We start from the raw sequence: 136,415 nt of genomic DNA on the forward strand, positions 1-136,415 counted from the left end.
GGTCTCTTTTATCAATAGACTGAGACTGTAACACACAACTTGGAGTTCTTCTGCTCAGATTCAATCATACAACACAATTTGATCTGGTCTGCTATTAAGAGACACATTTTCTTTATCCATTCTTAGCTTTTGGAGCTAATGTCCTAGCTTTCTTAGCCTTCTTGAAACCAAAAAAAAAAAATAGCTCCATGTTCTTAGAAGTCACAGAATGGCAGTCACAAAGGCTGCTTTAAACAACACTATTTTGATTCTTCCTTCTGCTTCTCTCCTCCATAAGTCATATTGTAGCCACACATGATTGTTGAATTCTGAAAATTCTGTAGAAGCCAAACCTCCAGAGGTAGCTTTGGAAGTCTTCATAGTCACTGAAAAGTTGACAGGAGAGGCAAGTATATAAGTTAAGGAGTGTGAGATCATAAAAGATTTCATCTTTGCTTCTTGTGACGAGAGAGATGCTTGGAATAGAAAGGACAGAAGGGGAGCAGAGGCAATGAGGAAAGCAGTACTAAAGTAAGAAAACAAGGATGTAACTGTTACCTTTGTACATGAAATTCAGTATGAAACTATTTCATTATTTGCCCTGGAAGATGAAAAAGCTGGTGGAAGAGGGAACAGGCTGTACAGAAATATTGAATGTCCTTCAAAAATGCTTTGTAGCAAAAGAACAAGGACTGACTCAAAGCTCTGGGTTAGTGGGATAGTATCTTACAGTGAGGAAGGCATGGAAATGAGAGAAAGGGGAAAGGAAAAGTGAAGGTAATGAACATTTCTTCTACCAAAAGGATGTAAGTTATGATCTGTGTCATGAGTCCATACTAAGAGAACTGCAGAAATAACAGTTGAAGGGGAAGCTTTTTCCTTTTGTCATGTGTGACAGCAGAGAGATGCATGCCACAGAAGTGTTGTCATTCAAGGGAGGGAAAAAAGTTACGGACAGAAGCAAAGCAATTATTTTTTTAAAAAACGGTCTGAGGAGTAGGCAGCACCTGCATAACTGAATCAACAGCTAGAAAAATGAATGGTGATGGCAGAGATAACAAAAAGGAAGCATGAGCTGAGAGATTACAATCCAATCCATGAGGTAGAAGTAAAAGTGAGAGTGAACATGATATGATAGAAAAGTAAGGCAGGCAAGGAATCCCGGAAGAATTAAAAGTATGTTATGAGAAGAGTTGGCCCAGAAATCAGCACAGGTTACTGCAATGAGAAGGAAAATGAGAGGGCATTGCTTCTGGTCTTCAGTCTTTGCTTCTCTGCTGCCCTGCTATGAAGACATCACTCCCACACATTACACAGTGCAGAACACCCACATATTTGAGCAGGGGGGAACGTGAATAAGGAGCAGAATGAACACATCAGCAGATGTACTATTGGGATTATAAAGTTCTGATGATCAAAAATGGGCTGAAAGCAGAAATACACTGAGGTGCAGAAATTCACTTACAAGCAGTTTTAGAATTACCCTTGTTCAGTGGGAATCCCCATTCAATGTACAAAATCAACCGAGAATTACCAAGATGAATCACAGTAGTTTTCCAGCCTGCCCTAGACAATACCAGACATATTAAGTTCCAGACATCTTGGGTGCAAGATCACTAAAAAATATGTTGCTCTTTAAGTCACAGACCTCAGTGTTGCAGTTATTTCTACATGTATTTAAATTAAAAGTCCCCTTTGTGTAAGCCATGTTTCTTCATCATAACTCTAGGATTGCAGTACAAGCAAAAGGTTACATTCATTTTTAAATACATAAGAAATTAATAATTCTTCTTAAATTACTGCCTATATTATGGTGGAAAACTTGATTTTCTTTCTCTTTGTGGGAAAGTGGAACACAGAAGTTCACAAAAACTAAGGTAAGTAAACATAAAAAGATGCAAGAGAAAAAAAGTACAGTGATTCAGTATGACCACTGAACTGCACTTGCATCAAACAGTAAAACATCTCCGCTCTGGGACACAAGAAGCAGCTGGAATTACAAGGAAAATTAATGGCATACAAATAGTCAGAGAAAACAATGATTCTCCTATGGCTCCCACCTCTCTTTGTCTGTATTCTTGTGACCTTAAAATGGCAAAAAATGAGTCACTGCAAGTGTAGGACCCATGAAGAAAACAGATTAGCAAACCAAAAATTAAATGCAAATGTCCTTTAAATAATGAGATTTCTCAAATATGTGTTACAAGAGATATGGAAAAAAAACCCTAAAATTCTGTCTTCTGTGTACCACAGTCATCTTCATGAATCCTGTAGAAGTTCAGACTCTGATCCTGCAAATAGATACCCTCCACTTTAATCTTTTGGGTAGTCCTTTTAGCTTTGCTAGAATTACTCTTTCACATGAAGCCAAGCACTGTTACCAGCATTTCTGTGATCAGAGAAAACAGCTTGCAAAGCTCATTAAGGTATTTGTTGAAGAAGCAGGTCACTGAATATTAAGAATGTAATTGAGATGTAGTCCTCAAACAACTTGGAATTAAACAATTTTAGGTGTACTTGAGGAATTAAAAATTATCTAATAATAAGAAAAAAAAAGTCATGAGAATGAAGACAAGCAGGTATCATTACTTTCACTTCACTTTCACTCAGTGTTGCACAAAAAGAGAATAGATTCACTTTCCGCTGGCATTTTAAGCAGATTGCTTTCCCCTTTTATGTGACAATCATTCATACTTCTGTTCTGCCAAGAAATATGAAGTTTTGGGTCTCTGGTCATGCCTTACAAGTTACCTTGATACAAAACTGCCCCTTGGGTAATAAAAAGTATGCTTTAAATATTGGTTTGTTTAAGCCACCGTGAACTCTCCTGGGAACCCCACAGGGCCAGACAGGTTGTAGAGCTAGGGATATAAATTCTGCTTTAAGTAAATTGTAAGTACAACCATTACATTACCAAATCACAATTTCTTAAATTACACAGTACTCATCCCCCAGCACCACAGTGTGTACTCCAATCCGTATTGGTTTGAAGGCCCTAAGTCAACACACTAAGTCTCAACAGAAATGAAGGGAAAGCATCACTTTGTCCTGTGTGAGAGCAGAAGAGAAGTTTGGGAGGGCATTATCTCCCTTGAGGTTGGTAAGAAGGCTGAGCAATTTCATACTCATAAAGTTTCAAGATGGAAGGTGTACAAGTGAGAGAATATTTTGTAATGTTCTCAAGAGTTATATCAAACAAACCCCAAACCAATTTTTTAAACGAGATTTTCAGTTTAAAATGACTGCAGGCCACTGCAAAACTCAAATTAATTTCTTGAGCAGAGACTTGGAGAAGAGACTTTTGTGTAAGATTCCATAAATTTGCAATTGGAAGTATTGTGTCATTCTGGGACCAAATTTTCAACTTGGAATAAAATATACTACCCGAGTGTCAAGTTTAATAAAAAATTTAAAATAAAATTATATATGTAAAAAAAAAACCAAAACTCAGAGAGAGATTTTACAATTCAGCAAAATCTGTTTCCAAGTCACTTTCTAGCTGTTGAGTCACTGGCTGATGGAAATTAACAATAGTTGTGTGCAAGAAAAAATGAGTTTATACACGACTTTCTACTGAACAATACTTTTTCAAAATGTTTCTGTGTAAGTGCATGCTTCTTGCAAATGCATGTACATGATATATATTTCTATATTCTTATGAATAAGTCAGATTTTCTGTCTTCATAAATTGGATCCAGCTTTCAATGTAGCAAATTCACATTGAAGCAAGTGGGTTTCTTACACAGATAGAAAATTAGCATAAATATGTTGGACCAGCATGTATAAATTCACTCATTCTCTCCAGTGAATCTTTATTAATTTTACATAATAGTGAAATAAAATAAATTCTTCCTATTTTTACAGTACGTGGGCTATGGGCTTCAGTATTAACAGCACAAGATTCTAGTTAGTATGTCTTTCAATATCCAACTACATTTAAGAATTAATTCAATGAGGTAATAACTTTGTTGTTAATACTACAGTATATTCTGCAAGGAAATTGGCTTACTACTCCATCAATGCTCCATCTAATTACATATTCCAGACAATATTAATATAATTTGCTTCTATTTAGCTTTATATTTATGTGTGTGTGTGTGTGTGTGTGTGTGTATATCTTTATATATTTTCTAAGGAAATCTGCTGCAACTGAAAATTCTGGAACACTTGTACTGCCTTTAAAAAATCAGAGGAAGCATGTTCACCGTCCAGAAATTTTTGTGGTGGTGGTAGTTTTAAATTAATATTACACCTGTGTTTGGTATTTAATTGACAAATTAACTTTCCTGGTATCCTACCCCTTAGGAGGAACTGAGTATCCCAAATTTCCAGTAAAGCTGTGATATAATTGACTGGAATGAAGCACATTTCATTTTCACTGGGCTCAAATGCAAAATCCTCTGACTGCAACATGCCCTTGCAGATCACCTGGCTCCCCAAGTTTTACTGAAATGCAAGTTAAGACCTTTTTAAAAAAAAAAAATGTGCATGCTTCAGAACTCAGCCAGAATATAGTAATCTTGTTCCATATTGCAAATGTTGTGGTTAAAACGCAATCCTGCTTTGAAAAACCTGACAAATGAAGTGAAATTTCCTGTCTGAAAGAGTGAAGCAAGAGAATTTTTCCAGGAGCCGGCAGTGTTGGTGACATTCAAGGGAGGGAACTGTCCTCATGACACAGTGCTCTGTACACAGCTTATGGGGCAACTCTAGTCTGCAGTTCAGAATGTAATAAAAAGTATTCCCTGCACTCAAAACAAAACAAATGTGTTCATGCAAACTTTGAAATCAAATATCACAAGGCTCACGAATTATTTGAGTTCTCTCACAAGAACCTCAATTGCTGCTGTGTCAGAAAGATCCTGGCAGCCAAAATCCTGTGTGATAAAGCAACTTGTAGTGTTGCTGAACCTGATGTCTATGGAGCACTGTTAAGGTGAGACTCTCCTTAGGTGGACTTGAAAACTTTTGCCTTACCTGTTTTACCAGGAGCAGGTAATGCAGCATCAGAGTAGGGCCTTAGATGCACTTCTGCAAATCTATAGCAAGATACCTTCCACATCAGCTCTTTTTACTCTGTGACTTCGCAAGGTCAGGGAAGCAGACAAGTAGGCATTAAATCCAGTCTTAATAACCTGAAACAAAATTGATCATCTGAATCTGACAAGCTTTGAAGAGCTCAGAAATAGTTCTCAAAAATTAGACTTCTGCATAGAAATATCCACAGCAAGCTTTGATTGTTAGATCAATATAAATTTTATCATGTTGCACTCCATAAATAAGAAACTTGTCAGCAGTAAATACTTCCTGCTGAGTATGTCCTCAGAGTGCCAGAAGATGTCCAGCCTTACCCCTATTTACAGTCTTTGGCAAATAGAGATCATTACAGGTGCATTTACTCAGATGATGCATTTGAACCAGTTATAAACAAAACTTCAAATTAATATGTCCTATTTAATAGTTTTGATGAATGGATTTCAGATATTTTCTCCTGAGATTTTTATTTTTTAATCTTGGATGTTATAGCTGTATTTGTACCATGTCACAGTAAATTTTGGAACACCATATGTTAAAAATAAAGCCAAGTAAAAATTGAAACAGCAATTCTGTAAAGTAAATACATGCTCTAAATCTTGTAAAGTAGCTCTGCAAAAACTTTCCAGTTGTATTTGTATTTCTAATGTTAGTAATCAGTACTGGATCTCAATCCCCATAGCTATTTAACCCTCTGCATGGGGAGGATGCTGAGCTTAGTGATTTTCTGATGAACCTTTGTCTTGGCCTGGGCTCTATGAAGAGGAGTCATCTGAAAAAAATGTGGTGTCTAGCATGAGGAGACCTCAGCATCTGAGGTGAAATTATTGATTTTCTATATAGTCATGGAGATAAATGGGTCTACTAGGGTACAAATCATCTCCATCTAAAGTAGAAATCGAAAACAGGCCAGATGAAAAGTGTGCAAAAAGCTCTGTTTCTTCCCACTTACAGCCCTTACAGAGAATCCAGGGTAACTAACACAGAAACAGATGTCAATACCATGAAAGTCCATCTCACGTGAGATGAATTCCCTTTCAAATATCTAAACCTGCTTGCATTCAAGCCCAAAGGGACTTGAAGAATTGTCCTTCTCCTGTAGAAAGACCCAAGTTCATTACAATGATTGTAATTCCAGGACCGATTCAACAAAGGATTCCAGTAACAGAGTTGTTCATCTGCACATGCAGCAAGTCTCAAAAAAGGGCTGACCTTTCCCATGCATCAAAGCCTCCTCAGTTCTCGTTTTCATATAGTTATATCCTACCTATCCCTGTGGCATCCCTTATCAGGATTTTCAAATATCCCATAGCCTGTGCTGGCAAAGATTTGGAAATATAGTAGATAGTCACCTGCAGCAGCAGGTCAAGTAAATTGCTATCAATCACCTAAGCCAGCAAAATTAGGTCAGATCTAAACATAAGGCAAAGCCATCTACCTGTAGTATGATATGCAGGAGATAAAAATATAGACCTTGACAAGCCAGTGTTTTCAGCTCTTTTTTGAATGTCTGGGTTTTTTTCTAAGGTAAAGCATCAAAGTGCCCAGAAAACAAATGTTACATACAAAACTCAGTGCAATATGGCAAATGGTGTTTCTGCAAGTAAATGAACACGTATTCCTATACAGGAATTATATAAAATCTAAAACAAGAATGAGTGTGTAAGTTTATGAATAAGTGAAAGCACACCAAGTAAGTCATATGTAAACTTATCTTGTGTTGCATGAATCATTCTTGACATAGGACTATAACGGCAGCCTTCATTAGAAAGGGGAACAGCATAAACTTCTAAGAAATGAAGTAGGAATGCTTCCTAACGCTCAGTGGCTTGGCATTTTTTGTTAAGAAGGTGAAGAAAGCATAAACACGGCCTGCATGCATTTCATGAGTCACTTGAGATATTGAAAGTTTTCTGTATGAAACTATATCACTTGGAAAAGAGGATGTATGTGGTGGGTAGGAAAATACTAGATACATTTTTTGTTGTTAATTGTTGTCTCTGCTTTATAAATGCACATCTTTCAAAAGATGACATTTCAGAGAAAGAGGTAATATAAGATACCTGAAAGTTTTCTTGTCCTAGGGAATAGATGCATACTATAAAAAGGAACTTATTGGAGTTTTAGGGAGACAGGAAGAAGAATGTGTGTGTGTTGTGTAACCATGTATGTCTTCTAGAACTGGAAATACATTTACAAATCTACTGATCCTCCAGCTGATATTGTTTGATTTTTCCTGAAAATCAGTGATAGATATGTTCAGTATTCTGAGACGTGCTCATATTGCACACAGTCATCTGGTGGCTTACTGCAAACACTGCCATGGGCTGGGACAGAAAGAGAGGGTACACATCCATATGCATGTTCACACTTAAAATGATCTCACTGAAACCCCCAAAAGCAAGCTGGGCTGTATCTTTATTGTGAAAGTCCTAGAAGAAATGGACTTTTGTTTGCAACCAACTTCCTTATCCCTAGCTGTCTTCCCTTGGACTGAGGGTTTTTATAGGTACTTGTTTGTCTCATCTCCTCCAGCTAGATCTTCCCTCTTAATCTCACCAGTATGGCGTTGACTGCAAACTTCCTAGCCAGATGGGTGCTTCTGAGCATTCTGGAAAGAACTGGAAAAATGCAAACTGGTCTTTCAACCTCTCAGATAAAATTGCTACCTTGAGATCCCTTCAGACATGAATCATCATGCCAGATCAGTTTCTTTCACTGAGAAATATTTTTGAACTTTTTTTTTTCAATTCTGAAACATTGACTGATTATTCATATTACTTTATCTCTTTGTGAGCATCAAGTAAACAGGAACATAGCTGTTTGATATTTTAAATAATTAGAAGGTTTCCCTTCTAAGTTTCACTTTGTGCTCAGTTGTCAAATATCAAACTACTTGATTCATTAAACTAAAATCACAGAATTAATTGTTTTGGCTGATACTAAATCTTCCTTGCTCTACTCTGCCACCTCTTCTTCCTGCAGGATAGTAAAACGCAGGGAAAGGGAGGATGAGTTGAAAGAACAAAGTTGTGGAGTGACTACATTTTCCTGGGCAGAGTGCAACCCTGAAGCATTGGGATGTTGACTGTTTTCCTTAGCAATCTCAGACTCAGGAATTCTGCAGGAACACACTATTTTCAGTTTTCACTCAGGAAAGCTTGCAAGCCTTCACAGTTGCACACAAATATTGAAAACATGATCCTAAAATGCAGAACATGAAGGAACAGGAAAACCTATTCAACCACTTCTAAAACAATGTGGTGGCATTTTGCTTCTGACTTCAGGTGTTCTTGCTTGGAGATATCACATATTATTGGTAAAGAATCCAGCAACATAGTGCAATTTTTTATGACCATCAGCCTTGTGGAAACTTTTCTGTTTCAAAAGATTTTCAATAAATATTGAGCAGCATTTCCCCTCTCCACTGTGGGCTCAATTTACTGAGGCTTGTGACCCCAGAGTACCACTTGCCCCCTCCTTTGGACTGCCCCAAACTGCCCCAAATTAAAGTAGGATTTTTAGGATGCCTTAGGAAAAATTCCAGTATCTCTGGAGGGAAAGAAAGCCTTAGTCACAGAGGGTTTTCATATCCTCCCACCCTGCTATGCAGAGAAGCATGGAGTTTTTGTTTGAAGTCAGACTTTCTCTGGGTACTGGGCTTTCCACTTTGCATCAGGGATGTGCCAGCCTGCCCTGAGGGGTTTTCCTACCACATCTGTGTGCCAGGGACTCCCTGGGAGTACAAACCCCTCCCTGCAGTCTGCCAGATGCTGTGAGCAGTCACCAGTTGCCCAGATCTCCAACCACATGGCACTTGCCAAATCTCACATACAATTTCCGTGTACAGATGGACAGTAGTGTGTGCCCATCTTAGCAGCCCACAGGCTGATGAGTTAGCTTTAAAGTATAATGGATCATTCACAGAACCAAGCCTATATGGATGATATGGATAAATATACTCTGCTGCACTGTCACACTGTTAGTCAGTTTATTATTTGTAATGGTACTTCCCTCTTTGTGTGTTTGCCCTTGAGTCAGGCTCCGATTTGGGATATTTCCGGAAATGTAAGAGAAGGAGATGGTCCAGATCCTACAGTTAACAGGCACAAGTGTAATTTTATTTGACCAAACAACAGGACTGGCCTACTCACCCAAGTAAAACCACAGGGTATCCAGCCCTTAGTTGTTCTTTAAAATTTGAGCCTGCTGTTACAAATGCAACTGTAACTTGCTCATTCCAACAAGACAGATCAATTCCTTATTCCTCCCTCTCACAGACAAGAAACCTGTTGAGGCTGTGACTCAAAGCAAAAGTGTTGGCCCCACTGAAGACCACAGCCTCTGCTTTGAAGGCTGTGTGACTTAAGAATATGTTTTTTAGGTACATTATGACTATTTGGTTTCTCAGGCAACCTGATGCTGGTAACACATTCTGTCAGATCCTCAAGGGTTTATTATTCTGATTCAGCCATTGCCACTTAGAGAAAGTTGTGAGTAGGAGCCCTGGCACTCCTGGCACTGAAATACCCTCATATAAATCCTGCCCTGCATCCACCTGCTTTTGGTGTGTAACCTGAAAAACAGTAGACTCCACTTTTTTCTGAAAAGCTAAATAGAAGTATACTTATACTGGTATTGGTTATAGTGACATCTTCCCTACCCAATATATTTCTGCTCCCAGCTACAACTTATTTGTGTAACGTTATCCTGCCTAAAGTCCTTTCTCAAAGGTGTACAACCTCTCTAAAATCAGCCCCCTCCGCTTGTTTTATTTATATGTTGCTTCTGTTTTACTTAACTATTCATGCATTTATTGAATGAAACGTGTTTATAGTTAGTGAGAATTTTTTATTAGTTATTCAGTAGTTATGTATTAAATTATTAGTTGCTGTTAACTATTGCTACTGCTGCTGCCATTATTAGTAGACTTGAGTGATATTTATTTATAAACCGTACAGATATTTAAAGGGAAACATGTAACCATGCTTAGAACATTTAGTGATCCATCTTATGATGTTATTCAGATCTCCTAGAAACATACAAGAGCACAGGAGACATCCATTCAGTTTTTCATTCGACATCTCTCTCTGTGTGACATAAGGATACTTATTACTATTTTATGGGGCAAACTTTTTTCTTTTTTTAATCCTGTGTCTCTGTAGTGATAACCAATGTCATCATTAAGTGGTTTCTGGGAAGAAAATATTCATCACCAAAAAAAAAGCACAAAATCCCATGTACTTTACAGAAAGAAAGATCACTGATTGAAGACTGACTTCTTCAGAAATTTCTGAACTTGTGCGTAGCTTGCTAAAATCCCCCACCCACATTATTCTCTTTGAAGCACATTCTCACAGAGCTGCTTCTTCCATTTCTTGCCATAAAACTGTCAGCTGAGTGTTTCGTGTTGTGATACAGCTCTCTATGTTACAGGAAATCGACCTAAGTAGTTTTCCTGTGAGTATAAAAGAAGCAGAGAAAAAAAAAATTAACCCTTTCAATGCATGATGTATTATACTTCTTACCTTGTAGGTCTTAGAACATAGAAAAACAGTCTCGTTGGGAAACAGCAATGGTTGCAGTGAGGTTTCTTTTTTTAAGGACTTTTTTCTGTTCATTAGGTACGGGGGTTTTTTTATTTATCCACAAAAAATACTTGTGAGTATTTTCATCAGTGGTTCTTCTTTACAGAATTGACATTTCTAGAAGCCACAAAATATTTTTTTCATACTAAATATTAGCATATTTTATCAACCTAGCAAATAAACAGCTGTTTTTCTTCTTGATTTGACAGCCCAATGTGTTGCTGAAACAGAACTATGCCCATGAGTTTAGATATGAGCTACATTTTCAGTGGGAGGTAGGTATTTCTGATTTAGTTCTAGTTGAAACTTCTTGCTGGAATGTTAGAGATGTGCAGACTGCAAGAGATTAAGGGATTTGAGTAAGGGTATACAAATTCATAATCCCTGTCTGGATTATGTCTGGAACAAAGTCTGGAACTCTAATATTAAAGGACATCTTGCACTGTGGAATTCTTAATAAAACTTAATATCCTGCACATAATGGTTTATCAACATATCACTCACTTAAATTCTCAAAATATTTTAAATTAATAAAATTTACTTTGTAATCCCAGTTGGAGAAGACAGCACATAGGTGCTCAATTTAAACATAATAAAACATGAGAAAGGATCTTAAACTCAAGATCCAAAATCCAAAATGTATACGATTAGCTCCTTCTATCAGAATTTCTTTTCTACTACCTGTGAATTTCCCATTCTTCTTCAAAAACCCTTTATCTGTGCTATATTCTACAGTGAGCTAAACTCTGTTGTCTCAGAAGTACTGAATTACATCACACTGCATGGAAGGAACTGCATGCTACAAGACCACTTTATCTCACTGCATCTAATGGTATTGCAAAGCAACTAAAAACATCATTGAATGGGTACACATGCACCCATAAAGAAACAGTATAAGAACCATCTTCAAAAACAAAACAGGTCATATTTCAGGGAAAGGATTTTTGACCTTCAAGTGTCACTCTCAAATAGCTGCAGATAGCTACTAATTCAGGTAAAAAATTACCAACTCATCTATTTTGAGGAAACGTTAAGGTTCCCTTCTCTTGGTACTAAGTCTTATATTCTCATAAATTCTGAACTCCAGCTCCTCACTCTTCTACTTCCCACTATCTTCCTTGAAGATATGAATCTTTGCTACACCACTGTAGTTTTTCAGTAAGGTCTAATATTCAATGGTTATTGTTGTAGTCAAATATCCCTTAATCCAACTGAACATCTAAAACTATTTATCATGGGAAAGGCGGGAATAAGACAACACAAAATGTCTTGCACAGCACCAGCCTGGGTTATGAAAAAAAAAATAAATACTCATCACCCTCAAAAATACAATAAAACTTTTAAATTAAGAATTCCACAGAGGGACTGCTTTAGTCAGCCTATAGAACAGTAGTCCAAACAAATGTTTTTCTGATTTCCAAAAACACAATTCTACTTTTTCAGGAGAAAATAAGAGCAAAAGGAGTTGATATTTGGTTTGTTCTTGGGGGTGCTTACATGTGAATGATCTACACCTTTTCCTGTGTAGCTTATCTAAAAATCATACAAGTTCTGTCCTGAATGTTCAGGGTATTTTTCATAGGGAATAAAGTAGTTCTCAAATGCCGTGAAAATAATGCTTGGCTTGCTGCATCTACCAAACATATAGCATACACCTGCAGGCAGAAGGAGATTGCACAGCACTCAAGGCAGTCAGCTTACTGTACAGCTCTGATTTCTTTTCCCCTCCTCTGTGAAAGTGCAAGTACTGAAGTTGGGTTAGGATAGGAAAAAAAAATCTATTTTAGTTTTAGGTGTAAGCTCATCTCTGGCTCTCTACTAAGACACCTGCAGGATTTTATATCTTGGTGAGAAACCTAAGCTATTTGTGAAGACCATTTCTCTAAGCAGGAGTCATGTTAGTCTCTTCAGTCTGTGCCAACCAGTCCTGAGGGGGAAAAAAAGCAGAAACATGAAACCTACCTTCAAAAGGTTACATATGTCTTTCTGTAGCCTCAGCTTAAATTTAAACTAAGTGCACTTCCGTGGTGATTACCTTCCTCAGTTACTTTCTGTGGCTACCATTCGAAAATATAATTGTGGACTATATTGCATAGCTGAAGAGGAAAGCTCCAGCAAGTTCTTCAGAAGCCATAAGGAAATACATCCAGATTCAATTTTTCTGAGCTCTGCTACAAAATATCTTCTTTATTTTACTCTTTAGTGAATGCTTCCATGCCCCCACTCCACTTTCCTCCTGCCAAACCCAGTAGGGATTTCTCTTCCATCCATCCAGTATTGTCTGTGAACTGGTACCACCTGAGAAAGAGAAGCTAGAGATTTGTGGGTGCCTTGCTGGAAGGGAGCATTACCAGCAGCTAGCTGGCCATGCCCCTGCATTCCTTGACAACTCTTCCCCAGGACAGAGACCCAAGGGGTTGCCCCTGGACCCTGTTCCTGAGGATGGGGCACAGAGGATGCAGTATAAAGCACCTTGTGTATATCCAGGGCTGGCCTCCATCAAACAGCGGCTCTGAGTACCAAGAATGTTGCCTGGCACCACTTGTGGTGTGGGGAAATAGGCTGCCTAAAGAAAAAGAAGATTCCTATAGGAGATTTCTGCAAACCAGATCCAGGGACAGAACTCATCCGAGCAAAAATGTAGCAGAAATATGTCCAGCTGCTGTTCATACACAGAAATCACATATACGTGTAATTGCATTCCCCCTTATGTAAGTGAGATTGGAGAACTACAGAAGTTCATTGGATAGAAGAGTTTGGGCATCAGGATACCTTGTCCACTGGCCCTATGGTTTTCATATTCCCTCTGATTTGCCATATTTTAAAGGCTATTTTTACCACTGACAAAATACCAGAAAGGGACTTCCAACATGTCAAAAATATTTTCCAATTCATGTTTTATTGAATGCCTTCCTACAGTCAAAGTGGACAAAGAATGGATTATGAGTAATAAAATATAAAGAACTATCTCAAAGAGTGTTAGCAAATAAAATTACTGAAAGCCTGGAAACAAAGAGTATCAGTTTCTCCCAAAGAATAAACAGCTAAAATAAATATAAAGAAACTGAGAGCTGCAGCTCTCTGAACACTGTCAGCAAAAATGCCATTAGGATACAAATCCAAACACTATTCTTTCATGTCTGTATACAACACAAAGCACTTAGAAATTATACAGAGTCATTTGGCATTACCGAGCACATTTTTAATCATACCTGAGTTCTATTCAGTCACACAGACTTATCCAGGGTGCGTTACAGCAGGTATTTTATAAAGATAGCCCAATTTGCCAGCTAAAGATAACCTCAAGTGCAGTTCAAAATAATATCCATTCCCTTTCTATGCCACAGTCCTCATTTCTAGTTTCAGCTTTCATTACTCTCCAGGACCAAGTCTTTTCCTTTTCTTAAAGAAGTAGAAGGAACCTATTTTCCCCAGGGCATTGAGGATGAGGTCTCTAGAGTTCATGTTTAAAGGCTGATCTCCAGCTTTCTCACTGGTATGGCCTCCAAGCTACACTCAGACATCTGTGCTGCTTATTTCTGTGGCATGTCCTCCTGGATTTCTTGCTCTTAGTTTTGACATGAGGCTACAAGCAGTTCATCTGCTGTTCTGGGGCCCCTCTGCCTCCTGGGCTCTGACACAGGTTCCTCAGATAAGGCCAGGAGTTCCCCTGGAAGGCAGGTCCCTTAGAGCATCTTACTTGTGTGGCAGCTTCAGAAAGCAGCATCTCCGCTGCACAGACAAGAGAGAGTGTGAAGAAAGACAAGGTGCTGTTCATCAGAGTTTAAAGCTGCATCTAGAATTTATGCATTGGAACCAGAAAGGAAAATAGATCTGAGCAGCTGTGTTCTGGCTCCTCTGTGGTTCACCAGTAGGATTTCAGTATCACAGAAGAAGTGTTAAACACTTAAAGAGTAGCTTGGGCAGAATTTTTGTGCCCAGAAAAAATAAAAAAACAAACTGTTTTCCTGTAAAAGCAACTCAGTTGTCATCAGGAGCCAGAACTGCACATGTTGCAGTGCCAGAGGCTGTTGCAAAGGAATACAGGAGAACAGAGACAGGTTGAAGAAGATTCAGACATCCATCTCAAATTATATTTTGGATATTTCACTAGGTAGTGTGACAAGGAGTGATAAACCATATAAAATAATTTTTTCCTAATGGAAATGTTGCCTTTTAAAGAACTTTAGTTCAAAAATATCTTGCCTAATCAATGTCACAATTTCCATAAAAGTATTTAAAGTGCATTAAAAATAAAAACTTCAAGTCAGCTTTTACTGCAAAGCCTAATTTTAGCAAAATCTGAATTTTCAGCTTAAAAAACTCATTAGGAGAATAAACCAATGTATTTCAAAAAGGAGAAGAATGTGATTTTGGAAAGTCTAAAGAAAACTGCAGTTAACTGTGTAAGAATTTTTCTGCCTCTAGATTGTTATTAGTTTTTCCATTGACCCATCTTTTAAACCCTCACAGCTACTCCTGAACAAGCTCAAGGGGGTAAATCTGTCATTAAACAGCTTATATTAAATCTGGTGTTTCCACTTTTCCATTGTTTAGTTTATAATAGAGCTCCAATTGTGTTCTGCTTCTATCTCTAATAGAAGGCATTAGCAGTAGTAGCCACTATGAAAGTTATATTTGAGTATTAAAGGCCTGACCAGTGCCATAATAAGCTTGGACTCTCCTTGAGTTCCACAAGTTTTGGACCAGAGTCTACAGCTTGTATGAATGTATTCCCCCTGCCCCATAGGTCAGGTTTATCCCACAGCTCATCACAGAAGACTGGAAGCCTAACCAACTTTATCTTGTTTGTTAGGAAATTTGTATTTCTGTGTCTGCTGGACAACTAGAAATACCCCAGAAATCTAAAAAACTGATATACTTTCAGAGACTGATTTTTACTGGTTGCTTTGCATCTCTCAGTATAGCCACCGTAAACACATTCACATACTTCAAAATACAAAGGATGTGTGTGTTTGTCTCAGGAAATTATACTGCAGTTCTTTGCTGTAAGATACATAAATGAGTTTAGGGAGTAAAACTCAAAGGAGAGCATGTGGAAGCCTCAGCAGTGCCCTGGACCACAGCAATGTCACCAGACCACATCATGCCACTCATCAGTTTTGGCATTTGAATCTGACCACCCAATATGCCTTCAAACACAACTGCACACACATAACCTAAATCAGACTACTCCTAATTAGGCATCAATGTCTAATTGATAGCTTTGCCACTAAATTACCCATGTGTATTGTTCTTAGAAATGGTAGGATTTTTGCTCATTAACCCAAAATCATCAGTTGATTGATGTATTAATTGGTGTTTTCATGCATTTAAGGTAATCCCTTGCAAACCATTTTGTGAGTGGCAAAATGAACAAACTCAGGTTCATAAGGATTTGTAATTGAGCTCCCATGTGGACTCTGTAATATTTAATAAAGGGTGAGCTTCAACAGCCTTTTCAAAACTAGGAATTTTAATAAGTTCTTTCCTAATCTGCTCATTTGTATTCACAAGAATTGTAGGAGCATCATAACCTCAGGATACCCCTCCACCATTCTGGGTTCAAATTAACCCAAGTCACTAGAGAGGAGACTGAAACATATGCATACAGACATATACATGCCAATATGATTCCATTTATCCATCTCCTTAGGAATATAGGTTTCCAGTTTATATTGAAATCAAGTAAAAATGCAAATTTAAAAAAAGGATTTGAGGTAAAAATTAAGATTTTTGTGTCATAGTATAATCAGACTGGAGACAATCCCAGGGTCTAACCTCATTGAAATGGAGCTTCCCTCTTCTTCCACTTAAAAGCTGGCCCCAGATTTTGGCCATACATCAAGTATCAAGTAAGAAAAGCCATTTGGGGGAGAGGACCAAGTATTTCAGTATTTCTTTCTTTTTCTTGAGTAAGGGCTTATGAGAAATCTAGTCTCCTGACCCATGTGTAGAGAAGAAAACAGAGAAGTGACTGCCATAACCACCCCACTCATTCAGGAGCACCAGAATAGGAGCACAGCATTCAGTCTTGCTGCCTTCTTCACCTTCAGCAGCTTGGTTAGTAGCAATGTCCCTGTGCAGGAGACATTAGAGATAAAAATAATTGCTTGCATTTCTCCGAGCTGCTTTGCCTGGGCTATGTCAGAGAAACAGTACTGCTCCAGCCACAGCTTCAGGACTTTTCTTTATAAACACAGGAGTCAAAATCCATCATATTGTTAACGAGGTGTGAGGGTCTGATGTCAGTGCAGATCTGTGGAAAAGCACACAAAACTTACATGGGCTCAACAGAGAAAAAGAAGATATTTCTAGTTACATGCCTAGAACAAAGAGAAGAATAGACGTTTAAATGTCATTAAAATTCCAAAACATGTGACAAAAGAAATTCTGTTATCCAAAGTGAAAATGTTGTCTTTTGAGAGCATACAACCTTCCGTGTCTGATGGAAATAAGGAGGTAGCAGCCACACCTTTTCCTCGGTGGAAAGTCACAGAAACTGGATTTTTCTGGGAACATATTCAAAACCTAAAACTGTATAAATTTATATCTCCTGTAGATTTAAAATGACCTGGCTCTCCAGCCATCTGCAGTGGTCTTTCAAGAATGTTAAAAATGCCATATAATTTTAATAATAGGCTTCAACAATCCACTGTTTTACAGCCCTCCATGTATGTCCTAATTTGGCTCCAACTTGTCCCTGATTTTAGAAGTTTGCAACCATTCCAGTTACAGCTTTCTGGTGTCTCTGCACATTCCTTGAGGGGAGGGAGAATTTTATCCATCTCTGATTATTTGGGTTTTTTCTAGCTGGATATGCCAGAGTTACTCGTAATACAAAAACTGACTGCACGATAGTTCTGGATGAAAAAGTAATATAGAGAAAGTAAGAAACAGCTCACCACAGGGAACTCCCTCTCCACTCAGATCTCTGAAGGTACTGGTATGAACTCTCTCTCACTCACACTACATTCCCCTGACTTGTTTAATTGTATCGTCCCTACTAAGCAATTGTTTGCATTTATTATTACTCACTTCAAAGGCTGGTGACAATCTGTCTGATGGAAGGAAAGTACATGGTGTATTTTTTTAAAAAATTCTTCAGTTTCTTTGGAGTTTTCTGTTTTCTTGGCTTTTTTCTTTTATTTTTCTATTTTATTTTGGGGAGAGAGGGGAGATGGTTTTGGTTTTCTGGTTGATTTTTTTTTTGAAGCTCTGTTCTAAGAAAAGGAAATCAGGGGATTTACTAAAGGCAAGGCAAGTTGGTTTGTTATGAGTCACCTTCATGACTTATAAAGGGTCTCAAGTTGTTTAGAGCAGGCTTTCTTCACCTAACTCATGCTGCAGGGATATCAGGCAACCAGCCAGACCAGCAGACCTCTATGGCAACTGTTCCTTCCTCAGTTCCTTTTTTAAATTTTTTTTTTTTTTTTGCCTTAGTCCTCTCTCTCACTGTCTCTCTCTCCAGAAGAAAAACAAAACAAAACAAAACAAAACAAAACAAAACCACTACTCAGGCTCAGTGATCATGGTTAACCTGTGAGATGGAACAAAGGAAGTCTGTGGCCTTCTTTCTGCACTGGTTTTGCTTGCATCTCTGTGTAAAGAAACTGCCTCAGACCAGGTAGGTTTTTCAGTTTGGTTCTTCAGCTTTTTTGTTGATTTTGTGCTTGTTTTTTGTTTTTTTTTTTTAACGAGAAGCTCATATGTTACAGGAGATGGGAGCTTGGGGCCAAGGGAAGGGGCCCTAGAGCAGGGTTTAGAAGCCTCAAGAGTCAGAGAAGATAAACATTAAACATCTGCACTCAGGCAGGCATCCTTACAGATAGATGCCTTCAGCCATCCAGATTTACACAGGGACAACCAGTATCAAGTGAATACAAACCCAGTCCCCTTGCTGTCTTTGAATTCACTTCTGCAAGTGGCTACACCTCATGTAACTGGTGGGACAGCACACACCAGAATGGTGTCTGCAGACAAACAAGGGGACATGGGAGATGCATGCTGCTGTTTAGCTCCTGCACCTCTGCTTTTTTTGTTGTGAGATGAATTTTCTAGAAGAGCATGCAATCTGGAATACAACTTGTACAGTGTTTCGGTTATCTATTTGGAAGAGGTTTATGACTAATCTGCAGTTGCTCTCTCTACAGCTTTCCAGAGGTATTTTGAGGTGGGCAAAAGTAACTGCACAGAATTGTTTGACTTATTTAATTTTGGCCATAAAAGTAACTTTGGACAGGGAACAAGATCTGGTCCTCATTTCATAAATAAGCAACAGAGAAAAGCCTTCTTTAAGATATACCCATCAGACTTGCATCAGTTAGCTGTGGCTTTGTTTATTCTTTTTTTCAATGAAAACGTTTAAAATGCCCTTATAAAAACTTTATATAACTCTCTTCAGATATATATCCATGCTGACAAAGCAGAATCTCCATGATCAGCATTAATACCTGTCTGGTAAAAATTCTAAGGTTTAACTTGGTCATAAAAACTTGTTCCAGACTTAAATTTAGCAGTTCCTTTACCAAAGGAACAAACAAAATATCTGAAATATCATATAAATAAATAACTAAATAAATCCAGCTGCTTGATCTACAAGGTGAAATAGAGATATGCTTTATTTTAGAGTTTCTAGCAAAGAAAAACCTCTTTTAGCCATATAAACATCTTTGGAGTTCTTCCAGTATCTTAAGCAAGAGTCTTAAATTCAATTTTTTTCTAAACATTTTTTGAAGAATGGCTCTATTTTCTGATGAAATTAGAGGATAACAGAGTACCTAAAGTCCCCCTGAAAATGTAAATAGTGTATTTGGAAATGAATGTCTGCTGTACTCTTTAAGTAAACAAAAGAGTTCTAGAATGTAGTAAACATATCTGCCCTAATTATTTTCAGCCAAAATTAGATTTCTGCTAAAGGGTAAAAACATCTTTGAAAATGGAAAATTTTATTTGGGTCTTTTCGTTACAAAAACAGATTTTTTTCATGAGTACAGAAGAAGACAAATTCAAAAGCCACTCATATAATATACCAAATTTTAGTTTTGTCAAATAAAAGGAAACAGGCATATTCAGAGGGCAATTTTCAACATTCTAAGGAAGGTAAAAAATAGGTGAAGCATGTTACCCTTCTGTCAGTGCTCACACCTCTCTATGATGAATGTTACACAGATGGACAGCAGGCTGAAGACCTCATTAGCTCCAGCTGGGTAATGGGAACCCCATTTCATGCCCCCTACAAAGCTATTTACATGATCTGCTTGCTGGCACATCTCTTTCCACACCCCAAAACTCCTCCAAGTTTTTCTCCCAGAATCAGGACTTTAGTTTCTTTCTAACAGGTAATCTGACTTTGTGCTGGTGAGCTGTGTCTCTTTTATATGCAGGTAAATGGAGATAAAAGGCTGGGGCTCTCTAAGTCTGTTTCAAAGCCTATTGCAGTCAGCTTGAATCACTATTCTTTAACTTCAAAGCATCAGGCTTGGGGGGCTGTCATAGTCTGAATCTGACAACATGATTGTGGGTGTACATAATCCTGTGCAGAGGCACTGCAGAATTCTAGCCTCGGTATATTGCCTTTTCTCCCTTGCACTCTCACACTGAAAAGGGGTCACAAAGGCGATTGCACAATGCTAAGCCCTTTCATATGAGGCACTCCAAAAGAGCAAGATCTAATTTTTTTTTTTTTTTTTCTCTTCTGAGAATGCTTTTTTATCTTTTCAAAATTGGCTGCCAGAATTTGCAGAGTTAGAGTTATTTTCATAACCTGCATTAGGGTTTCATTAAAAATTTATATTGGTAAGCACTATCACATCTGAGATGTCCTCTTGTTACCTAATCAAAGACAAAAGGTGCAGTTTTATCACAGATTCGTGACAAAGCATCCCCTCTACTTGTCTAATAGGCAAGTAAGAATTTGGTCATTTGGACTGGAGGGGCAAATCTGGCTGATAATCACAAAACTGGACTAACAAGATGGAACAGTGGACCAGTGTCTGCAGGTCCACTCAGACCCCTGAGGTACTGCCCAGTGATGTATAAATTTACAGGTAGGAAAATTAGCACTTGTTGCATTTAAAGTAAGTAGTTTGAATTGTATTTGCAGTACCCCTTCTGAAGGGAATCTGAATATGGGCTATAATATGGGTGAACTGATTAACCATTGATATCTCATTGATCAAAGAAAATCCTAGGTTAAAAAATAATGGACTACGTGCACCTGAGCAGACTTTTTAAGCACCCAAAAAAAATTTTTTAAAAATTTTAAAATACATTCATTACAAAAATAGCTGATTATGTCAATTCTCATATATTTTGGAAGAGAGGTGACAAAGTAAAATTACTGTAAGCTGCAAAATTACCAGTCAATGTTTATTTTTCAGAAATGCCACAGGTCTCAGTAAGGTCTCCATTGGTCACATTAATATTGCAAAAGAAATTAAGATAAACATTTTCTCATACTGAAGAAATTACAACGAGAGGAAACCAAATATATGTGCCTATGTGTATACAAGAATAGAGAAAATCTTGTTGATGTTTACTGGTTTTACTTTTGTTTTCATTATGTATAGTTCAAACTAAGTCATCCAGCCACTCAGTTTGTCCCAGCTGTCTCAAAGACTCTTCAGAAGGCACCAGCAGATTTCTTGAAGCTGTCATAGCAGAAGTTGAGGTTTAGGATGTATTTAAAATAGGTGAAAGGATCTATGGATGAAAATGTTTGCCAGAAGGAGGGTGGTTTTTAAAATAGTGCGAGTGAAAGTAGACTAGAAGAGAATATTTCAGTGTGAAGGGACCTACAAGAATCACCCAGTCCAACTGCCTGACCCCTTCAGGGCTGACCAGAAGTTAAAGCACGTTGTTAAATGCCTCTTAAACACCACCAGATTGGGGCATTGACCAGACCACCCTTCTAGGAAGCCTGTTCCAAGCTGATGAAGTACAATAAGGTACATGACTGGTGGAATAGATCACCTCTGTATAGCACTGACAGAAAAAGCAGTGGTAAGAACTGAATGCAAATGGAGAATAAGTGAAATAGAGATGACAGTGGAGGAAAAATTGTGTTGTTGCTTTTAAGTCTTAAGTCAAATGTTGCTGCTAAGAAATTCAGAAGGACATCTCAGGGGAATAGGCAAAGTCAAATATTCAATAAAGACTAAAATTACAGTCAGGTCTGTGGCCATAAAGGTGGGAGTAGAACTAAGAAAGAACAGTCACAAAAAGGCAAGATGAGACAACATTTTCAGGTATGTCTAACAGTCAAACAGGGATAAAATAACCAAAGGGTAGAGAGCATAGCCTATGGCATCAGTTCTGATCTGGACAGCTTCCGGGGTGGCAATAGCATTGAAAGTAGGTATGAAGTTTGAAAATTAAATTACAATTACACCTATCTGAGGTCACTACAACAGATGAAGGAACAAAGCAGCAGATGACCGGATAGAACCTGCTGATCAGAGATCAGCAGATAAGGTAGGAAGAATAAATGTGCTATTTGAATGTTAGTGACTGAAGGAGGAGAGTGCAGGAAATAGGAAGAATGAAATCACACCAGATCTGATTAGCTTTTTCTTTAAGTTTGCAAGGGAAATAATAAGGGGGTTTGTTTTATTATACTGAAGTGTGAATAGATGGTCATCATTTCCATTGATGGCAAGGCCACATTTTTAGAGCTGTGTGTGAGAAGGCAAACAGCAGTACATGTATTTGTGCATGTAATGGAAATCTGACAGCTGTACCAAAGGCTGTTACAAAGGTTCAGCAAGAGGAAACACATGTCATTTCTCACCACTTCCTGACAAAGCATGATTATTTTTTTTGCCTTAAGCACACATAAGCAAAACAGTTTGCAGTGTTGGAGGTGCTTTGCAGCTTCTAAACCCTAAAAAATTTAAAGTGCCAGGGTGCCAGTCTAGGTGAAACTATTCTGTCACATAAATCCAAGGCTGTGGGAGTAGAAAAGTACCAAAGACAAAGGCTTTTCTGTGGCCATGGCTTAACCACTTACCCACTTTTGATAGAAGGACTGTAGAGAGCAAATGCTGCCTCCAGTCTCTCTGGTCAACAGTAGTGCTGGAAGTAGGCAGGGGACAGCACAGCACTCTCAGTTTCTTTAGAGAAACAATCATTAGATCTAGGCAAGTGACTGATTTCAAAAAACAGCCTTTCCCCAGGGCTGGACACAGGAGAACACAAACTGAAGAGGAAAGTGCCATCAACCGCAACTGGCTGCTGCAAACCGCAGATAAAAGTATTCTCATTTTTTTAGTAAAAATCATAGGTGTCTCTGGGAAACCTTAAAAAGATACCAAAGAGTTAGGTTTAGGGAAGCATATAAAGAATAGCAACCTGAAATACATTTAAGAGAGTGCAAATTTACAAACGTGTTCCAGAAATATTCTTGGGGCAACAGATTGAGTGGTAACAGAAGCTTCTTGTAGCAAAACTCATGTCCTCCCACCTAGTATGATCTTTATCCAAAGTTTAATGAAGCCAAATCTCATGTCCCTACAAGATGAACAGGCATTTTACACCAAGCCTTTCATAGACATATATGCCCACTGGGTGCCAAGCAAAAAAGGAGTCAGAGGCTTAGAGATATTAGAAGTACAATAATTAAATCAGAGAATAATTAAAGTTGGAAGAGATCTCTGATGGTCATTAAATCCCAACCCCTGCTCAAAACAGGTTCAACCCACAACAAATTCAGATAGGACAATAACCTTTTATTGATATAATAAATTTATTTCCTTTCTTCCTAAAAATGAGATTAAATTAATACCTTAGCTTGCATCTCTCATCCTTCCCCCCTGACCTACACCCTTCACCCTCTGCTCACATATCACATACACACACACAACATTTAGGAGTATTGATGTAGAGGCTTTAAAACTGTTCACTTCACTGCCCACAAATGCAAATGATCCACCACAGGTCTCAGCAGGAGTTTAGTCTAAACACTCAAGAGACCTCTGACTCATCATTTTAAATTTGAGGTTTGGAAATTCCTAAATCACTTTTTTCTTCCTACCTGAATTTTATATTCATATTGGAAATTTTTCTTGCCACTCACATGCCACAACCACATACTTGGCTGGTTTCATTTACAGTGGCACAAAGTGAAAGGTGATTTCCCTAAAATCTTTAAATTAGATCACAGTCTTACTATTACATTTTAACTTCCTCTTAAAACATGTGTCAGTAAGAGTAGGGAAGTTGTAAAAGTACATAAGTTTCTTTAAATTTACATACAAAAAAAGAACTCCAAAAACGTGCCTTGTTTCCCACATTGTTTTTCTTGTTGCTTTTTTCTTAAACAAGAGTAAATGTTTTTTAAAAAGAAAAGTAGTTACTGGGAGATCAAACAGAAAGCAAACTACATTCAACCAGTTCTGAATTCTGCCCAGGAGACAACTTTATTTTAGAAGGATGGAGAAAGGAAAATATATTTCAATCAAGATTTATTTAGCTGAGAACTTACTGGGAATTACCTAGGCTTATTTAAATCTGCTTGGAATTACTGTCTCAACTATTCCTTCCTTATAACCAATGTAAGTAAAAATTTCAGATAACTGGATATATAGTGAGGCTTCTCTAACTTTTCTTCTACTGAGAGAATTTCTACTTCAGTGTGTAATTTCCTTGCATATTTTTGAAGTATTTCATAGAATTACTGGCTTCTAAATCTGTATTTCTTCATTGATCTTCAGGGAAGAGCTCATAATAGACTTAGGGAATTTTAAAAAAATGTTCAGCTTTGGTCAAAAAAATTCAGCAATTATTAATTTTATGGTCAAAGCATCAATCACTGCTTGATATTAAGAAGTTAATAGAAAATTATGTACAGTTCAACACAGACAATTATTAATATTAATCTCATTCTAGCTTACTGAACAATGGTTTAGAAGTCCTGTGTTTGGATCCTAGATCAACAACTAAATATGTCCAATATGTTTTCTCCAAAATCTAAGTCAATATTTGTTGCTTAATTACAAGCACCACATACTGGTGAAACTATGATTATTTCTTACCTCTGTTTTTTATATCCTGTTAAACAGTCAGCTCTCCTGATAGACATTTTGTCTTATTTAAATGAAGCTAAGCCCAAGTAATTTTTGCTTTTGTTTATCTTAGGTATCCATTTTGAGGAACTTGTTTGATATCAGAAGTCTTCATTAACTGATATCTAAAGGGATACAAAATGAGGCAAGACCATACTACAATCTGCATTCCTTCTGCTTAGTGCAAGTAAAGCAGCACCAAAAAAATGTAATAAGCAGAATGAAGAGAAGAAAAATAGTGAATGTTCAATGTATGCAGGTTGCCCAAGTCTCTAAAAGAGGCAGCTGAAACAATTGCAGGATTGACTGTTTCTAAATGGACATCAGATGATTCCTGTGTACTTAATTAACTACATTTCTTTTCCTTTGATGTTTATCGTCTCTTAGATATAATTTTCTAATATGTTTCTCCCTTTTTTTTTTCTTTTTGTCTCTTTTTTTTTTTCCCCCCTTAGGTCTATCAATCAAGGGGAAATAACCAGTGGTTTCAGCTCATTGTGTCTCATACTCCAGTCTCTGGAGTTCTGCTCTAGGCTGTATGATGTTAATGCTAATCGTGATAGGGGTTTTTACCTCTGACTGACTCCTACATGTTAGCATTAACACTGTATCATGCCTCTTACCAGAACCCACGTGGAACAAGCTGCTACTGGGGGTTGAGAAGAGAAGTTGTGAATCAGCCAGTACTGTGCTGGGAAAACCTCCATTCTGTGTGTAAAAAGATGAATTGTTCTGCATACAGGCATGCTTGTTGGAATGTTTGCTGGGTTTAAAGGCACTGGAAAAAGCAGGAAAAAAGCAGCTTTCCCAGCTCTGTGTGTCAGTAAAACCTTACTAGGATGCAGAATGTGCAATATTTTGAGCACAGCAACCTGTTTTTTTATTTTGGTTTTTTGTTTTTCAGGTCGTTTAGCTTTGCCTAACCACAAAAATGTTCCATTTCTTCATTTAATTTAGGAAAGAAAAATGATTAATTAAACTTTCGGCATGTGTAACTGTGCATTCTATTAATTCATGTAAAATCTTATTAGATGCAAGAGAAAAAATAATGTAAAGTATTTCTCTGAGATTTTATTCTCAGTTCATCAGGAGTAATGGATCAATGGGTCATTAGAAGAAAATTTAAAATATATTTGTTTTACAGTAGGGTTAACAGGGCATTCCAGACTTTTAGGAAAAGTCTCAGAAAATTCCAGAGAGATAGAAAAGTATTGCTATAGTTATTTTGAGGAAGGTCAAAGGAGATACTTAATGAGTTGAAACATAAAATAAGTGACAGAGGCAGACTTTAAAACTCTCTATCTTATGCTCTCATTAAACCTGCCTAAAGAATAGTTTAGTTACAAAGCTTTGCTTTGATAGGGGGAAAGGGGAAAGAAAAAACCTCAAAGTGCTCACTGTTAATTATGAAAGGAAATAAGATTAAAGTTTGAGCTCTGTCAATACATAAACCCTTTTCTGTTCGCAGTGTTTTGACAGTGAACCCCCAGCATGAGGTGTCATTACTGAGCCCCTCCAGATGGCAGACACTAGAGAAATCAATGGCCTCACACATGAAACATTCTCACATACAAGCAGTCTCACTGAATATCATAGTTCCACTCAGACAGAAACACTGCAGGGCATAAATGTTTTCCAAATCAGGCTTCAAGTTCAGCAGCTCCCCTGGGAATGCATCTGGGCAGAGCCCATGCCCATCAAAAAGCAAAAGCCAGTTTCATCCCCTCCAAAGTCAGAGCCACAACTTTAAAAGGGGATTCTCTGTGTGGTGAAGCACATTTTGTTAGAGAAAAGTGCATTGCTATTCATTTTGCTGGAAAAGCAGCTCTGAAAGTCAGGAGGCAGTTGCGGTGAAAGAGAGGAGAGTCCATAGACAATCTTATCCTTTGGGACTAGGAGGAAAGCACAGTACAGTCAGATTTCCCTCCACATTTGAGGCAAGGTTGGGCAGTATCAGTTGTCTTACTGAAGCCTAGTTGGCTACTGAGCATCCAGGAGCAGGAGAGTACCAGGATCACAGAGCAGTCAGCAGAGAACTGAGAGCGTGTCTGGCACTGCCCTGGTGTGGCTGCAGTACTTAGGGAGCACCTGGCTGCATGGCTGACACTGAAAGACAATTTTAATGGTAGGATTTCTGTGCAATGCAGATATCTGGAGATGCTGTTGGATGTGTCTCCATGTCCTAAATTCCTTCATGGGATGTACAGAATAAGGTGGAGTATCAATGAAGTGATTGAATTTATTATGGCAATTGTGTTCACAAAAGGAAAATGCTATATTTTTTCCTTAGCTTCTCACTGCATTTAAAGAAGTTTCATTTACTCCAAGCCTTTGAACAATAAGGCACTTTTTCCCCGTGAATGACACGGTACTGAAACAATTATCAGCTCTGACTTCCTAATTCACCTCACGTTTCCACTCACTTTCCCATTTCTATCCTATATAGGCACATGGTAAGGTAAGGTAAATTAAGAAAATCTTGCCACACACCATTCTGATTCATAGTCATGCTATAAAAATAAGATATATGTTCCCTTATATTTTCTCTCCTTGAAAGGTAAGCTACCTGCAAACTTAAGAAACAGCATTTATAAATATGGTGATTAAACCATTTATATGTATTTTTTCTACATAGCTGATTCCACAGAAAAGCAGGCATATTAAATTTTGTGTTATATTAGCAGGTATTAAAAATTAATCGATTAAATAAAAACAAGTTTTCTTTCTACTCTGATAAAAATGTTAATGCTGTCCATGACTGAGGTAAAAATCTTGTGAAAGACCACAGTATGATAGCATTACCATTTTCAGATGGCTGGTGTTCTTCAGGAAATATCCACTGCCAAATCTCCCTATTGAACTTGTCTATGATATTAAGCTCTTGTGCCTGGATTCCTCAAAGAACTAATTAAATCAGTGTAGCTCCACTAGCAAGTTCACTGGCTTCAAATATAACAAATATTGTGGTAAACTGAGTGCTACAGCATTAGACAAGTTACCAAACAGCAGCAAGAGATCATTTCTTGCCAGAGGTTAAAATAGAAAGGGAAGCTTGTTCTGGCTGCTGTCATAGCAGTACTTGATGTTTACTGATGACTGAGCATTTTCATCACTTGCATGAGTTCAATTTCCCAGGGCAGAGTCTCATATCCTTGGTAAGAAAAAAATAACTCTCCATTGACATCTACTTCACTCTGTTATGAAAGAAGTCAGACTACATCATAATTGCCTTTTCTAACTCCAAAATCCATTATAACATGAACTGCAGGATATTTTTTTGGAAAAAATATTTCAGTTGGTCAGCTAAAGTGTTTACAAAGCTGGAACTGACTCAGCTCAACCTTCCCACTGCAGACTCTTCGGATCAAGCTACTATGTACATTTCACTTTGGTATGAAGTTTTCTCTTTGGATAAAACCAATAAATAAAAGGGAAGGCTCAGTAGTCCTAAATTCAGAACGAAAAATATGTCTTTTGGAAGTTTCAAATCTCTTTCAAACTAGAGGTAGAGGGAGGAACAACTTTAATGTAAGAAGCCAAGGAGCTACTACTGATATGTGCAAAATGGAAGAGAGCTTCAGTTCCTTTTCTCCTGTCATCATAGAATCACAGAACCATTTAGGTTGGAAGGGAACTTAAAGGTCATCCAGTTTTAACCCCCCTGCCATGGCCAAGGACACCTCTCACTAAATCAGATTGCTCAAAGCCCCAACCAGCCTGTTCTTGAACACTTCCAGTGAGAAGGCATCCACGACTTCCTTGGGTAACCTGTGCCAGTGTCTCACAATCTTATCGTGGTTTAGGCCCAGGTAGCAACAAAGAATGGCACAGCTGCTCACTCACTCCTGCCCACATAAGGGGATGTGGGGAGAAGTGGAAGAAAGGGTTGAAACTTGTGGGTTGAGGTAAGGACAGTTTACTAGGACAATCCAAGCCAAGAAGAAATAATAATAAAAGTAATACTAATACAAGAAAATACAATGCAATTGATGCACAGTACAATTGCTCACCACCTGGGACATGATGCCTACCACACTTCTGGGCATGATTCCCCTTCCCTGGACAACTCCCCAGATTATATACTGAGTATGACATTACATGTTGTTGAATATCCCCTTGGCAAGTTCAGGTCAGCTACCCTGGCTGTGTCCCCTCCATGCTTCTTGGACATATTAAGTCCATCCCAACCAAACACAGGACATGACCATCATAATTGTAAAATTTAAAATGTAAAATTCTTCCTTATTTATTCTATATCAGAATCTGGACAGTACCTTCTGCCCATATATGTTGGCCTAAATGACCCTCCCTCCCCTTTCTCCGTCATCTCTATTTTGCAGTATGGTGTCTTCCTAGATTCTTTCTTAGCTGGCTCTGCATTTCTTTTACTGAACAGATACAGTAAAAACTGCCTCTTCACTCCTGAAAAGAAATTTAATAAAGAAGAGAAATAACCAAGGAGGAGACCTGGCTTGATTCTGCAGTCTCTTTTGTCCACCAGTCCTCCCCTATTCACTGTAGTTTCTGGGATCTATAACACCCAGTATAGAGAAATAACAACATCTACTTTCTTGTTTTCTTGAACTGACCTTACATTCGTCTCTTTTGGCTAATTCAAATGGAAAAGGTTGGTAGGCAGGACAGTACCTCCACATCTAGAATCCACACCCAGAGTTTTGCCATTTGGTGTTTTATATTATCCCACTGCTTTAAGTTTGGTGTGTGGCTGTATTACCAGGTACATATTACAGCACAGCCCCAAATAGGCAGCGAGGCTGGTACCACCCAGCAGGTCATCTTGAGTTCAGAAATCCTTAAGCCAGAAGAGAAAGGAAGCATTATTCTAGCCTTTTTTTCTTGGTAGTCAATTTCAGCAGTGTCTATGCCAGCAATTACTGGTGAAATGCAGAGGTGGCCTTGAGCTTCGAGAGTGGATTTTGCTGTTGCTCTGTAGCTGCTATGAGCACTGAGCACTGTCTCCATTTATTCTCATGCTCATCAAAGAAATGTTCAGGACTTTCTTCTAGTAGTGGTATCACTTCTTACAGATTGGGTAGAGAGTATCCAAAGTACCTTTTGATCCACACACACCCCACACACACACCCCAAGAAAAAAACCCTCAGGTGTTTTCCTCTGCAAATTCAGCTCCAAATCCCCCTCTGGCAGAACTGAATCTTTATCTCCTATTTGAAAAATGTTGTTATCATCATATTGGCAGTAAGAAAGAAGTGGGAAATACCTTCTATTACCTAGTTCTATTAACAGCTACTGTCCTCTGTGAAAATCCTGGCCCTTTTCAAAGATGTTCTCCAGCTCCACACCTCTCAAAGGGAGACCTACCTTCTGGAGCCCAATTAAGCCCAGGCATAAACTTGCACCAAGTTCCACAGAAGTTTGAGCTTCCAGCTTTTTACACACAGACCTCCGGGGAAGAGGGGAAGCTAAATCTCGTCTGAAGTCCATCTGGCATCCCTCACCAGCATTTTCGGTAGGACACTTCTCACTTGCAGAATTTCCTTCTATTGGGATTCACTCGTGTCCCCGTGGGACAGCTTTCTTCCTCCTCTCCCTCCGGCAAGGCAGCTTTTCCACAGACCACTGCTCCCACCTACTGGCAGAAGCTCCGCAGGTTCCTCAACCTCTGCTAAGTCCCCAGCGAGTCTCACAGCCCACTTGTCTGAGACACAGTAAAGGCCAGGAAAGGGAAATTCCCACTCCAGATTTTCCAGTCCAGCTATACACTTTTCAGACCTTTTCTTACACTGCACACTATAGAAGACAAGTTCCTTCCCCCTACAAAAAAAAAATACAGAAAAGCTGTGTGTCCTGGCTTCACTTGGTCAGAATTACAGAATCAATTTTCTGTTGAGGGAAGCCACAGCTTTTAAGACTGCAGCACTCTATTCCATAAGAACAAAGCTGGAAAGACTTTTAGTTTGTGGCCACAAGGCCAAGTGCCGGGTCCTGCACTTTGGCCACAACAACCCCATGGGGAGGCACAGAGTGGCTGAGAGCAGCCAGACAGAGAGGGACCTGGGAGTCTGGATTGACAGGAAGCTGAACATGAGCCAGCAGTGTGCTCAGGTGGCCAAGAAGGCCAATGGCATCCTGGCCTGGTTCAGGAACAGTGTGGCCAGCAGGGCCAGGAAGGGATTCTGGCCCTGTACTCAGCGCTGGTGAGGCCACAGCTTGAGTACTGTGTCCAGTTCTGGGCCCCTCAGTTCAGGAAGGATATCGAGGTCCTGGAGCGGGTCCAAAGGAGGGCAACTAGGCTGGTGAAGGGAACCAGCACAGATCCTATGAGGAGAGGCTGAGGGAGCTGGGGGTGTTCAGCCTGAAGAAGAGGCGGCTCAGGGGAGACCTCATTGCTGTCTACAACTCCCTGAAAGGAGGCTGTAGCCAGGTGGGGGTTGGTCTCTTTTCCCAGGCAACTCTCAGCAAGACAAGAAGGCATGGTTTAAGTTGTGCCGGGGGAGGTTTAGGTTGGACATTAGAAAGAATTTCTTTACTGAGAGGGTGATCAAGCATTGGAATGGGCTGCCCCAAGAAGTAGTGGATTCTCCGTCCCTGGAGATATTTAAAAAGAGACTGGATGTGGCACTCAGTGCCATGGTCTGGTAACTGCAGCAGTAGTGGATCAAGGGTTGGACTTGATTATCTCTGAGGTCCCTTCCAACCCAGCCAGTTCTATGATTCTATGATCATATTTCCGTAGTGATTAAGGACTTCAACTCTTTAGAGCTGGCCTAAAAAGACCAAAACCCAGGGCAGCTGACCCATGCTGGCCTGGAGTATCCCATACTATGAAAGTCACTCTTACTCTTGTTTGCTGAAGTTTGCTGGAGATGGGACTGCTCCTCAATGGCCACCATCCCTGAAGGGTCCTGTCTGTCTCTCTGCCCCTGAAGCCTGCTCTCCCTTTTGCTGTAACCACAGTACTCTACCTGGAGCAGTGGTGCTCCCATTGTGTGACATCTGCCATACACTACAGGGTGTGCAGCTTGTAACCCCAAATTGGGCTGAGCCTATCCTCATGTATTTTATATTAATATTTGGTTTAATAGAAGCTCTTAATTATTATTTTATTAAATCTGTTTTCATTTCAACCCACTGGTCTCCTTTCTTTTTCCTTCAATTCCCCTTCTCAGGTGGGGAAGGGTCATCAAGTGATGGAGAAACTGCCTAAACACACACACTCTGAAGCATTAAACACTTGCTAAGGTAAAAAAATCTCCAAGGGGGAAGCAGCATTCTCACCTTCTGGAGGTAGTAAAATCAAGAAGGAATTATGAAGCCGCCAAAACACAGAGAAGACATCAAGAGACTGTGTGGCTTGGTGATATGACCAGCTTAAGCTTCAAACCAGATCAACTAGATCATCCACTGGCATTTTTGTGTTCCTCAAAACAGGAATCAACACCTGCCTGCTTCTGCAGCAGCACCAGAGCAAGAGATCCAAAGTCGAAGTATACTCCAAGGGGTTAGGTTCAAAAAAAAAAAAAAAAAAAAAAAAAAAACAACAGATATTTAGATATTTGAACTTCAGTACAAAGATCATTTATAGTCTTAAGATAAAAGTATGTAATAGAATGTGTGCGTACTCTTCAGGTAAACCTTGAGTCAAAAATCTTAATTTCTGAAGTAAGCATCTGATACCATTTTTAAAGTCCTCTTCAACATTAATCAAGTTTATTTTTTTTTAATAATCTATTTTTCAATTAGCCTGAGAGTACATGAGCTATGTTTTAAAGGGCCTTGAAGGGAGGCCATAAAGCTTGAGAAGAGACAGCTTGAAAAAAGGTAAGTCATAAAGTTTGAGAAAAAACAGCTCCTTGAGAGGCCCAGGTTGGATGCTGTTAATTAGGAGAGACAATTAGGGGAAAACACCTTGCCAAAAACTGGTAATTCTGCTGATGCAGCAGATGGCAAACTACAGGGGAGGTGACCACTCAACAGAACATTCCAGGCCAAGCAATGATTGCCTGGCAGCTGTGGTGCAGCAAGAAATAGCATAAAAGAGACTCCTTCTACTCTCATTAGGCCAAGAGCTATAGTTTTAATGCCTACCAGCTCTGTCTGTGTTCAGTAAAATGGTGTAGTTGCACCCTGTACTGTGTTTACTTTGTCTTTGTGGGATCCAACAAAAATCTACACATTTCCAGCCTCTGGAACACAGCAATGCCTTAAGTAGATTTCTGCAGTTTCATCAAAAGCTACTTGCATTTCTTTGGTGTTCTGACACTTTTTGCATTTACTTTACCTACTATCTAGTTTGATTAAATTAGCTACTGTTTCCTTACCTAAATGTGTTTCACTTAACTGCTACTCTGCTCTTACAAAACTGAAATTTCAATTAGAAAGCAAATGATGCAGTTAATGGTAAAAGCAATTAATTAGGATAAAATTCAAGGAAAATACTTGGACGATAAATTGTAATGAAAATTTTCTTATGCAGTAATGAGGATAGCTCTAATGAGATAGTGATGAAAACACAGAATGTCAGAAAACATCATCTAACAAAAACCCCTTGTGAAATTTAATTGAAGTCACCATATTTAAATACCAAAGAATGAAAATGCATAATAAATCCTACTACGACAGGAACAGAAGTAATAGACTACATTCTTGGTATTGTTCTGGAAAATTACCTTGTACTGCATAAAATACTTAACTCAAAAGAACTCTTCAGCTTTTACATTCTGGTTCTGGTTGGGATTTTTTGGTACTCGCAAAGCAATGACAATTAACCAGTGGTCTACTGAATGTCGAGTCTTTAGAACCAGAAACACAATACTGTGTCCAATTTAAATTCTGACAGGAAATCAAAGTGAGTAAAATAATCTTTTGCAAACCTTTATGGGCTTCTGAAAGGGCTTTTTTTTTTTTTTTTTTTGGTTTCTTTTCCTTTTTTTTTATTTCTCCCAATTTTCTATTGCAGTAGGCAGTAGAAACTCTGCAGAATTTCATCAGGAAATTCTGCAAGAAACTAAGTGTCAGGTCAAGACATTGTAAAGAAATACTTTCCTCATGGAAGACTGTACAAGGAGTCTTGAAATTAAATCAAGTGGATGGCTTTTTCAGCTGCCAGTTCAATTACAGTCTGTAGGACAAACTGCTCTAATCACAGAGGACAACATACAGGCACATAGTTGTTGAGGGACAACAGTAACTTATGAATTATTGCAAATACACCAATTTAAAAAAAAAGGGGGTGGGGGGAGAGGAAAAAGGTAAAGTAAATTTTTTTAAATGGACTGAAAGGTCTGATAATGGCTTTAACAGCCATGATTGAGGTGCACTGAATTCAAATTGATTAACCAAGGCATTTTTATATGCAGCACAAATAAATCATGTAAAAATACACATTTTTATTATGTACATTTAGAGGGTAAATTTCATTTAAAGTGATACAGTTTTTCCTTCTTCAGTTCCATCTTTTGCCTCATGGTGTTCAGCTGATGCTTCCAAATACTTTTCTTCAGTGACCTGCAGATAGATATAATTTTAACTGTATTTGTTAAAGTTATTTAATTCTCCTTAAATTTATTTAATCTTAATTAATTAAATGTGTTTAATCTTAAAATTATTTAATCTCCTGGAGATTCTCCCCTCATTCAGTCACTGTAACAAGAAAGAATAACCTGCAAAGAAAATTATTGTCTCCAAAATTAAACAAACTGAATTACAAGTATCTTCAAACTACTTTCATAGAAAAATATCATGGGTCTGAGCTTATCCTTGGCTAACAGGTTTCAGTAGACATGTAGCTTTTTTTTTCCTCTCTCCTGCCTCATAAGTAAGTAAAATATTTGATCTGAAAGCTCCAAAATATCTGCTGTTTAATTCTTAGGAAGATTTCCTCTGCTTAATTATGCCTTGACAGTTAAGTCTCTGGTTATAGATGGCTTATGATATTTCATAGTTCCTTTTATACCAAAAACTTGCCTTTTGCATTTATTCATTCATTGTTAAGCTTCTCCTGGATAAGTTATATTTCAACTTTGAAACACTGGTCATTTAACAGAGGAATGTTTGCAAGAAGCTCTACTTCTCCATGTATATTTTAAATAAGTGATAAATACTCAAACTAGGGCGTTTATGCAGTTTACTGAAATAACATTCCCTTCTATATCCAGTAACTTCCATCTAGGTTCATCCAGTGGTATTAGATTTTTATCCCTGCATTTACTTGGTAAGAAAAAAGTTTTCTTATGTTCCCTCAAGGATTTCCTCCTGTGGCAGGAAATTGGTTGCTACCTAAAATCTACCTAAGTGTAAAAGTATTATTGCATTTTTTAGTCTTCCTATATCATGGTCATGATTAGAACACATAAAAAATTGTTTTAAATTTTACAGATAGCAATATTAATTCTAGAGATTGATTTGAAATATACTAGTGTAATTTTAAATACACTAATATAATTAAAGTGATAATCAACATCATTGTAGAAAGATTATTATAGATAGCATGTGGAATTCTCAAAGGCTGTTTCAGTCATACATGAAAAATCTGATATAATTTGCTCCAGATTTTTCTTAATAGTGCAAATTACATCAATTGAGCAGTGTATGTTTTTTTCAATTATACCAGACTTCAGAAACAATAGTAGCTTGTCCTCTACAACACAGCAGTTAGATTTCTTGTGCATGTGATTTCTCTTCATCTATGGACATTTCCATTCCTGAAGATACTTTATTGAATATATTACCCATCTTGAATCATTAATGTAGCTCTATCACAGCATAACTTTATTTTTGATTAGATGTATTTCACTACTAATGAGACTTACCAGCCTCTTTGACCTTTCCAGCAGTTTGTGCCACACGGTGTGGTGAGCCTGTATTAAATGTCATTAAATCATGTTAGTGATTAGAGGTAAAAATTTATCTTATAGAACAGATTCTGACAAATATGTACAGAAATGGTGGCACAAAAATGTAGCCATCCCTGATTTCAGATGTTACAGTTTATGATTATTCAGATTATATAATTTCAGTGTCCAATTTGCCTATAATGCTCTGGAGGACTTGAATAAATGTCTGCTGACTACCTCCAGGTGAGAAAGGGCACACCAAGATAAGGTAAGGAACCCAGTGCCCACCTGTCTCTTGAAAATTTCCCCAACTAATTATTAGCACATTTGCTAGACCACAGGTCAAAATCGTGTAAATTAACAGGAACAGGAAGAAAGACTTCTTCCTCCACCTGATTAGTGTTAGAAGGTTTTTTGTTATTAAGTTTCACCTCAGTGTCATGAAAGACTGAAACGGTATGCTTTATCATGACTGTAAATTCAGAGTTCTACTCTCTTCTCAATTTCAATAAACAGTCAGCAGCCAATTTCAGACAATTAAAATGCACAACTAAAGTAAGGTGAATGAAATAGCCATGCAGAAATTGCACATGAAACAACACTTGAGTACTGAGAAATAACATCAAGGGCCCTCTGATGCAAATTTTTCTGGTTTCACATCCACAGTAGTTCCAGGAAAATGAACCCCAAATATACAGAGTCATCATAATCATCATGGGCCTTCACTGCTACCATTCTCACCTCTGAATTACGTTTGGCTACCAGCACAAAATACAACAAAGATCAGAAAGTAAGCCCAATGCCCTAATTTCAAGAAGGAAAATCTGTAAAAAATGGATTAGTTACCTTCAAATGAGGTGGCAGGGACACACCTTGGAACCTCCTCACCAATTCAGATTGGTTAGTCTGAAGATTATGGGCTGCTGTTATCTCATACTGGAGGCAGAAACTTGTCCTTGGAATATGAGGGCCTTCACTAACATCTACAAAGTCACCAAGCCTGATAGGGGAACAAAAAAAAATTTTTAAAAAGCCAGTCTATGTCAAGTATATTCAGAGAGAAATACAAACGTATTTGGTTTTATTTTTGATCAGCAAATTCTTAGCTACAGAAGAGATGAACATAAACCCACACAAATCCCAAAACAAATCTAAACAAATCTCCAGTTCAGCATTTCTAGGTTTCCCAAAGCAAAAGTATAGGTCACACAATACCCTAAAATGAACTTATGAAATTTAAACCTCAAGTCTGGAAAGAGGATCCTAGATTTAACAAATCTTTGAAGCCATGTTGGCTTTAAAATCGGGTGGCTCTGCCATTCACAAGAAAAATATTTGTCTCCAAGGTCACACATTTTCCACAGTACAGTGTTTACAAGCTGCACAGGTACTTCCCTTTCAGGCACTGGAAAGCTGCAAAGTAGCTAAGAGAAGTGAGAGACAAGTAGATGTACTGCAAAAGAACACTCAGAACAAACCTCTCCCAGAAATCAACAGGCAAGCCCATTTTCCTTCCTGTAGAGCAAACTAGAGTGGGATGGAGGAAAAGACACAACATTACTCTACAATTTCAAGAACCATCACTGCAAAGACATTTGTTCCTTTAGAGAGATAAGGACTCCAAAAATCAAATGCAGAACAACTGAAGTATTTAGAAAACTGAATATCCTACAACAGCCTCAGCTAGTCACAAATTGGTTTATATGACTGAGATAAAACTGAGCCTTCTTGCCTCCAGCCTAAGATTTTATCATCTTACACTGTATCCCAGGAGCCAGCTCCATTCTCATCTCCAGCACTACAAGGCAGAAATTTGCCAATTAGAAAGATCTTGACAACTTTGGAGGAAAAAATCCATTACACAAGGCTAAATCTTATTTTCAAAAAAGTATTTGATTTGTACTTTATTTAACCTGTCAAGCTCTGGAGATTTATATAGATTTTATGTAAAAGCATTTTAAAAAGTAAGACTTAACTTGTACTTGCCCCCTTTAACACAGCAAGAAACAGAAATGCAGTGAGATCCACCAAGTGTTAAGTAACACAAAACAATGGTTGCACAAAAAAAAAAAGACACACCAACTATTCAAAAAAAATTTAAGATGGGCAACAGACAGCAAGGAATGCAAGTGATTTCTAAAGTGAAAACCATCACAGATAACTTACTTTCTGACTTGCAGATATCACCTGCAATATAATAAACGGTTCAGTGAATCTTTACAGAATGAGAGGTCAGTTTTGCTCACCTATGTAATGTTACAATTCCTTCCTTATTCTGAGAAGCTTTTCGTTCTATCATCTCCATTTTGTACCTGGACAAAAACAACCACATCTTTAACGTGTCATTCTTATAAAAATACTTGAGATAAATTTGAAACTGTTCAAATGAAAAATGATAACATGGACTGACATGTTTCATAAAGCATGCCATGCAGACTTTTAATGTAACCTTAATTCCTGGAAAAATTATGAAGGAGATTATACCAAGAACCACTGAAAGGCATTTGAAGAATGATGCAATCATCAGGCACAGTCAGCATGAGTTTACAAAAGGAAGGTCCTGTTTAACCTTCATATCCTTCTACAATGATGGTCATTGTAGGTTCCAATTAAAGTAGTTTATTCTAGTCTATTCTATTCTTTGTATATGTTGTAGGAGGGCCACACTCTCTCAGCCGTTTTGTTCAGAAAGACAAAATGAACCTACCACTTCAAATAAATCCAAATAAAACCAGTGTTTCAAGTCACATGTAAGATGAGAAAACACTATCAGATAACCTGAACTGATTTTATGCAGTGTGTGGTCCTCAACAGCTTTGGTCATCTGCAAGACAGCAAAGTGTTCCTTGCTCTTTCTATACACAGGAATACCCATACAGTGTCTAAAGCCATTGTCACAAGTCAGCTCCCACATGCTGTCATTGCTTGCCAGGCAACATAGCAAAGAGGTAAGAGTCTCATGTCACATTAACATAATAATTATTAAGCTAAAATAGTAGTTATTTTTCCAACCTAAGCTTTAGCATAATTTTGCTTTGGTTCACAAAATGACAAATAATTTATTAATTTCCCTCCATCTTTCTTCAACTGCCAAAAAACTCTATACCAGAGATTTTTTTTCCCAAAACATTGCTCAAGTGTTTTTTTTTCAGCAAAGAAGATTGGAGCATTTTGAACAAGTCTTCTTGTATAACACAGGCCATTTCCCCCCTGCAGAAGTCAAAACCTGCATTCCACAAAATCTTCATTTAAAGACACAACGATATGAAACATCTGCATTTCTTCAGATACGAATCTTTCAGCACACCCACTCTGACCATCTGAGTTTAAAAGGAGTGAAATCTTGAAGCTCACTATTAAACAAAGAAGCCTTCCACTTGTCACAAAACTACATCCAACAAAGGTGTTTGTTGCCCCTGGAGAGAGCATTAAAAATGAGATAAGGTGGAGTGACAAACAGAATGGAGGGGTGTTTATTCCAAGGAAGAAGTACCTTCTTACCTCAGCTCTGACACCTGGTTTTTAGACTTAAAAAAACAATCAGAGAGTCAAATAGATTTCTAATTGCCTGTCTAGAAGAAAGGCAAATTCAGACACTTACCTGTTATGCTGAAACATTTCACGTGCTACTTTTGGTTCAACATGCAGTGTTTCAAATGGCAGGTCCTTGTGAATTAGCTTTCCAGCATCCCTTGTGAGGGAACGGAAGTTGTCCTAAAAAAACAGTTGATACACACAATACTGTCAGGACTCTTTCACAGCTACAGCAAACAGACAAAGCATAGTAAACACTCAATATTATTCCAAACAACAGGGACCAAACAACCATTATAATGAGGGTTATTATAAACCCTAAATTTAAAATATTGCTGCAGAATTGTAACTTCTACTATTTACCAGCAACCTACAGATCATCACTGTTTACACGGGCTGATTCAATGCCTGGTCAAATCAATAGGCATTTTTCCATCAGAAACAATATAAATTAATTGGATTAAACATCTCAGGTTTTCCTAACATGATGTATAACAGTCTTGCTGCTGTTAGATATTCATCTGTGTATCAGTTTCCCAGAGTCATGATTCCACTTATAAATTACCTTAATTTTGATGGAATTAAGTGGAAAAAAAAACCATAATAATAAATAAATAGAAAATTATCATCTTGGTTAAGAATCTAATGCTCTGCATACTCAGATTTATTGATAAATAAGGAATTGTTACTGGGAGAAAATATGTTTTTAATGTCACAGAGAAGATATTTCAAAACAAGTTACCTAAACCACAAGACAACATCGAAGAAAAATTCTGCACTTTGCCCATAAACTGCTTGTTAACCATACACACCTCTGCTGATAGCTGGCCATGAGATCAAGAATAGGCACCAGACAAAGAAAACATTTGATTACACCAGATACCAACTGGTAGAGGTTTCAGATAATCAGATTTAGTGAAGAGCATGAAATACAAGCAATCTTTTAAGGAAAGCTTCAGCTGGAAGTGCTCACAGTTCCTTTACAACAATAAACTGATTATACTGTAAACCACTAGGTTAAAATATGGATATTACACACATTTTTATTTTCAGAGGGCTCAACTCACACAATGAAGTGGATGTCTGATCACATCTACTTCACCAGGGAAGAGCAGCTGAGTAAGAGCAGATGTATATAGCAACAGAGATGGCACTGAGGGGTCCCAACAGCCCCAACAACTGGTTTTGGAATTGTATCTCAGACTAGAACTTATTCTAGCCCCACAGACCTTATACCTCTTTAAGTATCTGGAAGATACAGCTCAAGGTCTGATTTAATCTGAAAGGAATCCAGCCAGCATGCTGTGAGAGCACTCTGCAATGAGAGCCAGGATGTGGTAAATGCAGAGGCTAATTTTCAAGAAGTACTCCTGACTTGAAAAAACCTACTAGTCTAAGTATACCCATCAAAAAGAAAAAAAGCTCACTAATCCCTCTCACCCATCAAAAAAAGAACCACTGGGCAATGACACATACTATATAATTTTTTGGGCAAGAAGTCAGTGCACTTACATTTGTTGGTTTCCAGTCATCCAGTCTGTTGTCCAAAATTATATCATAACAGAAAGCTCCAGAGATCACTGCAATTCCAATTCCAAAGAGAAAAATATTAATGTTTGTAACAAAGTATATATTGCATAGTCTTAGTATATTTTTATAAATATATAAAAATTGATGAGAAGAAAATCAGGAGGATCTCTCAAGAAATCCATCATAAAATACTAATTTCCAGCTGTGACTGTACAGTCAAATGGCAGATTAAACCTGTCATTTTCATTTCATTTCACTGAAGGAGAAAGCAATTTGAAATTAGTTTTAATGTAATATCAGCATAATAAAAATCCATTAAAAAGCAAAAATGAAAATTATATTGCTTCCTAAAACTGCTTCCAACCCTGACATAAAAGCAGCACCTTGAAAACAATTGACATTTTTTCCTTTGTATGCATCATATATTAAAAGTAAATATGCACTATTAAATTGTAAAGAGGAAATTACTGCATAGAGAAAAGAGCTTGAAGTAGAGCTGAAGTAAAATATCTATCCATGATAGAAGCACAGCACTAATTTCTGATAAAGACAACACAAATTTCTGTGGCAGTCATTAAGCACTCTGCAAATATTTATTCAGTTATTGCCATCTTAGAAATCAAGCTTATGAAGTAAGCTCACACTACTTCTCTATCTACAAAAAAAAAAACATAGCTTAGTATAAACAAAATTGTTCTAAATCCTGGGAGAACTGAAATATGCACTCCACACTTAGCAACGGAGGCAAGTGTTGAAATAGCTGAAATGGCAATCAATTGCAGGAGAACTCCACATGACCTTCTTATATATCAAATGAATAAACACACAGGCTTTGTTATTTAAATAACATCCTCTCTTGTACATCTTTGACTTTTATAAATCTTTAATTAGGCCACAAATGAAGCCAAAATAGTTACTAATCTAGTACAAAGTACTAGATTTTACTTCAATCTTCTTACAACTTTATGTATATATCACAATTTTTAGTAACTCAAGGTCTCACAAGGTTATGTACTTACTGGACCAAATTTCACAGAAACGTACCATATCTTCTAAACATCTTAGTCATGTACCTTTGCAATAAAAAGGTTACGTCCTTAAGTTACTAACTAAGCCTATGAAATCCTAAGTGGTCTGAAATCCAGTTGCTACACAGACCAATTTTCTGTACTTGGATAATAAAATTGTTTTCAGCGTAATTACTATATATTAAAGGCTTCAACAACAGCACCAAAGATAAATAACAATAATAATAGAGTAGCTTGGAAAACTGGAAGATTGAAAATAATGCCTCTATTTTTTTGTAACACAACCAGAAACTCACTGAAGTGGTAGCAAAAAAACCAAGGTTTTCAATATAAAACACTTGTATCACCTGGCACTTCCAGAGCTTTAATCAGATTCACTGAGTACTCATCTTTGAATGCCCGCTTCAGCACACACCCCATGATCATGGCACAGGAACGCCAATAGGCCTAAAAAGAGAATTTTAAAGCACAGATTTATTACCCAGAAGCTAACAACCCATGCCAGGTGACCATCAGCTATTTATTGCAAAAGAATAGCAACATTTAACTGAATGATGCACAAGCCTAGCTGCAAATGCAGGCTTTACTTTCTTTAGCAGTTAGATTTCTATTTGGAGATGATTCTTCACATAGAAACTATAAAAATTTTAAAAATCAAAACTGCACTTAAAAAGCTAGCCAGATGTTTCCCTGGAGATATTTAAATCTGAAATCACAGAATACAACAACATAGATTGAAAGGGATGCCTGTACATCACCCAGCCCATACCTATCGCCTGCACATCACCAGCTACCTATCAGCTACTGATAACCATGATTCACTGAGCAAATAATAAAAACATATGAACAATCACAAAGCTCAAGAAAGCAAAAAGAGATGAAACTGAAAGGGGCATAAAGAATCACATGGTCATAATGAGGGTCACCTACAATGGAATAAGACACAGACTTACCTTGTTTACTTCCTCTGGATCTTCATCTTTGAAAGTAAGGAACTGAATTTCACAGGATTTGGTCAAGGGTCTGTACATGTCCCAGACTTCACCATCCACAAGAGCTAGAACTGATTTCTTGCAATGCCACTCACTTAAGTCTACAGAAAGTAAAAAAGATATACACAGATATTAACCATATCCCTTGGAGTCACACATTTAAATCACTGCATTTTAACAACAACCTGCAAGTTTCACTTTTGTAAATGACTTGGAAGGATGAGCTACTAATAGAGCCTCCAAAAATTAACTCTGTTTCAGAGAATGTATACAAGTAAAAATTCATTTTAAACACACCAGCTACAAATATTCTGAATGCATGTATGTTACCTGGGTCATTAAAACATCAACAACAACAAAACTTAAAATTTACACAACTTCAATTGTCTTCAATTTAAGCACTTCAATTGTCAGCACAATTTTCATCACCAGTGGCACAACGTTAGTTTCAGAGTCCTCTCACTTACGCATGGCACAGTTGTATGGAGTAGACAAAGCCTTGTTCATGACAAACACTGTGCCAGGGTGAGACTTGCCAATGTATTTTACTTCGATTTTCTCAATCCGTGGATAGAGAGACAGCTGCCTCTCCTTCTCTTTGGTGAAGAGCTCATCGCGCATCTGAATCACTTCCTCTGATGTCAGACGAGTCACAGTCCGCCTGGAGATGAACTCTGGCAAAAGAAGCGATTTAAAATTAGCAATAAGGAATTTTTAAAGCCGCTTGACAGGACGCTTGTCTCTAAAGCAGGAACCATACGGCACCGCACTGCCAGTCCCCGTCGCTGTCTCAGCACTCATGGGCACCCCCCGTCCCCTCTCGCTCCCTGCAATGCCTGCAGGAGGTCACCACACAAAACTGAAGCAACGAAAGCTTCATGACCGTTCTCTGGCTGCAAAGGCTCTTCCCTCACACAGGCCCCCGCGGCCTGAGCCCGCTCTGGCCTCCTTCCCGCGGACACCGCAGCCCGACCAGACCCGTTCCCACGGCGGCTTCTTCAGCCCGAAGGGCCGGGGGCCTGAGCCACCGCAAGCCTCAAAGCCCCGCAAGCCCCAGCGCAGAACAAGCCCGCAGCAGCCCGGCGCCCGCCACTCACGGTGCCCGTCTCGCCCGGCCCGCAGGCAGCAGGCTCCCCAGCGCGCCGCCATCCTCCGGCCCTGCCCCTCCGCACCGATGCCCCGGTGTCGCGGTGCCGCCTCCGAAGGCTCCGCCAGAAACAGCGGCGGCGGCAGAGCGGTTCCGCACGCCGCTCCTCCTCCCGCGGCCACCAGGGGACGCTGCGGGCCGGGGCTGGGGCCGCCTGAGGGCGCGGAGTAGCGGGCAGCTGCAGAGTGGGGTGCGGCTTCTCCTCGCCCCCTGCTTTTATCGCCCAGCGCCCTGGTCAGCAGCCCCGTTATGTGCGTATCAGCTCCGCTCTTCGCCTCAAGAGGGTTCCTCCTTCCGGACAGCGGGGTCAGACCCGAAGCCTGCTGGGTGGGTGCGGCGTGCTCAGCCCTCTGGGAGTAGGGATCGGGGGGTGTAGTACCGGGACTCCAGCAGTGAGACAGCCGTGAGGAGAGGCTGAGGGAGCGGGGGGTGTTGAGGCTGGAGAAGAGGAGGCTCAGGGGAGACCTCATCACTCTCTACAACTCCCTGAAAGGAGGGAGTAGCCAGGGGGGGGGTCGGACTCTTCTCCCAGGCAGCCGTCAGTGAGATAAGAGGGCATCGACTTAAACTCTGCCAGGGGAGGTTTAGGTTGGATATTAGGGAGAAATTCTTTACAGAGAGGGTGATCAGGCATTGGGATGGACTGCCCAGGGAGGTGGTGGATTCTGCGTCCCTGGAAGTTTTTAAGAAGAGACTGAATGTGGCACTCAGTGCCATGGTCTGGTAACCACAGTGGCAGTGGATCAAGGGTTGGACTTGATGATCTCAGAGGTTCTTTCCAACGCGGATGATTCTGTGATTCTGAGATGAGCAGGCCGGGGGCTGGTGGATCCATTGGCAGGATGGGGCAGCGGTGCCCGGCTGGGGCTGACTGAGGCTGGGGCCGAGCTGGGGGGCAGCCCTGGATCACTGCCCTCCCCCTGCACCCTCACTGGCCGCCCTGCTGCCCCAAAAGATGGAAGCCAAGCACAAACCACCTACTGCCCAGGTGGGAAAACCCTGGCGTGCTTTAAAATATGCCGCATAACTCAAGAATTTATATCATGGTTTAGCTGATGGACTATTTCAGCCCAGCTGGAAAAGATGTAACAGCAGCCATCAAGAATGCCAGTGCTAAACTGTTACCCTCTTAGTGTCATTAAAAGCTAAGGTGTAATTAAACTCAGCATTAAAAAGAAAAAAAGAAGAAAAAGGGGAAAAAAAAAAAAAAAAAGAAAAAAAAAAAAAGGGAAAAAAAAAAAAAAAAAAAAAAAAAAAAAAAAGACAGAGAGGGAGAGAGTTAATACCAGCAACAGACAGAGAATTTTCCAGTGTGGAAACGTGTCTGCAGAGCAGCAGGACAGCTGCCTCCTCCTGGTTTGTGTCTTGCACTGGCTTTCCTGCTCACTTAGACTCATCCAGAAAGCTTAATTTGTGAGTTCAGTAGCTATTTGTGATCTCTGTTACAGTGCTTGAAAGCTAAGAATTTCAGCAAGTCCATCATCTGCTTTTTCACTTTTTGAAATTAGTTAAATAGACATTCTTTTTATAGTGTAATATTTTTAGTGTTTTGTTAGACTTATTGTAGGCTACATACCTCTGTGTGTTAATCAGTTCATAGTCTCAAAGATACTGTTATTTATATCATTGTAGCTCAACTACAGCATTTCTTCTATTACATTTTTTCTGTGGCCTGAGAAATTGTGTGCAGGCAATGATCACATCGCATAATTGTTTCAGTTTAAACAGTTAATAAAGAAACAAACTCTCAACGTAGAGTACAAAAAGAACATTTCTACTCTATGAGGAGATAAATTCAAAATGTCTGGAGAACAAAAAACAGAAACCAACCCTCTTCTGTCACTCTGAGGAAGTCTTGAACAAGCGTAAAATCCTACTTAATACTGCACACTTCTCTATTATGTCTCTCCCCCTGTTTTAAATTGCCACTTTCTAATCTGTAAAGCTCCCCAAGGACTCAGCTGAGGGCCAGCTGGGGGTTACTATCAGCTGCCAAACATGTCCCTGCCAGCAGCCTGTGGGCAGATCCAGTGCAATCCCACAGCTTTGGATCCCTCTATGGCAAAAGACAAAGGCCTTCCAACTGAGACATACTCTGGGAAGGGCTTGGATGGAGTCAGCATCTTTTAGTGTGTCACAATATGGAGTATGTTTGTGATAGCAGGAAGAAATAGGGAACAAAAATTAAAAACTGCCCAAGAATAGTTACAAGTTACAATAATTACAAGGAATCGGGCTTCATACAGCCCTTCGACTTTCAGGAAAACTGTGGATATTGTTTTATAAGGTGAATAAAATGGGACGGTGCCCTATGAGACATTTATCACTTCTTACCCCCCTAGGCACTTCCAACTATGGCAGTGGTGTGCAAAGAGATGAACCCAAGATCATCCAAGTGATACAAATTGCAGGATCAGTGTTGATGAAAGAATAAGTTTTATTCACATTATTTCAGTGACCTGGGCTAAAGTCCACCGTCATATACACATTCCTGTGAACACTGTGGGAAAAGAATCCTGAATCTGCCACCATCAGCACTGCAGTAATACATTGTCCACTGTTGCTTAGGTTGAGTCAGGAAATCTCCTACCATGCCATGCAATTTGGTGGATCTTTTTTAGAAATGTACCAATGACTGCTACTGATCTCTTTGCTTAATGGCAGTACTCTTGAAAAGTCAACTGAAAAACAAAATGGCATTAATACTGTGTTTTACAAGGCAAAGATAAAATTATACAAGACATTGCAGGAAACAGAGGGGAGATATTCAGAGAAAAAGCTACAAGAACACATAAAACTGTATTACTGTTATCTTGCTCTGCCCTCACATTTTCTGGCTTTCTTGGTTCAAGTTTGGCTGACACATTAGATATGAAATATTTTAACAGTCTTACAGAGATACAGTGACCATTCACAGCACTCTCATCCTTTTCATTATAGCAAGACAACTCAGCTATGGTACACTGTCTTTAAATAGCCATCAACAATATCTTTGTGGGGGGGGAAAAAAAAAAAGGAATATCTTGATATTTTTTTTGCTTCTTTTTTTCAAAACTATACTTGCTCACAGTTTTCAGTTTCAAACTACAAAACAAGCAGATTATCTGCTAGCTAAATCAGAATATTTTTTTCCAGGCAGGCATAGAGCAAGTAATATGAAGCAGTAAAACAAAATAACAGGATGCCAGAAATGTAGAAAGGAGACAAGGCCTACTGTAACTGGGGGAGTGAATAGATGTTAAAGCAATACCCCAGAAAATAACAAAAAGCTAGGTGTGCTGACAATTAAAATTGAAAAAAAAATTTTTTTAAATGTCCCTGAAATTGTAGGTATCAACCTCTCTACACACTCACAGATGGCTGCTGATAATTCTTCACATTGAAGAGCAAGGCTTTCAAGCTGGTAGATTGAATGTGCTCCTGACTGGTAGTCTGGGCACAACAAAAACTACATAGTGCACTGGTCAATTAGTTTTAGAAATTATGTTTGTGACATGGAGCTTGAAATACGAATTTTAGCAATCAAGCTAGTTAATTAAATGGAATCTTTTTTAGCAGTATTACAAAATAGATATCCATGAGCTTGTCCCATCACTGTGCACAGAATCACACCATAACAGTCCTCTAGAGCTTTGTGCTCTGTTCTTCAGCACATACTAGAATAAGCATACGTGACAACAACTTGATGTGCTTGGAAAAAAAAGACTTCAAAATGTGCACTTTTACAACAGGTGATGACACCAAGTCTCAAATGGCATCTCTGACCAATTTAAATGCAACATTCCTCTTTTAGAAATATAAAAAAAATCTGTTTCTTCTTTAAATATGGGAAAAAAGTCAAGCATGTCTTGTTGATCAAAACTTAAACAATGTAAATTTTAATAACACTGAGCCCCCCTCCAAGTCTGCATATAAATAAAGATAAAGGAATAGTTATGCACAGAAGTACTTTTTTCCTGTCTTTTTCTTTCTCCCTTGGTAGCTCCAGATCCTAAATCCACCTTGGTCCTCTCTTCATAGAATCATAGAATTGGCTGGGTTGGAAGGGACCTCAGAGATCATCGAGTCCAACCCTTGAACCACCGTTGCGGTTGCTAGACCATGGCACTGAGTGCCACATCCAGTCTCTTTTTACATATCTCCAGGGATGGAGATCATCAAAACCAGGCACAGCTAACAGCAGCCTTGCTGGGCTACCTGCTATTGCAGATCTGCTAAGAGACATTAAAAAGTTTAAAGAGCACTGAACTTAGGAAAGCACAGGAAGAAAAGGAGGAAATGGTGCAGAACTGTAATCATTGATGCTTTCACTCAGCAAACAAGAGATGAGCTACTCACAGATCATCACACACTCTTATTAGCTGCTCATCAGCACAATAAAAAATATGCATTTCCTTACATGAAACAAGGGTCACACTAGACAATTTAAATTCAAGAAGTAAACCTGAGGAGCTGTCACCTATGTGCCTGAATGTAACATCCTAAGGAATCACTGGCTTTCTTTAAACTTTTTTATTTTTTAATGAAGGTGCAAATATGAGCCTTCATCAGCTCTCCCATGACAGCCTTGTAGTTTGGTAGGTGTAAGGCATGACAGATGAGTGATTAAATAGGGATTAACATCTTACTCTTCTAAATGAATCGTTAACAATTTTTAATTGTTTATTATTCTATCTCAAAGTTAGTCTAGAAATCAGCATGCAGAGCAGAGAAAAATAAAAATAGGGTAATTTTGGTTTATTCCCCTTGCAAAATAAAACTCATGAGTGGAGACATCCCCAAAAGGAATATTTTCATAATATAGATTAATTCCTCTATATTTATTTTTATCATCTGAAGTTAAGGAAAAAAATGTTCCTAAAGTCAGAGACAGAGTTTTGGCTTATACTTTTCACCTAATAATTTTTGAAATGATTTTTCAAAACTGTTTTTGCACAGAACACTTTAACAGACTGATAGATAAAAGAGGTGAACTTGTATTCATAAAGCAGATTAGCACCAGCAGCACTGCATTTGCAGTAGAAGGTTTCATTAAAATAAAGGTTTCCACTTTAATGTAAGAATGTAGATTATCAGACAGATTATCAGTCTTGTAATCATGTACATCTTCACAATTCTTAAAGGCTTTTCTCCACAAAGGACTAGAATATTTATTACAAAATAAAATAACCACTCTTGACCAGCATTCTGTGTGCAGACTTTAATTATAGACTATTTTTATTATTCTAAAAAGAAGTCTCTGTAGAAAGCTCTCCAAGAATAGCTGTTAAACTGCATATCTCAAACAAATTCTTTTATGTTGGTCCTGTTCAATGAAAATATTTTTACTACATTTAACTCAAAAAGATTTAAAATGTGGATAGTAGCCTTCTACCCTTTCAACAAAGTACTTACAGTATTTTTAAGAATGTTGTTGTTCAGCAAAGTTCATACCAAAGGGGAAAAAAAAAGTATATACATTAAATGAACTAAATGCATTGAAATCAGTTTTACAATAATTCTATAAACTTGTTCAGAACAGTCTCATTTAGTTGCTGGTGTTTCCTGCAATTGTATAAAGCAAGCAGAGAAACCATGATCTAGTTGTTGCTGAAATGAAATAGAAGAACCTAAAGGAACTGTGAAACTGTACTAGAAAAAGTCAGTCAGAGAAATGCTGGGGAGATGACCCTCTACACTGAGCATTTGCTTCACTTGTGAGAGACACAAAACAGTGAGCATGGAGGGGCAGGGAAGGAATTTGGCCTCATGCTTAGATAAACCAAATGCATTTAAGTGGATTTACTGTGGCGTAAGAGTCATGTTAATCAAACCTAAATAAAACCCCATATGTGAGCCTATGTATTTGGGTAATTACAATGGAATGTCTACCTTGGCAGAAAGACTGCTATAGTAATCTAAAATTTATCCCATCATTTAGCTCAGTACTTTCTCCGCACAATTCATCTCTTCATTCCCCACATTGATTCATTGTCATTACATCAGCTTTAGCAGTCATAGAATCTTTCATGTTGGAAAAGACCCTTGGGATCATCAAGTTCAACCATTATCCCACAAAGTTCTCCCCTAAACCACATCCTCTAACACCACATCTAAACAACCCTTAAACGCATCCAGGTGACTCAACCACTCCCCTGGGCAGCCTATTCCAGTGTCTGACCACTCCTTCTGTGAAAAATATTTTCCTGATGTTCATCCTAAACCTACCCTGTTGCAGCTTGAATCCATTCCTTCTTGTTCTATCACTAATTACCTCTTTACAATGTCCTTTCAGTCATTCTATGAGTTATCCCTTAATTTAATTCTGTACTGCTATCCCTTAGTGTTCCCCACCTCTGTACCTCTATACCTTTCCAATCAGGTTGGTTCCTTCCCCAGATTTACATTTTATAACAATGGTGTTTCTCTCACCCTGTGGCTTTAAACAGTAAAGCAGGCCCACTGAAATCAATGAAACTTCATAGCTTTAATCATATGCCATGTCCTGGGCCACACACAAAAAAAGATCTTTTCTGTTGCCTATGGAATCCTTTGGTTTTATTAAATGCATGTCACCATTATATTGGTTATATACACTGAAGCTATGTATAATCACCTTTTTTTTTTTTTTTTTCCAGAAATATTGCTTCTATTCTACATACATTTTTGTATGGGAAAAATAACTAGTAACATTTTGAGACTTTAGGCTTGATGATATCCTATGTTTTGGGTCTCCATTAAAATAGTTGCTAGAGATGTCAAATTTTATAATTTATAAATAAATTTATAAATATAAAAAAGATTTTAAAACAACTATAAATAACTCTTTCCTTGTTGTGCTACAGTGTAACAAACTATAGCCTATATATATATATATATAGGCTATATATATATAGGCTATATATAGCTATATATATATATAACAGCAACTAATGCTGTTCTGAGTATCAAAGAAATACTTGTGATACTTTTCTTGTTATAGAACAGTATTACATCAGGCAAGGGTAATGTATTTTCAGGTGTCATTAGAAACTACTCAGATGCACTATTAACTGTCACAATGAGTAATTTTTCTTGATTCATAGATTTGAAGTCATTACACTTCCTGTATATTTAATCAACAATCTCCTAGACCGCTATCAACTATGAATAAAAGAGCGCTTTGAAGGTCACCGTGCAGTTCATCTTCTGCTGGTCGGTGGAATTCTCTCCAGCCCAGCTGTACAGGCACAAGGAGTCACTGTGACTTTGTTTAAAGCCTGCAACTTAGTGTTCTAAGTTGCCTCATCGTCACATTGCTCTTTTCATCCGGAACATCGAAATTTTTGTTTCATGAGTTCACCCTGTTATTCTTGCTTCTACCCCTGCTGGGTTTGACTTCGGGAAATCTACCAACAGGGATTACTGACTTCTTTGAGAAGTTCGAGCTCTTCGTAATTAAAGTTTATTCTGTTGCAACAAATGTCCTTGAGCTTCTGAAAGCTCACAGTTTAAAATCAAATAAATACTTCGGGGGGAAGTACCGCTGAACACAATACGACAACGTGCAGACCCGGGATGCGCAGGGGGGACAGCGCTGGACCCAGGGCGAGGCGGAGGATAAAGATCCCGGAGCTGGCTCGGAGCTGCCGTCCGCAGCGGCTCCGGGGCAGGTCCGGGGCAGGTCGGGCGGCTGCCAGAGTGGTCCCCGCACGCAGCCGCCGCAGCCCGAGCTCTCAGGCGGTCAGGGGCGGGGTGTCTGCTCCTCCGACACATTAAAAGTTTCGGGGTGGCAGCAGGGCGGCTCCGTCGACGCGGGAGCTGCAGCACCTGCTCGGCGGCGGCCTCTGCGAAAGCCCACGGCCCGCCAGGCACCGCCCCGTCCCTCTGAGGCCGAGCCGGGCCGGGCCACCCCCCCGCCGCTCCTGACGCCCCCGCCGCCGGCGTGGCCCGGTGGTTATTAACCACTGCCGCCGGTGAGGAGCGGCCGGTGCCGGGAAGATGGCGAGCCCCAGCCTCCGCCTGCTGCTTCTCGGCTACTTGGGCGTCCTGAGCTGTAAGTGGTCGCTTCCCTTGCCCGCGGAGCAGGCGCGGGGGCGGTCGCGAACCGCTCCCTCCGGGAGCCGCCGGGCTGCTTGCCCCGCTACGGCCCTGCGTGCCCCGGACGCGGGGGCTGGGGGACGGGGAACGGTCCCCCCGAAGTCTGTCAGAGAGTGTTGAGGAGGGCGGGGGGTTCGGCCCGGGGGTTCCCGCTTGCCCGGCCCCTTCCCCGGCCCTGCCTTGCCGCGCCCGCCGCTATGCTGCCCGGCCCGGGGATGGTCCCTCTGGGCAGGGCCCCGACGAGGGGTTCGGCGGCGGCGGGGGGTCGTTTGTCTTCCCTCTCCTCCAGAGCGAAAGGAGTTAAGTTTCATCTCCGACAGCTACATAACAGCGAAGGCGTCCCTCGCTGCAGCCGGGAGAATGCGAGCTGATTATTTCCATGTGTCCCTTGTTTTCGCACAGATGTAACCTGTTCCAGAGAAAGCCAGTTGCTCTCTGCAGTGGTACAAACTTTAGGATGCAGGCTGCGTAGTTCGCTTTTCGGCTGTCCTCTTGTAAGATGAATGTGGAAGTGAGGGGAGTATGTTTTCTGTTGCCAGCTCTGGATGCTGCCCCTCCAGAACAGATTTACGTTTCCAGTTATTTATATGGTGCTATTGTCTAACTCCTTAAAAACAAAATAGGAAGGGGGGGATGTTAAAATAAGTTGGCAAAAGCTGCCCTGCTCAGAAAGCACATGGCAATAAGAAACAAACTGATTCTGGAGCTACATACCTGCAAAGAAGCAGTGAATCAGTATATAGTGTAAATGGTAGCAGCTGTGTGATACGGCTGTCTCTTCCAGATAGCATCTTAGTGTGCTCCTATTGTATGCTTTCTGTATGTGTCTTGCTGGTATCCCAGGGAAAGAGGCTGTATGTGGAACTTGTGTTTTGAAAAGGACTATGTAGCACAGTCTTGCAATGAAATGACCACCTGGGGACCAGTCCAGGAAGGGCTCTCAGTCCTTTGTAGATGTGGGACATCCACAGTGCTGATGCTGGGTGTGTTTTGTAGTTTACCTTTCATTCCTCCTCACTTAACAGAAAATTGAGTGTATGGAAACTCATTTTTTTTTTTAAGAGGAGGGATGAGTTATCTCAAGGAGAGACTTGAAGGGATGAGTGTCTGTTAGGTCTGGCAGATTTTCTCTCTCTTTGCTTCTAAGAGACCTTATGATAATCTGGGCTATTAGATGGACAGTTACTGCTGACTTTTACTTTCTTATGGTAAACAATAGTAAGAATTTTTTTTTTTTATCTCCATTTGTTGTTAATTGTGTGGGTATATCTGAACAGTTGAGGCTGCTGTGGTTTTTTTTTTTTGTTGTTTGTTCGTTTGTTTTTGTGTGTGTGTGTGACAGATTTCAGTGTCTTCAGGCTGCTGATCTTTCTGGTTAGTTGTGGTGTCTGTTGACACTGATGGCTTTGACTGGTGAGGAAATTATAGAAGGTTATTTGGAAACAGTACCTTAGATCAAAGCCTGATGCCTATATGGCTTCCAGGCTTGTTTGTTTTTAGTTTGGGTTTTTTTTTTTACCTTTTCCTTGTCCCAGGTTCCAAGAAACACCAGGTGGGGAAAAAGTTTACCAGCAAGGTGCTGAGGTCATCACATGAAGAAAGTGGCTGTAGATGGGAGTGCAAATGCTTTTTGTTTGTGTGAGCCAGGGGAAATCCAGGCAGAAATCCAGGCAATCTGGAGTTTGCTACTGCCCCTCTGTCTGGAGTTATGTTCATGTTAACAATAAGGCTGAGAATATGGGTGTTCAAGTCACACATATGGGCTCTTCTGTGGAAATCAGGCCCAGGGTGCCATGGAGATAGTGGGGAGTGGGCTGAAACTAATGAGGAAAAGAAAATCATGATTGATACCTGAAATATGTGAACATTGTGTTGTGAGGTAGGTCTACAGAGCTTGCTTGGTAGTTAACTTGCAGAAATCAAGAGTTGTATGTGTTGGTCAAAGGACATTACTGTAGCTATATACAGTCTTGAGGCAGATGAGGGTTGCATCGCTATTTAGTGAGAACCTAGTAAGAAGTATTAATGACCTGCAGAAACTGGTTTCTCAGAGTTAATATTTCCCACTCACCTTTAATTTAGGGGAAAGTAAGGGAGCTGGAGATCTTCAATCATATTCTCTGTCAGCATGACCTCCTGAAGCTGTTGTTATCTGGAAAGTTTTAAATGGTGCCACAGAATAAGACTTCTGAGCTCTGTTGGCAAGACAGTCAAAAGTGTAGAGAATTTATTACTATCACAGCTAATCTGGGGGAGATGGTAGGTACTGATGAACTGGCCTTCTTGCAAAGCTTTTTCTTGTATTGTAAAGATTTTTCTTTTATTAGTGTATATTAGGAATAAAACTTAAGCTGGCAAGGCTGGAAGCAAATCCAGTTCAATGCATCTGTCTGAGGACAATGCAGAGGCAATAAATAATAGCCTTACCATAAGCTTTTGATGGAACTCAAAGTATTTTGAGCAATAAATAAGGTGAGATTTTGCTTGGTTGTTCTTTTTTTTTTTTTTTTTTAAATTTATTTATTATTTAAAATTAATACTTTTTAATGCTCAGTAATCTTTCAGCCAGTTAAAGAGATTCTAGACCTAAAAAAGACTTTTATGTCTTCTGTCCTGGCTCTGGCAAGAAATCATAAACCACAGCTGCACTGGCTGTAGGAATTGACAGTGGAAGTCTTTAAGCTGTGCTTTCCTTATCATATATATATATATATATATCATGTACAACTGATGCTCTGACAATTGAGAATATTATCAACACATCATCTTCTGTTGAACACACTTTGTCAGATTAATTAGGTAGGGACTTACTGTGATTTCTAAAGCAGAGTCCATATTTAGGAGAGAAGGGATTTATTACATTTGTAAGACTGCATATTTCTCTAGTAATATATGTACAACACAGACTATCCACTTTTTGGAGAGGGAGTAAGGAGGAGAGACAAAGAAAGGTTCTTTCTCTTGCTGTTGTAGCTGAGAAGCAGAATTTCTTTGCTGTAGACTGCAAGTGGTCTACAAACTTATGCAGACTCTTAGATATCACAGCATAGGCTGCAAGATAATTGAGCTGGTCTCTGGCTGGTCTCTGTGGTATCTTTAATTCAGGTTACTGGCCCCACAGCTGTTAGATGTGCATAACTGAAAATGAAGGTGACTGTCTTCCCTTCACACAGAAAATAGGACTTGGAAATGTCACATCAAGACAATTACAGTTCCTCTTGTGTACTTCTGTTTAAGGTGGATGTATGCAAGTTGAGGACTTGCTTTCACTGTCATTTGGACTCTGAAGTGCTGTTTTCTCAGTTTTCATGTTGCAAAAATTCTTTGTTCATGTCATAGGACGTGTATTTCTAGTAACTGTGAATATTGTAGAACATCTGGTATGAGTAATGAGAGTTAAGACTATCATTGTGATTAGCAGATTTAATTGAGCCTGGATGAGGTCTTCTCATTGGCTACTTAACTGAATTACACAAAGATATTTCTGAGATTGTTTCCTGTATTATACCTCTATTTCCTACTGCAGACTGTGTTGGCAAATACATGGTAGCTGCCAGGTTCTGCTGCAGAAACTGATGACATCTCAAATTATTAGGTAAGAACTGCCAAGTAGTTGAACTTTGACTTCACCTTTTCTCTTTAGCTGATTGATTTAACAAAACATGTGGGATCATCTTTTGGGACCTAGAGCTACCAACCTTGTCTGCATCCATTGTCTAAACACAGACATTACTGGGGGTATGGGCAGACCATTTCTAGAGAAGTGACCTGAATATTTGAGAGAAGGCTTTTACCTTTCGTCAAAGGGCATCTCAGGTGCTTTAGGTTGTTTTCAAGTGCTGGTGGTCACAAAAGAATCTTCTTGTACAGCTGATTTTTGAAAATCAATTTTTCTCATAATTCAGAAGAGTAAATAGCTGGTATTTCTTCACTGGAGATGGACAGTGACAAGCATGTGGATCTTCTGCAGTAGGTTGGGGGGAACACTTTGGGGGAGGGGTGTGGGTTTGAGTTGTCAATGCTTCTGGAGGGGAAAGAATAACCAATACTTTAGTTCTGAAATTGGGATTTAAAAGTTTACATATGGTATGATCTGCTTAGAGTCTGTCAGCACTCAAAATGTCACCTTTCTGGTTTTGAAGACATTTTGTTTATCATGAGTTCCCTGCAGGTGGTGATCCCTTTTAGGAATACTTTGATAAAACTGAGGCTCAGTGTCATACTTTTTCTTAGCAACTCTAGAGGTGACTCCACTGTAAATGCTTACATAAAGGAAGATTACTAAGAAATATTCACACAGCCAGAAATGTCCACATTGCAATATAAATATCTTTGTATATCAAAACAATTGAAGCACAAGGTAGACATTTTTATTTGTCAATGCAGACTGTTTGCCAGGGCCATAGGGAATGGCTAGACCAAGGTTTCCTTGAAGTTACACAAGGATATCAAACAAAAAAAATATGCTTAAAATAGTGTCCCTGTAGAAGAATACAATGAACTTTCTTATTGTTGTTTTTCTTTTCTTGTTTGGCTGGCTGGGTGTTTTTCTCCATCATGATAATTCTGTGGCAGTAATGTATATAGGAAGGAAAACAGATGGTTTACAAAATATTCTTGTCTAGTTTAATGGCTAATTTACCATGGGTTCAGCACTTTAATGGAAATGGAGGGAAATGTTTTGTGTAAGCTAAAAAAGACAATTCATTTAATAGTAATTAATTTTATTCTGGTTAGCTCCACTTCCTCCTCTGCCTGCCTCCCACCTTCCCCACACCCTTAAATTTTGTGAAGCTAGCTTTGTTAAATTTTTATTTTCTGGCATGTCTTTTCCCATCCCAAGTGCTTTTCAATGAACCATTAATTTCAACAAAACATTTCTGCAGAAAAGCCTGCTGTGTCTTCCTTGAAGCATTGTACATTATTGTGCTGTAATTCCACCACGGGAAGCTTAAAGCAAATATTATGGTGTCTTGTATTCAAGACAAATGATTTGTTTCCTCCATCTAAATGCTGCTTTTCTGGGGAAATGAATATGTATTTCAAAGAATGAGACAGCAGATGAGGCTGGAGGAACACTTGGATGATTGCCAATGATTGTGCTTACCTGTATTTCCAAAGCAACTTTTTTCTGGAGGGCTTGAATGAGTTATGTCACCTCTGTGCTCTCGGTATATCATTGAGCACTCAAGTGCTTATATAAAACTTCTTAAACCAGGCAGAAGGTGAGCTTGGCAGCTGAACATCTGCTCCTTTTCACTTGTCGGTTTCTAACATGCCCTGGGAGGTGAAGGAGTTTCTGGAGAAGGAAGAAGGGGAAAATAGCCATTTCTGAACAACAGCAAGTAATGCAGCTGTGGTAGTTGTTGAACCACTAGTCAGTCTGTAAACTCTTCTGGTCAGTAGGAATTAAAGCAGGCATCCAGTTTCTCTCAAAGATTATTTCCAGATGAAAACATGATAGAAAAATCTGGTAAAAAGCCTTTGTGAATGCCTGCTTTTTGCAAGTTCAAGCTTAGCAGCTTTCTAGAAGAGAGGGGAAGATCAGAATTGCAGTAAAAAAGCTACAACCTGATCCTGGCTGTTTGAAAAAAGTAAGAAATGGTTAAGTCCTGAGCTGGAAAGAACATAAGCTACAGGTATAAAATTTCAATAGATATATTTGCGTAGCTTTTGTTTGGACTGACTTCTAAAGGGCTGAACAGGCTCTCAAGCCTGTCCAAACTGCTAGCTCAGAGTCAAAGGAAAAAAAAACATACTATCAACTGGATGGAAAATATTGTATTATAGGGTTGTTTTGGTAACAGATAATGTTAACAATAGGGGCTGTATTTGCTGTTCAGAAACTGCTAGCATAGTACTTGGAGGTAATGACGAAACATACGTTCTTAAGAAGTGATTATTTTTTTTTCATATTAATGCAATGAATAAACAAAAAGATATTATCTATTGTGTCTTGGCCTGCAGAAAGTACCCAGTATGAACTGGGAGAAATTCTTGGGAGTGCTATGCTAAGAATTTGTGTATGTCAGCTAGAGCTGGGCTACACTTGGGGAAGGGTCTGTGCTTGGCATAGTTGTAAACATATGAAGAAATTATATGCAGAACACCAAAGTCTGAATACATGTTATGTGAGTTAGACAGCAGTTTACCACCTGAGTGTATAGACAGTAATCTCTGGGAGGCCATGGTTCATAACTGAAACCTTCTAGTAGCTGTACTGGTAAAAATGAGTAAAAAGGTATCATCTGGAGTGATATCTGTAGAATGCATAGGTGTGATTAGGTGCATGTTATGGCTAGCTTTTGTGTCCCAGTACTCTTTCTTTCTGTTTCTAAAAAGTGGTCTTAAGAAGTAAGTATTGGCTCTTTGCCCCTTCACTATTGGGCCACCTAAACTGATTTCTTTACCCTTCTTCCAGTCTTAAAAGTTATTCAGCCACAAAAGTGAGGAATTATCTCTTAGACTGCCAGCTTCTTGTCTGTTGCTCCTGTTTTTTGCACCCTTGTGCCAGATTGACTAGAATTTGGGGGAGCATGACAGGGCTTTGGTGAAGCATTGACACTATTCAGACTGGTGGTGATGAGCACTTTGAAACTGGGATTCTGTCAAGCTGTCTCAAGTGTTTAATAACAAAGTGCTATAATTTTATTGGGGGGGCTGTTTTCCTGCCTAAATACAGAAAAATCTGAGAGGGCACAGTGACTGGGGATGAAAAGAACAGCCTTTGGTGTGCCAAGGGCCATGGAGGGCTGCTGGCTCTGACTTGAGGTGTTACTCAGTGATGTCAGCTGGGGAGTTCTGAGCCTTCATTTTCACGCTGTGGAGCTTTGCTGGGTCTGACTGGTTGGTGTCGAGGTGCTGAGCTTGCTCAAGAACCTGAATGTGTTTAAAAATGTAGACTGGGAGAAAGTCCCTGCTGAGAATCAGGCACTGAGCTGTTCCATGCTGTCTGAAAGGTGTGTGCATTCGTCAATTCTAAGCAGAAAAATATGCTTTTTGTAATAAATGTGACATGACTGAAGACTCCTTAAATGCTGCTGCTAAATTAAACAAATTTTAAATAAAGGAAACTTTAAGGGGATGTTATGCCAATTAAGATTCTGTATGCCAAGATTTGGAAAAGGGTGTATATCTTAGTAACTTCTAACAGATAAATGTTTAAATGTATATATTTAATTCCTTGACACTTGGAAGATTATAACTAACAGTGACTTACACTTCATGGAAACAATTACAGCTTGTTTCATATGTTTTCAGCTCCTAACTGTAGGAATAATTAAATAGAGGAGGATTGTCTCTAAAATTGAAATAGTAGAATATCAAAGCAAGACATCACTGGTATCTGCTTAGCACTGTTCAGAAACAAAAATATGTGCTAAATGTTACTGAGTTGATTTCTTTTGTGTTGTCTGTTTATTTGGTCTGGGTTTTTTTGTGTCTCTGTCCATCTTCTCTACTTTTCTATAAAAAACATATGTATTGCACAGGATCCTACTTGGAAGGTGGGGAAGGGATGTATCTTTTCTGTGCATTTTTTGTTTTTGTTGTTGTTGTTTTTTTGTTTGTTTGCTTTTTTGTGGTTTTTTTTTTTCTCCTCTAATGTCCACAAAGTCCAATTGAAAGATCACTAATTGCAATGCTTAGATGTTGGAAGAGTTTGTGCAGAAAAAGTCTTTATCCTCTGAGAAGTCTTAGTACCTTTCCATTTAAATGTCAGTAAATACCTTTATGTGAAAGGTAAATATTTTCTTTCCAGTCAGTATTTAAGCATTCTTTGTACCTTGCAATGAATGTGACTGTTGCCTTCTGTTCACCAACATAATGGTATTCCCTGGTGTAATGTGATGCACAAGAATGTCATAATCATTTGAGAGACTCCTGAAAGGAAAAACAATATTTCAGTGTTGGAATAGAGCAATAAAGCATCTGAAAATGTAAAAGAGAGGGAGGATTGGAACAACCAGGTAATAATAAGGTCTCATAAGATTGTTAAGATGATGCTGGTGTGGTATGGTATTGAGTAGTAAAGCAAACAAATTCAGGCACTCCAAATTCACTGGTAACAGTGCAGTTGGTGCCTGGGAGAGGAGGTAGAAGGAAATAAGCATATACATCCCTATTGGAAGTATTCTTAGACATCAAGAAGTGACCTTTTGAGTTGCATTAGCATGTGGTTTTGATACTTGCCATACCATCTAAGTGGCTGTCCACCCTTTATTCTATACCATCTATGTCATGCCTGGAGCCTACACTTTCCAATTAATCATCACCATTCTTCCTGTGTGTATATAGGGGTTTGCCTTTTCCCAGGAATCTGGATGCACTTGGTGGGTGATGTGGAAGGATGGAGAAGTCTGATGTGTACCTGAAGGGCATTTGATTTTGGGTGGGAACAGCCAGTCAGTTAAATTGTGGTGTTCATTGCTAAATAATCCCACCACTGGATGTCATCACTACTACAGTTGCTATATGCCATATCAGTGGTGTTACAAGAATTGCCCAAACCAGTGAACAATGGACATCCAAACAGAGAAAAGTGCAGTGATGGAACTTGAACTGGCTTCATTGACTGGCACCCAGCACCTTCTTGGAGATCAACACCTTCAACTGGCAGAGCATGGGCATGGGCCACACCAGGTATACCAGCTGTAAGCTTTACATAGAGCATGCAACAACGCAACACCAAGCACAAAACTTCTTCTCATGCCCTAAAAAACTGTTCTGACAGATGCAGCCCCAAACTCATGGATTACAAAACATGCTAGATAGATGGCCCATACACTGAGAGAATTATATGTGTGTGTGTATATACATCTCCAAACCAGGAAAAGAAGAGTGACTAATTAGAGGTGTAAGATCTGGGCATGACGTAGATGGTACAGTACTGAAACATCCATCAGTACTGAAAGATGGATAATGGCCTGGGTATGGTTGGGATATAGTTACTTTTCACAAGAATCCAGGAGGGGACATAGTCAGGATAGATGACCCAAAGTAGCCAAGGGTATACTTAATGCCATATGATGTCCTGCACAGTATATAAACTGGAGGAGGTGGCTGAGAGAAGGGACTGGGGCTCAGAAATGTTCTGGGCATTTGATGGGTTCTGGGTTTTGAGTAACTGCATTGTGTATCACTTGCTTCATGTATTTTTTATTATTATTTTTAATTATTTTTTAGTATTAATATTATAACTTCTCCCCTTGTATTGTACTTTCCTTACCCAAACCCTCTGGGCCCCACATGGGGCACCAAAAAAGACCAAGCTGGCACTGTGGTCACTCACTCCCGCCGTCCCTGCTCCTTGGTGGGGTAGGGAGGAGAACTGAAAGAAAAAGGTAAAACTTCTAGCTTCTCAGAAAACTTGCAGGCAGACAATTTGTCTTCCAGGAAAGTAACAGAAGCTAAAAGAAAAGAATGTCTATATAGCAAAATCTACTAAACCCAGAAGTTTATTTGACACTTGATTTTGGAAATCTGGGAAAAAGTCATTATATAGGATCAGCCTAGCATTTGATAAACGGTGATTGAACACAATCACTGTTTCAACATCTAATTTTTTGAGGGGGCAAAGTTGAACTTGGATCATGTCTGCATCTTTAACAATTGATTATTATACATCATTGCATGTTCCCTCCCACTCTGAAAGAAAAAGAGCAGCTTGGAGGTAGAACAGGATGCGTAAGGAAACAGAGCTGTTGTGTCTATGGATCTTGGCAGAAATTAAATATTTCAAGCAGTTAACAAAATCCTGGAAGGATGTGAGGAGGAATTTACCCTTCTTTTGAAGCCGAATTGACTCACATGGCAGGAATACTAAGAGGAGTGGGAAAAATCATAACTGGAGAGAATATGAATCAAACTAACAGTGTAGCCTCTGTGCCCATTATGCACATAAAGAAGTGAGTGGAGTCCTATTAAATAGTGATAGAGTCCTATTAATAGCCTATAAACAAAGTTAAAATAGTATGTCTAATATAGATATGTTAGTAACTTAAACATCTTTGGTTTTGGGGTGGGTTTACACATCTGAAGGCTAGAAAATCTTCTACCACATCGTGTTGCTGTTACAGCTGCAATCCTGCAACTATTTGCTGCATTTGAATCCCTTACCTTCATGGAGCTCTGCTGAAATGATGCATATAAAAACGTGGTATGAAATCTGATTATTTCAGATTGTCAGTTGTGGTGACTGAAGGTTTGATAGTTCATGCCCTTTAGCTGCCTCTGCCTGGGAGTGGGAAATGTGCTGGGTAGACAGATAGTATCCAAAGCAGCTCCTATGGCTAAACGTGGCAAGGGGCTTAATTAAGAAATCAGACTATTTCAGTAAAAAATAAGTGTAGGGTTGGTTATGAAGAGCTGCATATTTGTAAGCTCTGAAGTGGATACTTTTTCCTGTGAAAAAGTGATTTTTTTTCTTGTAAGGAACCTGCTCCTTATTTGCCTTGAGACAGTTACCCAGCACTTGTAATCATAAACCAAAAAAGCCTATAGGCTTATTTTACAAAGGCACTTTCAGCAGAACTGTTGAACTTAGTTGGTGATGTGTTCCACTTCTAGAAAATAAATGCTGACAGTAATCTATTATTTACTAAGCCATCTTGTTCCCTTTTTTGATTTCTTGACCACTCATCTCTCTGCTGATGCTAGCTCTGCACTATCCAGGCTCATTGCAAGAAGATGAGCTCTGCAACGACAGTGGGAGTAAAGTATAAATGGGATCTATCCTTTTCTTAACTAAAATAAGGAGTTCTGGGAATTCAGAGCTGTACTCTGAAGACCCTAATTTGTGTTTGGGTTCCATGTGATCACTGTGCTTCTGCTGACCTCTCTGTCGGTATAATGTTTGCCATGATAATCCTTGAGCAGTTCTTCAGACATCTTTCTCAAAAAGAGATCCTTAAACTGAAATTAGTTGACCTGAGTTGAAGGAGCCCAAGCAGCTTCCAAGTGGTATTATTTAGTCTTAGTTCTAAAAGGAGCTGCTCTTTAAGCAATAATAGCATCAAACAAGTTTCTAGACCATCAGTGTCTTGTGAACAGTTGGTTATAAAGGGAACATGGGCACAAGCAGACGAAGAAAGATGGCAAAGCAGTCTTTTAAAGCAGCATATCTGCCTATCTGGGAGTCATGGTTTCATAAAATGTGTTGATTTATTGAGTCTAAATGTTTTGGAATGGTGATAAAAGTTTTCTGATAATATTATAGCTCACGTGTAATGTAGAGTTTTCCAGATATAGCCATTATAACCACCAGACTGTTAAGTTATGAACTGTGCTTGAGGTGGTAGTGACCTAGGGGACTGAGACCTTAATTAGATGTGGTTTATTCTTAAAAAAAATAAAATAAATTAAAATTCCCAGTTCTACATGTTCCTGGTACTATTTCTGAACTGACTAGACTAACTAGTTAATTCTGACAATCATTCATTGTGTTTCGGGGATTATTTTTTGTTATGGTTTTACAGAACTGCTGGGTCTTTCTTTTCTCTTTTTTTTTTTTTTTTTCCTTTGGTGTGAGACTGAAACAGCTGGTACTTTCTTAGTTTAAGCACCTGCAGACAGGAAAATCAAATCCTATTACATGAAGCATCAAACCAGTGAATTGTAAATGTTAGCTCACACACTGAGCTTTTCCTTCTTCTGACGCAAAGCAGCAGAGTGTATCATTAGCAACCCTTACCCAAATATTCTCAAGGATATGGCTCCTAACATCTCTTCCGTTGAAAAGCTCTGATGATCACAAGTTAACATTGATGCTTGATTTAAAAGTAAACAAACAAAGCACAGAGGTACTCAGCTCTGTTTATTCCAGTTTCCTATCTACCTTTCCAACATCGTTGGTCTAATGTTTTCTAATCTGAATACCCATATGTTGTTTGGCTTGTGTAGTTATTAGTGTGCTAAGATGTAGTGGGTTTTTTGTTTGAGGCTTTGTGTTTTGTTTTGTTTTAGTGGTTTGGTTTTTTTTTTTCCACTCTCTTCATCCCCTTTAAGGAAAACTTGGCACCCATTGTACTGTGACCTATTGTTCTTAGCTCTGCCTTCCGGAGGATTTCTTCTAATTACCCTTCTCCTTTAAGTGCTCAAAACATCTTCTGATTGTTATAGCTCCTCTTGATACATATGAAACCTAACTGAATTGAAGGAGTAGCTTCAGTCTTGTTCAAATGGTCTGGAAAGTGCTTCTATAAAATTTAATGTTAAAAGAACCAAGTTATCTGTTGAAAACCTGTAGAATTAAAGGTAAAGATATGTATTTGTACTGTAAACTACAGTGTTGAAAGCAATAATCAACAAATGTGACTCTTAGCTGCTTCTGGCAGGAAGAGACTGTTAAGCAAACTTGGCAGTGTAAGAGATCATGTGTGAATGGATATATGATGAGCCAATTTGGCAATTGATATTGCATTATTAGAAAGGGTTCACCAAATTATTTTTTGGCTAGGACAGAAGCGGTCATCATGTTCCCAGCTCATATCAGCAAAGAATCTCGTCTTTAGACTGGAGAAAAGAAGTTAAAAAGCTAAGGTCAGTCCTGTTTATCACCAATAAGATGCAGTCCTAAAACTTGTGGTTCAAAGGAAATTTGCTCAAGTGAAAACCCTGCTGCCACCCCCACTTGCTGGAAACATCTCCTCAGAAACCCCAGATTCACAAATCATTTCACAAGTATTTGTATTTTAAGGACATCCTGCTGTTTGTTTTTATTTTGTTTGGGTTTTTTTTAATTAGCAGTAGACATGCTATCTAGAATGAAGTCATAGTATGTTCCAAAGTCAGCAAAAATTTAATAGTAGAAAGCTTCTGTGAAGCTCTTTTTAAAAACTCACCACAATAAGTTGTTCAAAAGAAATTGGGGGGGGATTTGTTTTGGTTTTTGTTTGTGTATTACTTTTGATGTAGGATGTGTCTGCAATGCACACTTCTAGTTAATTAGCTACTTCTATACCTTTAGACCCACATCTTAATACATACTCATGGGTACTCATCCTCTGCAGTGAAAGCATTTTATAGAAATGCTTAAATTAGTCAAATCAAAACATTTTGAGAAGACCCACTGCAGAACAACTATAAGCTGGAGATGGGACTGAGGGTGCACAGAAGATTTGGTTCCAGTTTAAATGATGACTAACTATGGGAAGAGACATTACTTAACCAATTTAAAATTGTAATGTGTTGATACCCTTCTTAGCATCTGGAAATTTACTCCTGCAGGGAGGCATCTTGAATGATTTGGCTTGTTTGGAATAAGCTTGGACTTCAGTTTCTTGTGGTGTTTATTGGCTGGTAGGTGCACTTTAGAAGTAAATTTGTTTTCAAGTTTGTTTTTGGTTTTTTTTTTTTAGATAAGCAATATGTGTATTTGTATGTTTATAAATGACCTAACTTCTTGAAATTGTTTGTCCTTTTGTAATTGCTTGGCAAATCCAACAAAAGTCACTTAAAATTTGTAGGACATTTGAGATATCTTCTTCATGAATTGTGGGCCAGAATGGTTGTGTGGGCTTCTGGGGTGGGGTTAGTTGGTTGTTCTAGTTTCCCAACTCTGCTGTTTGAGGACTGACTTTAGTATCTTGACTGACTTGAGCATCCTGGTGTGTCTTGAAGTGAGCAACTGCTGAAGCAGCTTTAGGCTTGCACTGCATTTACAAGCTGCCTTTGATCCACTGCTGAGTTGCTGTGGAAACCAATTTTGAGGAGGACTGGGAAAGGACTGGAAAAAAAGTTTTTTTTGTTTGTGAGAGCCCAACTAGTTTAAAACCCCATCCCCTGTATTCAGAAGCTGCTTCTGAATTGCCATGGAGACAAGAAGAGTAACAGAGTTTTGAGCCTTGTAAAGGTGCAAGCTATAAATATTTATTTAGTTAATAGCAGATACTTTCTGGATTGTCTCTCTCTTGGAATAAACTCCATGCTACATTGAATCTGTGAATTCAAACCATTCTGCTCTTCTGTGCAAGCAGAAAATGAGGATGCAAAAAAATTTAAGGTAATTGAATTTTACATTCTGATTATTAGATATATAAAAATAAGTTTTGTTTTTGTTTTTTTTTAACCAGGGTTTCCAACACCATCTTTTATTGTAATGTTGCCATGTTGGTGGACTGCTGGACGTACTTAGGAGGCTATTCAGCTGATCTGGAATTGTTGTGCTTTGGTGTTCCGTTTCAAAAAGGCTGACCTAAATAATCACTTTCCCTCTTGTCCCAGGCCACTTGATTTTATTTCCTTACTTTCTTCTCTACAAGCTCCTCCAGTTGTGTTTCCCAGCCCTTGGGGCTCTGTTCTGAAATGATTCATTAACATGATGTTAAACTCTTAGGACTATTGATAACTTTAAATAACAGGCTCTGAAAAATTTAGTCATTACTTTTACTGCTAAGCTATTTTGTTCTTAACTTGAAAGTTAAGAATAAAGGCACCATCAGCTGGTGTGCTATCCTTCTGGATTGCACTAAACAGTCTGTACAAAACCAAGGATTAACTCATTCTTATGCTGGTATTATAAATTAAAACCTCTTCTCTATTCTGCTCTGTAGTTGAACCATTTAACACAAGAACTTCTTTCCCTTGTGAGACTGAGAGCTCATCAGGTCATCCAGTATCAGCTTTAAATACAGGTAGAACATCTGCTCTTAGTCAATTTTTGGCAAAAATATTGTTTTTCTGTTTAAATAACTCCAGGTTGGATGAAAATGCAGTTCTGCACTCTGTTTCTCGTGTGATTTCCATTATGAAGGCTGAGTAAATGAAGCTGATGAAGGCTTACTTTCTGTAACAAATAAGTGCAAAAGGACTGTTTTTATTTTTACGCTACATCTAAATTAAACAGCACTTTTTACATTAGGCTCTAGACCTCTGAATATGGAAAAGTAGTAAATCCAAGAAAAGCTATTTGTACTTGAGCAGCTTGGCCATTTAAACTGTCGCTTCAGCCTGAGATTGGGGGTTTTTTTGGAACGATTTTTTTGTTGCTGTCGTTCCTGAAACAGCCCACTATTACTCAGGCTTTTCTGTCTGAAGGAGCCACTCTAAAGTATGCTTTGCAACAGAAGTCCTGCAGGCTAGATACCATAGAACTTCATTGCTTTGTCTTGAGTATCTGTAGATTATTTTTAATACTTTTAAAAATTGTCTGCATTTGCTCTTATTTTGAGATCTCTTAATAAAAAAAGGTGGAGAGAGTATCTGCTGACTTCCCAGCAAGACACTTAATGAGTGTTTATATATAGATATAGACACACAGATCTAATGTATCTAACTGACATACCATCTGGTTGCTGGCCTTCTTATCAGCTTCAGATGTATAGCTCTGCTGAGGAGAGCAAGCAGAGAGGAGGATTGCTCCATTGTGAATGGCTCTGAGCCTCAGCCAAAAGGGAGAAAAAAGCCTTTTGGTTTGAGGGGAAATTTTTTTGGTTTCATTGAGGGTGGGTAGGGAGGTCAATTTTCTGTGTGGCAGATATTCAGCTGTAGAGATGGAATTTTAATTTAGTAATAGCTGCCCTTGAAAAAGAGAAGCCAAACCAAGTACTGGATTTAGCTGCTTCTCCCCCTGCGTCTTGGCCTGGTCTCCCCCTGCCCCTCAGCCCTCACTGTTACCTTGTTCCAAAAACCTTGTCCATGTCTCAGCAAAATAATTCTTCATAAAAATAATTGCCAGGAGTTAGGAGATGGCTTGTATAAAAGGAGGGGAGGGGAAGCTAGCAGGTACCAATTTGCACAAACTGTAGCTCATTACGAGGCTTTTCATGAGGCTCTTAATATCTCCTTATGGAAAAGTCACTATCTGCAATACAGAAGTTAAGCTGTGTTACTCTGCCAGTGAGCTTTTATACCCTGCATCCCCCTATTCTTTGAGGCTTCTGAGTATCTAAAAGCTTGATTCTGCTGTATGTCTGTCATTCCCAAGAGTCAAGAAGAAGACAGAGCATTTCCATTACTATCAAAGGAGTGAAAATAACCAGCCATATTTTTTTTCCTGCTTGAAACATTACTGCTACAGATACATTAGAACAACTTATTTGTAGTGCCAGGAAACCAGCACTGCATCTACTGGAATCAAGGAACAGTCTCCTTTATAGCTCAAGGACGAAAAACTTAACCTCTTTGTTAAAACCAGCTTCCTCAATCTGCTCAAAAAAAAAAATATAATTTGCCACTGCTGTAGGGATATCACATGTGTGCATAGTGTAAGATCCCTAGGCTTTCTTCCTTGCTTAAAAGCATCTGCAAAATCTATGTCCTTATTAGCCAGTAAGAGTATTGAAAATCCTGCCACGTATTTCACAGCACATTAAGCTGCTCTCAAGAGCTGTATGTGTTACAACCAGATCTCAGAGTTGCAGCAGCTCTGGGGTCTTAATGACTAAAACTTGCTGTGTTTAAGTCTAGCAGTTTCCAAAACATAACAGAAGTGCTGCTGACAACTACCACATAAGTGAAGGGGTGGTTGAGAAGCTCTTTAAATTCCTTTTGTGTTTTAGACCCTTCTAGAGGGTCAGCCAGCCCTCTTAGGTTACCATCCTTTATGCTGTAATACCATGCCTATTAAAATACAAACATGCTCTGCAAATCTAGGCTTAGATGGGTTTATTATTCCCACCCTGCAGACTCCCTCTTCAGCCTGCTTCCTTATTTGTTCTTTGTGGCTGAAAATGCGAAAGGCTGTTTATTTGTGCATCAAATACACTCTGCCCAATGTAAATACTGTTCCATGAATATTATTTAGGATTTAAGAAATTTTGTCATTCAGGGTAACTGAAAGGCTGAAGTTGAGCTGCTTTTCCCTTTTTTTCCTATGCCCTTATCCAAAATTGAAGTCTTCATGACATGTTTGTTATGTTCACTTACTGAACCTGTGTTTACTGCAGTTATATATGTTTTGGTGTGTATATTCCCCATTTCAGAGGTCAGTTAAGGACTTCAGCCAACACAGGAGGCTCCTGCAGAGGCTGCAAATATTCCCTATCTCTCTCCAGCATGTTTGCTGGAGCTTAGAATTCACCAAACAGAACTGATGGTGGGCAAAGATGTAGCAAGACGAACTTCTTTTAGGGCACGGCGCTTCAAGGTCCAATCAGGTATTCCAGCAGAGACTCACAAATAGTGCTCTGAGCCTACAGCCCTCAGGGCTGACTGGCCTGGATCGGTGCTGTTGCTCCAAGAGCGACTGACCTCTCTGCTGGCTAGCCCAGGACTGAGCTGAGCCTGTGAGTTTGAGTCTCACCTTTTATTGGGCCCCTGGTCCTGCTCATGCGCAGTGGGGGCCCACCCTAATCAGGCACAGGTGGGCTTAACACAAGATCATGCTCACTCCCTGGCAATTAGTGGCACCTGGCTGCCTCATTTCACTACACAAAAACTACTTAAACAGTGGCAGATGACAGCAACGTGACAGAGGAGAGTGGTTCTGAGCCCTGTCTGCCTGTTGCTAACTGTTGTGGTTAATGAAGTCTGTCCTGGCCACATCACTGTGAACAGGACTGGTAGCCTTTTGTTTGTAGCAGCTTCTTCTTAGCTTCTTCTTAGCATCTTTGCCTTACTATGACTTACTATTTATGTATATGTTACAACTAATTCTGTCCAACTAATTCTGTTTATGGACTATGTAATCTATGGACTAATTTTCCTAGGAAAAAATATTTCAACAGAACAGCCAGAACAGATGTGAGTGTTTAAATTATGTGACTGTATCAAAATCTCTAGGTATTGTTTGAATATTTCATAATAAGTGGTTACATAGTTGAGAAGTCTGCATCAGCATCTAAGCATGTTGCTGGTGGTTTATCCTGAGGTGGTAATGGGTCTGAAGGATGCTAACACCAAACAGATGTCTGATTTCCTATTCTCTTTCAGGGACTTCAGTACGAGATTTGGCTTCATTATCACTTTATTCTTGGGACATCAGACTTCCTAAACTTACACTGTCCTCTGAAATCCTTTGTTAAGCTTTGCTCTTGGCCACCTGCTATTTAGAACTTGGCAAAGCAAATAACCACAAGACTGCTTTTCCTCTCATACTTAGAGCTTTGTTTTTGTCTCTGTTCTCATGTCATTTCCTCCAGGCACAGTTTCCTTTGATTTGGTTAGACTAATATGCTTTTCCTTAATGATTCCCCCAGCTAATGGTATCACTTTACAGCTGTATGCGTGATTGTCAAATGGAAAGTGTGGATTTTTGATGCTTACTGCTAAACAAATGAAGTTACTGACACATCAGAGTAGGGAGGTTTTTCAGTCTGTATAAAAGTGTTTGAACAAAAAGTTTACTGATGCAGTAATAGGTCATCTTTTCACTATTGCTTTCTGTATGGTGAATTAAAATTCAAAGCTTAATTCTTGGATTCTCAATAATTGGCAGAGACGTTTCTAAAAGAACAGTGTAAGGAAGAGATGTTCTAGCTTTAGAGACATGTCCTCTCTTTCTGCTTGGTCAGAATATGAAATGGTATTAATTCAGCCAGTTGTCTCTGCACCACCTTAAGTCACTGTTCAGATTTACTGCTTCTTGAAGAGCATCATGTGTATGTATGGCTTGTGTGTGTGAGAAGGGCTGTGTGTATGTCCAATTTTTCTTTTTTCTAACATTTTTTTCTTACTGCATTACATATTAGAGTCTTCATGTCTTCTATAAATCCCCTGATGCAAGGGGAAATATGGAGATTTTGTGCAATTGCAAGCTCCCAATGCAACATATGCAAAGTAATTTCATTATTGCTTCTATATGAGAAGTAAGTACCATCATACTGCCCCAGAACTTATAGAACATTTTCTTACTGTGGCTTCTATCTTCTGAATACTCAGACTGTGACAGTGAGCTGCATGAGATCTGTATTAAGGAGGAGAGTAACTTCCAGGTCCATGAAATGGTGAATGTATTACAGTGGTGAATTGTGTATGTTTGTGCTGGTTGGTGTCCAGATAGAGAAGGTTGATGTGTCAATAACTTATAAGTGGCCTTACCCATACACTGCCTTCCTGGAGATGCTTCCCATGTGTCACGGTTTAACACTGGCCCAGCGATTAAACTGAATAACAGACGCTCTCTATTAATCTCTCTCTCCTCCTTGATAAAGAAAGGAGAGAGAATAAGGGAGAGAGACTTATGGGTTGGAAACTAAACTACACAACTTTAATGAAACAGTAATGATAAATAGGAAAAATTACTAAATATATACAAATATACAGGAAAATGGAAACCACATTCTTCCCCCCATTCCCCCAATAACTCTCATGTCACCACCGAGGCTGCAGGGCAGCCCTGGAAAGTCCAGGCTGGACTCCTGGAGTCGGCAGCAGTCGGGAACTGGAGGCAGGAACACACAGATATGGGCTGGCACGGATCAGGACCACAGGCAGATGAACGGACGGAATCCTTCCAGGATGCTGGGTGAAGGAAGGGAAGCAGGAAATCAGGAAATCCGGAAATCCAGAAGTCTAGAAATCTGGCTTGGCCCTCGTGATCCCTCAAATTTATACTGAGTGTGACGTATATGGGATGGAATACTCTGTTTGGTCAATTCTGGCATCTATCTTGTCTGTTCCTCCCCAAAGGAGGGCTCAGGTGGGACCTCTTTATCCTCCTTCTGGATGGTAAAATGTTTTCCTCAGAGCTGAGCAGTGTCCTTGGCTCTGCATACCAGTCTCTAGCAGTAACTATAAACATCAAGTGTTATCAATCCTAGAAACACACACTGTCTGAGAAACTTGCTGTTAATTTCAGCAAGTGCAACTACTTAAAGAGACTTAGCTAAAAGCAAAAGTACAAGACAGAAAATCACCTTTATCCTGGCCCAAACCAGGACACCATGTAAGTGTTAGCAAGTATTAGCTGCTGTCCAAGCCTCAGAACACAAGGTTTCTTCCCATGATGAACACATGAAGGAAGACTTTAGTTCAATAAATGAACATGATTTGTTATCTGTTGGCATATAGGATGGGATAGTATGTGTGTGTGTGTTACGGTTCTAAAAACAGCATGGTTTGTGTAAAAGGCCAAAGCTAATTCTCCTTCCATAAATCTAAATAAGTCTTCAGTGGGTTAAAATGAAAATTACTTCAGGCTTTATTGTAGACCAAGATGGGACAAAAACAGGGAGATAGGTTCTGTGTGGGCGTACAGGAGAAGGAGTTACTCTGGGAAGTGCTGGAGGAGTGGTTCCTTCCTCTGGGGTGTGTGTGGGGGGGATCATTTTGGTTTTTTCATTTCTTGTTTTTTTTATTTTTTTAAGTTCAACAGGAAAGTTTCCTTTATTGATAGAGTAGAAAATATTTCCAAGTGCTATTTGTAATGCAAATATTTTCTGCTATTTCAGTATTCTAAGGGTACATAAATGGCATTGCTGGAATTGTCTTCTTCCCTTCTTATTTATTTTTGTATTATAAATGTCCACTGTAACTTTTGAGGTAGCACAAATGGGGCGATGATATTGAAACATATTAAGAACAGGATAGTTGCACACCAATCTGGATATTTTGGCAATGTGCACATATGAAAATTCACTTCATGTTTCCAGGTGTGAAGCTGTATTCTGGGGACTGAGCACAGCCCTCATCCTCCACAATGCCTTCACTTACTTTCTTTTTAATTGGCAATAAATTTAATTTACCCTCATTTGACTCTGCTTTGCCTGTAGTGGTAATTGCTAAGTGAGCTGCCTCTCTTTGTCTTTACCCACGAGCTGTTTGATTTCATTTTCTCCCCTGCCATGTTGAGGAAGGGAATTGAGAGAGCAGCTGGGTGGGCACTGGCACTTGGCCAAGGTCAGCCCACCACAGCAGGATACCCTGAGTGAGTAGCTGCATTTTTGCTGCAGCCGGGGACTCGAATATCTATCCTGACTGTTACTGCATGGCTAGCATAGGCAATGGTTATAGATACCAATAGAACAGCTATCTGTATTTTTAAAGGATTCTAAAAAAAAAAAAATCCAGAAAATTATAGAGGTTAAAGGGCCATAGGAATAGTTTGGATGGAGAAATCCCTCTTAAGTGCCACACTTGAACAACAAGGAATGATCTTTAAACAAGAAGGCAGCCATGATGGTGTATGTGACAGTTCTGTTTAATATTTCCATCAGTGACATAAACAGTGGCATTGAGCGTGGCCTCAGTGAGTCTGCTGATGACACTGACATGCCTGAGGGGTGGGAGGCCATGCAGAAGGACACAGACAAGCTCCAGAAGTGGGCCCATGTGAATGTCATGAAGTGCAAGGACATGAACCTGGATCAGGGTAACCACCAGTACCAATAGAGGCTGGGGGGACAAAGGGATTGAGAGCAGCCCTGTGGAGAAGGACTTGGGGGTGAGAAAGATGATTGATGAAAAGCAGGGCGTGAGCCAGCAATGTGTGCTCACAGCCCAGAAAGCCAACCCTATCCTGAGCTGCACCAAAAGGAGTGTGGCCAGCAGGTCAAAGGAGGTGAGTCTCGCCCTCTGCTCGTCTCTCTCGAGATGCCATCTGAAGTATTGTGTCCAGTTCTGGAGCCCCCAGCATAAGAAGGAAAGCAGGCTCCTGGAAGAAGTCCAGAAGAGGGCCATGAAGATGATCAGAGTGTTGAAAGCTTTTCCTATAAGGAAAAGTTGAGAGAGTTGGGGTTGTTCAGCATGGAGAAGAGAAGGCTCTGGGGAGACCTCATAGCAGCCTGTCAGTAATTAAAGAGGGCTTATAAGAAAGATGAAGAGGGACTTTTTAGCATGACAGGACAAGGGGTAATGGTTTTAAATTAGAAGAGGTTAGATTTAGACTAGATACAAGGAAGACATTTTTTACAATGAGGATGGTGAAACACAGGAAGAGGTTGCCCAGAGAGGTGGGCAGCCCCATCCCTAGAAACATTCAAGGTCAGGTTGGACAGAGCTCACAGCAACATGAACTGGTTGAAGGTGTTACTGCTTACTGAAGGGGAGGGGTTGGACTAGATGACCCTGGAAGGTCTCTTCCAACCCAACTATTCTATGGTGGTATCTTCATACAAAAAGACATGCTAACTCACAGCTGTGAGAACCCATAGTTGAAAGCCCAGATTTCAGTGTTCCTGATCCAAGAGATATCCAAGAATGTATGGGGTTTTGGGTTTTTTTTCTTCCTTGACTATAAAAGTACAGAAGTGTTGATTAATGTATTCATTCTCATTTCAATAAGAATTTGAGGTAACTGCTAATTACTGCACACATTTTTTTATCCCGTGGAAGCTGTATGTGGTATTCTTCTATAAACATGCCTCCCTGTAATAGTAATGCAATGGAAAATACACTTGAGAATTAATATAAGTCTCCCCAATTAGGAACAGACTGAGATACTACCCCAGTATAAAACAAATACGTACTGCTTATACAGAACTTCTCACAGGTAAATATTATCATGCTATTGTAAAAGAGAAATATTACTATTTTTTTACAGGTGCCTGGTCATGGAGAGGAAAAAACAAATTGTACAAGGCTACCCACGTGGCCAGGCCTGGTCTGGGTCTTAGTCCCATTCTCTCTCTAGTAGACAATAGCTAATCTGCCCAGTATGAGGAGTTCTTAAAAGTATTGCTGGTAGCTGCTGAAGCACATTATGAAATTGTTTATTGCTGAATTGTCATTTTGTTTCTGTCCCCTTGCAGATCGCAAAGTGTCTGGAATTTCCATTGAAACGGACAACAAACACGTAAAAGCAGAGGAGTTCAGGGGTACAGTATGGGCATTGCTTTTATTATGTTTAGTCTATACACAATAATAATATATGTAATACATGCAAACTATATGTACAGAAGCTGTGCATCTGCTAAGATTGTCTTCCTCTTCCTGGCAGGTCCTGGTCCTACTCCTTCCATTTACACTTGATGTAATCTTTGTCTTGTCCCAATTTTCTGTTACTTTATGTGGGGTTTCACTAGATGCTCCCCAGAGGTTCTTTTCTATGATTCTATCACTTTTTTGTCAGCCTTTATAGCTCACTCTCTAACTTCTGCTTGGTTTCCTTCCACCCAAAATGACGGGAACTGATAGAAAGGAGAAGCTGTAATTATAAAACAGATAATGAGGGACTAGAGATAGAACAACTGTAAATAAGCTAGTTGACAGTAGTTATAATTTAATGATTATTTTTAATGACTATTTAATGGCTATTTTTATATATGTACGTCATGTAAAATGACTAATGACTTCCAGTAATGTACTAGGGAAGTTAAGGAGGCAGGGAGGAAAACCTGATATTTGCTGGGTAGATGAAAAAGGTATTCTGGTAGTGTGTATGAGAGATTTGTGGGTTTCTTGGGTTTTGTTTGGTTTGGGTATTTGTTATGTAGATGTTTTTTGTTTGGTTTTGTTAATTTTGTTGGAATGGGGAGAGATGGGAATTTGGGAACTGAAAAAACTTTACAGAGCTTCAGGCTTGATCAATTTGTTTGAGGTAATATTCAAACATTTTGGAGGTCTCTGAAGCTGTCAGCTGGGCTTCTCTCAAGCGTCATCACTTTTGGGGAAGAAAAACCTAATATATTTGGAACTCAGGATGGGTAAGCAGCAAGAGAAGCTCTTCAGTTAATATTAAAACTTGTTTAGATTCTATCTTTTTAGATGATATATGGCTTGCATTTTCTCCTTGGTTATTTGTATGATAGAGTGAAATCAGTTTAACTTAGCTCAGATGCCATGCCAAGTTTTGTGTAGCAGCACTGAGGAGATGGCAGGGGCTGGGAGCTGTGGCTATTTAGCTGAATGCAGCTGATGTGAAATGCAGTTTTCCTTTCTCCTGCAGCACCTGCTACTGTAGAGGAGGGTGTTCAGACACTGGAACAGGCTCCCCAGGGAAGTAGTCGTGGCACCAAGGCTGTCAGAGTTCAGGGAGTGTCTGGATGATGTTTTTAGTCACAGGGTTTAGTTTTAGGCTGTCCTGTGAGGACTGGGTGATCCTTGTGGCTCCCTTCTAACTTGAGCTATAGTGAGAGAACCAAATTATAGACTTCAGATCAGGTGTAAATCTGAGTTATTGTCCAGACCTCTCCAAGATCCCAAAAGGTTTTTCCAGGCATGGCTGAGCATGTGGTGATGCACAGTGTTCTGTGGGCCTACCTTAATGCAAATCAAGTAAACTTGTCTTGGAAAATACCTCTCACTGACTCCATTAGTATGTCAAAAAGCAGCACAGGGGAACTAAGGAGGGATTTATTATGTTGTCTCTGTTCTGTGGAGACTCCCTTTCTCCTAATAAGTGGGAGGGCATCAATGCTATTTTTTTCTGAAATGAAATAAAATGTGGCATGCAAGAAAGGGGCAGCTCATTCAATACAGAGGTGACTTGTTCAGCTGAAAACACTTCAGCTGACCTGTCTCTATGTCAGCTTAGGCCAGCTTATGAGACCAGCCAGATGTCAGAAGGTCAGCAGCAAAAGGGAGCTGAGCTTGAATGATGAGTTTTCTTTGTTAGAAGGATACAAAAACAAAATGGAAAGGAAACTTTAGCAAATCTTAAGATTCAGGAAGCCTCCACCCATCCACTCAACCTGAAGTCAGGAACCTCGGGCTTCCTGAGTGCACAGCGTGTTTTTCGAAGCAATCAGTGTGTGTGTAACACATTCTTTCTGGCAAAGAATGCCCTCCTGCCTCAATTTTTCTTTCAAGTCTGAAAGTTTTTTTCGCCTTTGGAATATCACCAAGGTTACCCGTCTGTCCCCTTGGAAGCTTTTTTTGTTCCTCTACAGAGCAGACATGGGAAGTCAGACTATAAAGGGTGAGTGGGTAGATCTGTTGGTAGCTTTTAATTGTCCTTCAGCCTTGTTTGCCAAGATTGGAAAATGGGGGTGCCAGTTAATGTAGGTTGACTGTGTGTTTGATCAATGGTTATTTGTCCTTGAAGTCTAGACAGGCATTACCACATTAAAAAGGCTTTTGATTCTTGATACTCTGGCCTACACTGGAAGATGAGCAGCCTAAAGGTGTCAAGATCAATACTGCATTTATTTTTTTTACCAAAGCTTCTGGGAGATATCAGATTTTGCTTATTAGTAGATTTGGATCCAGTCATATGTGTGGTTGGATTATTTCCTCTGATGTCTCCCAATAATTGCTCTTAATACCTTGACTTAGGAGTTATTTTCTGGGAAAAGAAATACATATGTATTTCAGCATGTGGTTCCACAGAGAATGGAATTACTGAATGTTGAGTTTGTACCAATACCTTATCTATACAGTTTATCTTCTCTCTTTAGTTCCTGTATAATAACTATAGACTTGAGCAAAGACCACAATTACTGTGATGCAAGCTGCATATTAGTCGTGGCATATGCTGATTCTCTGCTGTGAGGGAAAAGTATGATCTGTTCCCCATTAGGAGCACTAATTTTTGTTTGTTTCCTACCCAGTTAATACCAACTTCAGGAATAATCAGTAATTCTCAATCTCAGCCTTTCTGTGAAATTTTGGTGGTGGTGCCCACCATTGGGGAAACTTGTGTGGACAGACAGAAGGGTGAACAATTGTGTAAACTTTCTTTTTTTGAGAACTAAAAAAAAAAAAAGGCACCAGGGGATGTTATGAGCAGCCCCTGCCCTCAGCAGCTGCTGAAGCAGTTGGGTCTATTACAGATACCCAACAGGATATGAACATTATTCACCATCCCCTCCACCTCTCCCCCATCCTTACCCATAAAAACCCAACCCTATCATCACTGTCATCATCTACCTCTGTGTAGTCAAAAAGCTCACATAATTATAGAAATTCAGGGGTTGGAAGGGACCTCAAAAGATCATAGAGTCCATTTCCCTGCCAGAGCAGGGTCACCTACAGGAGGTCACACAGGAACACATCCAGGTGGGGTTTGAATGTCTCCAGAGAAGGAGACTCCACAGCCTCCCTGGGCAGCCGGTGCCAGTGCTCTGTCACACTCAGAGTAAAAAAAATTTTTCCTCATGTTTATATGAAACCTCCTGTGCTCAAGTGTATATCCATTGCCTCTTGTCATTTCATTGGGCATAACTGAGAAGAGCCTGGCACCATCCTCCTGGCTCTCTCCCTTTACATATTTATAAACATTTCTGAAGTCACTCCTCATTCTCCTGTTCTCCAAGCTGATGAGACCCAGCTCCCACAGCTTTTCCTCATAAGGGAGATGTTCCACTCTCTTCGTCATCTTAGAGGCTCTGCTCTGGACTCTCTCAAGCACTTCCCTGTCCTTGAACTGAGGAGCTCAGAACTGGACACAATATTCCAGATGCAGCCTCACCAGGGCAGAGTAGAGAGGGACAAGAACTTCTCTTGACCTATTAGCTACCCCTCTTCTAATGCACCCCAGGATGCCATTGCCCTTCTTGGCCACAAGGGCACATTACTGGCTCATGGTCATCCTTCCATCCACCAGCACCCCCAGACCCCTTTCCCCCTAACCACCTCTCCTTTCCTCATCTATCTTCTCTGAAGAGCTTTAGCCATCCATTGGGGCACTCCAGTCATGAGAGTCATCCAATGATGTTTCTGTGATGCCAACTACATCATAGCTGTCCTGCCACACAATGTCTTCCAGCTCCTCCTGTTTGTTGCCCATGCTGTGTGCATTTCTGTAGATGCCCTTGAGCTGAGCTATTGATTTCAGCCCTAACATTGCCATGCCACCCCTGGGCTCATCTCTAGTGGGCCTGGTTTTATTCTGTTCCCCCTTCAAACTTAGTTTAAAGCCCTCTCCATGAGCCCTGCCAACTCCCGGCCAAAAATCCTTTTTCCCCTTGTGGATAGTTCCACTCTATCTGTTGCCAGCCAACCCCATCCCATGTAAACATCCCTGTGATCAAAGAACCCAAAATTCTACCCATTGCACCAACCTTTAAGCCATGTGTTGATCAGGTGTGTTTTCCTGTTACTTTCAACATTCCCTGCTACTGAGGGAATTGAGGAGAATTGAGAGAATTGAGGAGAACTCCACCTGCATTCCTGATCCCCCCACTATTGGGCCAGTGCCCTGAAGCCCTTTCTTGTTGCCTTAGGTCTCCTGTTGGTAATCTCATTACTGCCCACCAGTATGACTGGTAATAGGTAGTAATCAGAGGGTCACAGCAGAACTGGGAGCTTCCTAGTTACATCTCTGACTTGGGCCCTAGGGAGACAGCAAACTTCCTTGTGGGATGGGTCTGGCTGGCACAGTGGGCCCTCTGTTCCCCTCAGAAAGGAATCTCCTGTGACAATTACCCTACTTTTATTTTTCATAGGAGCGGCCCTAATGAATGGGGCTGCTTGCCTTGGCAAGTCCCTGGATGGACTTTTATCAGCATCCTCATTTGCCAGGACAATCAAAAGGTGCTAAATAACGTAATAAAACAGTGCTAAAGTCTCAAATTTTCTATTTTTATTATTTGTTTGGTTTTTCTCTTTTTGTTTTATTCCCTGTCTAGAGGCTATTCTTAGTTGCAAGCATAAATTTTCAAAAGCGACAAACTTAAGGATAGAATGGAAGAAAATCCAGCCTCGAGAAGTCTCATTTGTCTACTACAAGGGTGAATTCACAGGTACAGTATTACAAATTTCGGCTGATAATTTAACATATCATTCTCTAGGACATATACCAATGTCCTATGTACCTATGTCTTTCTTGGGGAATGTTAGAAAAATGAATGAAAGAGAATGCCCTTGACTTTCCATACTGAACAGCTGCCCTTTTGTGGAAAATAATTCTTCCCCTGAGGGGAGAAAAAGCATTTCTTACTTAAATTCATTAGCTGATACTTTCCTTTCTAAAGAAGTTAAATATCTTAAAGTTCAAGACTGAGAAAAATGGCACTGCACATTCTTTGATGTTTTTTCCAAAAATGAAATTACATTCAGATATAAACTCCCCAAAACAATGCAAGCTCTGCACTCCTATCCAACAAAGAGGTTTTTGAAGCCTCCTGTAGAGCTGGAGGCTTGGATATGAATAATGCAGCAATTTTTATATACATAAAATATAAACTCAGCTGTATATTTTAAATTATTTGTATTCTTTTCAGAAGTGGAATTTCTGTTTATATGTTCTGAAAAGAACTTGGCTCAGCTTTATGTGTTGAAGAAAATATGGGTCTCTGGTACCTTGTACATAAGAAATGAAGGTTGAGAAGTGAAACAAAAGCACAGCAAATTTATTAGTTTGTAGAACTTGCAAGATGTGCTGGTGTTTTGATGACATTGTCTTTTTCTGTGTGTACTTTAGAGAAACACTGGAACTTGTGGTTCTGTGTGTGCATGTAACTTTTATCTCATAACAAGCTGAAGAATGAGAAGCCCTCACTGTAAGAAGTCTGAATGCAGTAATTTTGCTAAGTCAGTCAAGTTTTTCTTGCCAAGTTAAAATATAAAATGCTTCGCTGTGATCTTTTTTGCAGTTTTTTCTGTAAGGTAATTAAGTAAGTTAGTGGTTGCCACCCCTCTAGTGGAAAGGGATGTCTTTTTTTGACAACTACTGCTACACATGTTACCTTGAAATACCTGCAGGAAACAAACAAACAAACATTCCATCTTCCAATCAGAAATTATACAATAGATGTGTGATTTTTGACCTGAGATTTTTATTTTTTTTTTTGGTTGGTTGGTTGGTGTTTTTTTTTAACTAAATGGTCAAGTTGTGGAAGGTCCTGACTGTCTGGAGGGGGATTACATGTTGCTCCTCGTTGCTAGACAACTAACACTGAACAAAGGAGCAGTAGTTCATAAATTGAATGTTATTTCAGAGCAAGTTAATGGAATGTAAACATTTGCTATAAGCAAGGAGTAGAAACCTCTGTCTCTGTTCTCCCTTACAGGTGATCTTCGAGGCCGAGCAGAGATGCTGAATACAGGAATCCGTATTAGAAATGTGACAAGAAAGGATTCTGGGACCTACCGGTGTGAAATCAGTGCAAAGAGTGAAGAGAGGCAACATGTGGGAGAGGCTGTTATTACTCTCACAGTATTGGGTATAAACTTTATTAACTTGGGCTACTGTAAAGAAATTGAATGATGACAGGGGGTATGGAAGGTAGAGTTGTCTATATGGTGTGTCTGCTGATTTATGGGTGTTCTTTGGGATGGGTTTATAAACACACGCACACATTCTACAACATACTTCACAGCATAACTTTGCAAAATGCACGCTTGCACTAGTTTGGGTTTTGTTGACATAAATGTAGGTTTCAGTTCTCAAAACGTAGAAAGTCTGCTTCTATATATGTTGCTGAAACTTCTATTTCTACTAAAACTGAAGTCATCCAGTGGCTGAGAATCTGGATAAGCTGAGCATGGTGTTTGGCACTGGAATGTCTGCATCTGTCAACACTTATCAAATATTCCTAAGCAGCAGTTCATTCCCATATGCTACAGTCTCCTGTTTTTTGGAAGGAGAAACTGCTGCAGTGCCTGTGCAATGCCAGGCAGTGAGATAGCAATCTGTGAACATTATTTACAGGAGAAGTAGTGGTGGCTTTGTGGAGCTGGTTGTTCATTGGGATTTTTTGTTTGTTTTCTTACCCAGTTGGGGAAAGGAGTGAATACTGAGCATATTCCTGGTGTTTTTCCCAGTGGATCAGTGACAGGGGCTGGTAGTTTTCTTCTTTTCTCCATATCAGAAGAAAATAAAATATCTGCTTTTGCAGTTTTTATATTGCTTTTCCCTATGAAAAAAATACTTTTAAAGAAAGTATTATGAATTATTATAAAGTCTCAAACTTCTTCATAAAGGATTATAAATTCATGAAGTTCTGATTTGCTCCAAAAATGGAAAAAACCCCATTTATTCCTTCTTTCTTCAATTCTCTCAACAACTTTCCTCTTTTGAATACATCTTCCTAATTTAAAGTTGAAATCTTTGGAGCCCAAAAGTGTGTGTGTGTGTGTGTGTGTGTGTGTGTGTGTGTGGTGCTCACAAAAACTTAAGAAAATCAGTCAGCATTTTGCTTATTTTTCTTTATTTTGTCCTTTTATTTTAAAATCAGCCAAAAAACCCCCCAAACCCTCTGTATAGAAGTAACAAGTGCAATTTCATTGTCCAGTTGCTCCAACTACTCCGGTATGCGAGGTCCCCAGCTCGGCAATGACGGGCACAGCAGTGGAACTGAGCTGTAAGGAGACTGAGGGGTCTCCTCCCTCTGAGTACCAGTGGTACAAGAATGGTGTTGCCTTATGGGAGAAGACAGGAACAGGCGGTGCTAGAGCAGCAAACATAACTTACACAATGAATAAAAAGTCTGGCACTCTGGTAAGTGTAATAACCAACTCTGTAATACCTACCTAGTAAGACAACCAAATTTGCTGTTGAGTACGATGGTGCACGGGGGTCTTAATCTAAAAACACACAAGGTCTTTGTCAAAGATCAAGGTCATGCTGAAATATGTGCCAACAAATGTAGAAGGTGCTTTCTGCCTCATTTCAATGACAAGCCACAGACGCTGCATGGTACAGACAAATTGGGTGAGTTGCAAGGATGCAGTAATGATAAATGGGCAGAATCTAGAAAATTCATCATAAATAACACAGTGATAGGTGAGAAGGATCTGTCAGTATGTCAAAAGAGTTATATTTCATAGCACCTTAAAATTTAAAATACTGACTTCACACACGTAAGTGGGGGTGCAGTGCTAAGGGCAGTCAGAATCTGTGCAGTCTGCATTTACAAATGCAGAATCTGCATTTACAGATTCCAGTCCAGTAGCTGTCAAGTCAGTGGGAATGAATCAGTATTTCCTTAATACTTAACTAACCTTAAGATGTGTTTTGGTTTAGTTGTTTGTTTTATGGTGTGGGTTTTTTCCCTCTCAGAACTGGCCATATCTAAAGTTGTTCAGGGTCACCCTGCTCTTGCGCATGATCAGACCTAAAAATCGAAATGTGACAAAGCATTCAGAGGTGCTGTGGATCTTTCAGCACACTATGGAAATTAGTTGGACTACTCCAAATTACCTACCACTCCTGAAAATACTAGTTTAAAAGTATGGGATGTATTAAAGGAAAAAAAAAACAGGTTTAATGATAAATAAATAATATGAAACACTGGAAATGACATGAGGTCAGTCTCTGTGCTTCTCTTCCTTGATTTCATTTTTACAGCAGTTTGATTAACAGTGCAGTTAACTTTAGAAAGTACCCTTTCTTGGGGAGTAGCCCACAAACTTTCTATGGGAAATGCTTTTTTTCTATTTTTTTCTTTTAAATTTGTTTTATGTGTGAAATGAAGAAAATGCTCTGATGCCACAGATTCACAGATTAGAGTATGTCTAAAAAAAATAAGAAACATTTTGTTGGAAACTACTGGGGCACTGAAAAATAATCTCCTTCCAGGTACACTCCATCTATTTAAAATGTCCATCTAAAAGACCCTCTTAGACCAGAAGCTGAATTTAATGACTGGGGTTTTGACTAGGAAGCTGAGGTCACACTGGACCAGAGTTTCTCTCAGACCTTTTTTTTTGTTAAAGAAAATCAACCAAACAAGCAAACTTTGTTGACAGATCAAAATTTCTATCCCACAGGAAATTCTGCCTTTTTTTTTTCCATTCTGATAATGGTTTTGGACTCTATCTTAACAGCTATTTAACACAGTTACAAAGAATGACACTGGAGAGTATTTCTGTGAAGCTTCCAATGGGATCGGATTATCTCAGAAATGCTCAGTGAAGCGAATGCAAGTTGGTATGTGTCAAAGTAAATAAGGGTGTAAAACAGTCTTGAAATAGGAATTATTTTACTGCATGATGCAACAGAGAAGCTAAGACCAGATTAAATTCTATTTGGATTATGGCTTTTGGGGGAGTAATAATAATAGTAATAATGAGTTCCTTATGTGTAGTTGCCGTAGCTACTTAAAGTATTCCTTTCTTACAGCACAAATATGTCTCACAGAAAAGTAGCTATTGTAGTACCTTAAAATTACTGCAGCAGCCACCCTTAAGGTTACTTAACACTGAACTTCACACAACAGCAGCATCCATCTGAGATCTTTAATATTTTGTAATGCTTCTGTGAAAGATGCACAGCACAACATGCCAGTCCACTCGTTCATTTTCTTTATGAAAAGCCTCCCTTTGGCGACGTATTCATGTGAGACCTTAATGTAACAGATCAGAAATTTAACTGAATGGCCCATTTATACCTGCCAGAGGAACACTGAAAGTAAAAAGAAAGGAAAATAAAAAAAATCATGCTGCCTGTTTCTTTTCTACTTATGAAGTATCAGTGAAGCATAACGTTGGTTAGCTAATGAAGAATTTAGCAAAAGCTGGATGTGCAAAGTCTCTAATAACCCAAAATGTATGAATGTTTTTGGAAAATACAGAATTAACTCTTACAGATGTGATTGGAAAGCAAATGGTAAAGAAACACTTAAAGTTTCTAAAGATCCTAACAAATACTTCACAGGAGTTCATGTCCAAGTATTCTCTAACAAAACTGGTTCATTCTTAAAACTTATTTGAAAATCACTGCATCATGGCTTTTAATGCATTCCTGGGTTTTATGAGCAAGTGTACCACAAGCTACCAAGATAGAATCCCTCTATTGTGGAAAATTAAAATCTTAAATTGTTGTCAACAGAAACTGATAGGTTCAGGGGTAAAATTCCCAACTCTACATTAGTGTATGCTTAAAGGCAGGATCCAAGTAACTGGACATATGATAAAGAACTATGAAAATGTTTATGCTTGGTCTTATTTTTTGTTTGTTGTTGGTTTTCCCCTTAAAATGCATGACTGTCTGAAGCTCCTGATGATTGTATCAGGAAATACACAAGACATCACCTTCAATTAAAAATGGTTGGATGTGTGTTAGCCCAGTGTAAAGTTTAACTTTAGACATCTGCGCTGAATTATTTGTTGGTATTTATTGTGTTGAATTTTCAAAACCTCAATGTTTTAAAATAAAAAAAACATTGAATTTTGAATAACTTGTCTGAAGAGTTCTTCAGGATTGGGACCTGACCCTGTCCTTAGCTGTTTCACGTACTGTAGACAAAGTAACTATATGAAAACACTTGCTTTAAGACTTTTCAAGGCTTTGAGATGTTTTTTCCTTAGAGACATATGACTTGAATAATGCTTATTAGGGATATCTGCATGTTACTAACACCTCAATTGCTTGGGCCAAAGACCACCTATAAATACAAAAGGTACCAGTAATATTTAGGAAAAATCCAACCAAGGGAAATTTTTACAATTTATAACATTGGGCTTATGTTTTATAATTACAGATGACTTGAATGTAAGCGGCATCATTGCTGCAGTAGTATGTGTGGCTTTGGTAATGGCATTGTGTGGCCTTGGAGTATTTTATGCCCAGAAAAAGGGCTACTTCACGAGTAAGTAAAGTCAAATCACTCCTTTCTTGGGTCAAAAAAACAAAACCACAAAAAACCCCCAAAAACCTAACCCAAACCAACCAAACAAAAAAAATCAACCCTGTATTTCTGCTGACTGTAACATGTCCTTTTCATGAAGGCTCTGAGTCCACAGTACTAAAGCTAAAGAGCATTACACCAGCAGCAACATTTTTATTCTGCCAACTTCTACTGCAAAAGATACTTTAAAAATGGCACGCAGACATTTGGGCAGGTGCGTAATGCTGCCAAACAGCAGCCCAGCGAACGCAACGAACCGAACCCTGGTTCCTAGAGCCCCCGCTCTCATTTTGAGAAGCGATGGCAAAGAAGTCGTGAAGTTCCCTTGTGCTCTCAAAAGTCTGAGCGGCTGAGTTGTGATGACGGGGAAACCAACTTACTGGCTCCCTCTTCTGGGTCGTGGCTAAAGTGCACGTGGAGAAACACGGATTTTAAGGATTGCTGCAAAAAATCTCGGTACCCAGCAACCAAATCTCTCTGCAGCATTAACGTTAGTGCCTGCAGAGTTCAGCACAGCAAGAAGGGATGCCCGATGTGGAGGTCTGAGAAGGTCCTCTGCCTAGAATTAAAAGGCTTACAGAGCTGCTGTTAAAATTCATGGTCATTTGAAAGTTCCTTTACCTTTGATACTCACATGTTTAAACTCATGACATCTAAATCTGACATTTTGTTGAGAAACTCCTTCTAGAAACTGAAGAGCTGATTAAGCGATAACTATTTCAATGCACTTAAAATCAAAGGAAGATGTTCTTGTGATAATTTTTTTCTTCTTCTTTTTCAGAGGAAAGCTCTTCCCAGTAAGTATCTCGATACAAGTAGTACACAAGTAACTACAAACTTAGTTTATGTGTCTGATGGCTTCATAACTGTGATGATTGTTTAGGGCCTTTCTCACATGACTCTGCCACAGTGGCTCCTTTGAACACTGAAATAAACTTGATCCTACATGACAGCTAGTTCCCTTATTAGAACCATTGCCCTGGCTGGAAAATGGATTAAGCATGAATCCTGTGATAAATGTGCAGAGATGTGTCTTCTTACATAGTTATGGTTTACACTCCCTAACTCAGCTACAAGCATGCATCTTCTCCTTTTCGAACTAGACAAAAGATGCTCAGAACCGAGTTGAACAGCTCCCATATCCATGTCTACAGATTATTTTGGGAAATATTTGATAAAAATACAATGGGTGTAGACTTTCTGAGCGTGTCTGGTCTACTCCTTTAATGTGGATTTATTTCATGCCCTTACATTTCTTAGTAGCAAGTTGGAATTCCTCAAGCTATTTTAGTGATCTCCCACACAAGGCTAAAACTGTGTGCTTTGGATGTTGCCCTCAAGCCTTTGGTTTAACTTTTTGCTTTTAAAAGTTTCTCTTAGTCCTTATAGGTAATAACAAGTTAAAAAATACTAAAGCTAAATTTAGTTACTACTTTAGAATATTATGCTGTTTATATTGGCTTTGAACAAGACAAAATGCATAACTGGAAGCACTGAAAAGACAAGCTAGGGAAGATAATTTGGCAGTGGTTCATGAGATAATGACAGCTGTCTAAAAGCATTCAATGGATATTATTGTAACTTTTTCCTAAAAGGGGAAAAACTCTTAGGACTGCTAGAAGCCAGGAAAAAATGCACTCCTAAATTAGATTCTCTTAGGGATAAAACTAACACCAGAAAAGTCATTAACAAAGTTTTCTTTCCTGTTAACAGAAAGAAGACCGATTATCAATCTACAAGTGAAAAGGCAAGTATTTTGCATTAAGTTGTGTGTTCACAAAGTTTTAAGTGTCTTCAAAATTCCATAAGCCTGGGATATTTTTGCACACACCACCCATACCTGGAGATACCTTACCCCTGTTTGCCATTAAAGCTTCCTATTACTTAAGTCTCAAATGCCACACAGCTATATCACTTTGCTCCATACTTCGCCCTTTCATCCTTTTTCTTTCCTCTTTTCATGATTACATTCCCTCCATCAAACTAAAAAGGTAATGCCCTTAACTATTTGGCAATCTCATCTCTATAGTGCCCACTAAATAATGATGTTCCTTGTTTGTGGAGCATTCCACTCTGCTATGCTTGTGCCTATTGGTTAATTTAAAGAAAATGAAATGCGGACCAAGGCAGCAGGGAGAGAAAGTTTGGGCCTTAATTCTCCTAAGATTAGTGTAGCTCAAAGACTTGACTAAATATGGAAGATAAACTTACTTTTTCCTCCTTTCTCCTTGAGAGGGCTCATGTGCTTTACCTGAATGTACATTGTTCCAGCTTTTCAGATTGGTGTAAGAAGAATGGAGTTCAAACTAATTTTCAACTAGGAGCAACTTAATTTCACTATTTATAGTTTCCATTATATCCTTAAAAGCTTCCCGAGTGCCACCTGCTTCTTTAATCAAAACAGTGTACTACAGCGTAAGGCAATTTATTCACCTTGTAAGTTTGTAAAAAAAACTGAGGCCAGCTGCCTGGTTGCTCTGAGTGGGAAGGAACAAACTTCAAAGAGTTGTGGTATCCTTATCTATATTGATGCACTTATGAATGAGATGCTCAAAACAGCTGTTTAATACTTGTGTTTTTAATAGGTTCCTAATTACATCTATTCTGCATAGCAGTGCATTCAGTAAACTTCCCTTTCCAGAAAAGAGTAAACATCAACTAAGTGCTTCAGGGATGCTGTTTTTCAATCTTAATGCCTTCATTTCTTCTGAAATGTACACTGTGTTATTCTGGTTTAAATCCTTGAAATATTACTTACTAACTTTGTTTGTTTCATTTAGGATTTCAAGCATACCAAATCCTTTGTTATTTAGAAGATTTCAGCCTCTGTGAGGGACAACAAATGATGACATGTTATACAACAGTATCAAAGAGATCTTTTGACCTCTACTCAGTAAAAACTGTTTCCATGTACTACATGCTGAAAATAGAAACTGCCAATGTTTAGATCTAGTCAACATAGCTCTAATTGCTTTTTTTTTTTAAAGCAAACAAAACCCAAAAAACCTTGAAGCTAGATAGAGCTAATTGAATATACAAGTTTTTGTGAAAACTTATTTTGTTCATGTATACATGCAGCAATACAGGATTCACTCTTGCAACCCAGAACAATCTATTTAAATAATGTTCACAGATCACCTTGCTACCACTACTTCTACTACTTGCACCTCCACCATTGTCAAGGGCTGAAACTCTCCTGCAATTTGGACTTATTAGTACCTTGACACTGTATTACTTTGCCAAAGCCACCTGTAAGTACGTAAGTAGTCGTGCAGACTTAAAATCACTACCCAGACAGAATTAAGCTTCCTGTAATTGAAGTTCAAGCAGTGTTTTATTGTCTAATATAAAATATCTACATAAAATATCTAATATAAAATGGCTACAGCTTCTTTTCCACAAGGAAGTGCATTTCTCTCTGTAGACTACATATGTAATTTCATTCTGAAGAAAACACAAGCCAGTACAACTCAAGCTGTAGTGTCTGGACCCTAACTGTTGAAGTGCTCCAAATAAATGGTTCCTTAAAACATGAAATATTTGTGTCAGTCGTTCAGTTACTGAAATTTAAATCTCCCAACCTTATTAACAGCTTTCAGCTTCTATAAGAATAATACCTCATCACTTGCGTGTTCATTAATGCAGCATAAAATTGTACCTATGCTTCTGGCTGTGCAGGTCCAATCACTACTGTAGGGTTTTGCTATGTATTTAGGGTTCATGGGGTTTTTTTCCTAAAGAAGCTTTTTGAATGTGATAAACTCAGAAAAGCAAGTAGTTCCTTCTTGGTGTATCATTATCATTGTTAGAACTTCCCAGTACTGAAATGTAGCTCGCAAAGTAGTTTCGCAGTTTTTCACTAAGAAACACTACTGGTGCCTCCTCCACCACTTGAAGAGCTGACAATCGTAGCAAACTATGGTCACCATAACGTTAAGAACTAATTCACGGGCTGAAATCAAACTGAACCATTGCATTTATTAAGTCACAACTGGTGCCATGTTCAGCAACTCCATTGATATACACTGTTCTTTGCTGTACAACCTGCAGAGATCACTTTGGAGTCTCTTCAAAGTTGGGCTCTAAAGGAGGAAAGGGGGAGAGAAAAGTCGTATTAGTCTCTTTTTATTCCAGCCTTGAACACTACAATTAATCTGTTATTCAAAGAAAACTAAACTTTAAGTTGGCAAGTCAAAGCAAGTCCCTGTACATTGCAGTCTACATCACCACTTTGTTTGTATAATGGTGTGACTGAATGTGGGCAGCTCTAAACAATGAACTATGCTGGAGACAGGTCTTTTCCACCTTAAAGGAGTTATGAATAAGGTTTAAGACAGACTTGTACCTCAGTAACATTCTGCCAAAAGAGCTTTTAGCAACATCTGAGGGATGGAAGCAGGCAGCAGAGAAAGTGAATGAGTCACCCAGAATGTTAGTGGACACATACCCTAGTATTTGCAACATGGCTCTGATGTCAAGTTACCAAGGTCTTCTTTCATTAGTCTTATAGCTGATTACCAGAATGCAGTGCATAATTTCAGCTCCACTCAGCAAAAAAAACTCTCCACATACAAACACTCAAGGAGAGAGGTCTTGATGTCAAAGGTGCAAACTCAGAAGGGTTAGGGCTTTTGTCAGATGTGCTGTTAATGTGTTTTCTTTGCTACAGAGTCTGAGAAATAAGGCTTGTTTTACAGCAGTCTTCACTAGGACAAAAAATTAAGTTTCTACTCATTTAACCATTTAAGTTTTTTACATTTTCATTAGGCATTTACTAACACAGACAACAGTGGTGAAAGAACAGTCTCCCCCTAGTTTGTTCTTTTTGTGTGGTCGCACAAAGTTTGATTCATTACTAAAAAATCTTGAACTTTAGTATGTATTGTTTCACTTATTACACAGAAATAAAACTGAATTGAAAGAAACCGTATCCTAAAACTTGGAAGGGGAGAAGGTAAGATTCTACTTTACAGATGCTCTGTTTTGTTTGCATCGTTAGCCATCTTGACACCAAATTTTTCCTTAATACAACAGAAATACCACCAAAACCCAACATATTTTAGGTGTGTTCCTAGTCTAACTTATGATTTCTGATCAGAACTATAAGTCACGGACTACGGTGGCTTTACCTTGGGCTGGCTGCCAGATGCCTGCCAAGCCTTGTGCTCTCTCTCCTTCTCTCCCTCCCACCAAAAGAGGGCTGAAAATAGAGACAGTATTTTTTGCCCTTTATTTTAAAATATATTGTTAGAGAGGCACCACCAGCATCTCTGACCAGGCCAGCTGTGTCCTGCAGTAGGTCCATTTTGGAGCCAAAGGGAACTGGCTCTGTCTGATGTGTGGACAGCCTGGCAGAGGCAACCTCTGCAGCCCCCGTTACCACAACCTGGCCACATAATCCTAACCCAGTGGCAGATTCAAAAGACTGACAAATCCCAGCCACCAGCTGCTTACAGCTTGTGAGAAAAGACACCTTAATCCTGCAAAAACTGAGTTTAGCTAAAATTGCTGAGCAATGAGGAAAGAAACAAAGAATAGAAACAGCCCTGTCTGGGGAAAAAAGAAAACAGTCGCCTTTGTGTCCCAAGGCAGAGTCTGTGCAGCTGGTTTGCATTCCTGACAAAACAATAGTCACAAACTTTCTTCTTGTCGTAATCAACCTGGGCAATGTGAAAACATGCTAACACAAACCTAAGAGCAGTCAAAAAGGAGTCATAGCCAAATAACTGAAGAAAAAGGCTTAATATAATCTGGTCACAAAGTAATCCTAAGCAGCAAAGTTCTGTGTTCTTTTCCTGAAATCACAAACCTTCCAGATGAGCTTACAAAGTTTACAAAATGCAATTTAGATGACAGAGACAACTGGTTTTCAAATTAAATTAAAATTAAAAATTCAAATTCAGTTAAATCAAATTAAAGTCTGCTAATCTCTTCAAAAGGAGAAAAAGAATGTAAGAGTAGGCCCTAGGCTATTTCTTCAGGGCCTGTTAATTACCTTTAAGATAGCCTGATCTGACTGCAAGTTTCATTAAGTATCAGTTTAAATAAGTCCACATTATCTACTGGAAAAGGCAATCAAAAAAAGGAGTCAGAAGCAGATGTGTACTGTACAAAAGCAAGGAGATTCACAAAGGGCATTCACTGAAATGAATGGTCCAAGTAACAACTAAATGGGAATTAAATAAGAAAACTTGTCAGTGAACATCTTTTTACTTGCAATTAGAAATTCTGTAAGATTATTAACTCACCCTGAAATTTAAAATCTGGAAACTTGGTTAGATCTCCTTCACCATATGCCCGCTGAAGTCTAGCAAGGGCTTCATTCATGTCTTTCTGAAATTCAGGGCCTGCATCAATAGGCCCTCCAGCTTGCCTAAAAACATTAAAAAGTCTGGTTGACAGTTCAGTTCTGACACTTCCTGTGGAAATTCTACATTTTCATGGCCATTTATTAACTAAAAACCTTTTTTTAACCAATGAAAGCTAAACATTTAAAATAGCTTACAAAAGTAGATGTAACACCTCAGGGCCTATTTACCTTACACATTACCAAGGTTCTCAAGTACAGGATTTCTGCCATCAGAGATGAAAATCCAAGCTGCCTTTTCAGACACACACTAAGTAGCCAGGCTTTCAGGGCTCTTACTTTCACTCATTCCAGGCATGACTTCCCAACTATACTGTGATTTGTACCTCCATTATTTCTGAATTAGCTTAGTAAAGCTAATTAGTAAAGCTTAACTTGCAAATAGGACACGTTTTGAATACTAAACAATAAAAAAACCCCAAAAGTAGGAGACAGGGCAGCTTGTGTTCCTACAGATTCATAGGAATTTCTCGGGCTACAAATACAAAATAATTAAAATAGTAACTCTAGATTACCAGTGCTCAGTTGTACCAACACAGGTATCACTTATGGTTGGTAAAGCCACCAAAATTATTCCTCCTTACACAGGCTAGTTCATAGGTGTGGAAATAGATCTTTTCCTGCAGTAGAACTAAGAAGTGACTTACATCCTTCCCAAGAATAAATTACACAGAATTGCTATAGTTTTAGCTTCCTGTTAATTCATTCAAACGTTACAAGAATCTAAAATTCCATTTGAATGAACTGAACATTAACTTAAGATGTTTAATCAATCAGCCTCACATTTCCATTAATTCTCAACTGCTTTTGGAAGCTATAGCCGCCATTCAGCTTCTGGAAACAAGACCTGAGAATAGCTGTTTTCCCCAGACAAAGTGTGAGCTTTTGGGTTGGTCTTTTTTTCCTATTTAGCACATAGATGTGTAAAAACTAACATGCTGTGCAAGAAAAATGTACTGAATTCCTCAAGAATTACATTGGTTTCTTTTAAGGGGAGAAATGGACACCTGCTGTTAAGTATGCAGCAACAAGCCTTCTCACTTGTGATGCTACCAATAAGTGTTGCAGGAAAGCAAAACAACCTTTAAGTAGAGACTACATTACAAAACTACCATGTTTTAGCATTTTTTAGAATCAGTTTTTCCCCCTTTTTGCCATCAGCCTTAAAACCATTTCCTCTACTTACTTGCTCTTTGTGTTGTACTCTCTGATCTTGTCCACGAAGAGCTTCTGAACTGGATCGAGCTCTTTCGCCTTATTAAAGGCAACAGCAGAAAACCCAATGTTTCTGCGCAGGTGCACGGACACAGCAGAGCGAAAAAGGGAAGAAAGCCGCAGAATCTGCTGCAGAATCATGATTACACCGACGCGTCCGCTGGAAAACAACCGAAGAAAACCCACAGAAACACAGACTTAGCTCTTTGGGAAGTACACACCGATAAAGAAGCCTAAAAGCGTAGTTCAGAGACGCGCTTTAAACCAAAGAGTATTAAAACCAGCGCGCAACCTGGGATGGAACCCCCCGGAGCCGCTGACCCCAAGGAGCACCGAGGACACTCTGCGCGTCCCGGCCAACTCCGCGCCGCGACCTTCTGTCCCTCCCTCACCCCAACACCGACACACACCCCCAGTTTCAGGTTTCGCCGTATTTAAAGAAAAAAAGTAACAACTTTAAGGCCGCCAACGCCAGCAGCAGCGCCGGCCGCCGGGACCCCCGCCCCTGTCTCCATCTCACCGCCCGGGAACCCCCCCCCCCTGCAACCGGCGTGGCCGCAGGCGTCCCCTGACCGTACATAGACAAGGAGGGACCGCCCCGAGCACCCACCGGACCCACCAGCACCGGGAGAGGCAGGGTGCAGGTCCCGTCCCGGCCCAGCTCCAGTCACCTTGGGAGAGCCGCCGCCACCCGGGTCGGGTCCGCCCCCCGCGCAATGCACGCCGGGAAGCGGCCCCGTCCCTACCGCCACAGCCCCGAGCACCGCGCCCGCGGAACCCCGGGAGGCGGCGGCGGCAGCTCCGCCTCACCGCACAGGCCCCACCGCGCTGCTGCCCCCACGGGTGGGGTAAGCGAGAGCGCGGAAAAAACAAAAAATCACGCACCGCTCAGCCTCCCCGCCGGAAGCAGGCGGTACGCTTCCGGGTGAGGGGACAGGGCCCGGGAGAAGGGAGGGTGAGGGGGAAGAGGGGGGGGTGACCGGCGGCACCATCCCCGCCCCCGCCCCCGCGGATTGGCGGAGCGCGGAGGCCGCCGGGAGTTGTAGTTCCAGCCCCGGCGCGGGGGGTGGCGGTGTCGGTGCGCCCTCCCCCGCCCGGGCCCGCGCTGGGCCCCGCTGCCCAATCCCGAGCGCGCGACGGCCCTCTCAGGGCGGCGGCGGCGGCAGCGGCGGCGGGACCCGCGGGAGCTGCGAGGGCCGCGGCCGGCGGGAGGTGTCGGGCAGCCGCTCCGCACGGGGCCCGGGCGGCGGACGGCGAGAGCGGCGGCGGGTGAGCGCGGCGCGGCCCAGTCGGGCCGGCCCGTGTTTTGTTTCCGTTTCTCCCCGGCGCCGCGAGTCTCATTTCCGTTTCGGGTTCAAACAACGACGAGGCGCCGCGGGGAGGAGGAGGAGGAGGAAGAGGAGGAAAAGAAGGGGGGGAAGCGGGCGGGGTGGCGGGAGGGAGAACCGTGGCCCTGCGGGGTGGAAGCGGCCTCGTCCGGGCGCGGATCTGCGCCGGCCTGGCTGCGGCACCGCTTTGCCCGCCGGAGGGCCCGTGGCAGCGGCCCGGCCGCCGGAGGATCGGGACGGGGAGCCCCGTCCTGAGCGGCCTCGGCGGCCTCGGGTCAGGGCGCCGGCCTTTCCGAGAGCGGGAAATGGAGGCGGCGGGGCGCGGGGAAAGGCGCTGGGGCAGCGCGGCGGGGGCTGGCGGAGGGGGAAGCCCTCCCGCCGGGAGCGAGGCAGGCGGGCCGGGCAGGGGTCCGTGAGCCCTCCGCGGGGTATAGAAACTTCCTTGCACATGTAGAAATCTCTGTCGGGTGAAAACGTAAAGAGGGTGTTTGCTTCGTGTGCCTCCTGGTGTTCGGCCAGGTACGTGCTGCACAACCTCTTCTCCCGGTTGGGGTTTATTTTCTAACTCCTGATTCTCGATGAAGGAAGGAAACGCTTGAAGTCTGGCGCCTCTGCCCCGTTCAGTGGTCCCCTGGCTTTGTCTTAAATCTTAACTGTCTGATAACTTGCCAGAGCTGATCTGTAAAAGATCTGTTGGCTGTTTGTGTTGGTGTTTACCAATTTAATGGTAAGAGGGATGGGGGGGTGCCAGGTGTCCCGTGAGCACTGAGCATCTCGGAGGCACAAATGTCTCCACTGATTGGCCTCAGTAGCACCTGATAGTGCTTGCAGGTTCTAGTAGTTGCCCCTATTTCACAATTGCCTGGTAGGATAATAAATGCTAATTTTACTACTTCTAGCGTAGAGGTTTTGCCCGTGTCATGATTGGCTTGTTATTTGCTTGATTCCTTGTGTTTCTGGGAAAAAGATCTTAAAAGAGCACTGGAGTTTCTTCCCTGATTGCAAACGCCAAACTATAACAGGCACCAGTGTAGCATTGGGCTGTTGTGTAGGGAAAACCAGGCTCTGTTAACAGGTGCCTTCTTTTCTGCTAGTGGAGGTGTGTGTCAGGCATTAGAGTCAGTTTTTTTCTTGGATAACTGGTAAATCTTAGGGCTTTTTAGATTTTAGGAAAAATTAAAAACCAGTGGGAATCAGTTGGCTGTAACTTCCACAAATCAAGCACAGTTTTATATCATTCTCCAAACAAATACTGCTGTTGTGGGATTCTTACCACATTGACCTTCCTAGAAAACCAGGCTGTTTGTTAGGCTGCTTGTTTCTCAGCAGCCTTCAGGTAAGGCTCAGAAAGCTTAGTCCCATCTCAATCTATGCATGCTTTCAGTTTTTGCATCATCCTGGAGCAACAAACTTTGCTAGACTTCACATGAAAAGTTTATATCACCAGGAGTCTAGTGTAGGAAAGAGTGAGTAATTTTCCCCATTAGATTTCTCTGAGCTGTTAGTGACTTTACATGTTTTCATAATGTCATTCTTTCCACCTCTGATCTCCCTTTCTTGCATCTACATTCAGTGGGACCATCTTTCTTACTCTTCCTGTACTTGCTGTCTGTGCTTGTATTCCCCTCTCCTACCTCCCCAGTGTAACCAGAAATGCAGTAGAACCTGCAAGATGCAACCACAAACTGCCTTTGAAGAGTGAGTGTACAGTTACTAGTCCAGCTACCAATTTGGAGTCCAGTCTGTAAGACCTTCAACATGCCTTACCTATTCTACACATTCTATATTTACCATACATTCTATACAATTGCCATGCCGTAAAAATCATTTGCTTGCATCACTTTGCATTTACCAACATTGAAGATTTTCTGTCCCAAATCATTGGAGATGGTGAGTTCTTTCTGCAGGTCTTTGTAGTTTTCTCAGTAACTTACAAATAAGGCAAGGAAAAAAAAAATCCTGGCCTGGGCCCAGGATTTTAAAAAAAATTTCAAATTTTTTCAAAATTTTTTTTTCAATTTTTCACATCTTTTGAAAAAATTTCGAAGAATCCTTTAACAGGCAACCAAATCAGCTGTAACCATGCAGGTGTCAGTTCTTTTGGATATTTAATTGAGCTTGTCCACATTTTTCAGAAGCAATATTTCAAATCACAAAAGGTAGCATGTAGCTGAATCTAAATGGCAAAAAACCCCTGCATACCTTTAAAATAATTTTCCCAAGTTCTTTGCAAGCAGTCACTAAGAGCCTTAGCTGACCCATAACAAAAAAAGCTCAGTAAATGTGGATGTGTACAAGAAAATCAAGCTTGGGACTCTGTGCTAATGTCCACTTATAGCCCTAGATTTACACCTAGAGTGTTTGGGGAATAGGTATTGCCATCCATCTTGTGAAATCTGTAATCTGTGTTAGCTTTTGGCTTTACTTTTTAGGTGAATTCTTGTTTTTAAAAAGCTGTCCTTGTAATTGATTTTTTAAAATGTTTGATAGAACACAAACTATCATCTAATTTTGTTCGTCTGTGACTTACCAAAAAAATCTTTTTTGTTTGTAGCTCTGCTCTTAGGACGTTTTAGCCATGACTAAGAGAGAGGCAGAGGAGCTGATAGAAATAGAAATTGATGGAACTGAGAAACAGGAATGCACTGAAGAAAGGTATGGCCTGTCTTTGTTTTTTTGGCATTCTTAGGCAGCAATTTATATATTTATTTTCTAATTGTTTTCAGATTAACGGCTGTACATACTAAGTTTGGTTATTCAGATTTATTAGTGGGCATTGTGTAATGCTTCAGAGGTGGCCATGGTTACGAAATAAGTAGAAGTGTTTTCTAGCTAGTTTAAAGAAGTAATTTTACATTGGCAGAAGTAACGGGCTCAGTATGATCTCTGTAATCCTTCTGTTGATTGTTTCCACAGTTTTTCAGCTTTCTTGCTAGATAAGAAGTTCTCAGTTTGGTGTTCTCTCCTGTATTTCTGTCTCTTGTCTGACTGAATGGTGCTTTTTTCGAAGTTGGATTGTAGCCTCTATAGGAAACCAGTGTAGTGCTATCACGTTCTTCAGTCTTAATTTCTTTCATCCCAAACATTTCATCTCCCCCTGGCTATGCTCTCAGCAGTTCTTTTCCCCTACTTTCATAGAATCTTAGAATGGTTTAGGTTGGAAGGAATCTTAAAGATCATGGCTGTAGCAAAATGTCTGAGTACAAATGTTGCAAACCTTTCAGCTTCAGATGAACCTTTTGATTTTTCTAGTCTATTGCTCTACTGTTACACGGGATAATTTGATTTTAACAGAGTGGAAGTGATGTTCTATTGACAATAGTGTTGTTAGGACCATTGAAACTATAGGTAGCAAAGTGTGCTATCCTTTGGCTTGAGTATATCAAACCGTTTTTTGGGTTGGGTTGGGTTGTTGGTTTGGTTTTTTTTGTTTTTTTTTTTTTTGTTGGTTTGGGTTTTTTGTGGTTTTTTGTTTGGTTTTGGTTGGTTGGGTTGGGTTTTTTTTTTCCTTCCTAATGCTTTCTTCCTAATTTTTGCAACTGTTTTTGAAAGCACAGAGGGAGTTAATGGGTTGAATAGAACTAGCCAAGGCTGGTAGGTGACATGTTCTTTAGAACCTGTTTTGGGGAAGTGATTCAAAACTATTTACTAGTTTCACCTATTCTGAGCTCCTTGCGTATTTTTGCTACTTACAAACTAAATAGGCCTGTATCCTGATTTCCTGCTGTTTAAATGTAGGTTGTTAAGACACAAATCCCATACCATTGATGTTTCTGAATACCTATGCCCATACTGCCATAATCTTAGTGCAGGACAGCCATGACATGAAACTAAGGTTTCCTTTAAGTCTCCATGTTGCTGTAATTCCTTTTGATTGTCTCATGTGTGCATTAAGCTTATCCTTGTGCTGACTGGTGAAAAAATATTACTCTGTACAAGAGTGGACATTTGTTTTGTTTTTTTCCCTGTAAATTTTCTGTTTGCTTTTTTTAACTTGAGTATCTTTTAGTCTAGGCAAGACAAATAGAATTAGTTTATTCTAGATGCAAGTTAATAATATAGCATATACTAATCATTACTAAATATCTTTAAAACAGTGAAAATAATCTTGGTATTTAGTGTAGCTTACTAATAGCAACAGGGTAAAAGAAGAGTTACATAATTGTACAATCAGTTGGACCAAATTTAGTAATTCATGCTCAAGCTAACAGTTTTTCTGCATGGTATTAAGATCTCAGTGCCAGTATTACTTTTTATGTAGTTCTAACTCTTTTTAAGATTTCCTGTGCCTACTGTATTAGCATGTAAGTAATGAGTTCTTGTATTAATTTGGTATTTAAGCATTGTTGAGCAAACCTACACCACAGCAGAATTTGTAAGTCAAGCTATTGACATCAATGAACCGATTGGAAATCTTAAGAAGCTGCTGGAACCCAGACTGCAGTGCTCCCTGGATGCACACGAAATTTGCCTTCAAGATATCCAGGTAAATCAAAAAACTGTAAAAGGTTTAACCTCTTAAAGAAGAATTTTGCATGCTTCATCTGTTGCTTCTATTTTTCTTGGAATTCATGCTTCATTTGGTATATAATTACAATTAAGACTTTAATTTTATATCAGGTTCACTATCATCAGACCCATCGATACATATGTGCTAATTCAGTGTGAATAAAATCAAAATACTTCTGGGGTTCCTGGGTAAGAGAGCAAATAGTTACCAACTTGCAAGTAAAAGATGAATGAGAACAACAATACTGTCTTCTCTTGAGGTAGCCCACATCATTTGTTGATGTCTGAACTTCCATGAGTCTAATCTCGTTTTTAATCTGAATAAAGTGAGAAGGTTTTTATACTATTCAGGTGCACTTGCCCCCCTTGTGTTTACAAGCATCACCACCTTGTAGTGTAACTTACAGTTAGACAGTGTAACTAAGTTACACTTCTGCAGTGTAACTGTGTAAGAACTATCTATCAACTTTGCTTTGTATTTAGCTGCATGTTTCATTTGTAGTTACTATCAGACATGTGTCGCTTCTCCAGAAAAAACCATACTTTAAATACAAGAATGTTAATGAAGGTGTTAAAAATTGAGAAAAGGAACTGAAGATACTTTTCACAAACTGAATGTACTCCCAGGTATTCAAGTGCTTTTTTAGGTTTAAAAATGTTCCTGGAAATGAAACTACCTTATAGAACAGAATGGCAAGTTTCAAGTTTTGTTAAAGTTCTTTCTGTCATGTACTTTGTCTACATAGTACTAAAAACATTCAAACACTTCTTCAGAAAATTTGCTGTAGTGTTAAGTATTTCTAAAGTTTAAAACAGAATAAATGTCGTATAACTGAGACTTAATACATATTTTTAACTTTTTTTTCTCTTTTGTCAAGCTGGACCCAGATCGAAGCCTTTTTGACCAAGGTGTAAAAACAGATGGAACAGTGCAACTCAGTGTGCAAGTAATATCTAGGCAAGGTAAACATTTGAGTTTGTCTGATGTACAGACAAATTAATATTGTAGGAGCGCTTGTGAGCAAACCTGATACCCTACATTTCCTAGCTGTAAAGTTGAGAAAATCACTGAATGGTCATGTAGCTTTAGAATGTCTCTTATTGTGTACTGTGGTTATAAGTAATAGTAATTAAAATAAATAACATGGGACTGGTGCTGTTTGAAATGTTTTGGGTTTTTTTTTCTACTATCAGTTTTTAAGTAAAAAACCAAAACCCAAACAAATAAACCCAAACCAATAAAAAAACCCAAATCAAAAAAACAGCCACTAAAGCAAAGCAAAACAAGACAAGAAGTTTCTACTGGAGTAGAGTATCTGATTATCTGATTTGATTTATGTCAGCAAAGCAGATTAGAAAACTTTGGGGCAGACATTTTGTTGTCTTGTAGTTTAAGTGTAGGTTAGACAGAAGAAAGCCTTTGTTTTATTAGTGGTATTAAGTAAGACCAACAATTTCCATTTAATGCCAAGTGTCAGTTTGACTAGTGCTAGGTTGAATCCTCCATTCTCCTTACAAAGGGGAGTAAACTACATTTTTGGTATTAAAAATAAAGTAGAGATAACCCTCAGGGAAGCAAAATAACTGTTTTTAATTCATGGCCAGTAACTTGCAGTATACAGTGTTCAGATCTTCTTTTTCAAAAGGATGTGGGTAATATTCACTATTATCTTATATTTTCTTACTGTGGGTTTTGGTGTTTTTTTTCTTCTTCAGTACAAAACTGGGGTGCATGACCATATAGCACAGGAAGCTGCTTTTTTTGATTGTTGTTGTTGTTCTCTCTTTCTCTATCTGTCCTTAAAATAAACACCTCAGCGTATTAAGTACATTTGTGTAGCTTCAGAACAATCCTTAGTGTTGTTTTTCAGGCCATGATACTTGACATTTAAACATCTTACCAGAAAGTTGTCTGCTGAAGGTGTGTTAAGTATGGCATGACAGAATATCAGAAAATAAATGTCATGGATAATAAAAGGAAGATATTTGGATCACTAACAGGGAAATGGACTTGTTTCTCTGGCTCTGGTGTTCTTTTGAGCCATGGGGAAAAAAGTTTTTTATGCCATCTGCATATTTTTCTAGCTTTCTTTTAACTAGCTATTGAAGACACTGCCTCTTTTGCAGGATACTGAAATGAAATGTTAACTCTTGTGTGTAGATCCCAGAGATACTGGGGAAATATTATAAAGGCTGAAATAAATGCCTCTTGGTTGGGGGAAAGAGGTGGATGCTTTGTTCCGACTTTCTGGGTTTGCTTTTTTAATTTCCTTTGGTTCTGTATAAATCCTGCAGACCAAAATACTTGTTCTTTATGCCCACATGCCAAACATTCTGTTCAAAATACTTCAAATGGATCACCTAAATAGAGCAGGAGGCTTTAATAGTGGAGAAGGAAAGAGGGACAGCTTTATATACTCCTTACTCTGTTATACAAGAGTATACTTAAGTATTTCATGATGATGTGGGACACTTGCAGTAACATGTTGATCCTTTTGTGTCATGCTTCTTTCCTAAGTATGCTAACATTTACTAGTCAGAGAGCTTTAAAACAATGTTTTTGTTATATTTGCATTGGTATCTTTAAGCTTTGTGTTTGTTCTTTCTGTACTTAGGTATAGAGCCCAAGTTAAACATCCTTGAAATTGTGAAGCCTGTGGAGACCGTGGAGGTGGTGATTGATCCAGACGCCCATCATGCAGAGGCTGAAGCTCACCTTGTTGAGGAAGCTCAGGTCATAACCTTGGATGGAACAAAACACATTGCAACAATTTCAGATGAAACCTCTGAACAAGTGACACGATGGGCTGCAGCATTGGAAGGCTACCGGAAGGAGCAGGAGCGCCTTGGAATACCCTATGGTAATGAGACACAACTCCCTGGGTGTGCTCAGGCAGGGGCTGGGTTCTTTAGCTCATTTGAAGAACTGATGGGTTTTTATGAATGATAATTAATTTTGGTGATATAATTGAAGTGCTCCTCAGAATGCAATAGCTCAGAGAAGGCTTCATAAGGTATGTGTAAGTACAATGTGAATACCTGCATAAGAGGAGGCTAAAAATAAAGGGAATCAGTGCTCTTAATAGTTCTATTAAAATAATATTTTGCTTCATAACGTTTTTGTCATTGCAACCATTAGTCATTTTTTGAAAGCAGTTTTCTTCTTCCTTTCCTCTTTAAAAATGTGTCTTACTGAGAAAGCTCTTCATATGCATCTTTGAGCTAGACTCAGTACTTGGTGGGCATTGCCTCTAAAAAAAATCAAAACAAATTATTGATATGCTGTTGGATGCTGAGGCTGATTATGGTGTAAAAACAAGATTTTGCATGAAAAGCTGTACTCTGCTTCATCATAGTAGAAAAAGATGATTCAGAACTGATTATAAATATTCTGGTAGATACCTGGCAAGCTGCTTATTTGTTGTTATCTTAGAAAAAGCATCTTACATATACAAATACATATACATATACGCATGTTTATTAGCTGAGCCATGTTGTGGGTTGCTCCCAGCTGATAAGGGGCAACTTGCTCACTTCCCCTTCAAAGGCTGGTGGGAAAGAATCAAAAGGATCACAGTGAATTTAAAAAAATAAAGTGTTGGTCAAGATAAAGACAGTTTAATAAGTGAAGGGGGAAAAAAGGAGAGAGGGGAGGGGGGGGTGGAGGGTGATAAGAAAAATGGATGAAGAAGCCATCACTCCCCTCTAGCAGACTGATGACCAGGGAGGCTTCATGCAAGGGCTGCTTTGGAAGAACTTGAGTTTTATTGCTGCTGATGATGTTGTATGGCATGGAAAATTTCTTTAGCTGTCTGGGGTCAGCTGTCCTGGCTGTGTCCCCTCCCAGTTTCTTGTGTACTCACAGCCTATTCATTAAGGTGGCTGAGTGAGAAACAGGGAAGGCCTCATATCAGAGTCCAATACTCTCTGACCAGGTTCTTTTAGATATTCCATTCTTGGAGTGTGTAATGTTTAACATCAAATTTATTTCAAGATGATTGTTGTTACATGAGATTTCTGATTTAGCAGAGTGAAACAAATTGTACTAGAAATGCAATATGAAGGTGAGTTACATTTAGAAAAATACAGCAACAGCAATCACAATACCAATGTGATTCCCAGTACCAGTGTCTATAAAATATGCTTGTCATCCCAAATTTGTGTGCCCTGCTGCCTGTAAGGAATACATCGGTTGAAGCCAGCCCAAGCCTGTTGCTCTTTGCAGAATTCTTTTGCTTTTGCAATCACTCCACATCAGTAGCTAAAATGTCAGTGTGTTACCAACAGTATTTTGATCACTAACCTAAAACACAGACCGCTATGGTCTTCTATAAAGAAAATTATAGAAGAAAGAAATTATAGAAAAAATCCATTCCAGGCAAACCCAGTATGATGGTGATTTTAAGTAGTTCAGAAACTGGGATAATGTGATTGAATTTAGAATGTAATATTTCACCAGAAACAGATGCTGATCAACATATTTGAAGAGCATCTGGTGTGAGAGAGAATACTCTTTTTAGAAACTGAAGACCTATGGATAAATTTTTTTTTTTGTGCTTATGAAATGTCAGGTATAGTTCTGATGTAAAAGCTCAAGAAAATCTCTTCTTTGCCCTTTCCATCTCCCCACCAAGCTATATGACTCTATCAGCATTTTAAGAAGAGTCAGCTTTTCATCCAGTCAGATTTGGTCATGGTTAACTACATTTCTTAATGTCATTTCTTTTACAGAAGTTATTATAAAATTAAAAATATGCTGTCACTGGACTTTACCTGAATAGCAGCACTGACTGGCCTAGAAGCAGGCACTTTTTCAAAAATAAATAGACAACAAGAACCCCCCAAATAAAGTTTTTTTTTTTTAAAGGCCTTCAGGAAAGGTCATACAAAGAAATGAACTCTGGGTTATACTTGTATGATCTGCACCCACTTGTATTTCATCCTCATGGTCAGTTACAGTAAAAACCAGTGCTGTGTCTTCTGTGAGAAGGAGCCCTGCAGTGCATAACGGGGTAACTTGCAGCTTTGTCTCTCTTTTCCCAGACCCCGTGCAGTGGTCGACAGACCAGGTGCTCCACTGGGTGGTGTGGGTGATGAAGGAGTTCAGCATGACTGACATTGACCTGAATGCACTCAGCATTCCCGGGAGGGAGCTTTGCAGCCTCACTCAAGAAGACTTCTTCCAGCGTGTCCCACGGGGAGAAATCCTCTGGAGCCATTTGGAGCTTCTTCGAAAGTGTACGGGAGATTTTTCTGTGACTGGTTCTTGTTTTTCCCCTTTTCCTCTTCTATTCTTTTCTTTTCCTTTCTTTGAAGATGAAACTGATTCTGAGCAGTTGTGTTTCCTCTCTTTAGTATTGGCAGTGAAAATGAGGGCATCAAAACAAGATAACAAGAGGTGTCTGCTGTTGTGAAACATGTCTGCATACTAAACACTGTTTGCCTGTCATTAAATTTCAAAATGAAGAGGGAGGAACTAGTAACTAATGATTGTTCCTTTGTTTTAATAATGATTTTTAGTTTGTCTTCTGAATTTGTCAGCTTTCTAGTTAAATATTGATTGTGAGTTATTTAATGTACATCTCTGTTGTATAGAAGTGAAGATTATTAAGCACAGGCAATGAAATCCTTAGATTTCACACAACACAACCAATAAGTTAGTCATTATATGTGCAAAATACAATAATATGTATGTGCATTTCGGGTTGGCTGTGCTTGGATGTAACTCTGCAGACCAAAAGCTCTTTCCATTTTCATTTACATGACACAGCTCAAGGTTTTAGGGGGTGGAAAACACATGAAATACTTTGAAAATTATTTGGTGCATACTTATTTCTGAAAATTAAGTGACAGATGTTAAATGTCTCTGCTTACAGGACCATGAACTATGCGTGTTTTTTGCAAAGTGACACCAATTTTTTTTTTTTTTCCTTCTGTGAAGTATGAAAGTGCTGATCTTCAGGTGACTGGAAGTTTGTAGGCTAGACAAAAACTTACTCTTTCATTTTTTTCCCCCTCATTTGCAGATGTGTTGGCTAGCCAAGAGCACTCTGGAGAAATAGCAACTGTTACTATTGATCAGCGTAAGTATTTCTGCCTGCTGTTAATTCACACTGTTAACTGGCTGCTGATTTAGCTCTGTGCTTCAGTTCAGCACTGTAACAGTGCAACATCTAACAAGTAACTCATGAGAGTAGTTTTCCATGGTGAGGGGAGGAGGACACTTAAAAGCAAAATGTTTATATGTATAAACATTTTTATATGGTTTATATGACCTAACTATGAAAGTTTCTAATTTCTGTTTTGGATGATATGTTTTCTGCTGTCTTGAAATAAGCTGTCTAGGATGCATATTTGAGGTCCTCAGTTGTGGACCTCTTTTTTTCATGTTGTATATTGCATTAATTAATAGATGTACTAAAATGTTATGATTTCAAAAGAAAGCATTTCCAGAAATTTAAAGGGAGCATGGAAGAGACAGTTTGTTTATAAAACTATGCTAGAAAAAATACATGAAAGTAACTTTCCTGTTATTTCAAACTCATTCCTCTATCTGCAGTAGTGTAATCAATTATTAAAATGAATCAATTTTCAAAAGACTTGTAAGCAGCTTATATGTTATAGGCTGTGTATTGCCTCCTGGATTTTTGTCTAGTTAAAGCCAGCTAGGGTGGGGCATTGTTATCATCTTACACCACTGCAATAGAAGGGTATTTGATTGCAGTTTGTATAGCAGGTATGGAGGATTGTACAGTGACTATAGAGAAAAGTGCATTAGGGTAGGTCATATGGGAACAGCATAAAGATGAAAACAAAGGCAGGAGAGGGTTTTTTAAATGGAAACATGTAATACACATGATAGTGAACTAAAGCTGGTGTTTAATCTGCAATGTAGCCTCTCTACTACAGTTCTAAAACCCCAATTTCTACTGTAGAAGCTAAAAGTCTTTAAATTATTCTTGATGTTGTGACTTAGAGAGTGTGCCCTTTTAGCAAAGGCAAAACACCTAGCGCCTAGATGTTAGGATAATACAGGTAATAAATAATAAATGCATATTTCTGTGCCAGTAATTTATAATTGATGTTCTGCAATGTTCTCTGCTTTACAGCTGTGCAGATTATTCCAGCATCTGTACAGCCTGCTACCCCAACCACCATTAAAGTCATAAACACCAGCGCAAAGGCAGCTAAAGTACAGAGAGCTCCAAGGATCTCTGGGGAAGATAGAAGTTCCCCTGGGAACAGAACAGGTATTGGCTCCATTATTTGTAAATGCAAATGCAGTAAACAGCTACACGTTAATTAGAGTTACAGCTTTGTAGAATATGTCTTTGTCATGCCACATGTGAGGTTTGTAGAGTTCATGTAGTATGAAGGGGGCTGTATATAGAGAATATATCAGAAGCACCTACAGACCTGGCACTGTATTCAATTGTGTCACAGCTTTTGAGTCCTGCAGTAAATGTGATACATAAAAATGTTTTTTTCCTGTCACTTAGCAGGCAAGCCTCTCAAAAGACTTCACAGCATTTGTTCAAGCTTTTAACTTTTTCCCAATTTATTTTTGCAAAAAGGGGAGAAAATAAACTGTATGTTGTAGAATACAACTAGACTAGCCACTGCTTGCTTTATTTGGTCGACTTGTCCCTACACCAGTTTGGTGACTTAAGAATTTAGCAAGGTCCAGATTCCTGTTTTGTTAAATGAATGCAAGTTGTGGAAAAGTGCACAACAAGTGCAGTTTATTTTTGGAATTGCTGTTCTTCACACATATTCTTTGATTGGTAATAAATTGTCTTAATTTCTTTAGCTTATTTTTTCTTGTTTTCATTTTACTTTTGGTTCTCTCCACTCTTGTGAGTTTTTCTGTTAAATCTTTTCATTTCCCTTGAATTTTAATTTATTTTAAACATGAAAGTCCATTATGTTGTCACTCAGGATTCCTAGGCTGAAATCAGTGGGGAATACTTTGTGTTTGTCCCTTTAGACATTAGGTCTGCTATCTGTATATTGTTGAGAATTCAGAAATTTAACTGCAGTCACTTGACTTAAAAAGAAATCTTAATGATTGGACATGAAAGATGTTACACTGATGCAAGCTGAAGTTTGAGGTTGTTTGTTTTTTGTATTTCTAATATTTCATGTTGAAAATTGGAGACAAAACTATTTTTTGAAAGACTTCTACTTGATACATAAATGTCTGTGTATATGCCTGGAGACGAATAAGCAGCTCATGCTAAATCTGTTCTGTTTTAAGGATAGATGTGTCTAAATGATTTAATGCAGTGTTGTGATTGTTTTTTTAAGTTCTAGGGACAGAAAAACTGTGATTGTTTTTGTTTGTTTTTTTTTCATATTCATCAGTTTCTTTTTTAATAGAGTAATAGCAATGACTTTGCTGGAAAATGTTTAGAAAAGAATCATTAGAAAAAATTAATCAAACTCAGGTTTTCCTTCCATTACACATTCTCTGTTGGTCTGCTTCAGTATGTTGGTTGAAAATTTTTAGCTGTGAGGGGAATGTAAAAAGGATGAATTGAAATGGATCTCGTTATCCCTATCCAACAGGAAACAATGGCCAGATCCAGTTGTGGCAGTTTTTATTAGAACTTCTCACTGACAAAGATGCTCGGGACTGTATTTCTTGGGTTGGAGATGAAGGAGAGTTCAAACTGAATCAACCTGAACTGGTTGCTCAAAAATGGGGACAACGCAAAAACAAGCCCACAATGAACTATGAGAAGCTCAGTCGAGCTTTGAGGTAAGAAACTTCAGGAACTGATCAGGTGTGAGGTGATTTACCTCACTTGGCCACTTCAGTATCATGATGCAAGACTTGCAGTCCTCTGAAGCTACTCCCTCCTATCAGATTGTACTCAGATTGTACAGATTGTATCAGGGGTTTTATCTTTTTTTTTTTTTTTTTTTTTTTTTTAAAGACTAGTACAGCAACTTCTTGAAAATACACTTTATTTTTTCAAAATTGTTGAACCCTGGCATGATGGTTGATTTGGGTAGCTCACTTTTGGAAAGATTTTTCTTTTTTATGTATCTTCAGCATTTAAGCTTTCAGTAATGTGCCAAATAATATTAATTACTGGCAAAGTGTACGTAAATATATGTATAATCTGAATGATTGACTTCTGTTTATAATTTACAGTTTACTTGATCACGTTCCTCTTGCTATGGTATAGTGATAATTTCCTTTAAATATGTAAATGTTAGTACTTTTCTGTATGTAACTAAACTTCTTCTAAGTTCAAATATTCATTGATCCATTCAATTTTTCTTATGGTGGGGATGTTAAAATAGAGTTGACAGGTAAGTTTCAACAGTTGTGATTCCGACACAGTGAAATTTTATCATCTGAGTAAGTGGATGCTTTTCAGGCTGTCTTCATTCTGTCATGATTTTGTAGTTTGACACTGGTAAAAGGAATTGTCATTGAATCACTGCAGGGGATGCACTTAAGGAAAGGGAGGAATGCAAGTACCTGAATTTTAGACCTCTTTTTTTCCCCTGATTCTTTGGGCTTCTTCTGATTCTTTGGAACAATCTGAAGATTTATCCAAATTCTCTGAAATCGTTAAGACTGTGCTTTTAATTTCTTGTTCTGTTAGGGTTAAATCTGTTTCTCTTTATTAATTTTCAAGAAAAGTATTTATTGCCTAGTTTTGCAGATTATTTGAGCAGTTATAGGAACTCTTTCTATCATTGAATTTGCGTACTGTTTGAAGTCTGAGATGTAAGATTTACTTTTCAGCATTTCCACTTTTGGCTAGATAATTTTTTTTTAAGAAATCAACTTAAATTTTAAAATCCCACCTCTGTGAGAAACTATGGTAAAGTCTCCATATTCTGTCCTTCTTTAGTCTTGAATCTTGAAGGATTCAAGTAATATCAGCATGTATAATGCTGAATAGGATTTTAACTGTAGGAGATGCAAGTTTAGAAGGCCATGAATGGCAGGGTCAGTGAGGAGTGACTGCTCAGTATCTCATCTACATGAACAAGAAGCATAGAACAGACTGGCAGGCACCAGATTGATGGCTTAATGGTTCCCTTTTGTTTGTAGGCACAATATTTTGGATTCCAGAATTATTTTTTGTGTTTGAGAGTGAACAGATTAATAAAAAAGAAACATTTGGAAATAAATTAAATATGGAAAAATACAACTTGTAGAAGTTCCTGAGCCCTAGATCACTGAAACCAAAGAAGAGCATTGATACATCCTTACTTACATCCTTATGTATTTAGTTTCATGCTGTTCCTTAGGCATCCACTTTTGGTCTGTTGGAGTTCATATTCTTTTCTGGATAGATTTTTATCTGGTCTGGTATGGTTCTTGCATAATGTATATATTAAATTAGAATGCTGCTTTTTTTCATAGAATCACAGAATCCCTCATGTGGGAAGGGCCTCAGGAGATTTTTGGTCCAACCTCCTGCCCAAAGCAGGGCCTTTCCAGGAGAGCTGCTTCCCAGTCTGTATTGTTACAAAAACATTCACAGATTTCCAGGCTGTTTTTGTGAATTCTTGGGTTTGTATATCGAAGGTATATGTGAACATTTTTTGAAACATCAAAATTATGTAAATTATGCTCATGGTTTTTAGGTTTGGCAACAAACTGCACAAGATCTCAAAGGCAGCTGAAGAACTTCAGAATAATATTCTTATCACTGGGATATTAAACAGATGTCTGCACAGTAATTTGCAAAATCACTATTAAAGAAGTTTTATATTTTAGTCACAGAATTACAGAAATCACATTCCTCAAAGTGTTATTTTGGCAGCTGCATCAGTATTGTCGTGTTTTCTAACACTTGAGTGTCTGAAGGGATATTGAATGCCTCTTACTGCTTCCAAGACAACACTGTTTTCAAGCTGAATTTTTTATTAAAACAAATATGGTAATGTTTTGTTTACTAATGTACTGAAATTACTCTGTCAGTTGTTGATTGATACAGAAAATTATTTTGATACTGTTGAGAAACGTGCAAGATCTTCTATCCAGCTGTAGGAAAAGCAGGCAGTATAGAAACTAGAACAAGGGTGAAAAAGAGCAGCTTTTTTTAATGCTACATACACCTTGGCAAAAATATTTGCAGTCAGCATCTGTTTATCCAGTAGTGAAGGGACACTTGAAGAAAAAGATTGAATATCCAGTACACTTTTTCTATTAGAGCTAGGAGGCAAAATTAATCTTCTAATTGACTTAATTTTGCTGATGAATGAGAATCATCTTTTCTTTATGAGCATGTCACTCAGAGGACTGAGTATTAGGCAGTCAAGAAATATGGAATGTTTTGTACTGTCCTTGAGTGATGATTTGGAGAAAATTAAATTATGTGGGGTTTTTTTTTTTCTAAGGTGTTGTGGGGTTTTTTTGGTTGATTGGTTTTCGCTTTGGTTGGGGTTTTTTCAAATTTATCACAAGCTTGTCAAGCTAATCAAGTCCAAGTTGTGCCCCAGCCACTTGAGTGTCCTTAATGAGAAATGTAGCATGCATTCTATGAATTCCTGCAGTGAGACAAGAACAGCAACAAAACTGTTAAATTCTGACTTGTGTTCTGTTGGTGTTGTGTGAAGATTTATGATGTCTCTGGAGTACAGTGGTTCATACAGACTTTGTTACCTTTGCTGCATTTCTGCTTACTCTGGTAACTCTCCTGTGACACAATGTAAAAAATGTTCATAGTTAGAGAAGTTGCTTTCAGCTGTAAATAAAGATAAAGGAAGTAATTTTGCCAGCATATGAACTATGTAAAAAAAGAAAAATACAAACAAGCTATGCTTTTAAAGTTTTACTTCCATCTTTGAAAACAGTGGGGAGAGAATGCCTGCTTTCAGTAGCATAGAAGCCACAATGCTCATTTTCATACTGTTTCCAACATGAATTTTTTTACCCTCAGAAAATCAGAGACAAGTAAAGACAGCAAAGGACTATGATAAAGGGGGAGACACCACTTTCATACTATGGAAAAGCACTATGTAAAAGTTAAAGCAGCATCCTCCCAGTTTGTTTTTAAACTGCTTGGAGACCTTAATTTCTGATCTGGCACTTTTCTGCAGCTTATGAAATAATTACTGTGGTTTGTTTATGTTGGCTTTTTTTTTTTTTTTCCTCCTTCATTTTACAGGTATTACTATGATGGAGACATGATCTGCAAAGTGCAAGGCAAGAGGTTTGTGTACAAATTTGTCTGCGACTTGAAAACTCTGATTGGATACAGCGCCGCGGAGTTAAACCGGTTGGTCACAGAGTGTGAGCAGAAGAAACTTGCCAAGATGCAGCTCCATGGCATCGCACAGCCAGTGACAGCAGTGGCACTAGCTACAGCATCCCTGCAAGCAGAGAAAGATAATTAAGCACTAGGACCTGAAAGTGGGAGCCTGAGGCCTTTGCTATATAAACCAGAGCAGTCGCTGCTCTTACCTTTACCAGAATTGGAAGCTTTTGTTTCTTGGCAGTACAATATAGTGCATGATTTTCTACAAAGAACTGAGACTTGCTTAAATTTGGATCTTGTAACAGCATATATTTCAGTATAAGTTAAGGGATCACCACGACTTCTGCAGCTGTGAGTAAAGGTCTCTATGGTCTGCAGTCTGAAATTGGTGAGAAAGGTTAAAACTGGTAAACACCCTGTGTCCACAGCTGTACAATGTAATTTTTGCAGCACTTTTAACAAAAAAAATGAAGTCCCTATAGCAAGCAGGCTGATCGGTTTTCTGAACTCAGTCCTTTCCAGTCTTTTTTCTCTGCTGAACTACCACATGGCATTTGATGCTTTCAAAGTTAAGCAGGTTAATTATGCTCATTTAATCAAGCAGAGCCAAAAGACATATTGGGAGTTACAAAGCATCAGGTTCTTAAAATAGCTTCTGTGATTATAAGCAAAGGAAACTAAGACTAGACCGAACTGAAGATCAGTGCTGAAGAAGAAGATCCAGGTTTAGATCTGGCTTAGGTGAAAAGCCAATTATGACTATTTCATTGTAATATGTAGATAATATGCATATATGAGGGCAACTACTTACCTGTTTTGAAAGATATTGTTAACTCCAGCCATTTAGCAAAACGTGAAGACAAACTTCTTCCCCCACTACCACCCCCATCAGGTGATTTGAAAACTTGAAAACATAGCCCTCACCCAAAGAGTAGTTTGTTTTGGTGTGGGTTTTTAATGCTTTGATCTGCAGGGTGCTCGTACCTGCACAGTAGTCAACTGAAGACTTAAGTTAATCACAGTCAGTAGTCCCTGTTTAGAAATTAAATGCAAGTTGAAATATAGTTCCGAATTATTGTACAGTCTGACCTATTTTAAAATACAAAGGTGTGTAATTTTTTATTTAAAATTATTTTTCTGAACTTGAAGCAATGTTTTTTAAGTTTCATAAGCCAAATGCGTGCTCCAGATCCAGGTGCAAATGAATAGGAAGAATTGGAATGTATCCTGAATTCTGAGCTATGGACAGTACTTCAGTAAAAAGTAGGCTGCAACTTTTGAACTTCTGTATTGTTGCCTGTTAGGCTGTTTCTTTTGATGGCTGAAAATTTTGTGATTTGGGTTTTGCCCCTGCGTGTTACTGAGCAGTATAAATATATCACAGTGCATACTTTCCAACTTCATATAAGAGAAAGCCCCTCTGGAAACATTCAGCGGTTAAAATGCAGAAAAGAGAAGGCCTTTAGTTCTTTAAGGGAACAAGCTACTCTTAATCCTTAAATCAAAAGTTGTTGTAAAGTGAGGTTCTAAACATAAAGAGTGATTATACTGAGCAGGGAGAGCGCTGGACTCTAGCACTTGATCTGCACAGGGAAATGGTCATACTTGTGGAGAGAGGGCAAAGACTCATCTTTGTTTTAAAGAGGATTTGCAGACAAAGCTTTTTGTTCATAGGTTCACCTGCAGACAGGTTTTACTTAACTAGAAATCTTACACGTAGTTACAGCCTACTTGGTTTCAATAGGAGCGTGATGATGACTTTTTTTTTTTTTTCCTTTTTTTTTTCCTTTTTTTTTTTTTTTCTTTTTTTTTTTTTTGTCATTTTCTTTCAATTTTCATTTTTGAGCTCTTAAAGCATTCCCATCTACTGAGCATGCTGGGTTTGTTTTGTCTTTAAAACTCTTCAAGCCATGAGCAAAATATGGAAATGTATGTGCCACAAGAGGTCACCCATTAATCCATTTATTACTTTTACAGTAGTTACAGGCTGTGACAAACCAGTTAGCAAGTGTTTGAGGGAATTTACTCAAATAGATGCAGATTTGCTAAGCAAGAATAACATGAATCTGATGGTTCTGTGGCAGCAGGTATGTATAACACTGCTCCATTATTAAGCAGAAGGCACTAGTTTTATTTAGCAGTCTCATGAGAGGCCTTTTAATTAAAATACAGTATAATAAGAAGAGAAGCTTAAAAATACCAGCTTTCTAGATCCAGCTGAACTGTGGGAGGATAAACTAAAAGCGAAATCGAAATGTAGTATTAATGCTCCATCACTCTGAGTGTTCCTGTGACATGATAGGCCCTCTAGAGGACAATTCTGATACCACACTTTCTTTGTAAATACATCAGATTATTATTTTGCAGCTTTCAGTAGTCCTGTGTGTTCTTTGTTGTGGGATCATCTGCTTTTCCACCATGTTCTAATTAGTAAAGAAGGAGTCTTTCAAACAGTATAAAATCACTGTCACATTTTCTGTACTTGAGGGAGAAATCTGTGACTGACTTCATGTCTTCAATAAAATAAAAGAGGTAGAATATATTGTCAAAGATTATTCTGTTGCTGCCAGAAGGAAAACACAGAAAGAATATTCCCAATTTTTTGTAAAATGGAAGGTTTTTTTGCATACTTTTTATTCTTAATAAATAAAGACACTTATACTCTGCTAATAATTATGTACTTCTTTTGTGTTTTGCGTTGGGGTTTTTTCGGTAATTTTACATGAAACAATTATTTTCTATTTTTACTCTGATAAAATATTTGTGCATAAAAAGTCAATATAGTAAATAAAAATGTTATACAGCTAATGCCTGTTGACTTCTTAATTTTTCAGAAAGCCATTTGTAATGACATTCAGGTGCAGCCAGCTTAAAGATTAATTCATACACTTTATTCTCATTTTTCTTAAGACCACAAGCTCGTTACAGGGAGAGGGCAGACTTACCTGTTTCTGAAGGTGCATCTGCTTTGACTCACGTCTTGGCTACATGTTTCCATTTCTTTTTCAGACTGGAACTCGGTTTCCTTGATTATTGTAACAGCTTTCTTTAACATCTTGATTGTAAGTCAAACAAGTCCTTTGATAAAAATAACGAAGGTAAATCAACAGTAGGCCAGAATGGAGCCCTGTAAAGCAGTTAGTTTTATGCTTTTAGGAATGTTTATATAAGAAAGTCCATACTGACCTCTGATTTTTGGACTTATTCTTGCAAATAGCCCCACTTATGTCATGGCTCCCACTAACTCAATTGTTAGTGCTGTCCCTGTTGAAAAGAAGATAAAATCCTGATTATACTGTCTGTCAATACCTTATTTTTTTTGATTGTATCTTGTTAGAAATATTCTCATTATACCTCTGACCTCCTCCATCTGGACTGCCAATTTCTCGACTGAAATATTTTGTCATATTTAAACCTACTAGATCACTTTATTTCAAAATGTTTGTTTAACTCAGCAGCAACAGCATATAGTGGACTGGAAATATATTTTTATTTCAAGAATTTGTTGGCCTTTTAAAATACACTTAGAGGTGTTCAGTATTTTATTAATCGAGGACCTTTTGTTTGTGTTTATAGTAATGAGTATCTTTATGCCAAGTGAGAGCTTGTTCTGAGATTCACATTCTCAGACTGAAATATTTCATGCAGCAATATAGGGAATCACAAACAAATGGCTTGCAATTGTCAGTCTTAAGCAAAATAAGCTGATAAGGGGCTCCATTGCCTGATAGTAAAAGAAGGATGATGCAAAGGAGCGTTGACATAGGCTTATAGAATTTATTGGGTTCTGGGTTGTTTTTGTTTTACCAGCATGATATAAGATCATAGAATCACAGAATCCTTGGGGTTGGAAGGGACCTCAAAAGATCATCTAGTCCACCCCCCCCTGCCAGAGCAGGGCCACCTAGAGCACTTCGCATAGGAACGTGTCCAGACGGGTTTTGAATGTCTCCAGTGAAGGAGACTCCACGACCCCCCTGGGCAGCCTGTTCCAGGGCTCTGTCACCCTTACAGGAAAAAAAATTTTCCGGATATTCAACTTGAACCTCCTGTGCTCCAATTTACACCCATTAGCCCTTGTCCTATCACTGGTCACCACTGAGAAAAGCCTAACTCCATCTCCCTGACACTCACCCCTTACATATTTGAAAACATTGACCCATTCACACAGGTCGACAGGGAATATTTTTACTGTTTAAACTGGTGTTTTCTGCTTCTCGATACCATACGTAAAAGTTATGGGTTTGATACAGCTATATCAGGACTTCTACAATATGCGTGGTTTGATGCTGTATAATTTTTTTCTTTTGGAAAAGTAATTCTTAACAGAAACTAACAAATTCTTAACAGAAAATTATTTAGAGGGGAGGAAGAATTGACTGGGTTTGGGAGTTGTAACACGGGACCAATACATGAGACATATTAGACTCAATTACATTTTGCATCGTTAGTTCAGGATTAGAACCCCCAGCATCTAATGGGACACCAAACTGAAATGTTAACATCTTGTAATTTTAGAGTATTGGCATCTTAGCCATTCATAATTTGAAACCAAGGTTAAAAAAAAATGCTGAGGAGGGACAAACAAACATTGAATGTCTGCTTTTAATTAAAATTGCTCTTTACCTGTGGAACTGGTCCTTTGGAAACTGAAATTAAATGGTGTAAATGGCAGTGGTATCACTTGTATCAGTAACCCATGAAACAGTTCTCATTTACCTAAAAATCCAGAAGGATCAGTTATCGTGACACATCATCCAACTGGGTTCTTTTTGTAGGTGGTATCACTAACTGGCTGGGAAAGAAGTTCAGAGGTAATTAATAATTGATCAGAGTTGTGAGCAAATTACTGATGCAGTTACCTAGTTAAAATAAAGGCAGATTAAAAGAGAATTGAATCAGAAACAACTGAAACTACCTCCAGTGCATTAGTTTTTAATTGCACAACAGTTCTTGTAATGCAGCCACTGAACAACAAATAGTAATTAAATTTCAATATATAGTAATGTCCAGGCTGCTGGCATTGAAATGTTTGTTCAGGAACAGCAGGAAAAATGCTTGATTAGTTTACTGCAGCTTTCATGACCATGAAAACTTGTGGAAACATCTAATTTTGTCTGTTGAATTGCTTCAGGCACTTGCCATTAATGATCTTGATAAGCTGGGAATCTTCATACTGAAAAAAAAACATTGTCCAGACTAGATCATCTGATATCTTAAGACATATTTTTTGCCTTACCTTTACAACCTGCCTTGTAATAAATGGAATAAATTAGTATTTAGAAGCTGTTTTCTAGTTGTATGTCACCTATGTGTCAGAATTCAATTGAAGTAGACTACTCCTATCTCAGTAAAGAAAAAGCAAATTATATAAATTATATTTTAGGGAAAGGTATTTTGGGATGAAAAAATATTAGCTGTTCTCCCTCTTAATCCCAGTAATCTTAGGTTTTTCAGTATTCTCATTTTGAGGGACTCTGCAGGAACTGTCTCACAGGGACTGGGTTTGCAAAAAGCTTCAGCTGCAAAAAAATGAGAAACTAGTATTTTTTTTAAAAAAGCTGCAAACAGTAAAGAAAAAATAAGTCTGGAGGAGTGAGAATGCAGGAGATGAGATTTAACAAGATCAAGTAAGGGGAGAGATACCTCCGGGGTGTAGTTCTTAAAACTTCAGGGTTAGGACAGTGTCCTGATTTGGGCCAGGATAAAGGTGATTTTCTGTCTTGTACTTTTGCCTTTAGCTAAGGCTCTTGTAAGTAGTTGCACTTGCTGAAATTAACAGCAAGTTTCTCAGACAGTGTGTTCTTCTAGGACTGATAACACTTGATGTTTATAGTTACTGCTAGAGACTGGTGTGCAGAGCCAAGGACACTGCTCAGCTCTGAGGAAAACTTTTACCCTCCAGAAGGAATAAAGAGGTCCCACCTGCAGCCCTCCTTTGGGGAGGAACAGACAAGATAGATGCCAGAATTGACCAAACAGAGTATTCCATCCCATATACATCACACTCAGTATAAATTTGAGAGATCACGAGGGCCAAGCCAGACTTCCTGCTTCCAGCTTCCAGCTGCCTGCCCTTCCTGCCTTTCCTGCTTCCCTTCCTTCACCCGGCATCCTGGAAGGATTCCATCCGTTCGTCTGCCTGTGGTCCTGATCCGTGCCAGCCCATATCTGTGTGTTCCTGCCTCCAGTTCCCGACTGCTGCCGACTCCAGGAGTCCAGCCTGGACTTTCCCAGGGCTGCCCTGCAGCCTCGGTGGTGATGTGAGAGTTATTGGGGGAAAAGGGGGGAGGAATGTGGTTTCCATTTTCCTGTATATTTGTATATATTTAGTAATTTTTCCTATTTATCATTACTGTTTCATTAAAGTTGTGTAGTTTAGTTTCCAACCCATAAGTCTCTCTACCTTATTCTCTCTCCTTTATTTATCAAGAAGGAGAGAGACATTAATAGAGAGCGTCTGTTACCCGGTTTAATTGCCGGGCCAGTGTTAAACCGTGACAGACAAGATAGAGTTTTGTAGCTGTTTTTTCTGTAAGGGCAATGTTTCAGCCCAGAAATTCAAAGGGCCATTGTTCCCAAAAAGCAGCACATTCCTTGCCTCCTGAAGCATGGCAAGGTGTTGGACTCCACAGAAGCTGCCCGGTGCAGGAATCCGCATCAGCTGCCTCGGGGCTTTGATTCTCACCTGAGATCAACAAAGGAGGTTGGGAAGTCAAAGTGAGGATGCAGGATGCTTGGTGTAACAGGAGTCTCTCCTGCTTGGTGCAACAGGAGTCTCTCCTGGCTCTTGCCTCCTAAAAACAGCTGAGGGAGGCAGAGCCCATAAGGGAAGGAGTTTGCCTAACAAGCATAAATTAATAAGATGACCTGAACTGTACCCAGCAAGGAACTAGAAGCTGTAACAGGAGCTTGAACTTGTCCTCAGGAATAATTCAGCAGGCCTAAACTGACCTCTATAAGAAGCAATAAAAAGTAATTAAAAAAAAAAATGAGCTGAGGAATACTACTAGAGTAAGTTGTTGGGTTTTTTTAATAGAGAAGAGGCATATCTTTCCTCTTCTACCCACTTTTCAAGCCATGAACCAGTTACATCTAAGGGATTACAAAATAAATGTTCAGGAGTTCTGTGAAATGAACAGTTTGTAAGTGCAGCCATGCCCCAAATCATGTACCTAGCTCGGAAAATAAAGCATAATTCAGCCTTTTTGCAACCAACAGTATGCTTTTGTGGACTGGCCTTTTGCTGAATTTAGAGCAACTGAGGAAGCAGGAAAACCAGAAGAGACCTGCTATTCATGGGCATGTTGTGTGTTGGGATGGAAAGGATCCTAATATTTCAGAAAGCAGGTTTCAACAGTTTTTCATTAGTTTCATTGTTCTCCTGAAATATTTTGGCAAAATATTTGGCAAAAAATTTGGCAAATAGTTCTTTGAGGATGGCTGATAACCAGCTAGAGCATAGCACCATAACCATAGCTGATTTAGAACACTAAACTGAAAAAACAGTATTAGTTTCTGGAAACAGTCCTAGAATCTTATAAATCCAGGTGGCAATAGAGATCAGCTTTTCCTTGGATCAGAAGGCAAGGTAGGCCAGGCTGGAAGCTAGGAAAGACGCCTTCGCATGGATGCTCTGCCAGGGTAATCCAAGGGGCTTTCTTTACATGGAACTGGAGTAAAACTGGCTGGTCCTGAGGGACTGAATGTGTCCTGACAGAAAAGTGCTGTGCAAGTTTATAAACACCCACAAATATCTAGCAGAGGGGGGAGTGTGCCTCTAACTTTGTTTGGTCAGGTAGCGTTACACCCTTTGGTTTTCTCTGTGCAGCAGACTAAGCTAAAACTGGTGAGTTGTGTTATTTGTCTTATTTTTAATACAGACCTGGCTGAAGAGAACAATTTAAGGGAAGAAATAATAAAAAAAAAAAAGCTGTGAAAAGAAAAAGAAAATAAAAAGAAAATAAAAAGCAAGAAAAAGCAAAGCTGTGAGACTGGAGGTGTTATTTAAGAGACTGAATATAAATGCAAGAAGAGCGTTTATGTTGGCTGAAGGTGCAGGCAAGCCAGAGGGGAGGGAAACAGAGCCATCATGATAAACAGAAATGCAGGGAAGCTAAGAAACTCCTGATTCAGCCAAAGCAGCTCTGAGAAAAATGCAGTGAGAGCCATAGCTGCTGTTTGATGGTTGGAAACAGCCCTGTGCTGCTGATGCCAAAGGACTGTCTCTTATTTGCCCCTTATCTTAGAGAGACTAAAACAGCTGGTCTTAAGGTGGTTCTTGGTTACATCCTTCCTAGCTGCTGACCAAAGCAACCAGCACTGAGTAACGCCTTGGGTGAGGAAGAGTAAACAGATAGTTTTCCCTCTTTTATTTTCAACATTAGCACTTATTTTCAGTACACCTAAAAACAGTTCTTCTCCCATTATCTGGATTTCAGTGAAGGGTTTGAAAAACCTGCTCTAATTAAACTTTGGGCATTCTGTGCAGAATCATTTTCAATATAAGCTAACAGATACTTCCAGCAAGCAGTGACCCTCAGGAGCAGACAGCTTCCAAGAGACTGCTCCATTACAGCATTATTCAATGAAGCATTTTAAATGACCCATTTAAAGACCTCTGTCCCGAATCCCCTACATACTGGTGAATCTTGTGCTTCATCTTCTTACCCTGTATTTGGGTTTGTGATTGTGAAAAGCACTTGCTAGAAAGAAGTGTGCTGTCATGACCTGCACTTTTCCTCCAGTTTTCCATTGCTAGAGCTACTGATTGCAGTTTTCTTTCAACCAGCAGCAAAAATAAAGTTGATTGAGAGCTGTTTGCTGTAGAGAAACTCCAACTCAATCCAATTTTCAAAAATAATTTGGGAGTTACTGGAGCTATTTAGTCCAGTAAGCATTTTGCTCCTCCCCTCTCCTCTTATCACTTTGGACATTCTTCAATGAAATGGAAGAAATAAAGGCAAAACCACATCCTTTTTCCTGACCAGGGCCCCAGGGAGCCTGATGGCTTTTTACCAAAGGGCATGGGTGCCAGAACAAATGCAGGAGTGGTGTTCAAGGAAGCTCAGTTTTTTTCCTGTCTCCCAGAAGACATGCTGCCTGTGGACTGGTGTTCATGGGGTATTTCCATCATATCTTAAATTAGCTTGTGCCTAGAAAGTGGGTTTTTTCTGTGATCTTCAGGACTACCACTTTCCTATACAAAAAAGGGACATGGAAAAATTCCTGTCACTTGCTGGAACTACAAAACTTTAGTCACTAAACAAAGTCCTAATCAAAAACTTTCCTGTCAAGGCTGTGGTGCTTAAACAAGTCAGTAAGAAATTTGACAGTAGCAAACATCATAGATATTATTGACTAAGAGCTCATACAGCTTCGTTTCCCAAAAGATGAGCTCAGATGCACCTATGAAGAGTTTTGGCTGAGAAAAAAATGTAACCATTAGTGTCCTTCCCCAAGAAAAAGAAACCTTTTCTCAAGCTGGTGTGAGTCTCTGAGAATTCCTTAATCTATCCTCCTTTTTGAGAAGGTTTTCTCCAGCCTCACCTATCACATATTCAGAAATAAAGTACACATGCTTTCTTGCCAAAGAAAAAAATCCTGATATATTTCCTGCTCATGTGTCTATGCCAGAGTACTTTACTTCACAGCAGCTGTTGATATCTTTCAGAAAGAAATATGGTCCTGATTTATGCCCAGATCATATGAAACACATTAACTTCTTGCATAGTAATATGTGTTGCCAGAGAGAACCAGAAATTATTATAAACATGTCTTGAATCGTTTAATGTTGTATTCCAACTGCTTTGCCTTTTAATGAGAAGCCTGTTGTCTTATTATAACAATAAAATGCAATTACTACCACCAGAAGGATAAAAAGAAATCCTATCAAGCAGCCAGCCCTTCAGTATGATGACTGCCACCTCCAGCCCCCTTGAGAGCTAATGCTGAAGCTTTCTTCTTTGAAAGACAAAACCCCACTGTGCTCAGCTCTGCCCTTCAATGAGGTCAGCTGAGCTGTCAAGCCCCGTTTTTCTCTTGCTCATCTCATGTATGAAGAATTTACAGTCAAAATGAATAATTAACATACAACTTCATTTGGCATTGATGCGGGTAACACTCTTACAGAGGGAGGTCATTGGTTGATATCAGATTATGGAAGGTTATAATTTGCCTGGATTTTGGGGTTTCAGAAGGACTGAGTTGTTCTTTCATTCAGATGAACATCTTTTGCATGGAAAAAACTTCTTTAAAATCAAGTTCTGCTCCAGTACCAGCTTCTCCCAGCTGATGTCACTCTGACAAAGAATTCAAGCACACCAGATAGGAAAGCAGAACACATTATAAAATCTCACGGTGTTCCTGAAGGGAGAGGACACTCATCAGGGGGGTGTGGGAAGGGGATGTATTAAGACATATGGGGGAGCTGAAGGCTCCAGCAATCATCTGAGCCCCACACTTGTCACTCAGCTCCTGTGTCTGGGTCTGCAGAATTCCATGGGTTGTTTCCAAGATGACTGGACCAGTGACCTTGGCCACCTCTTGGCCTCTGGGCTCTGCCTTCAGTGGCCCCTTGGCTCACACTGCCACACAGGGGAGGCCCTTACTGCAGCCCAGACACCACAACCATGGGGCTGGGACTGGGACTGGGACTGGGTGGAAGACATTGCCCTTAGTCATGTGCTTCCTGCAAGAATTAGAAGTGGGTAGTATAGTGATGGCTATGGGGATTTGGCAGCTCTGTAGGGGAAGTTTCTTTTTGTCCAGATCTCAGAAGAATCATTGGACATTCATAACCCAAGTACACTTCTGCCAGCCAAGAAGCACATGAATAATGCTGTCGAGGGTGCAGGGAAAATTAAATCCAGAAAAGGTGGAGTGATGAATATGCTTTGTATCTAACCTGGTCATATTTCGTGCCAGAACAAAGCCTAAAAAAACCCAAGTGGATAACATGCATTTTCACAAAGAAACATAAAAAAAATCCTGGAAGGCAAGTGCAAAATATTTATGAAGTTAAATGCAAGGAAGTCATTAACAGTGGGTAGGCTTAGCACACGAGGTAAGAGTAACAGAAAATTGCCAAGTAAGGGCAAGTAGTAGGATGTTAAAAAAGGGGGGGAAACCTTAATGTTGTCAAAACACCCTCTTACATTACCAAAATAAGACCATGTCACATGGCAAAGTCCCTGGTGAAGACAGCTTATTACTTTTTCCTCTGAGAAAGATGTTTCTGTGGGTGAATTACTTAACTGGGGAAATCAAGCATCAAGGAGGTGGGGACCACAGACAAAGCACTCTCAGTGGCCCCATTTCTGAATTTGTAGGGAGCAGGGCACAACTGCACTGAAAATTAAGAATACTCAATTGATTTTATTGGATTATTTTTTAAATGCTGCTTCACAGCATTTTGTCACCAAGTCCAGCAGAGAGCTTCCTATATGTGGCTGCTGCCACATCTTTGCCCTTCTGAAGCTGTCTGGTTGGGTTGTACCTCCCTGGATGGATACACGTCCCTCCTCCTCATCACCTGCTGCTCCTGACTGTGGGCAGAGAGCTTTCACCTTCCTCACTGCAGGCAAGACATTTCTTCTGGGGCAGCACGTAGCAGATGCAATGAATCAGCAGAAACCTGTTATTTTCAACCCAGGTGTTTTCCAAATATATGAAAATTACACCCGTCCTTTCTAAACAAGCACTGTTATTGTCTACGGTAACACACCCTGGAGATGGTTGCTCATGGTTTCTGAGCTTTGAGCTGAATTAGAGTAAGGATGGTTAGCTGAAGTAAGACTAAAATCCCAACACTTCTCTCTTCCCTAGGGGAAAAGACTCAGGCAGCAGCATTCATAGCAGCAAAACCTCCACAGACAGGAGTGCAGTCCCTCTCGTCACATGTGATCGGGTGGTGCATCAGCAACACTCTTGATGATATTGATTTGTTCTCTGACATTTTCAGTGGTGTGCTTAAAGCACTTCAATTAAAGAAATGCGGGGGGCGGGGAGGGGAGAAGAAAGGAAAAAAAAAAAAAAAAAAAAAAAAGCTGTGAAGTTACTGAGTCTGTGTGCCTCCTGTCTCACCAAACTCAGCTCAGATGTATTTGCTGGAGAGACACTGACATTTCCCTGAGGCAGTGGGTGTTGCTGCAACTTTCTCTGTTGACCTTGGGCTCTTCTCTCAGCTTCTTGCTGGTAAAACCCTGAGTGCATGTGCCTGACAAGATGGATGGAGGGTATATGTTCTCTTAAGTGCATATACAAATTATAGGGAAATTAAGAGAAGATTGCAGTATCAATAATTTGAATTAAAAAATCAGAATGTCATATTAAAAATTCCTACTCACTCGGGTTTAACTCCAGCTTCCTAATGAGCTGTTCCTAAAGATTTACGACCTTCTTACCTCCAGCTTCAAAAGCAGGGCCTTTTTTATTAAAAAATAATTTCCTTTATGCTGTCTCACAACTTAGTGGTTTAGCACCATGGAATGTGAAGAAGGGCATTGCTTGGGGGTGGAAGCTCAGACAGCAGAAGAGGTGCCCTGGCCCAGCTGACCGGCAGCTCCTCTGGATGCACCCCTTCTCCTGAGCAAGGCAAGGCTCTTGCAAAGTGATTTGTCTCAGTCCTTCAACATCCAGCAGCAGTTTTTGGTAGGCGAGCTGGAGCTGAGGAGAAACCAGTGCAGACTCCCTGCTCTGCCCCTCTCTAAGCAGGAGGAGAGCAGAAGCCTTTCCTGGGTAGCATCCACGTGCTTTGTTTCTCCCCATCACTGAGGGGAGCACTGGTTCAAATGGGTAATGGTTTGGGTGGCCACCATGGTCACCACTTAGATTTCGTGTTTGCTGCATTAAATATGCAATGTGTCCTGTCCCCAGCCTGCATGCTCATGAGGCAATGGGATATAACCTGGAATCTCAGCTGGAAAGTGGTCCAAGAGACCAGTCAAAACTAGCAACAATGCATGGCAGAGGCTTTGTGAAATGTGACTTTGATAAAAATACTGTGCCTCACAGGAAGCACTGAAAGCTTCACAGAAATAAATTCAAACCAGTTAAAACTGGAAGTTTTGATGTTTGGCCAGATATAGTAAACCCCATAAATATACGTGTATGAAAACATACATAGCAACTATATATGACTCTGTAGCCTTGAGAAAAGAAGGCTAAGGGGGGATCTTGTTAATGTCTATAAATATCTTAGAGGTGTGCTTCAAGGAGATGAAGCCAATCTCTTTTCAGTGGTGCCCAGAAATAGGACAAGGAAAAATGGGTTTAAACAAGAACATAGGAAGTTCCACCTCAACATGAGGAGAAACTTCTTGACTGTGAGGGGATGGAGCACTGGAACAGGATCCTCAGAGAGTCTCCTTCTCTGGAGACTTTCCAAGCCCACCTGGATGTGTTCCTGTGTGGCCTGTCCTAGGATATCCTGCTTTGGCAGGGTCAGACCAGGAGATCTCTAGAAGTCCCTTCCAACCCTTAGCATTCCACGATTCTGTGATTTTATATATGATTATGTGTACCTATGCATAGAATACACAAATTATTCAAAATAACCCTTCAATTTGTTTTATTAGGGTTGTTTTTCATTTGGATCAGTTCTGCAATCCTATTAATGATGTGTGAGCTACTGTGTGGACTCTGCATGGGAACAGAAACATACACCTGTGTGTGACAAGGACCAGGCTCTGCTCAGACTGGGTTTGCCACTGGTAGCAATGTCCTTGGGACCAACCCCTGAGACCTGGTGCTGTGAGGCACTTGCACCTTTTAGCCCTGATCCCTAAACCTTTCCTTTACCAGTTTAGTGGAACTGCAATTTGTAAAGAGAAATGAAGGATCAGCCAACACCATTATGTGTCATTAACATGCATAATAAACCACTGCCCCCATCTCCTCAGTGCCAGCAGCTGCTAAAGTTACATTTGGGTTCCAATAACTGTCCCTGATGTTGCTGACAACTGGAGGGGACCCTTCTCACCTCTAATGCCATGACAAGTGGTAGGTGACTCAGTGTTGGCACCGAGTCCTGTTCATATTGTCTGAGAGGGTACCAGGCTATCACATGTACAGCAATTGGAAGGAAAAAAAAATACTTCCCTGAGATGCTTTCTCCCTTTTTTTTTTTTCCTCCCCCCATTTTAAACCCAGGTTAATTTTTGTTGTTATGAAATGTCACTGTGATGATGCCAAAGCCTATAATTCAGTAGCCCGTGGCAGCCACTTTTTGCATTCAGAGTCAAAGCAGGAGGCTGGGTTAGTGGATGCCTAGAGAGAAGTAAAAATGCAATAACTATCTGGAGAAATTGATTCACTGAAGTGCCTCAGTAAGCAGTAATTTTGAGACACGGGAGTCTCACATTTTTCTATCCATTATGGTTTAAGGAGAGAGAAGGTCCCCCCTGTCCTTCAACCACCATATTGGTCTTCTGTTCTGTTAAAACTATATTTTTTCCTTTTCAAAGTCTTCCTGCTGGTGCCTGCAATCATGCTGAACCCCATGGCAGCACATGGTGGGTTTTCAAGAATCCTGTCTCCGGAGGCAAGCAAGGACAACAAACCCAGCGAGAGGACAGAGCATCACTGACACTGCTGCTCTCTGCCCAGCTCCTTGTCTCAGCAGTCTGCTCCAGGCTCCTGTGGGCAGCAACACCAGCAGAGTGAGGCCATGCATGAAGGCAGCATGGGACAGGAAAACTGACACTTAGAAAAGGTCTCCCAGCATCTGCAGGCTCAAGCTGTTTGTGTCCAGGTGAAGCTGAGGTGCCTTCAGCTCTGACTGGCTAGAGGCAGCCACTTAAAGCAGCAAAGCAATGTGTAAAGCTGGCCTCCAGCATGGGGAGCTGAGAGATCCTTGTGATCCCTCCTGGGTTCAGGTGGGTTTTCACATGTGCTAAAATAGGAGGCAATATTCAGTCAGGGTTCTCCTGTTTTCTTGTCTGTTATTTCTGACAACTGTGATGTATGGACTAAAGTCAGTGAGCCCCCTGAAGCCTTTCTCAGCCTTATGCTAAAAAGAGAAAGTCAAATACTATGTCTTAGCAACCTGCTGCCACATGCCTGAGCAGAGGCTGCCAAACAAAATCTTTGTTCCTGATACTTCTTAAAGGACATTGGGATAGCTTGATCCCTTCATCTTTTATCAGGAGCATGTAAAGAAGCTAAAGGTATCATGAAATAGTCTCCTACACAGAGGAGTTCTCTTTGTTATACTACGTCTTGTGCTGCAATACCTGGTTTGAAATTTGTTTATATTATGGAAGAGGAAGATAAAAGAATGTTTAGATATAAAGGTTTGTAACAAAGATTAATTGAGCACAGACCAAATAATTCTGGAAAGACTGTGTAAATCATGCAAAAGCAGGACAATAAATACAAATTTTAGAGACATTGCTCCTAAAAGCATTTCCTGTGACTGAAATAAGATAGCCCTGCAATGTGCTCAGGCAGCAACCTGCAAATGTGTGGCTGGGGAATATTTCTGCAGTCTGCAGAGCAGGTTTTCAGGCAGTGTCAAGACAAATGAATTAAGCGACCCTCAGCCCAAGGAAGGATCCTGATCTGGGCAACGTGGACAGCCTTGGGCTTCTTTCATGACTGGGGGCTCTGAAAAAGCTGTGTGGTGCCATGAGGAATTGTTCACACGTATCTCACAGCAGCACTGGAAGGCACATGGACATACAGAGGATGTGCTCATCATGTCTGTCTTTTGTAACTGGCATCTAGAAAAGAAAATCAGTGGTTTTGTAAATAAAGGGATGCTATCAGGAATCTATTGGCAAAATTGATGGGCAATTTAGCTCATTCTGGCTGTTTCTTTCCTCTCTTTTCCTCACTGAGGTATGAAACTTGGCGGCTACATGAGTGGTCCTGATAGTGTTCAAACAAGCTTTGGCTTGGACTTTGAATTACCATTTAGAGCCCTGCTGGCACTATGCATGGTATTTGACCAAAGGTATTAGTGAGCTGTTAGGAAAAATAGCAGTCTCTGGTGGCTTTTGGTTTGATTAATAAAACTGAAGTACAGTTTGCTACAATTGATGGTTTCTGGTCAGAAAAGGACCACTCAAGATCAGAAAATCAATACTGCACTGTGACAAGTCAAAGACTGCCATGCGCTGCTAGACCTATCAAAAGGGAATTAATGCCTAATGCTAATACATGCACTTGCTTCCCCACGTTTGTGACCTCCACAGTCCCCTGAAGTTATTAAGATACAGTGCAATTTTTTCTTAAGTGTGTATTTTAAATTCAAGTGGGTATTATGGGCTTCCTGTGAAATTGATGGATTCCGCATGCATGCTTGACTGTGGCAACATCTGAAGTGTAAAAGCATCTCCGTTAAATAAACCTTATTATACAGATGGTTGAATTTATTCAGGCCTTCAGAGAGCAAGAGACATCCTATACTCCATTTTTCTAAGTTAGAGGATAAAAGGATATGACCAAAAGGGAAAAAAGAAACTTTTCCATGTCAGCATCAACTCTGGCAGAGCTCTCTGTCAGATTTAGGGTTTTGCTAACAGAAATGTTGTTCTCTGAAGAAAAGACATGGGTTTGGGCTTGTCTGTCTTTCCTACTGACATGTCTGTGGGCCAGATTTTTTTTTTTCCTTTAAAAAAAAAAAAAAAAAAAAGGAAAATTTTTGCCTGAAAAATTGTCATCCAGACTTGTCAATGGAGAAAAAGACATCTCCCGCCCGCATAAGTCATTGATGGAGAGGGGAAATTATTAAAGGGGAAATATAAATTGAGCTCAGATTTCCTGTCCTTCACTCTGTAGCAGCCAGGGTGGAAAGTACAAAGCCCTCACAGCATAGGCAAGAGTGAACTTCATTGTTTAGAGGACAAGAAGAGAATCATGGTCCTTGCAGTAGCACCATTCAGTGGGATAGGGGCAGTAACTGCTCAGATGCTCATGGATTTGCCTGTGCCAAAAGCTTGTCTGGGCTTGTCTGTGGGACTTCCTAAGTGCATTTGGTCAAAGAAGAAAGGTGATATGAAGAGATGTGATATCTGATAATGGGATAAGAGCCCAGCATGGTGCAGGGGAAGTTTACCCCACATCTGAACAGGTTGGGATGTATTTCAAACATAGGTATAACAGTCCTGGGGTGCGGGGTCTGGGGTCTGAATGCTGCAACTTTCTTCTCCAGTGAAGGTCAGGAAACTTCACTTACTCCTCTCAGTATTACACTTGGCTGGAGGAATATTTGTTTTCCAGAGAATGACAATGCCTGATATTGCATCACCAGCTTATTAGAAGTAATGGATGGATTACCAGGGAAGTGTTTTCTAAAGCTTATTCTTTGAAGGAATTTTTCTTCTTCCAGTCTGCATAAATACCTTTGGCTGCAAAGCCACAACCAGTGGGGCTGAATGTTATGTCATCACATTCTATATTCGCAAGAAAAGAAAAAAATTTTCCTTTGTTGCTTTAATGCCATATGATCATGGAAAGAAGTTCCGAAACATTTTCACAGAAGATTGTGATGAAACTGGGAAGTGCAGTGTAAAACAAAGAAGAGAGCTCATGCTGCAGCAGAGAAAGAGTGTGCAGAGGAAGCAGTGACAGAAATGAGCTATGGACTGACTGCAATCTCCATTCCTCAAAGTGCCCCTGCACTACTCAGGACAGAGGGAGAAGACAGAGGAGATGGGTTTGAAGGAATGAAGTTGAGTTTGGGAAGAAAGAGATATAAAGGGAGGGTGTTTTTTTTAACTTTCGTCTTCATTTCTCAACCTCCAACTGCATTGGCAAGAAATTAATGTTTGCCCATGACATTAAGTGTTTTTGTCCCTGTTTTGTTCATCTTGATCTCACAAGCTTGTTTATCTTACTTTGTTTCTCTGTCCTATTGAGGAGGCAAATGGGAGAGTGGCTGGGTGGGTGTCTGAAAGTTAGCCAAGGTCAACCCACCATATTTCCCTCCTCCCCTTTTTTTTTTCTTGGTAAAACTATCAGTTCTTTGGAGGGTCAACCAGTCTGGCAGTGTTGCTGGCAACTACTTGTCAGGAAAGGGCAAACACCAAGGGCCTTGCCAAGAGGGTTACTGCTCCTTTTCATCCAGCCCCTAATTTGCTACTCTCTGTCTGGGCTCCCCATGCCATGGCAGTCTGTGGGAGCTCACAGCTTCTGCTTCTAACAGCTGCCAGCAGCAGTCGCTCCTCTGTGCCTCTATTTTTTTGTAAGCCATCCCTGGAACCACGTGGTTCCTCCGAAACTGTTTAGTGAAAACACCACTTTCAGGTGCTTTCTGATTGCCTAACATATTTATCAGTTTATCAGGCCTCTGCAGGTCTGTCCTCACACCATCACATGGTGAATCATTCTGACACTGGGATCAGTGAAAGCTACCATGCATTGCAACCCAAGCCTTTTCATTGATGTCCTGCCTTTCTTTCATCAGAGTTACCTACTGCTTGAGCTTATTGCTACTCATGTCCTTTTTCTAAAAACTAAAATCAGACCATGCTAAGGGGGTCTATTTGCTTGAGGGCACTGCACTATCCTCCCCCACAGATGAGAGCAGCAGGATGACTGTACACCACCCTTCCTGCCATGGGTGATCCTGCAGAGAGGACTCGAGATGGATAACACCTTTGACTTGTGGAAAAGAAATTCCCCTTGACATTTTTCCACAGGTAGAAGTTCCAGTAGACTTCTTGTAAGGATGGCTCAGATAGTAAGATGCTGCAGGGGCATTGCTAATGCTCTGAGGTACCTAATCTGTAACAGAGACAGTAATGCCCTCCTGACCCCAGATCTCCCCTTATGGCATGATGCATGAAGTCTAATCTACTGTGCCAGAACTTTCTTCCAAGAGCAGCCCAGGCACTGCCCCCCAAATGGAGCAGCCTGCCTTTTCTGTTCCAAGCTGGGCCTCATGGTCTCAGTTGAAGAAAAGTTTTGACAACCAGAGCCCACAGGAGCCTGCAGACCCCATGAGTTTAGGCGAGCCATGCTCACAGAAGGTGGCCTAAAGGCAGCCATGGGGAAGCTTGAGGCAGAGCCAGAAAGGCTATGGACTGCTCTGGAGGCTCTTCTTTCATAAAAACATAGAAGCTACCATGATGTTGTTAATTAGCAAAACATGGTCCTTGCACAAGCAGTAATGGGAGAGCTGTGCTTGTCCTCACAGGACAAGACACTTCCTGATCTGTCTCCTCCCTCCCCCAGATGTGGAGGGTTTTAATAACAGACTGCCCACTGCTGGTAAAGAAACCCATAATGCAGGGTTATGAAAGGTGCTGTGGGAAAAGACATGTAGGACTGTCACCTACATCTCCTAGATGACCACTGCAGGAGCTTTGGCTGCCTTAGGAGGTGGAGCTGTCACTGCACAGGTAGCCATCTGCCCACTGGAGAGGGTCACATCTCCAGGCACTGGGCAGGAGGAGTAGCTGGATCCTAGTTTGAAGTAGAGAGACTGTAAGGCAGAGGCACCTTGGTGAATTCCCTCATGTGTATCCTCACAGTTGTTTCTGAAAGGCAAGCTGTGAGCACAGGTATGAATCAAAAGTGACAGTGTAAGTGACCATGTCACACAGGTGAGTGCTCAACAGGAAGGGATTCAAGCAAAGAAACAAGGTTTGTCATGCCATAACCAGTTCAGTGCTGCTAAGTGGTACAACCTTTCTTGCACCCTCTTGGAGATCTCCACCCTGCACCCATGCACCTCAGTCCTGACAGAGCTCAGCCCTCCTTGCCACTGGGTGGTGGCCAGGTGATCCAAGCCATGGCAACTCACACCCCCACCTCTGTATCACTGACCCTGGTGATAGATGTGTTGTCTGCTGCAGCAATGGACCAAGGCAGCATGGAATGGACTGGATCTGCATGGAGAGGAAAAGCAAACCATCAGCTCAGCAATGACCCAGGCATTACAGGACATATAGGTTACATCTCTGTGGCAATGTTAAATATGCTCCTTTACTTCTCTCAGTCACTGCATTCCTTGATTTAAACTTGATCACTGATGGGAACACCAACCATGCGTGCCCCTAACCTCTCCCCAGTCTGAGTTTATTCCATGTCAGCACTGTGGTGCTTCTCCTCTGTTTCAATACCCATTCCTGCTCCAGAACTGGCTGCATTTGAATTTTCATATTAATTTTCTAATGCACAGAGCAGGAGAAGAGAGCAGCAAAATGACCCTGCCAGTGACCTCTGCTGTCAGCCCATCTGAAATATTACCCCCAGTGCTTCTCCAGTGCCAGCTGGCTGCAGAGAGCCCCAGGGGAATGGGCTTAAGGGTGTCATTAAGCATATCCTTAGGTGGCCAGCACTGCAGAAGCTCCCAGGAGTGTAAATGCTCTATCTGCCTCTCTCACTTTCTCCAGTCACATGGAAGGCCTTTTTCTTTTTCACCCCCCCTATGCACAAGTTTATTTGTAACATGACAAATGCCCTCCTGTATCAGACTAATGGGCCATCTCAGCCACCCAGCATCTGAACTCTGACAGTGCCAGCAGGAGATGCCATTTGAAGTGAGTGTGTGGGCCCAGCTCTCAGTGGCAGTCCTTACTTCTCACTCTACCCACATTCTCAGGCACTGTGTTTGGGCTCTTAGAGGGCACATCCTCACCCAGACCCTTTTGCTGTTTATTTATGGGCCTGGTGATTAATCTTTCTCAGCCCCTTTTTGGACCTGGTGATCCTGTCTGTCCCTTTGAGATCCTGAGGCAGTGAGTGCAAGCTGACTGCCTGCACAGGGTAAAGATGCACTTGCTCTTTCCTGTCTGGGATTGATGGGCTGTGAAGTACAGCAAATGTCCTCAAACTCTGCCTGTGCATGAGGTGGTGGGTAAGTTTTGCATCCAACACCACAGTGTTGTACACCCTGTGTGTCATTCCCCCTGCACTCCTCCTCAAGACCTCACCAAATTATTCTTTCTTTGCTTTTTCCAAGTGGTTGATGAGCTCTTTATATTCCATATGATGGGGAAGGGTGTGGGTTTGTTAGTGTTAGGGAGAGATTATGTAGCTAATGTGTGGGATGTGAAAATGCATTTTTTTAAGAGCTTAAAAATAGGATCCTGAAATGCTGATATCTCAAGTAAGTTGTGCAAATTATAACAGTTATCTTTCTGTCTGTCTCCTTACTGAGTTTTCCATAAGTTGTCAAATGTGACTATTTTTGGTTTAGTTCCATATTAATGCTGAGTAATGGTGCATTAGGCTGAAGCTCTTCATCTAATGAACTGGACAGCAGAATGGATGTTTTAGATAGACTTCAGTTCCCAGCTGTGCTTCTATCTTCTTGAATTAAACAAGAACTTTTCCCCACCTCTCTCTCTCCCCACCTACACAGCACACTGCTGGGTCTATGGTTTGCTCATGGCTCATTCGAGGACAGGTACCAGCAGACAAAATCATTTGTAGTACAAGGAAAAATTGTTATGGATTCTCAGCTAGTTGGGATGTCTTGAGAAATGCAAGTCAGTCTCAGTGGTTTCTTCACTCCTATTTCTCTCTACAAAGCTACAAATGGTTCTCTGGGAAGAAGAACTTTTACTTTCCAGCATTATGCTGATAGCTTGAACCCTGTTTTTGTTTTGATTGCCCCTTCCTCCTGCCTTAACATTTTATAGTTTAACATCACTTAACACCTATACTGCAAAAACCAGTACTAGTCTTTCTGTGTTTCTAAAATACAGATGCTCTTTAGTTACAACTGAGCTATTTTTTAGCAAGCTAGACACCTTACCTGCAGGCAGATAGGGCAGAGACTGCCTGCCCAGGACAGTTTCATATCTAATATCCTCTGCAGCGTCCAGACATGAATGTGGTGGGGGCCTATTTGAGTCTGTCTTCCCTGATTCACCCCAAAAGCTCTGTTTTTTCACCCACAGAACAAACCTAGGACATCCGGCCTCCTAACTTACACAGCAAACCATGTGTGTTACGTTTTCTCCTCCTGTGTTGTGAGTAGCATTCACACACCAGGTGTTTAATTAATCATTTGTAGGCATAGAGGTGAAGGTGGTGTCAGAAAAGAGGAAAAACGTTGCAGCTTTGCACCATTAAATGTTTATTGTCAAGTGAAGGTTTTTGCAGCAGTCATCAAAAGCTTTAAAAATCATAGACACTTTATAGAAGCATAGAACAGTTTGGGTTGGAAGGGACACTAAAGATCACCTAGTTTCAACACCCCTGCCATGGGCAGGGACAGCTCTCACTAGTTCTTTTTTCTCCTCTGGAACTGGACTCCCCTGTCAGTAAGCTTACCTACTGTGGTTCCTTATTGGCCATCTGGTGAGTACATAATATATTAATCATTGTTTTACACTGCCTTTGCTTTTCATAGAATCATGGAGTGGTTTAGGTTGGAAGGGACCTTACAGATCACCTACTCCAACCTGCCTCCCATAGGCAGATTAGAGATACCTCTAATCTAGAAAGGGTTGCTCAAAGCCTCATCCATCCTGACCTTGAACACCTCCAGGGAGGGGACATCCTCAACTTCTCTGGGCAATCTGTTCCAGAGTCTCATGACCCTCATATTGAAGAACTTCCTAATATCCAGTCTAAACCTTTTCTTCTTCAGTTGGAGCAAGTTCCTTTGGCTAGCTGTGTCACTCTAATTTGGTAGTCTTGCTCCCAGTTTTGAATCAGAGTCCTTGTTGTAGAGCCAGTGAACCCTTCAGTTAACATCCTTAATTATTCCACTTTATCCTGCCTCATTTTTAAACTCTGTTATGTATCTGTGGGTCCCTAAGACCCCTGATGGTCAATGGAGGCCACTTAAAAAGAGATGCCTACACTGAAGACAAATAGAAGGAAGCAAGAGAAACCCAGAGACTGGACAGAGGTCATTTCTCCAGTTCAGGCCAAGGTTATTATACCTTGACTAGTATTTTTAACATTTGTACTGCCATGAGAAGTGTTTGTAAAAATGACAAAGCCCCATGCTACCTTGCTGGCTGTCTCCTCCCTCATTTCAGTTAATGGTGATCTAGTTTAGTATGTAATTCCTGTGACCAAATGTGTAAATTTTGGGTTGAGATTAGTCATTTGCTTGAATCCACTGACTCTCCACTGCCTGTAATGCATAGAGTAAAGCATTAAATCATTGACAGGCTGCATAGCCTGGATTCATACATCTGGGATAGCAGCAAAAAGACCTACGGCAGCTTTTGCTTTTTGGCAGTGTGTCTGGTGAATTCAAATGTTGGCTCTTTACACTTGCTAGACGGGGGAATAGTTATCATGACCAAACTCATGGCAGTTCAGAGGGTAAAAAAAAAATCTCTAATTGTTCTCCAGGCAAAAGAAAATCTATATTCCTGATGCTTTTACTCAGCTTTTTACTCAGCTTGTTGCTTTAGCTTGTTCCAGACTCAATATGAGAACACCTGAAAAATTTCTTGGCATTTTGAGTGCAGTGCTCACATTTCTGACCATGTGGGAAGGAGGGGTGGAAAGGAGGAGGAGAAGACAGGAAAGACTGTGTCTCATATCTGAAAAAAGGAACCTGACTCTATGTCTTTGGTTTGACAGAACACCCCTGAGAGCCCTCATTTCCCCACTGACATGTTTGATTCTCAGCAGGGTTTCAGTGCCTGTAGGATAGACAGCCTTCAGAGAACATGACCCCAGAGGGTCTCTTTTCAAAATGCACTGGTGCACAATGAAGATATATGGGCAGAAGGGCCAGGGAAGGTGCAACCCAAGTAGCCATGCTTGCTCAATGTTTGCCAATCGTTACTTGGGAGTAAGACAGTAGAGTCAGCAAAACTTAGAGTGTGTAGGAAAGCAAGAATAAACTTTCTCTGAGGAAAAGGGGTGGAGAAAGATGACAGAGAGAAACAAAAGCTGCAGAGATGAAGAATGTTCCCCACCCTCCTCATGGCTCCCCACACTCCTCTCACCCAGTCCTGCTGACATGGCAACCATCCCCTCCATGTGCTGGATGCCATGGGAGGACTGGGATCCATCAGTCCCATGGGGTTGTCCTTCTGGCAAGAAGCAACCATTTATCTTCTACCATGCAGGGGATGAGGGCTTAAAAAGAAAGATACCAGGAAAACTGTTGAGTTTGAGGATGCAAGTGGATGTCCTCTGTAACATGAGTCTTTCCACAGAGATGTCCATAAATACATTGTGAGGGGTCATGAAGGCCCATGTATGCCTGGATGGTCAGTGCAGTCCTCCTTGAGTCAAGCTAAAGAGGGGAAGGTGAATGCAGCCAACACCCCTACAGTACTGGCTCCCATGGGATCTGAAGGCATGGAAGGCTGTATTATTTCTGGCATTAAGGCTTAAAAGGTAGGATGTGTGAGTAGAGTGACACATTAACAGGAGACAGACCGAGAGCCAGCATGGTACTTTCTAAGAGGTGTGATAAGTGATAGAGGGTTTGGTGGGGTCACTTGGCTTCTGAATGTGCCATACTATATGTGCAGTTGAACTGTTTAGCCCTGGAGGGCTACTCATAAATTAACATCTTGAACTTGGGTTGCAATGGGGACATGAGACACCTCAGGACCAACTGCTTTGATCAGTAGATCCACACTACACTTTTTGCTAACCCCTCTTCTTACATCAGTAAGAATTGAAAACTCAACCAATTCATGATCACTGCCCAAGATGCCTCTGACCACCACATCTCCCACCAGTCATTCTCTGTGCACAGATCTCTAGCAAGACACCTCCCCTGCTAGGCTCACCTACCAGCTATCTCAGGAAGTTCTCTTCCATGCACTCAGGGAACCTCCTGGCCTGCCTGCTCTCTGCTGTGTTATATTTCCAGCAGACATCCTGTAGGCTGAAGCCTCCAGCCAGAACAAGGGCTGGAGACTGTGAGACTTCAGCCACTGCTTATGGGACACTTCATCTGCCTCCTCGTCCTGGTCGGGTGCTCTGTAACAAACTCCCAGCACAGTATCTCCTTATTTGCCTTTCCCCCCATCCTTACCCACAAACACTCAACTTTATCATCACCAGAATAAAGCTCTATACAATCCAAACACTCCCTAACAGAGAGCTACCCCACTGCATCACCTTCCTTGCCTTTCCCTTCTGAAGAGCTGATAGCCATTCACTGCAGCACTCCAGTTGGGACAGACATCCCAGTGCCTGCTCCAGAGCCCTTCTCCTCAGTGACCTCACCAAAATGAGCTCATGAAGTTCTGAGCACAATGTTCCTAAGCTGGAAGCAATACAAAATGAAGAAAGTTATGTGTTTACAGAGACAACACCTTGCCAGCTTTTAAACTAAAACCTTTGCTCACAGATAAGAAAAGGCTAACTCACTTTTTGAGGTCTAATTTTTTATTACTGAATAAGCCCTGGTTTTGGAGTGGAGCTTCCTTCAGCCAAGTGCCATTAAAGCAGACTAAAAAAGACACTTTTTCAGAATTTACAGCTTATGCCGTCTGCAGCCAGGTTGTAGGAGAATATTCAGAGGCAGCTTATAAACAAATCCATAGTTTTGTGTTAATGAAGCCAGAGTTTGTTCTTGAGTCATGTAATAGTTTGCAGAGCTATAAAACTTAAAGAAATATTATGCAGTAGCAAAACATTAAGGACTTTATTGTGTATATTTACAAAGTAGTTCAGTCAAAAGCATATGGAACCATTTAAAATGCCATTCAGCTGACACTGACTCGCCTACACTCTGTGAATATTTAGTGTTTAGTATAATTATAGATTTGAATCTACAAATGTG

General features: G+C 39.8%; 4 protein-coding genes across 12 annotated transcripts; 2 read left to right on the forward strand and 2 right to left on the reverse strand.

The window, feature by feature from the left end:
• Positions 1 to 33,968: 33,968 nt before the first annotated feature.
• On the reverse strand, positions 33,969 to 43,764 carry MRPL39 (mitochondrial ribosomal protein L39). The gene is made up of 10 exons (XM_030448933.1): positions 43,661 to 43,764; positions 43,031 to 43,237; positions 42,525 to 42,664; positions 41,919 to 42,018; positions 40,526 to 40,593; positions 39,081 to 39,193; positions 37,726 to 37,791; positions 36,326 to 36,479; positions 35,456 to 35,503; positions 33,969 to 34,151 (listed from the first exon to the last, which is right to left on the reverse strand). Exons 1-10 carry the CDS (start codon positions 43,710 to 43,712, stop codon positions 34,065 to 34,067), a joined length of 1,035 nt encoding a protein of 344 aa, XP_030304793.1. The 5' UTR covers positions 43,713 to 43,764; the 3' UTR covers positions 33,969 to 34,064.
• Positions 43,765 to 51,274: 7,510 nt separating this feature from the next.
• Positions 51,275 to 88,631, forward strand: JAM2 (junctional adhesion molecule 2). Its single transcript, XM_030469393.1, has 10 exons — positions 51,275 to 51,724; positions 74,394 to 74,459; positions 79,152 to 79,265; positions 80,535 to 80,687; positions 81,759 to 81,964; positions 83,293 to 83,395; positions 84,948 to 85,055; positions 85,876 to 85,891; positions 86,808 to 86,841; positions 87,875 to 88,631. Exons 1-10 carry the CDS (start codon positions 51,670 to 51,672, stop codon positions 87,905 to 87,907), a joined length of 888 nt encoding a protein of 295 aa, XP_030325253.1. The 5' UTR covers positions 51,275 to 51,669; the 3' UTR covers positions 87,908 to 88,631.
• Positions 88,632 to 89,047: 416 nt separating this feature from the next.
• On the reverse strand, positions 89,048 to 93,654 carry ATP5PF (ATP synthase peripheral stalk subunit F6). 5 transcript variants are annotated; one of them, XM_030469394.1, is made up of 4 exons: positions 93,562 to 93,654; positions 92,648 to 92,836; positions 91,343 to 91,467; positions 89,048 to 89,176 (listed from the first exon to the last, which is right to left on the reverse strand). In XM_030469394.1, the coding sequence occupies exons 2-4, from the start codon at positions 92,815 to 92,817 to the stop codon at positions 89,148 to 89,150; spliced, it is 324 nt and encodes a 107-aa protein (XP_030325254.1). In that variant the 5' UTR covers positions 92,818 to 92,836; positions 93,562 to 93,654; the 3' UTR covers positions 89,048 to 89,147. The 5 variants fall into 5 exon arrangements, with proteins under 5 accessions (XP_030325254.1, XP_030325256.1, XP_030325259.1 ...); XM_030469396.1 differs by lacking the exon at positions 93,562 to 93,654 and adding an exon at positions 93,348 to 93,436; XM_030469399.1 differs by lacking the exon at positions 93,562 to 93,654 and adding an exon at positions 93,287 to 93,398.
• On the forward strand, positions 93,436 to 112,517 carry GABPA (GA binding protein transcription factor subunit alpha). Of its 5 annotated transcripts, none has more exons than XM_030469389.1 (10): positions 93,436 to 93,524; positions 96,559 to 96,659; positions 98,346 to 98,490; positions 99,392 to 99,476; positions 101,129 to 101,374; positions 103,557 to 103,751; positions 104,540 to 104,596; positions 105,623 to 105,763; positions 107,082 to 107,274; positions 110,654 to 112,517. In XM_030469389.1, the coding sequence occupies exons 2-10, from the start codon at positions 96,583 to 96,585 to the stop codon at positions 110,880 to 110,882; spliced, it is 1,368 nt and encodes a 455-aa protein (XP_030325249.1). In that variant the 5' UTR covers positions 93,436 to 93,524; positions 96,559 to 96,582; the 3' UTR covers positions 110,883 to 112,517. The 5 variants fall into 5 exon arrangements, with proteins under 5 accessions (XP_030325249.1, XP_030325247.1, XP_030325252.1 ...); XM_030469387.1 differs by lacking the exon at positions 93,436 to 93,524 and adding an exon at positions 93,866 to 93,945; XM_030469391.1 differs by lacking the exon at positions 93,436 to 93,524 and adding an exon at positions 94,260 to 94,278.
• The last annotated feature ends 23,898 nt before the right edge of the window (positions 112,518 to 136,415 follow it).

Source organism: Calypte anna, chromosome 1 (assembly GCF_003957555.1).
Source record: "Calypte anna isolate BGI_N300 chromosome 1, bCalAnn1_v1.p, whole genome shotgun sequence".
Classification (NCBI taxonomy): Eukaryota; Metazoa; Chordata; class Aves; order Apodiformes; family Trochilidae; genus Calypte; species Calypte anna.

Bases quoted from the DNA above. Each gene is read 5' to 3' on its own strand.
- GABPA (XM_030469389.1), top strand. From the start codon at position 96,583: ATGACTAAGAGAGAGGCAGAGGAGCTGATAGAAATAGAAATTGATGGA. The intron at 96,660-98,345 runs GTATGGCCTGTC...TTGGTATTTAAG, and splicing joins CAGGAATGCACTGAAGAAAG to CATTGTTGAGCAAACCTACA. The intron at 104,597-105,622 runs GTAAGTATTTCT...TCTGCTTTACAG, and splicing joins AACTGTTACTATTGATCAGC to CTGTGCAGATTATTCCAGCA.
- ATP5PF (XM_030469394.1), bottom strand. From the start codon at position 92,817: ATGATTCTGCAGCAGATTCTGCGGCTTTCTTCCCTTTTTCGCTCTGCT. The intron at 91,468-92,647 runs GTAAGTAGAGGA...TAATGTTTTTAG, and splicing joins GAGTACAACACAAAGAGCAA to GCAAGCTGGAGGGCCTATTG. The intron at 89,177-91,342 runs GTGAGTTAATAA...TTCCTCCTTTAG, and splicing joins TCCAGATTTTAAATTTCAGG to AGCCCAACTTTGAAGAGACT.
- JAM2 (XM_030469393.1), top strand. From the start codon at position 51,670: ATGGCGAGCCCCAGCCTCCGCCTGCTGCTTCTCGGCTACTTGGGCGTC. The intron at 51,725-74,393 runs GTAAGTGGTCGC...GTCCCCTTGCAG, and splicing joins CTACTTGGGCGTCCTGAGCT to ATCGCAAAGTGTCTGGAATT. The intron at 74,460-79,151 runs GTACAGTATGGG...TTCCCTGTCTAG, and splicing joins AAAAGCAGAGGAGTTCAGGG to AGGCTATTCTTAGTTGCAAG.
- MRPL39 (XM_030448933.1), bottom strand. From the start codon at position 43,712: ATGGCGGCGCGCTGGGGAGCCTGCTGCCTGCGGGCCGGGCGAGACGGG. The intron at 42,019-42,524 runs GTAAGTCTGTGT...TTCTCTTTTTAG, and splicing joins ATCCAGAGGAAGTAAACAAG to GCCTATTGGCGTTCCTGTGC. The intron at 35,504-36,325 runs GTAACTAATCCA...CATTTAATACAG, and splicing joins CCCTGCCACCTCATTTGAAG to GCTCACCACACCGTGTGGCA.